General features: G+C 43.8%; 3 protein-coding genes and 1 long non-coding RNA gene across 7 annotated transcripts in view; 3 read left to right on the forward strand and 1 right to left on the reverse strand.

Moving 5' to 3' along the window:
* Window positions 1–9,706: 9,706 nt before the first annotated feature.
* Window positions 9,707–48,082, forward strand: LOC136580935 (sodium- and chloride-dependent neutral and basic amino acid transporter B(0+)-like). Of its 3 annotated transcripts, none has more exons than XM_066581873.1 (14): window positions 9,707–9,937; window positions 15,034–15,178; window positions 20,578–20,709; window positions 26,292–26,453; window positions 28,139–28,271; window positions 29,088–29,220; window positions 29,426–29,566; window positions 32,418–32,646; window positions 33,846–33,971; window positions 34,365–34,483; window positions 37,214–37,313; window positions 39,965–40,074; window positions 46,574–46,741; window positions 46,925–48,082. In XM_066581873.1, exons 1-14 carry the CDS (start codon window positions 9,884–9,886, stop codon window positions 47,075–47,077), a joined length of 1,905 nt encoding a protein of 634 aa, XP_066437970.1. In that variant the 5' UTR covers window positions 9,707–9,883; the 3' UTR covers window positions 47,078–48,082. The 3 variants fall into 3 exon arrangements, with proteins under 3 accessions (XP_066437970.1, XP_066437971.1, XP_066437969.1); XM_066581874.1 differs by lacking the exon at window positions 9,707–9,937 and adding an exon at window positions 10,284–10,300; XM_066581872.1 differs by lacking the exon at window positions 9,707–9,937 and having other exon boundaries at window positions 13,978–15,178.
* A 12,581-nt stretch (window positions 48,083–60,663) lies between these two features.
* LOC136579840 (sodium- and chloride-dependent neutral and basic amino acid transporter B(0+)-like) lies at window positions 60,664–101,018 on the forward strand. Its single transcript, XM_066579894.1, has 14 exons — window positions 60,664–60,904; window positions 64,822–64,966; window positions 69,285–69,416; window positions 73,580–73,741; window positions 75,209–75,341; window positions 77,950–78,082; window positions 79,830–79,970; window positions 82,278–82,506; window positions 86,929–87,054; window positions 87,903–88,021; window positions 90,110–90,209; window positions 94,136–94,245; window positions 98,654–98,821; window positions 100,001–101,018. The coding sequence occupies exons 1-14, from the start codon at window positions 60,851–60,853 to the stop codon at window positions 100,151–100,153; spliced, it is 1,905 nt and encodes a 634-aa protein (XP_066435991.1). The 5' UTR covers window positions 60,664–60,850; the 3' UTR covers window positions 100,154–101,018.
* A 16,531-nt stretch (window positions 101,019–117,549) lies between these two features.
* The window catches only part of LOC136580937 (sodium- and chloride-dependent neutral and basic amino acid transporter B(0+)-like), a 38,911-nt gene continuing 12,281 nt past the window's right edge, over window positions 117,550–144,179 (forward strand). The window contains exons 1-8 of the mRNA XM_066581876.1: window positions 117,550–117,711; window positions 119,532–119,679; window positions 123,413–123,544; window positions 124,461–124,625; window positions 132,058–132,178; window positions 133,851–133,983; window positions 140,104–140,244; window positions 140,384–140,612. Of these exons, the coding sequence (XP_066437973.1) occupies window positions 117,649–117,711; window positions 119,532–119,679; window positions 123,413–123,544; window positions 124,461–124,625; window positions 132,058–132,178; window positions 133,851–133,983; window positions 140,104–140,244; window positions 140,384–140,612 (1,132 nt within the window). The 5' untranslated portion in view covers window positions 117,550–117,648. The remainder of the gene's footprint in view (window positions 117,712–119,531; window positions 119,680–123,412; window positions 123,545–124,460; window positions 124,626–132,057; window positions 132,179–133,850; window positions 133,984–140,103; window positions 140,245–140,383; window positions 140,613–144,179) is intronic.
* Window positions 118,283–144,179, reverse strand: part of LOC136580938 (uncharacterized) — a 30,581-nt gene continuing 4,684 nt past the window's right edge. The window contains exons 2-3 of one of the 2 annotated variants that reach the window (XR_010787034.1): window positions 140,082–140,457; window positions 118,283–118,491 (exon numbers count right to left, since the gene is read on the reverse strand). This is a non-coding gene — a long non-coding RNA (uncharacterized lncRNA). Of the gene's footprint in view, window positions 118,492–140,009; window positions 140,458–144,179 lie in introns of those variants that run through there. The other variant, XR_010787033.1, reaches the window with a different exon arrangement.

Here is a 144,179-nt window from a genome sequence, read left to right on the forward strand (position 1 = left end):
TACTTACCTGCTCCTGGCAGCCGAAGATCCCCGCGGCCGTCCTGCAGTGGGTGTGAAGGGGGTGTGACTCAGGCTTGCCCCTGATTGGCTCAGCGCTGAGCCAATCAGAAGCAAGTCTCAGTCACACCCATTCATGAATTCATGAATGGGTGTGACTGAGATCAGCCTCTGATTGGCTCAGGCTGAGCCCATCAGGGGCAAGCCTGAGTCACACCCCCTTCACACCCACTGCAGGACGGCCGCGGGGATCTCAGGCTGCCGGGAGCAGGTGAGTACATCCTTTTTTTTTATTTTTTCACTTTTCAGGATGCATTGCAGGGAAGGGGTTATATATTTAACCCCTTCCTGACAATTAACCCCACGCACGCCGGCAGCTGTATTGCAGCTCCATTGAATTCAATGGGCAAACATCGTTCTTCTCTGCCACAGCTGTTCCAGCTGTGGCAGAGAAGAATGATTTGTCTTCTATATGTTCTCAATGGGGTCGGCGCTGCTGCCGCCGGCCCCATTGAGCGCATATAGAGAAGAGAACAGGAATCGCAGATCGCAGATAGGTGCGATCTGCGATTTCTGTTCTCTAATTTATCGGACGAGCGCATAAAAAGCGCTCATGTGTCCGATACCATTGCAAAGCAATGGTTTTAAAAAATCGCCGGACGCATGCGCATGCGCAAATCGCAGCAATAAACGCCCGTGTGACTGAGCCCTAATAGAGATGAGCGAGTAGTGCCTTAGCCGAGTACCCTCCCGCTTGTCTCTAAAGATTTGGGGGCCCGTGGGGGCGGGGAGTGGCGGGGGAGAGCGTGGAGGAACAGAGGGGAGATCTCTCTCTCCCTCTCTCCCACCCCGCATCCCCCTGCCCCCACTGCAACTCACCTGTCACCCGGGCCGGCCCCTGAACTTTTAGAGACTAGCCGGGAGATACTCGGCTAAGGCACTACTCGCTCATCCCTAATTCTTAACCCTTGAGGACAGGGACATTTTTTTCATCTCTGTTTTCTCCTGCCCACTTTCAAAAAAATCCTAACTAGAGATGAGCGAACGTACTCGTTTCGAGTAATTACTCGATCGAGCACCACAATTTTCGAGTACTTCCGTACTCGGGAGAAAAGTTTCGGGGGGAGGCGTGGCGGAGCGGGGGGTAGCAGCAGGGAACAGGGGGGAGCCCTCTCTCTTTTCCCCTCCCCCCCACTGCGACCCCCCACTCACCCACGGCGCCCCCCGAAACAGAAGTACTCAAAAATCGCGGTGCTCGAGCGAAAAAGGGACGTGGCCGAGTACGCTCGCTCATCTCTAATCCTAACCCTTCGTTATATTTTCCATCGGAGCCGTCTGAGGCTTGTTTTTTACAGGATGACTTGTATTTTTTCAGTGGCATTATTTAATGCTCCAGATCATGATATCATGTACTGAAAACCTTTTAAAAATACCTAAGTGGAGTATTTTTTGGAAGGGGTCTTTTTTTTATAGTGCACTCACACATTGTATTCTGTGCGGCGGTACGATTTATATCGTTTTCTTTTGTTCTACCACTTTTAAACAATGCAATATTTTCAATAAATACATATTTTTGTCAATGTGGGTGATAACAGCCGGGCGCTCGGAGGAGAAACCAGCTGGATGCAGAAGACAAGCAGGGACACCCCACTTGTCTTCTGCATCCTCCACTGGCAGCACAAGGTGATCGCTCATCTTGGGCTGCAAATGACACAACGAATATCGCTCAACAGTCGCTTGAGCGACGTCTTTTGAGCGATAATCGTTGTGTCTAAATGGGCCTTAAGTAGCGAGAGTTTAACAGTTTAGATATGGATCTGCCCCCATAATGTAAAGGACCTTTTATTCTCCAAGTTATGTTTTACACTCTTAGGGCGCCCACCCACTGGTGTTTGCGATTTTCGTGCGTGCGTGAAAAACGCGCGTTTTTTGCCGCGTTTTCGCGGCGTTTTCGCGGCTTTTCCATTAATTTCCATTGACTTTCATGGGTGCATTAGGAGAAAAATAAGGACACATATGCAACTGACAGTTCCTATGTTAAAAATCGCAACGCAACGCAAAAAAAAAACGCCAGTGGACAGGAGTACATTCAATTCTAATTGCTCTTGAGAAAAAACGCAAAACGCAAAGAAAAAAAAAATCGCCAGTGGGTGGGCGCCCTTAGGCCTCTGTCAGACGGGCGTTTTTTCACGCGATCTGCGCATATATAGAACCCTTGCTTCGCAATGGGATCGGTCACATGGCCGCTTTTTATGCGGATGTCCGATAAATTATAGGACACGAGGAATCGCAGATCGCGCCTATCTGCGATTCCTTGTGTTCCATATATGCGCTCAATGGGGCCGGCGGCAGCAGTGCCGACCCCGTTGAGAACATATACTACAAAGATCATTCTCCTCTGCCACATCTGTAACAGCAATACAGTTGACTCCACTGAAAGCAATGGGCTGCCGGCGAGCGTGGGATGAATTTTCAGGAAGGGCTTAAAAATATAAGCCCTTCCCTGAAAATCATCCTAAAATGTGTAAAAATAAAAAATATATATATATACTCACCTGGTCCCGGCAGACGGAGTTCAGCCGCGGCCGGCCGGCAGTTCTCCTGAACTGCTCTGTGTAGTATTCAGCAGCCGGGGATTTAAAATCCCCGCCTGCTGAATGGGCTGACTCTGATTGGTCACAGCCCTCACCAATCAGAGGCAGCTCTCACTCACCCATTCATGAATTCATGAATGGGTGAGTGAGAGCTGCCTCTGATTGGTGAGGGCTGTGACCATTCAGAGGCAGCCCATTCAGCAGGCGGGGATTTTAAAGCCCTTCCCAACAATTCATCCCGCACTCGCCGGCAGCCTATTGCTTTCAGTAGAACCTGCTGTATTGCCGGCTCCATTGAATTCAATGGGCGAACATCGTTCTTCTCTGCCACAGCTGTTACAGAGAATGATCTTTGTAGTATATGTTCTCAATGGGGTTGGCGCTGCTGCCGCCGGCCCCATTGAGCGCATATATAAAACACAAGGAATCACAGATTGCAGATAGGCGCGATTCCTCGTGTCTGGCCCGTTTCGCCGAAAACGCTGCTAGCTGCAGGTTTTTCGGCGAATCGTCGGCCCCGGTCACGCGATTTGCAGATGCGCATCCGTCATGCGATCCGCAAATCGCGGCAAAAAACGGTCGTCTGACCGAGGCCTTAGGGCTTTTTTGAACCGGCCATAGACTTCTATGGCATTATGCTGCGTAAAATGCAAAAAGATAGGGCAGGTTCTAACTTTCCTCACGCAGGAATTGTGTGCCAGAAACACGCTTATGAGAACGAACCCATTGAAATCAATGGGTTTTATTAAACCTTTTTTGAGGGCATCGTTTTCATGCACAATGGGATGAGTAGAACATGTTCACCTGTTTAGGCCTTTAGGGCGCATTTCGTGCAAGCAAAAAAAAAAAAACGTGGCATGATTTATGAGCGAATAGAGATGAAAGGATTACATTTGTAATTGTACGTCTATTAAACACCTCGCCATGAATCATCATATAGATAAGGACACGTTTATCTGCTCATCTTCTGCTCATCTGATAGGCCACCACCAGAGCTGTGTCTTTTCCACGAATATCCAGCCAAAGTGAGTGTCCGTGTGTATGGAGGAGCTGAAAGAAATAGCTGTTGGCCAACGAGTGTTCGTTCGACAGCTACTGAAGGTGCATGGGCAGCTTAAGTGTTAAAGGTTATAACATATCTTCTCAAAATGACAAGTCTTGAAGGGTTTGTCCAAGATTAGAAAAAAAACTTGCTTTCTTCCAGAAAAATCGCCCACGTCTGTTCAAGAATTGCAGCAGGTATTACAGCTCAGCTTCACTTAAGTGATTAATAACACAGACAACCTGTGGGCAGGCATGACCATGTGTTTGGAAGACAAGAACAATGGCTTTCTACATATTGACAGCCCCTTTAAAGGGGTTTTGTCATTACAGCAAAGTCCCATCCACCCACTAGGCCTGGCCTAAAATTAAAAAAAGTGCACACTCGCCTGCCCATGAGCCCCGGGAAGTAGCTGAGAGTCACCAACGTGTCAGCGGAGACTTCCAGGTAGATAGCTCTGCGGAAGTCAGGTGTCTCCTACGGCCAACCAGAGAGTCATCCTTCATACGTCACCGTAAATGCTCCTGGTAAGTATGTACGGTGTCACAGAAGCCTCTGATTGGCCGAAACCTGACATCTGCCAGGCCTTCAGCTTCGTCCCATGGCTCAAGGACAGGTGATAATGCACACTTTTTTTTTTTATGCCAGGTCCAGCGGGTGGACAGGCTTTTGTTGTAATGAAGACCCCTTTAAGCTCTGGCCAACGTGGGTGTCAATAATGAGCTTGTCGGTCAGTGCTTGTTACCTCCGTGTACACGGCATATTATCTGCTCTATGCGGATGATCATTAACACAGCCGTCCGTTCCCATAGAGCTGTCATCGGCTGCCTGTTTAAACGGAAAGATGTGCAGCCGAGCAATGAACATTCTTATGTGCACATAAACGGGTTGATCGGCTAATGAACGAGCGTTTGCTTGTTTGTTGGCTGATGGTTGATCCCTTTGTACAATTTGATTGTCGGGCAAACATGTGTCCATAGGAACACTTAGGCCCAATAATCCATCCGTATAAATGACCTTAACTCCTTAAGGTCCAGGTTGTTTTGTACCTTAAGGACCAGACACTTTTTAGGGATTTTACCCATGTGGCGGTTTTAATGCTCTATTTTTTTTCCTTTAGCAACCAAAATTATTTTTGCTGCGTTTTTTTTGTGACATATAGGACTATTTTTTAATATCTTTTTCACTTACTTTTTTTTTCGTTTTCTAGTTTTATTGGGGGTAAAAAGCAAAAAAAATCGTTTTTTTAACATTTATAATTTTTTTTGAAATTATTTTTATATTTACACTAAAATGAAGTATGGGAACGGGTTCCTCTATTTGTTTCGGACGTTTTGATATATAGTATGTATGGTTTTGGTTTACAGGGCGCATACGGCGACGGTTTTTGTTGGCGTCTGCTTTGTGTTATTCTCTTTCTTTTGTATGTATTGTTGTTTTATTCTGTTATTTTGTTTTACTTATTTATGTGATTCTGTTTTTTACTATCTGTGTCCCCCATGACGTCATATAAGACCTCTGGGGGACATTCACATATTTTTTTTCTTTATTTGACACTTTCCCACTGTAGCTGAGGCGTCCATAGGAGCCCTAGTTACAGGGGAAAGCAACCCCTGTGGTGACATTAGTCACTGGCAGAGCTGCCAGGGTCTAGTCTGACCCTCCAGCTCTGCAGTAGCAGGGAATCGCAGGAGGTCACATGACCCCCCAAGGCTCCCGTAGTGAAAGTACATCTTACTTTCACTTTCCCCATACAGTGCTCATTGAGCACTGTATATCGGGGAAGCAGAAGGCAGGAAGGGTTAAAAGCCCCTCCTGCCTTCTGCTCCGGGTTATCAGCTGTCACTAACAGCTGATAACCCGTTCCTGTCTCTGACTGATTGCAGAGGCAGGAGACTTAGAGCACCGCCGTAATGTTACTATCGGCGGTGCTCTAAGCCCAGGACCAGGCGCCGTAAATTTACTGTGGCTGGTCCTAAACGGGTTAAAGGGATTGTACAGGTAGAAATTCAATTTAGAGCCACTTCACTTAAAACAATAAAACAAACAGGTACTTACTTTTCTCAGCCCTTTTGCAGCCCTGTGAATCACCCTGTCCTTAAGGACAGTGAAAGTCCGGTGACTGCGGCCTGGCAATTAGAGGCGTCAGCATCACTACTCCGAACTCCTGGCATTATGGTGCCTAGGATGTGGGCACTGATACCAGGAGAACCATCGGTGATCCTGTAGCCTCTGGTTGGCAGGCGGCAGTCACCTGACTTCCACTAACCACAGAGATTGGGTCAATTATGGTGCTGCAGCGCTGATTTGCTGGGGCTGAGGAGGGTAAGTATCTAAACAGTTGCTGGATTGTAAAAATGAATTTCTCTGGACACCCCCTTTAAGAGAAGATATCTAGCCTAACAGTCCCATCACACACATGCAGTCTGTTGCTCATGGACTAGCAGTTCTACTATTATTTAGTATCTCATGTTTTTGAGATTGTAGAACGTCTTCTCCATAAACCTGAGAATCATGTTATATCGTCATTACTGAATCTACAGATCAGCTTTCACTCTCTGCTGTGTGGCACCAGTGCAGGTCTTGCTGTAATAAGTGACAAACAAGGGAGGTGCCAGTTACCAGTTACACATCTTAGTGACGGGAATAAACCCTGGCAACTACTTAAGACATCGACGCTCCACAATGCACCTGCACAGCCCAAGGAACATCACTGAGACCTCAACACCTCCAATGGTGCACCGAGAGCCGGACAAGAGAGCCTTGAAGTCTTATCATCATGGGGCTGAAAGAGATTCTACACCTCAAAGCTAAAACCTCTGCTGGAGAACAGGTGAGCCGTCACAAAACCTCTGCTGGAGAACAGGTGAGCCGTCACAAAACCTCTGGTGGAGAACAGGTGAGCCGTCACAAAACCTCTGGTGGAGAACAGGTGAGCAGTCACAAAACTACTGCTGGAGAACAGGTGAGCCGTCACAAAACCTCTGCTGGAGAACAGGTGAGCCGTCACAAAACCTCTGCTGGAGAACAGGTGAGCCGTCACAAAACCTCTGGTGGAGAACAGGTGAGCCGTCACAAAACTACTTACCTCCTAAAGGATTTGCAAATTGCATGAAATCAGTGGATTAATAACTCACCGAGAGGCATTCTACACCTTGTGAAGTACAATAAGAGGATATTTACCAGGTTTATATGTTCACTGTTAGGATTATACTGTATTACATCGGTTGGGAAGCCTTATATAAGTAATATGAACTGCTGGACATAAATTGAACGTCTTTGTTACCGCGTTACCTCAAAAATAAGACAGTGTCTTATATTAATTTTTGTTCAAAAAGGTTTAACTTTTTTACATGTATAGCTGCCTGGACACTATTTAAATTGACTTTTTTAATGAACTGTTAGCAGGGCTTAATTTTGGAGTAGGGCTTATATTTCAAGCATCCTCAAAAAGCCTGAAAAATCATTTTGCATCCTCAAAAATTCTGGGAAATCACGCTATGTCTTATTTTCACGGTATGTCTTATTTTCAGGGAAACAGGGTATTAGATAATTAAATAGAGGGCAGATTCATTTTCTAATATACTCTCATACGGAATAGCTTAAAAGTATCGATGAGACAACTTTTCAAAAGTTTGGTTCACCAGATGTTGGCAAAAAGTTTGGTTTGGTCTGAATTAGTTCAAAGTGAACGAGAACGTCATCAATACCCTTACAACGTATAATGTGCTGGTGATGATGGTGGTGGGTTCATCTGAGACCTTTACCAAAGTTTGACCCGAAGTAGGGTTTGACTGTGTCGGTTTGCTCTCACTACTTGCAAGGGTTACGTTTTGCAATATATATTGTATTTCAATTAACTCCTCAAGAACAAATCTCATAGAGATTAATGTGTAATCGTTCTCTTTGGGCGGACCTGCTGCATATAATCAAACTAGCCTTTACAATAAGCCAGCAGTCCAGACAATATGATCTCCGGAATCATACATGTGGGCATAAACTGAGCACTGCGCAATGAATGTCATTTATGTAGTTTGGGAGCCCTGTGGGTATATCTGTATAGTAGGGTATCGCATTATCAATAATCAATCAATATCCAAGATCATGCTCCATTTAGCAGCCCATAGTGTAGCTTCATGGACATCTGCTTTCATATGGAAGTGCTTGCAGGTCTTTCCTCATGGCTTCAATACTTAAAAGGGTTGTCCAGGTTCAGTAAAACTGTCACCAGGTCCCCCACGGTATAAAGTAACAGATGAGCAGTTACTCACCTCTCCCTGCTCCCCAGGATTGCTGAGTGCTCTCATTGGCTGCTGCAGCTTGTTTGTAGAACTCAGCATACATAGTGACATCACAGGGACTCACAGTGACATCACAGGGACTCCAGAGCTGGCAGCGAACGATGAACAGGGCAGCAGGGAGAGATGAGGAACTACTGATTTGTTACTATATGGGACCCTATGGCAGGAGTTTCCTTTAACTTGAGCAACTTCTTTAAGTAAAAGAATCATGGCGTTCCACGTAGCATGTAAATTACAGTCATATTCTTTAGAAGTAAGCAAAAAAAAAAAGGCACTTCTTTTGGATCATTCACCTTGTTTACTGTTTGCATGGACCCGACAGGAATAGATTTGGATTATACAACTATGCTAGCAAACTGAGAATAATGCATTTAGGGTAGTTTCACATTTAGGGTATCTTTTTCACTTACTTTTTTTTCCGTTTTCTTGTTTTATTTGGGGTAAAAAGCAAAAAAAAAATCGTTTTTTAACATTTATAATTTTTTTTAAAATTATTTTTATATTTACACTAAAATAAAGTATGGGAATTGGTTCCTCTATTTGTTTCGACATTTTAATATATAGTATGTATGGTTTTGGTTTACAGGGCGCATACGGCGACGGTTTTTGTTGGCGTCTGTTTTGTGTTATTCTCTTTCTTATGTATGTATTGTTGTTTTATTCTGTTGTTTTGTTTTACTTATGTATGTAACTGTGTTTTTTACTATCTGTGTCCCCCATGACGTCATATAAGACCTCTGGGGGACATTCACATATTTTTTTCTTTATTTGACACTTTCCCACTGTAGCTGAGGCGTCCATAGGAACCCTAGTTACAGGGCAAAGCAACCCCTGTGGTGACATTAGTCACTGGCAGAGCTGCCAGGGTCTAGTCTGACCCCCCCAAGGCTCCTGTAGTGAAAGTGCATCTTACTTTCACTTTCCCCATACAGTGCTCAGCACTGTATATCGGGGAAGCAGAAGGCAAGATGGGTTAAAAACCTCTCCTGCCTTCTGCTCCGGGTTATCAGCTGTCACTAATAGCTGATAACCCATTCCTGCCTCTGACTGATTGCAGAGCAGGAGACTTAGAGCACCGCCGTAATGTTACTATCGGCGGTGCTCTAAGCCCAGGACCAGCCGCTGTAAATTTACGGTGGCTGGTCCTAAATGGGTTAAAGGGATTGTACAGGTAGAAATTCAATTTAGAGCCACTTCACTTAAAACAATAAAACACACAGGTACTTACTTTTCTCAGCCCTTTTGCAGCCCTGTGAATCACCCTGTCCTTAAGGACAGCGAAAATCAGGTAACTGCCGCTTGGCAATTAGAGGCTTCAGCGTCACTACTCCGAACTCCTGGCATTATGGTGCCTAGGATGTGGGCACTGATACCAGGAGAACCATCGGTGATCCTGTAGCCTCTGGTTGGCAGGCGGCAGTCACCTGACTTCCGCTATCCACAGAGATTGGGTCAATTATGGTGCTGCAGCGCTGATTTGCTGGGGCTGAGGAGGGTAAGTATCTAAACAGTTGCTACATTGTAAAAGTGAATTTCTCTGGACACCCCCTTTAAGAGAAGATATCTAGCCTAACAGTCCCATTACACACATGCAGTCTGTTGCTCATGGACTTGCAGTTCTGCTGTTATTTAGTATCTCATGTTTTTGAGATTGTAGAACGTCTTCTCCATAAACCTGAGAATCATGTTATATCGTCATTACTGAATCTACAGATCAGCTTTCACTCTCTGCTGTGTGGCACCAGTGCAGGTCTTGCTGTAATAAGTGACAAACAAGGGAGGTGCCAGTTACCAGTTACACATCTTAGTGACGGGAATAAACCCTGGCAGCTACTTAAGACATCGACGCTCCACAATGTACCTGCACAGCCCAAGGAACATCACTGAGACCTCAACACCTCCGTTGGTGTACCGGGAGCCGGACAAGAGAGCCTTGAAGTCTTATCATCATGGGGCTGAAAGAGATTCTACACCTCAAAGCTAAAACCTCTGCTGGAGAACAGGTGAGCCGTCACAAAACCTCTGCTGGAGAACAGGTGAGCCGTCACAAAACCTCTGCTGGAGAACAGGTGAGCCGTCACAAAACCTCTGGTGGAGAACAGGTGAGCAGTCACAAAACTACTGCTGGAGAACAGGTGAGCCGTCACAAAACCTCTGGTGGAGAACAGGTGAGCCGTCACAAAACTACTGCTGGAGAACAGGTGAGCCGTCACAAAACCTCTGCTGGAGAACAGGTGAGCCGTCACAAAACCTCTGGTGGAGAACAGGTGAGCCGTCACAAAACCTCTGCTGAAGAACAGGTGAGCCGTCACAAAACCTCTGGTGGAGAACAGGTGAGCCGTCACAAAACCTCTGCTGGAGAACAGGTGAGCCGTCACAAAACTACTTACCTCCTAAAGGATTTGCAAATTGCATGAAATCAGTGGATTAATAACTCACCGAGAGGCATTCTACACCTTGTGAAGTACAATAAGAGGATATTTACCAGGTTTATATGTTCACTGTTAGGATTATACTGTATTACATCGGTTGGGAAGCCTTATATAAGTAATATGAACTGCTGCACATAAATTGAACGTCTTTGTTACCGCGTTACCTCAAAAATAAGACAGTGTCTTATATTAATTTTTGTTCAAAAAGGTTTAACTTTTTTACATGTATAGCTGCCTGGACACTATTTAAATTGACTTTTTTAATGAACCGTTAGTAGGGCTTAATTTTGGAGTAGGGCTTATATTTCAAGCATCCTCAAAAAGCCTGAAAAATCATTTTGCATCCTCAAAAATTCTGGGAAATCACGCTATGTCTTATTTTCACGGTATGTCTTATTTTCAGGGAAACAGGGTATTAGTTAATTAAATAGAGGGCAAATTCATTTTCTAATATACACTCATACGGAATAGCTTAAAAGTATCGATGAGACAACTTTTCAAAAGTTTGGTTCACCAGATGTTGGCAAAAAGTTTGGTTTGGTCTGAATTAGTTCAAAGTGAACAAGAACGTCATCAATACCCTTACAACGTATAATGTGCTGGTGATGATGGTGGTGGGTTCATCTGAGACCTTTACCAAAGTTTGACCCGAAGTAGGGTTTGACTGTGTCGGTTTGCTCTCACTACTTGCAAGGATTACATTTTGCAATATATATTGTATTTCAATTAACTCCTCAAGAACAGATCTCATAGAGATTAATGTGTAATCGTTCTCTTTGGGCGGATCTGCTGCATATAATCAAACTAGCCTTTGCAATAAGCTGTAAGTCCAGACAATATGATCTCCGGAATCCTACGTGTGGGCATAAACTGAGCACTGCGCAATGAATGTCATTTATGTCGTTTTGGAGCCCTGTGGGTATATCTGTATAGTAGGGTATCGCATTATCAATAATCAATCAATATCCAAGATCATGCTCCATTTAGGAGCCCATAGTGTAGCTTCATGGACCTCTGCTTTTATATGGAAGTGCTTGCAGGTCTTTCCTCATGGCTTCAATACTTAAAGGGGTTGTCCAGGTTCAGTAAAACTGTCACCAGGTCCCCCACGGTATAAAGTAACAGATGAGCAGTTACTCACCTCTCCCTGCTCCCCAGGATTGCTGAGTGCTCTCATTGGCTGCTGCAGCTTGTTTGTAGAACTCAGCATACATAGTGACATCACAGGGACTCACAGTGACATCACAGGGACTCCAGAGCTGGCAGCGAACGATGAACAGGGCAGCAGGGAGAGATGAGGAACTACTGATTTGTTACTATATGGGACCCGATGGCAGGAGTTTCCCTTAACTTGAGCAACTTCTTTAAGTAAAAGAATCATGGCGTTCCACGTAGCATGTAAATTACAGTCATATTCTTTAGAAGTAAGCAAAAAAAAAAAGGCACTTCTTTTGGATCATTCACCTTGTTTACTGTTTGCATGGACCCGACAGGAATAGATTTGGATTATACAACTATGCTAGCAAACTGAGAATAATGCATTTAGGGTAGTTTCACACGAGCGATCGCAGGAAAATCGTTGCAAAGTCGCTTCTCTGTTCACTGCGATTTTTGAGCTTCAGTGATGCTTTTCTTAGAGAATAATCTGACATCGCTGACACGCGTGAGAAAATGGCAAAAGTCAATGAATGGGACTTTCTAATGTTAAAATCGCATGTTTGTTGCATTGCGATGCTATAAAATGCAGGTTCCATAGGGATACATGGGAGATAAAAAAAACCACGCACATCGCAGAGGGATAGGGCACGCTGGGATTTTTTTTATCATCTCTCAACATCACATCAGTGAAAACATCGCAGATGGAAGGAAACCGTTGTACGGCATTGGTTTCCTAAACTGCTTTTTCATTGACTAACGCATCAGCCGAAAATCGCACGATGTTCTCGCCCATGTGAAACCCCCATTGGTGACACTTATTGTGATACCTCCAAATTTTAAGATCCGTCTTGCAGCCTCATCTAAGCATCACTTTTACGGCCACAACTGTCAGTTTTCTTGCTGTTTGACTGAACTCGGATGGGAGTGCGCTGTAATACCAGAGAGTCTATGGACAGGAGCGGGGATGTTTCTGGTAAAAAGGTGAATTCTCTGCATCTTGCGATTGCACAGTACTCATGCATGAATAACGCCAATGTAAATACAGCCTGAGGCAGATCAACTTGGTGGTTAGGAATGTATACACAGCTCAGGGCTTGTCAGTTACAGTCCCTCACATGAGGACACAAACTTATTGTAGTTCTAGCAGAGTAAGGACAACAACAAGGAACTCGTATACAAAACACGTTCTTCAGGACGCAGCGCGGGGGACGCAGAACCCTGGGTTTAGGTGGAAAAGTGAGCAGGACACATACTGGTAGTACAATAATAGCCTGAAACAATAGGGACAGTCTTACCACATCACATATAGTAGAGGCCGGTCCCTCTAAACGACCGCTGTTGTGCTGTATAGAAAGTTGGGCGAGCAATAGTCTGTGGAAGAAGAAGGGAACAGGATATAAATGTTCCTATATATATATAGTTATTGATTATTAGGTTCTATAGGGAAAGGTGGGGCGATCGCCCTGATAATTGGCTTTAAAAAAACCCTTTTCCCCGTTGTCACACCGAAAAATGAATGGAAAAAAAATCAAAAATTTGGTATGTTATGGCATCAATAAGAGACCGACTTTTTAAAAGATCACACAATTTACCCCACATGAGACAAAAATATGAAATGCCAGAATTGTTCTTTTTAGGTCACCCCGTCTCGGAGAAAAAAATGAATAAAATGCCATCAAAAAGTTATATGTACCCCCAAAATGGTAACAATAGTAACAATAGAAACCACAGCTCACCCCCAAAAGACAAGCCTGACAAAAAAAAGTTATAGAGAGTCAGAACACGGCAACAGAAAATATTTTTTTTCTAAAAAGGTGGTTTTTTTGGTACAACTTATAAACTACCGGTATGCTAATCTGGTATTGCTGTAATTATACTGAGCCACAGATAAAGACTGAGTGTCCCTTTTACTGTTCTGTGAATGTCGTAAGCATAACCCCCAAATGTTGAAATTACATTTTTGTTTTCCAGTTTCATGGCACTTAGGATTATATGGCGCCATTAAAAAATACAAAGAAAAAAACATGTTGACATATAATAGCGCCGTTATAGTAGAGTGAATTCCACTCACCTGGTACACGGTGGGACTCCTGGATAGGGATCCCACCGGTACCTAGTGTCCAGGTCTGCGTATCTGTGTGTCTCTTGTCCTTTGATCCAGGTATTCTGGAGAGGCGTCTCGGAGGCTGGAAGCCCTCTGGGTAACCGGGGACTTGCAAATGAGTCAAGCAAAGGAAAAAACAAAAAAGCTCAGGACTTTAGAACTGTGAGAATGATCTCCGGGCCCACGGGTCTAATGGTTTAAAATAACCGTTTTTTATTTATGTATGCTTGAGGAAGGCGCCGACATGCACCGAAACACGTTGCAGAAATGATCTAAAAAACAGTTATTTTAAACCATTAGACCCGTGGGTCCGGAGATCATTCTCGTAGTCCTAGAGCCGGAGTTTTTTTGTTTTTCCTTTGCTTGATTACAAAATACAATTCGTCCTGGAGAAGACAAGCCCTCATGTTGCTAAGTCACTGGAAAATGTAAAAAGCTAGGATTTTTCTTGAAAATGGAAATGAAAAAATTAAAAAGGACTGCAGCAGGGAGGGGTTAATACTTTCTCACAGTCTCTGACAGTAGTAATCAGGGCGATCTGCCCAGATGGCCCTAGGGGGTATTTGACCTTCCCTCTTGCACTCTGCAAGTACTGTATGGTGTCTCATTGGTTTTCCCCCTGACTTGCAGCTTCTTCTCTCAACCACAGCCTTTCCAGCAGGCAGACCTCACCTACAGGCCTCATGCTCTCTCTACTTGCTGTGGCCCTCTGTAGCGAATCAGTTGGGACGTACTCTTCACAAGACCCTATCATCATTCGCATTCTTCCTCCATCAGCCTGTCTCTCAGGTCACACAGAGCTCCGTACACTATCGCGGCCTCAGACACTCGGGTCCCATTTACAGGATGATGTTTCTACTATACTCTTGAAGTGGTCTGTTCTGCTGACAATAGTCCATAGTGGCTGCAGCTCGCTTGGGCTCAAAGTGATGCCCACCGCCACAAACATCTCAGCATTGTCAGGTCACAGCTTCTCCCTGACTCGGCTGCTAGAGAGGCTCCGCTCTCCAAACAGCATGGCACCAAGGGCACTTAGTTTTATGAGCTCTGCTACTTATGACCAATCTGGTGTGCAACATCCTCATGCCTCAGAGCTCCACGAGCTGCAGAGATCTGTACGCAATGAACTAAGGTAGCTGCCGCCTTCAATTTGTATCTAAAAGGAACCTAAAACCACTTACTGACCTGGGGACCTCCAGAAAAAGTGGCTATTTGACCACAAGATAGGCGATAATCATATGATTGTTGGGGTTCTTACCGCTGAGACCCTTGTGGGTCATGAGAACATTCCCCTAGTGTATGGAAGGGCATTGAGCATGTGATTGCTGCAGCTACAATCTGATAAAGGATGATTGTGTTTATGATACATTATATCATGTGTGTAATTGTGATGTTACTTCTCAAGGACTCTCATGTGGACTCCAGCGATGAAAACAAGGAGCGCGGAAATTGGTCCCGGAAATCAGACTACTTGCTGTCTATGATTGGCTATGCCGTAGGTCTGGGAAATGTCTGGAGATTTCCTTATCTTGCATACAAGAATGGAGGAGGTAAAGACAATTTCCCATAGAACTTATTGTAGAAAAACGTATGGGAACTTTACAATAAGCAATTTATTAACTAATGGGAAAAGCGGCATCTCATCCCTCACAGAAGGACCAGAAACGTTTGTTCTAACGCTATCCGGAAGTGAGGCCGACCCGTATGTTCACTTATACTAATGTGAAATAGAACACGGAATCAGTCTTATTATGATGGAGCTGTCATTAGATCAGCCATTTACCTTTTACTTTCTCTATGCAGTTATTGAAGATGTATGGAATGGATACGGTTAACCCTTTAGTGACTGGTCTATTGTGCACCTTTTTGACCAAGCAATTTTTTTTTCCACTTTTTCATCCTCACATTCCACGGGCCGTGGCATTTCTATTTTTCATTAATGTAGCTGTATGCTCTTTTGTGGGGCAAGTTGTATTCTTTAATAGCACCATTTTGGGGTAGATATAATATATGGACTAATTTTTCTTAACTTTTGGGTGTAGAGGGGGAAAGAAAGCCCAGAAATTCGGCCATTGGTCTTTGAGTTTTGCTTTTATGGCATTTGATGTTTAGTATAAATAAATGATCACTTTCTTCTCTGGATCCGCCTGATTATGGCGATACCCAATCATACTTTGTACACTAAAAACACTTTAGAAAAATGTATTTGCTTCACCACATCCATAACCTTTTACATTTTCCACCAATGGCGCTGAGAGATATTGCATTTAGCAGGACGGGTTGTTTTGCCATTGCTACTATTTTGGAGCATAAGGGACTTTTTGATCACTTTTTATTGCATTTTTTGGGAGGCGCAATTCTGGCATTCTTTTCAATGCCATTCCACTAGTGGAATGACTACAATATTTTTATAGTTTGGGTCATTACAAACGCGGCAATACCTACTATGTGTATTTTAAGGATTTTTTTCCTAAGGAAAAATGAAGTTTTGTGAGGAAAAATGTGCATTTTTTTACTATATATTTTTTCACATTTAGGCCTCTTTCACACGGGTTTCAAAATTTTGCTACACAACGCATGTATGTGAGGCCCATAGTTTCTAATGGGTTCTTTCACATTAGATGTTTTGCAGCCTGAAAGAACCCATTGGAAACCCTGAGCTTCGCATACATGCGTTTTGTAGGGATGATTTTGTAGCCCGTGTGAAAGAGGCCTACATTTAAGGCCGTATCCACGCGGACGATTTTGTCGCAATGCGACAGTGCTACAAATCGCATATATGCAGAGCCCATGCTTTCCTATGGGTTCTTCCACACGAGTGATGTTTGGAAGCATGCGGAATTGCGAGACTACAAAATCGAGGCATGCTCTATACAGCTGCGATTTGCAATTTTTTTCTAGCCCTTGTTTCCCTATAAAGCCTTCCTTTTTGCTGCATCGCACAAAAACGCAAAAGAACGCTGGGCCTCTGCCGGACACCCCTAGGAGAGGGATGGCCAATAAACATACGAACAGGAGAAAGGGTTGTCACGGGTGATGGTCCCGCAGTCTCAGTTATCTGACATGAACCGCCCCTGGCAGGGGAACTCTCCAGAGGAGGATAGGGGTAGGGTCACTCCACAGACACTCACATTGGTCAGTACCTCTGCACAGTGATCTTGGCCTTTTCTGGACACACTCACTCTCAATCTCTCTCTTACTTCTCTTGCTCTCGATCCTCCATGGTTCCTGGTCTAGGGACCCTCAGAAACCGCCCCTCTTCCTCCATCACTTTACCACATTAGGGTTGAAGGTACCCCCATGTGGCCGGCACTCCACTCCTTTTTCTATTGTTGAAGATCAGGAACTCTCACCAACTACCACACCCAAATCCCTCAAACCTATAGACAACATAGAGCATGTGACTAGACAAATATTGATACATTTGCAGGCGTCTCCCAGTCTCATGCAAACATTAACCTCTCACTTGCTGCAGCTGTGCAATACACATAAAAGGAGACTAGAAAACTTAGCATAGCGCTCCTACAAAAGACATGGCATGTATGATATTTATGGAGGGGCCAGGAATGTACATTCTGGGCCACTCCACTACCTCATGGGGGGTTTTGCCTAACTTTCAGCATAATAGATAGGACTTGATGGACCAAATTTTGCATGCCAAAAAATGGTCTTGTGAAGGGGCCCTAATCATTCGGTTTAAATACCAACCGTTCAGTCGTTCTCATTCACTAGTGAATGAATTCATGGTGAATGTGAATGACTGAACGATTTAGAGGGTGAATGAGCAAACTATTTATCTGCCTGTATAAACAGGCTGCACAACCGAACGGGTGATAAATTGTTCTTTGTTACTGTGTTACTATGCTAGTTGAGGGAAAGGCTGGAAATCATGTTGGGAAACCTTCTTATGTTGCATCTTACTATACACGCTTGCATACTTACAGAATTTAGGTAATACTTAGAGCTCAAAGCATCAGTATTGAAGGAGGTATTATGTGGCTCTTGTATTCCCATGATTGATGATATATTTAATCCTGACAGAGTAACTGAAGTATTGTTGGATGGATGATACATTGTTTGTTCTATGCCCAGTTAATTAGTGACAGCGTTTGCATGTTTACTTAAACTTTCACAATAAGCATCAGACAATAGATCCCCTATACTGGAGCCGGTAATGTAGATATATATCAGTCAGGGAATAATTAGTGTAACAGTCTGTAAAGATTCAGTCGGCCCACAAATCCACTTATAATATCTCGCTCATACCTCTTACAGGGATATGCCGTATATTCTTGTGGCAGACAGAGGATTCCACAAGTAGATACAATAGTTGGCATCCAGTATAAAGTTATAGCTAGCTTACAGTACATTGTGATACCATTCTTGGCCCAGGTATAATCTGCACTTGCTATTTTGAAGAAGCTATGCTATTTCCTTCAGGAGCCACTGACACTCACTGCAGTCACAAATCCTGGGATTTTGCAACTTTTGCATATTTTTCATGTCATTGAAGTAAAAACCTGAAATATTGCATTTCATCACAGACACTAAGCTTGAACAATGAGCTGTCTGTTTTGTATAGTGATGTTTCAGCTTTCGCTGTGTACTCAGGTGGCACGGTCAGAGGTAATCCCATTGTCTGCAGAGGGTTGGATTACAATTAAAGTCCAACATCTAAGGTGTAAAACTAGAAACAGATAACACAAAATCACACAGCAGAAAATAGATGATAGGCACATGTCCGCTATTGCTCCTTTCTGTTCATGGTGGTGAAGTAATTGCTTAATTTAGGTGATACTTAAAGGTATCGTAGTGTTATCAATCAGGTATGCCTAATGCCCCATTTACATGGGACGACTGTCGGCTAAATGATCTGCACTAGCGGGTGACGCCTCCGCTAGTAGTTAGCGCTTGTGCAGAGCATTTAGACAGGCAGATCACCGCTGAGTATCGCTCACTGCTCACTGAATTCTCATAGAATGTGCAGCGCTGAGCGGGGAGCGACAAATGAAGAGTAAACAAATAGTGCACAATGGCGTTCTTTTAGACATAATGATTATTAAAGGGGTTGTCCCGCGCCGAAACAGGTTTTTTTTTTATTCAATAGGCCCCCCGTTCGGCGCGAGACAAACCCAATGCATGTGTTAAAAAAAAAAAACGTTTAGTACTTACCCGAATCCCCGCGCTGCGGCGACTTCTTCCTTACCTTACTAAGATGACCGCCGGGATCTTCACCCACGATGCACCGCGGGTCTTCTCCCATGGTGCACCGTGGGCTCTGTGCGGTCCATTGCCGATTCCAGCCGCCTGATTGGCTGGAATCGGCACACGTGACGGGGCGGAGCTACGATGACGACGCAGGACCAGCTCTCCGGCACGAGCGGCCCCATTCACCAGGGAGAAGACCGGACTGCGCAAGCGCGTGTAATCGGGCGATTAGACGCTGAAATTAGACGGCACCATGGAGACGAGGACGCCAGCAACGGAGCAGGTAAGTGAATAACTTCTGTATGGCTCATAATTAATGCACGATGTACATTACAAAGTGCATTAATATAGCCATACAGAAGTGCTGAACCCCACTTGCTTTCGCGGGACAACCCCTTTAAGCATTTTTATTCCTTTGAACAAATTTTGCGTTCTAATCGTACCATGTGAATGGCCCTTAATTATTATTACGATGCATCGGAGAAGAGAACAAAGAGAAACCCTCAAGTGATGTTTAGAAGTTTTTCTGTTTTATTGTTACAATGCAAGACGTTATATAGTTAGACAACCTCCACAAAATCAACAAGTCAACAATTTAAAGTCTAGTATGTGAGATACTTCCATCTTAAGGCTCATTTACATGTAACGATTATCGCTCACAATTCGATCAAATGAACTTGAGCGATAATTGTTTACTGTGAATGTGAAAAAAATCGCTCACTTGTTATTTGCGGTTCTTTAAGCTTAAAAAACCTCGCTGGCTTCTTGTGTTGTCTAAATGCTTCCCGTTCAGCACTTTCCATAGGAGGTGAAGCGCTGAGCGAGAAGCGGACGATCCAGCGGCAAGGCTTTTAGTTTAAATGCTCTGCTTGAGCACTGATGACCTTAGCGGTGACGTCAGGGCTAGTGCAGTAGTACAGGAATTATGAAAGTATTGATCTCAGTGGTTTTGTTTAATTCCATTACATGGCCCTGATTTTCATGGGGGCTAAAACCCACCCATTTGTTTAAGCCCTAAGGCTGACAAACCGGGATCACAATACAAAAAAAAGTTAATGGGAACAGCTCCCCCTCCCTGCTCAGTGATAACTTCACATCACAACACTCTCCCATAGAGGGCAAGGAGTTTCTTCCTGACTTAGTTTTCTCATGCTCACAAGTCTTCTGGCTATGTAGCCTTTTATGGATTTCTATCATAAAGTCTTATGGCCACATATGCATAATTTAAAAATCTTATACTAAATCAGCACAAGATGCAGAAAACAAGAGCACAATGGTAGAAGTAATATCACAATGCTGAAAGTATGGTCTGTTTCAGATATATAAGGTAGAACATATGCAGCTGAAATGGCCAAGATCCCCTTTACTCGTCAAACCTGCCTCTAGGACCTTCCGGGTTTCCTTTAAACCAACAGACATTCGTTGATTTTTAATGAGAACCTTACACCTGGAGGAAAAACAAGTATTTACATACCTGGTAACATCTGCGGTTGAAGGGATCTTTAGGTAGTGATCTTCCATTCATACCATTGAACATGATATAATGTCATAGACATTGCAATTCAGAAAATATACCAGTCTAACAGCTTCTATGTGTTATTGTGTCCAGCTGCGTTGATCCAGAGAAAGTCTATGTAAAGTTCCATCTGCCTGTTTTCTGTTTTGCTGTAATATATATGTTTCCTATTACATAGATATGATATTGTAGTATATTAATGCTGTAATACATTCTATCCTGCAGGGGCATTTCTCATTCCGTACACAATTATGCTCGCGTTCTCCGGCCTCCCAGTCTTCTTCTTGGAATGCGCCATGGGGCAATTCTCCAGCTCAGGTCCAATCTCAGTTTGGAAGGTTGTACCCCTCTTACAAGGTACCTGAACATTGGTAGTACTGCCGAAGAGTTGTCCTAGCTCTTATATTTGGAGGTAGAGCGTGATTCAGTGACATCTTGATGTACTCTGGCACAATGTCTAGCCGTGATCTCATGAGTGGGTGTTACTGTATATAAAAAGTATCTCATGTATGAATATTAGAGTTGTCCAAAACAAGCAATGACATTTGTGTTGTGAGTGATGAATGGAAATCTTATTTGTTTTTGTACATGATTATTTGCTAAAACCTGCATAACGTTACAATCAATGCAACTGGTGTAACAGTAAAGGAACATTGAACTAAAATGATACACTGTGCTGGCCTTCTATCTTTAACCCTTTCCAATCCAATTTGTATCCTGGTTTTCCTAGGGGGCTTACTCTTTTTCTCCCATTATACAACGGTGCTATCTGCTGGCTAAAGCCAGTACTGCATCAGGTTACACGTTGGATAGGCTCCAACAGCAGAGAGGCTGGCAATATACAGTAAGAGAACCCGACGGATGTCTTCCAACATCGGAGCTGTACAGCCTTAAATCATAATGTCTTCATAGGTCAAACAGTGGATTGGAAAGGGTTAAAAAAAAGAGTCGAGGTAAAACAGCATGACACAAGAATATGCAAAGTGTTCCTTTATGGGTTATGGACACTTTTAGAGATTTTTTTTCAAATTTAAATGTATATATTTTGGACTGACCATCATTTTTGTTACTGGGTGTCATTAAAAGTTTTGAAAGACATTTCTTTCTTGATCACAGCTTTGATCCAGAAAGAAGTATCTTTCAAAACACATCCGAGCGTAGGCGTAGTGTTACACGGTACCTACCATTTATAATTTGAAGGATTTTTTAGAATGAGGGAAGTGTTTTTAAGGATTGGCTATTCCCCTTTGCTGTTGCTACTTAAGCTGTGTGACTCACGGTCAGCCTGGTCACTGTTCTATCTACTAACCAGATGAAGATATCATTGTGTTATGTATTAGGCTTCTATATAGTGTAACTGTTATGCTCTGCCATTGGCTGCGGTGGGTCATGAGACACGTCACATCATTGAAGGTTCTTTAGTTCACTGGGATTTAGCGTCTACCCTAGGAGAAGTCCACGCAAGGATGTGCTAAAGTGGGTTGTGGCTGCCAGTTGGGTGTTGTCTCAGGCCCTCTGGCATGGCCTTCAGTTGGTTGGTATATGTCTAGAAGAGGAAAGCCAAGAAGCATGCAGCACAGAGCTTTCAAGTTCTGGAGAATCACTGAACCTTCGAGATCGAGGGGTTTTGGTGCCTCCAATGACTTTAGTCACACGTAAGACCCAACACTGTCATTGGCAACTCAGTGCCCGACCTCAAAAATGAGATACTGCTTAAAGGACTTTACAGAGACACTCGTGAGTTGCTCATAGATTGGTGTTGTTATTCATATCAATCAGCTAAGTGACCGTGACCTTAGGCCAGAGAGGAAGATTGCTGTTCCTAGATATTGAGAGTAATGCACATAACAAGTTATTAACCGGCTGTTTACTAAACTGTTCACCGTGTTTAAAGACCTGCACCTCTGAGGCCGGGTTCACACGGGGCGTATTCCCGCCGGAAATCCCACGGTTTGGCCGCAGCCGAAACCGCGAGACTTCCGCCGGGAGAACCGCCGCGGAAAAACCTGCGGCGGCTTCGAAGCGGCCCGTCCACTCGCTCTTCTGCTGCGACGGGCACTCCCATAGAAGAGAGCGCGGCCGCGGCGGAAATAAACAATAAATAGCCATGCTGCATCTTCTGAAGCCGCGGCTTACCGCAGCGGATTGGTCGTCCCGTGTGGACGAGATTTCTGAGAAATCTCGTCCACATGGCTGGCTAATCCCGAGATTAGCGGCCACAGGCGGATTTGCCGCTGCGAAATTCCGCACGGAATTTCCGCGGCAAATCCGCCCCGTGTGAACCCAGCCTGATAACTCAAAAGCTGTTTATTAATACCTGCCTTTTAGTTGTGAAATAAACCGTTGAGCGTTATGGCCAGTCTTGCCTCTGTTGTATACCACAAGCTACTGCCCCTCCTGCTGCAGGCATGTGACTGGGCCTATTTGCACCGATCTGGACCAAATTCTGACCCCTAAGAGGAGAGGGGCCCCTCTCTACCATTGACAATATCTACCATCACTTAGGAAGAGGTGCAAGGGGGAGATAGGCCACTTTTCTCAAACATTATGGAAGGTCCAAACCCTACCCAGGGGCACCTCCCTTTAATTGACAAGGGTTTTTTTAGGCTGCAGACATGTGTCAATCACTTGATCACCTTTACAGTTGCATTATATACATTATTTGTAAAAAAAAAAAAAAAATCAATCACCTAGAAGGAGTTGTCATTTTGCTACAAAACTCGGCATGATTAGATGAACGGTCTTGACACCTGAGGCCCTAAATGTGATTCCACCTTTGACTTACAAAAAGGCTCTCAGAGGCTAATTGTGTCAGAGCTTGTTGACCACTAAACTCCTCTACGACACAATCAAAGAGATTTTGCCCAGTTAACAGAGTTTGAGAGGGGAGCATTATTGGAATGCAAGAAGCTGGATGGTCGTATCAATGAATTGCCCACCACTTGGGCCATTCTGATCAGACTGTTAGGAGGTGCTGGGACCAGTAAATGCATGACGGCACGCACCGAAGTTGATTAGGGTCAGGATGCCACCAGTAGAGAGGATCGACTGATCATCTAAGAAGCACGAGCAGCTCCAACTGTTTCATTGTCCGCTATCCAGAGACAGGGGTCACCATCGTTACAGGCCCTGTTTCTGTAGGAACCATTTCCAGAAGCTTGACTGAAGGACATTTGGTACCTGCTATATGCACTGCCTTTGACACCCACCCACCATCACCTGTATTTGGAGTGGTGTCGTGAAAGATGAAACTGGACTGCTACGGAGTGGAACCGGATTGTCTTCAGCGATTAATCTAGATTTAGTTTGGGCACTGTCGACGGCGGTGTTCGTGTCTGGAGACCTAGGGGTGAGCACTTCAATCCTATCTTTGTTGCTGATGTGATGGCCTGCCACTGCTGGTGTGATGGTCTGGGGAACCATTGCATACAACACTTGGTCACCCCTAGTAGTGATACAGTATCCCCCCTAGTAGTGATACAGTTTAGGACATCCTGCAGCCACATATGTTGCCTCTCATGGCGGCTTTCAAGAGGCATTTTCTATCAGGATAATGCTCAGCTGCACAAAGGATGTCAGAGGAATGTCCCCCAACATTGCCACAGTTCGATGGCCTGCCCGCTCACCAGATTAAATCGCCAATAGAACATGGGACCATCTGGGATGCCAACTTCAACAGCCTACAAGTTTGCATGATCTAGAGGCTCAGTTACCGCGAATATGGAGTGATATGCTGCAGGATACCATATGAAACCTGTATGCCTTCATGAACGCCCGTATCACATCTTGTATCCAAGCTAGAGGCGATACAACAGAGTACTAAAACCTACATGCCTGCCTGAATCACATTTTGCATCCAAGCTGGAGGCCATACAACAGGGTACTAGAGCCTCCATGCTGACCCGTAACACATCTTGCATCCAAGCTGGAGGCCATACAACAGGGTACTAGAGCCTCCATGCTGACCCGTAACACATCTTGCATCCAAGCTAGTAGAGGTAGTGCAACAGGGTACTAGAGCCTTAATGTCCATCCGTATCACATCTTGTATCCAAAATAGAGGTGGCACAACAGGGTACTAGAATCTCCATGCCCCCATATCTCCATCCCCCCCGTATCACATCTTACATCCAAGCTAGAGGCTCCTTTCAAGTTTTCAGTTTTCTTAAATAAATTCTCCTTGCACTCAGATATTGTAATCACTTACTTATATCAGTGTTACAATCACACAGAAAAAGTTTAATTCGATCACTACAACTCAATTTGGGGGGTAGGGATTTTTTTGACAATGAGTGTATATGAATAATACGTCTCCTTTTTATGCATTACTCAGTATTCGCTGCACACATCAAACATAGTGGCTTCTGCCCCCTATTATAACATCAACGGAATTATTATGAAGATTGCTTGTGTCAATGTCTGGATGGGAACAATGGAGGTTATTGACTTTCTCCTGTATGTAGGGTTTATGGGAGTTTTTCTCGCTTCCTTGGTTTTTGTTTTCAATAGAAGCATGAGGAAGTTGGCAAGAAACATGGTGGCACTGCCCATGGGTTTAACTTGTACAATCGCAGTGATCCGCGCTGAGAGCACAAAGCCGGTTTACAGCTTGGGAAATACTGCAGTTGTCAGTTTATCCCTCTTAATAACATAGACAATAAAAATAATGTTCCCCTCCATATAGTTCCTAGCATTACATGTCAGCAATGTGGGGATGCTTACCGCACTGTTTGCTCTGTTACAACATTACCTGGGACTCTCTGTACTTTCCTTTTGTGATTGGACACAAGTACATTAAAGGGGTTTTCGGGGACAGTCCTCTTGATGACCTGTCCAATGGTTAGGTCATCCATATCTGATTGATGGAGGTCCATCATTTGGGACCACTGCTGATCAGATGTTTGAAGAGACTGTGGTTTTCGGGTTGGTCCTGCGGCCACTTCACTGCATACCAGACATAGTGCTGTACATTTTATTGTGCCTGGTATAGTAGGTCCGTCCTATTCACTAGAATGGGACTGAGTTGCTCTCAGGCCACTGACCCAGGATGTTGGCCAGGGGCAGATTGGGAAATCAAAGTGGCCCTGGAAAAATATTACAAAGTGCCCATATGTTGTAGGTGGGCCCAAACCAACAGCATGTGGGGTGCATACAAGTAGGTAGTGGTCAGTAAGTCGTCTGCTGAAAGCCAATAGGGTGGTAAGAGGGTAGAAGCTTTCGCAACATGTATAGCTTACCACAGTACATTTACGAGGAAGCACAAGATGTTAGGACTGGAGGCATACATTTAGGTGCCACCTATTTGTTACCCCTTAAGCCACCATGATGTAAATGAACATCGTAGAATGCCTTATCTTTAGCTTCTATGGCAGACATTTATGTCTTGTGTCCTGCATCATCCCTGTGTAGACTGGCAGCCAAGCTCACTCTATAATGGCAAGGAGCGTAAAGACTCTGATCCCTGTCCCTAGATGCCACAGTCAATAGCAACCATGGTATCTGGGTGATAAGATAGAGGAATTACGAAATACCGATGGGTAACAATGGCAGCCAGAGGCTTAGAAAAGACCCCTAGCCATGCCCCAGCTGTATGACTATTATGGTGATCCTTCAGCACTGCCTAAAAAATTGCTTTGCTTTATGCAATCCTATGCAGACAGCTGCTATTTTGACCACGGAACACTTGCTCAGCAACAAGATCGTGGCATGTCCTATTTCAGTGCGAGCCTCGCAGGGGTTTGCACTGCCACGTCATTGCTGATGCGCCGGCTCTGCACTGCTTGTAGCGCTCACCTAAGCACCATGGCCCCTTAAATCGTGTTGTTGGTTGGGGTGTTGGAAGCCAGACTGCTACTGATCTGATCTTAAGATTGATGGCCTATCCTAAGATAATCTCCTGGAAAACCCCGTTAAACTTTTTTTTTTACATTTTTCCCTAGGTGTTGGCATCACGATGGTGCTCATCACTACCCTGGTAACCATCTACTACAATGTCATCATCGCTTACAGTTTATATTACATGTTTGCTTCATTCCAAAGAGTCTTACCTTGGACAGATTGCTTCAAATGGTCTGATGACAAATGCAGCAAGACGACACGAGGTATCCGGTTATAGTACTTACATTTAGTTTGGTAATTAACGCAGTTATCCCAAAATCGACTTTTATCACCTAGTTGACCTCCATGATGATATATCTTGTGCATCGCATGCAAGGACAGCAACAAAGATTACGATGTAATTAAAGGTTAACTTCTCCGTGTTCTGTATAGAAGGAAGGTGAAATTCTGTATGGAGGGATTGAAGAATTGTTTCCTTTAGTTGTTTCAATACAATCAGACAATGGAAAGGTTTTCATGCATGTTTATATCAACATAGTACGTAAAAGAGAACACAGAGGGGAAGGAAACACTTTAAAGTGTCATCAAGACAAATGGTCAGGAATGTGGACAGGGTACTACAGCCTCAATGTCCAACTCAGGAAGAATGGCGTATAAATAGAGATGAGCGAGTATACTCTCTAAGGCACATTACTCGAGCGAGTAGTGCCTTATCCGAGTATCTCCCCGCTCGTCTCTAAAGATTCGGGGGCCGGCACGGTTGACAGGTGAGTTGCGGCGGGGAGCGGGGGGGGGGGGGAGAGAGGGAGAGAGAGATCTCCCCTCCGTTCCTCCCCGCTCTCCCCCGCCGCTCCCCGCCGCCCCGAATCTTTAGAGACGAGCGGGGAGATACTCGGCTAAGGCACTACTCGCTCGAGTAATGTGCCTTAGCGAGTATACTCACTCATCTCTACATATGAACTCATTTTAATAGATTTTTGTTATGGAGCATTAATTCAGTTGATTAGTACTAAAAAACAATGGGGAGGGGCGGGGATAGTTTTCCTTTTTACTATTGCCAGTCTTAAATGGAAGTTCATTAAAGGGGTTGTCCCGTGCCGAAACGGGTTTTTTTTTTTCAATACCCCCCGTTCGGCGCGAGACAAACCCGATGCAGGAATAAAAAAAAAAAAACGGCCAGTACTTACCCGAATCCCCGCGCTCCGGCGACTTCTTACTTACCTAAGTAAGATGGCCGCCGGGATCTTCACCCACCGTGCGGTCCATTGCCGATTCCAGCCTCCTGATTGGCTGGAATCGGCACACGTGACGGGGCGGAGCTACGAGGAGCCGCTCTCCGGCACGAGCGGCCCCATTCAGAAAGGAAGAAGACCGGACTGCGCAAGCGCGTCTAATCGGGCGATTAGATGCTGAAATTAGACGGCACCATGGAGGCGAGGACGCCAGCAACGGAGCAGGTAAGTGAATAACTTCTGTATGGCTCATAATTAATGCACGATGTACATTACAAAGTGCATTAATATGGCCATACAGAAGTGCTGAACCCCACTTTGTTTCAGGGGACAACCCCTTTAATTTAAATTGTACCAAATTTATTAAAAGGCACACACCTCAATACATTTTGCATATCTAGGACTGTCACAAAGACAGAAAAAAAAGATTGTCAGCGTAACTTTGCTATAAATTTCAACGCATGTAGCAGAATTGATGCCGATTTTTCAGTGCAAAAGGTGTTGATTCTGATGAGAATTCGCACCAAAATGCACATGTGAATGTATCTTGAAATGGGCTTAAATTTCTTGATAAATTCCTAGAGGACTTATTAATTTGCTCTCAACAGGATGTATTTTTCCTCCCAGGAGCCTCTACTCATGTGAAGGTCGTACCCATCTGACTGTGAACTATCATTGCTCTATATTAAAGTATCTTCCTACTTCTCTCCTGTCAGGCCTCTGCAATGTAACCGTAGATAATAACACGCTTACAACAAATCTAACCTGGGTGAAAGACAATAACCTGCTTTGTATCGCCAACACCACGGTGCTGGACCATGTGGAACTGCCAAGCAAACAGTACTGGGAGTAAGTGGAGGCTTTGTCACATTGCCATGTACTCTATCGAGATTATCTCCATTTGTCATCATGTGTTATGCCTATTTACTGTATACTGGCTCTATGCCGACAGCCGTAGCACTTTATATCACCAATATGATATATATGGCCAATCCATATATATTGACGCTCGGCTTGGCTGATCATGCATGTGTTTACAACAGGGTGATGGAAATCAGCTTTGTCGTGGGTGGTGGTATCACAACACAGATTCAGGATATGGTGCAGCAGATGGAGTTACAACAATATACAATATTTATTTACAAACGTAGGGCAGCTTACAAGCTGACAAAGACCCAAAGAGGGTCGAAACGTTGCAAATGGAGGAATAAATTATACTGAAATTACACGCCTGGCATGCTGTCACTCTCTCTATTGATGGTGGACTTTGTGTATGAGTCTTTTGGTTCAGACTCTTAGAGTGACGGGCATCAAGGATCTGAAGGGTCGGTCGTCTGGAATATAAGACCAGAAGACTGCTGTGGACTAATCTTGATATACAACCACATTTACCCATGACTGGCTGAAGAAACCCATTATCAGAGAGCAGATCATGATGGGACCATCACGTGGTACCACATTACTGATCACAAGATGCCACGTGCCAACTGCTCCTAGTGCAGTGATCGTTCAGTATATAAGCAGCAGTAAATAAAATGTTAATGGTAACTGCAAAAAAATGTAAATCAACGCGGGACTCCAGCGCCATGAGATGTGTGTAGGTTACTAGTGACGCTGGGGACGGGCACATTATTTTCAATATCTGTCTTCCATTATACTTTGTAGGAGAGTAACGCTCCGCCAGTCCAGCGGTATAGAAGAGACCGATGGAGTCGTCTGGTACTTGGCTCTGTGTCTGCTTCTGGCTTGGATCATTGTTGGAGCAGCTCTATTTAAAGGAATCAAATCATCTGGGAAGGTAATATCAGAAATGATGAAGTGTCCCTCAGTCTGCTCCACCTAGGTTTTTACACAAACTGCTGATTTTTCATGTTTTTCTTCTTCAGAATGAATCCACTGGATCCCCATTGTATCGCCAATGAACTTCTATTAAATGTATACTAGTGTGTAACCAGATGTTGTGTCTCCGTAACTCCTGATGGATCTCTTGTATATAATTCCAGGTGGTGTACTTCACTGCAATATTCCCTTATGTAGTCCTGATCATCTTGTTGGTTCGAGGAGCAACTCTAGAAGGTGCATTTAATGGAATTAATTATTACATTGGAACGCAGTCAAACATTACAAAGTTAATGGAAGCAGAGGCAAGTTTATGGGGTTTGTCGAGTTGTTCAAGAACTTGGCTAAGTGGGGAAATGTGAAAAAATAATAAAAAAACATTAATTACCCATGAAATCACAGGCCACCCCCTAGTCTTTGTTTACTTGAGTACAGCATAATGTGTCCATATACATAGGTGACCGATATAACCCACCACTGGCATCAGCAGTCTTATGACATATACCCCTGAGCCTAGAGATTGAGGGTGAAATCCCCTTTTAATGTGCGGCAAGATCAGATTTATACAAAAATCTCTGCATTACATTCCAAGGCGTACTAAGATACAATACAGCCGTTTACATTGTAATGTTGTATCATGGTTCTGAGCACCTCATGTCAGAGATGTAATATAACTATGTGCGTAAGTCCTTATACCTATCCAGGCATTTGGTGCTTGAAGTACATTGTAAGAGGCTATACTAAGCCCTGAGACGTTCTTGTCGCATGATATGGAAATATTGTTAATTATTGACATGGCGTCTGTTCATGCAATGAAAATTGACCAAAAAAATAACTCCAAATTTCTTACTTATGGAAAACAAACAATATATAATCGCAAGCATTACTAATAAATGTGGCATTACATCAGTAAGGCTTGGTATGTCATTCAGGGGTGGTTTATATGAAGATTATGCCAAAACCTAGCACTTCCTGTAGTATAAAGCCACCACACTGGGAACTGACCGGGCTGCACAATGGATGGAACAATATCTAAAACCATGTAAAAAGCTAAAGGGGAATATAAGAGCACCTTCCTAAATAAGCCCTGTTCTTTAAAGTTTTAGTTCTAAAAGAGATAAGTTATACACTTTTTGTCAAAAACAATCCCTCCCCGAGAAGTTGTCAGAATCAAATGAAACTTTCTCTGTGTGATTGTAACGTTGTTATAAGTTATTACAATATCAGAGCAAAAGGATCATTTATTTCGGAAAACTGAACCCTTAAAGGGAGACTCTAGTACCCTGTTGTACCGCCTCTAGCTTGGATACAAGATGTGATACATGTGGGCATGGAGGCTCTAGTACCCTGTTGTATCACCTCTAGCTTGGATACAAGATGTGATACAGGTGGGCATGGAGGCTCTAGTACCCTGTTGTACCGCCTCTAGCTTGGATGCAAGATGTGATACGGGGGGCATGGAGGCTCTAGTACCCTGTTGTATCACCTCTAGCTTGGATACAAGATGTGATACTGGCAGGCATGGAGGCTCTAGTACCCTGTTATATCACCTCTAGGTTGGATACAAGATGTGATACGGGGGGCATGGAGGCTCTAGTACCCTGTTGTACCACCTCTAGCTTGGATACAAGATGTGATACGGGTGGGCATGGAGGCTCTAGTACACTGTTATACTACCTCTAGCTTGGATACAGTATGTGATACGGGTAGGATGGAGGCGCTAGTCCCCTGTTGTAGTGCCTCTTGCTTGGATACAAGATGTGATACAGGCAGGCATGGAGGCTCTAGTACCCTGTTGTACCACCTCTAGCTTGGATACAAGATGTGATACATGTGGGCATGGAGGCTCTAGTACCCTGTTGTACTGCCTCTAGCTTGGATACAAGATGTGATACGGGTGGGCATGGAGGCTCTAGTACACTGTTATACTACCTCTAGCTTGGATACAGTATGTGATACGAGTAGGATGGAGGCGCTAGTCCCCTGTTGTAGTGCCTCTTGCTTGGATACAAGATGTGATACAGGCGGGCATGGAGGCTCTAGTACCCTGTTATACCACCTCTAGCTTGGATACAAGATAGGATACGGGCGGGCATGGAGTCTCTAGTACCCTGTTGTACCGCCTCTAGCTTGGATACAAGATGTGATACGGGTGGGCATCGAGGCTCTAGTACCCTGTTGTACCGCCTCTAGCTTGGATACAAGATGTGATATGGGAGGCATGGAGGGTCTAGTACCCTGTTGTACCGCCTCTAGCTTGGATACAAGATGTGATATGGGAGGCATGGAGGGTCTAGTACCCTGTTGTACCGCCTCTAGCTTCAATACAAGATGTGATATGAGTGGGCATTTCCAGCCAGCAATTGGTTGAGAGGCAGGGCTTAACTAGGAGGTGGGGCTTATAGGATATTGCAGAAAACCTTCAATGTCCTATAAGTACCATAAACTAAGTTATTGTTCTTGCAGGACAGGAACCAATCTGGAGGTGTACTTCTTATACCTACCTGTCTCCCCAAAACATCACTATCACGCCCAGAAGTTGGCACTTAGTCTGTGAATGTGACTCTTTTCTTCAGTTAATGTTCCCACACTCTGTTCTCTATGGGAGTGCATATGCACTGACTGAAGAAGAGTCCCACTCACAGGACAAGCGCCAACATTCAGAGGTGAGACATAGGGAACGGGGAGCAAGGTAAGTACAAGAAGTCCATATTCTCTGTCCTTTTAGCACCATAATTTAGTTTATGGAGCTCATAGGACATGACAGGTTCCCTTTATCATTCTTTGTCAACTATTGTAGACAGAGCAGAGAGGGGTCCTTACAGCCAGACACAGCATTGTGGGAAGGAGAAGAGAAGTAGCGGCTGAGCTCCTTGCACACATACAGAATCATTATTTCTCAGTTTTATCTGCAATATAAGACAAACTGTAACAAGATGAAAAGTAAGTAGGAAATAAAGGGAGAAAATACTTACTTTTTTTTATATTGTGCATTTTGTTTAGTGTTCCTTTTAGTATTTTTAGCTGCTCTTGGGAGGATCCATGGATGTTGGTTGAAGTTATAAACTTAGTTCTTGCCCGGTGTTATCAGTATATCCAGATTTCCCATGTCTGATCATTCTTATTTCTAATAAGTCAAAACTTTATCCATTTCAGGTTTGGAAAGACGCTGCTACCCAGATATTTTATTCCCTTGCTACGGCCTGGGGCGGACTCATCGCTCTGTCTTCTTACAACAAGTTTCACAACAATTGCTACTCAGATGCAATCATAGTCTGTGTCACCAACTGTGGAACCAGCGTGTTTGCCGGATTTGCAATATTTTCTATTTTGGGACACATGGCACACGTGTCTGAGAAATCTGTTTCAGAAGTGGTGGATTCAGGTACTTCATATCTGTAAAACTAGAAGGTTCTGCATTATTATACTTAGATCTAGATCTAATATATATATATATATATATATATATATATATATATATATATATAGTGCAAGCTAATAAGCTGGAATAACATTTTGGATCTTCTAATGCAATTAATAAAGAATGAAGACACACCAATTCAGTCCAAAAGTACAGTAAAGTTGTAGAAGGTTTTTATAGAGTCTTCCTTATATCCCATAGGCTCATCGAATCATGCAATGGGGTCTGGGACTAGTGGCTCTAATGAGGACATTAAAATGCAGCCACATGGAGGCAATGCAAAAGCTCTGGCATAGGACTGTAGAAGCGAGGAATGTGAAAAGTGTGAATAGCTTGACCCAGATAGTTTATACCAGCAAACTGAGGGACACTATGGAAACAAAACCTTGAACACAATTTAAAAGATGGGGTGACAATGCCACTAAAGGGGTATTTTGGGCTTTTACTATTGGTGACCTATCCTCAGGCTAGGTCATCAATAGTTGATTGGTGGAGGTACGTTGGTCAGGATTCCCGACGATCAGCTCATCCTCTGGCTCCTGTCAGGGCGGCGGGGCTGGATGTCATTATCGGTGGTCAGAGATGGAAGTGTAATAGCTAGCTTAATTCCCACTGATTTTAATGGAGGTGAAGCCATTTATTACACTTCTGGTCCTTATCACTGATGATAACGCTGCCCTGTATAGTGTAACATACATATACAGAACAGCCTCCGATATTGGTGTGTCGTCCTGCATACTGTTAGAGACATATGTTGACTTTCGTCCAACATTGGAGCTATGCAGGGAAATCTTAATGTCAGACAAGAGCCAACACTGGATTGGAACGGGATAATAAGGATTTACAAAAAAAGATAGCCAACTATCCTACAAGCTGCCTAATGCAGCAGGGGAAATTAATGGTAAGGTATAGCCGCTGTCACTAGATGTCCTACCAGCAGGATCCTCAGACACCCTATGATCAGCTTGGGAAAAGGAGACTGTAGATAGTAAACCAGTCATTACACATCAAAAAAGGTCAACTACTAACTTACTGTAATGACTTAGTTTATGAAACGCACTGAGATTCAGGAAACACAACTTCCAAGTTACTAATTATGAAGAAGTATGCAGTCCTTTTTGTAAGTCCTTCATTTTATCCATTTGTTTCCATTGCTTATTTAGGCTTTGGGTTGGCATTTATTGCATATCCAGAAGCTTTAACCCAACTTCCAATTTCCCCCCTTTGGTCGTTCCTGTTCTTCTTCATGCTTCTTACTTTGGGTCTGGACTCTCAATTTACAATGATAGGTAAGAGTTCAAATGATTTTCTCCATACTCGGATTCAATGGATCTGTCAAATACAATCGCATTAAAATGACCAAACTGATAAAGTATCAGCTCTATTAATTATAAGTTCGGATTTGTGCATCATACCTGAAAGAGAGCGGCAACGAATAATAAGCTCAGTGGGAGCTGCATAACTCTGAGCTCCGCCTAGTGGCTGAGGTAGGTAGTCTCACAAGAAGTACGGGACACAGTCCAGTGTCAGGACTCCTCCAGACCATGGACCCCACAGCAGCTGCCTGTCCTGATTTGTATCCATAACGTATCACAGAATCATTCCCATTGAAATTCACCTAAGTCATTTTGAGTCTTTCGTAGGAAAGTCTGATTCAGTGACATCAATACGTTTTCTTACAGAGACGATCTTGACATCCATACTAGATGCTTATCCTCAGGCCATGAAGAAATATCGGATCCCTATCACAATCGCCTGTTGTTGTGTTCTGTTTCTTCTAGGATTGGTTTGTGTTACACGGGTAAGGTTTCAATTATTTGTTCCCGATTGTCTACATATACAGATAGCTCTCATGGTAAATGGTGGTTATACTCCATCAATCCAAGGATAAGGTTTATACAGGACAAGTATTATCTGATTAGTCTCTGAAATACTCCCTACAGGATGCGAATGACTGTTTGCGCAATTTTTACATCCAAGTTCACGATCGTTGAACGAATTGTTGGGAGCATTTACACACCCGACATATCGTTTGTCAAGATGAGGTTTTTTGGCCCGTGTGTATTTGAAATTTCAACTCCTACCAAATGCACGGAAATTGGTTGCTAAACCCACTGCTCCACTGAAGGTCAAACAAGTGAGAAACTGCAGCAGCAAATGTCTGTTCGATGGCCAAAACCAGCAAATGACCATAGCAGTGAGTGTCCTTTCGAAGACCAGCAAGTACTGTTCGGTTAGGGATCACTCCCATCCATGTATGTGTTCTCGGGAACCAATGAGCGTTAAGTGAGCAGGCAAAATGTTCAAGATAAGGCAGGTGTTCATCAGCATTTGAGAGACACATGAATATTGGGACAATACTTCTCCCATGTAAGGCCACCATAACTCCCAGAAGTGATCAATAGCGTTACTGGTATTTTAACATTTTTGGCTCTGTATTGGTGAATGTGTCCTCTATGACTGCATGCAACCAAAAATCAACATGCTAGGTTCCTTATTTACATAGCATATCCAGGCCTGGGACAAGGTCTTTTGGCACCCAAGGTAATTGCTTCAAAATGTGTCCCCCATTCCACTCCATCAATGTGATAGCTGACAAATATTCAAGCAATACACCTACTGTATTATTGAAGCTGATATCGTGAAAATCCCTGCAACAATTATAGCGTCCCTCCAGTCTGGACAATCCAAGATGGCCAATATGTCTAATTTGACACCTCATTCGGGTGCCCATCCAGGTGCTTCACCAGACATGCCAAAAACAGCGCTGCAGCAGGGCACTGGACAGCTCCAAGACTGCAACAGACACAAGAGCAGCAAACTGTCAGGGCTCGAACCCATGACCTCCTGCACTTCAATCAGCAGCTTTCTCTACTAGGTCCTGCAGGGCTCGGACAGCTCTTCTGCTGAAACCTAGCCATGCTCTTTTGTTTCCCTGTCTTGGCTCCACCCTGTTCCTGACTAAGCCTCCTATATAAACCTGGTCCTGTTCCTTCCTTCCTTGTGTGATTATTGTGCTCCACAAACCTTGATCAAGTTCCTCTGCTATCTAAACTGAGTCCTCCTAATACCAACTTCTGGCTTCCCTTCTGACATTGCTACCTACCTCCTGGATTTGTACCGCTGCACAAGACCATTTGATACTGACTTCTGGTTTCCCTTCTGACAACGCTACCTGCCTCCTTCATGTGTACCACGACATGAGACTTCCCATTGCTGACCCCTGGCTCCTCCCTGACTACTCTCTGGACATACACGATAACTACACCCATGACTCCATACCAAACCCAGCACCGGAAACGCTACATAAGTTTTGGTTTCTCGTTTCAGCAGATTTCAATTTTTCCAGCACTCTAGCCACACAAAATAGCGTAATCAACTACTATTCTGTCCAGCCAAAGTGCCTGAAATGAAACCTGCTGAAATAGAGACCGAAGCTTGCTGCTTTGGTCTCCATTTCAGAATAAGAGTCTTGGAGCCATTGAGCATTCTGTCTGAGTGCTGTTTTTGGCATGCCAGAAGGAACACTTGGACGGGAAGCCTTAGACGCAGATTCAATGTGGATTTCATCCCCCTTAACTGAAAAGGTGAAATCCACAGAAAATCTGCAGCATAAATTGATGTCATAGACTTTAAATCTGCACTGAAGTCAATCTGTGCTGCAGAGTTTTCTCACACTGTGTGGATGGGTTTGAAAAAAGAACGCGGGAAGATAGGTGCTGCCCAATCTTTCCCGCTCGTAGGATTCACTACGTGACAGAAAGATGGGGCAGATCCTATTTTTTCTTACAATTAACGGGCGAGAATCCTGATAGTGAAAACAAAACCACTAAAATCAACTGAAATCAGTGGTTTTGTTTTGTCCTTTTATATGGTCGTGCTAATTATGGCCACATAATGGGGGAAAACCTCGTTTGTCTGAAACCGCCCTTAGATGCGATTTGCATCATGTTTTCAAATGTACAGAGATAAAGGTAATCTTGGCTCTGATATTGCATCTATATAATAAGCTTGGTTCCGGTACCTTATCTATGTTGTAAACTTGGTTCTATTATTGCATCTATGTAATAAGATTAGGTCTGGTACCGTATCTATGCAGTGAGCCAAGTTCTGTTACCATATTTATGTAGTAATCTTGGTTCTTTTATAATATGCATACAGTAATCTTTGCTTTGTTGCCATATGTATGTTCCTACAGGAGATAAGCCACTGCCAGAGGTCTCTGGCAGCAGTTTCATTCCTTCTTCTTAATGAAAACCCATTTTATTGGAAAATTGGGAGTGATGACTATCTGCTAACAAGTATTGGCCCCATATATGTCTAAAGTATATGGGTTGCAACTTTAACTTGACTCACCAATAGGAAACATGAGCGCTAAAAGTGCCTGGGGCAGAATGAACTCTAAGTACAGCCTTGTGGGAGGTCCCACCAAATCCGCCAGACATTGCATTGTACACATGATGGGTGTAATGAGTCTTCAAGGGTCTTGTACAGTATGCAGTATAAAATATATTTAGTTTTTTCCCTGCAGGCCGGAATTTATTGGGTAAACCTGATTGATTACTTCTGTGGTGGATGGGCCCTTCTCTTTGCTGCGGTGCTTGAGCTAATCGGCATATGCTGGATCTATGGTAAGGTCTTCATATTCCATGTTCAGCCATTGGCAATATGTGTTGTTCTTACTATATACCACGTTGTTCCACACCAAAGGCCGCTACCACGTAAGAAGGCTTATAAATGGTACATGTAACGAAGTGGAGGATGATGATACTTTCATTTGGGCACAAGATCTTCAAGTTCTGCATAAGTGACATTTGTTTTTTGGAGTTGGAGAGAAGTGGCAGGACTGGATAGAACTAATGGGGACTTATTCTTGTATGCTAGACAATGGGGGAGATTTATTAAAACTAGTTCAGGTGCAGCAGTTGCTCTCCAGCTCTCTTTAGAAAATCAGAATAATTTGCAGTTGGGTTGCTATTAGAGATGAGCGAACGTACTCGTTTAGGGCGATTTAGCAATTGAGCACCGCTTTTTTCGAGTAGCTGAGTAATCGGGCGAAAAGATCCTGGGGGCGCCGGGGGTGAGCGGGGGGTTGCAGAGGGGAGTCGGGGGGGGGGGGGGGGAGAGAGCTCCCTCCTGTTCCCCACTGCTACCCCTCGCCCGCCGCCCCCTGGCGCCTCCCGAATCTTTTCGCCCGAGTAGTCAGTTACTCGAAAAAAGCCGTGCTCGATTGCGAAATCGCCCTAAACGAGTACGTTCGCTCATCTCTAGTTGCTATAGATAATTGCTTTACCTCGCACCATCCTTTATAAATTACCGCTGTTGTTTCAAGGCAAGTTGTATTACTTCTTATTTAACAGACAGTTTATACTGGCGGGTCACAGTCACTGACTAAGTTTGTTTCAATCACTTTGTCATCAGAACAGCTTGTTCTGTCTGCTCCCGTGTCTGAGGATGCTGAAGCATGCGGCACATTGTGCTTCCCAGTGCTTTAGGAAGTACATTTCTTCACTTAAATCCTTGATATTACTGTAGCTGGCACTTGGCATGATAGACGTCAATATAAAAATGGGAAGAAAGTTTGATGTATTTCTCAGCCGTTCTAAAACCATATTTATTCATGAAAATACTCTTGAAAAGTTTGTCAACTTGGATATGATAGTCCTGAGAGGAGCCCCAATACAATGGAAACTGGGAGAAACTAAGGCCACCAGTGGCGTAACTATAGGGGATGCAGGGGATGTGGTTGCACCCGGGCCCAGGAGCCTTAGGGGGACCATAAGGCCTCTCTTCTCCATATAGGGAGCCCAGTACTATGAATAAAGCATTATAGTTGGGGGCCCTGTTACTGGTTTTGCATTGGGGCCCGGGAGCTTCAAGTTACGCCTCTGAAGGCCACCTTCACACATGGCGCAAATACTGAGGACTTCTACTGCGGGAATCGTGGTGAAAACTCTACATCATTTTCAGTACAAGTTTTCTAAAATCTCCTTCACATGGTGTGAAAATTTCACAACCAATCAGAATTTTTTTTATTTAAAAAATGGTGTAGATTCTTAATTTACAGCCCGTCTTATTATGCTGCTGATTGCTGCTGCAGATTTCAACCCTTGAAATACAAAGTTTCAAATCATCAGCATTTCGCACCATTTCACTGCAAATGTAACCCCTGTGGATTTAATGTGGGTTTTCTGCTGTGGATAGACTGCAGCAGGTACGTGCCGCGTGAAGGCGCCCGGAGGCCGCGCGCACAAAAGCGTTTTCCAACACAGCTGAGTGTAGAGCAGAGTTTTTTAGTGTTTTTGTGAGTGTTGGCTCGGGGTTTTACTGCATATTTTGTGCAGTAACAATGCAAAAGCTTCTGACGTCACCCCCCCCCCCCCGCACCCACCGCTCGTCACTCGTCTGAGAAGCCCCATTGAAATGAATCGAGGTTTAGAACAGCGTTTTTAGCAAATGTTAAAAACTCCTGCTAAATTCTGTAAAAATGAGACAGGTCTGAGAAAGGCTCCTCATGGGCATCAAAATCGCGCAAGATTTGTTCATTGCAAGACACACAAATCTTGCGCAAATATGGACCCCGTTCTTCTGAATGGGGTCATGCACAGGAGCGATATATTCCTGCATGGCACCGCGATGTTCGATCTGGCTGCATGATCTCGCATTGCAGCATCCATTGTTTTCAATGGGGCCGACGGCAGCAGCTTCGGCCCCATTGAAAGCAATGTGAAAACTCCGCGAACCCCTGTTGCAGTTGTGAGAGCCCCACCAGGGGATTCCATCATCCCCAAAGTGATCAGAGGCTGTTTTGCCCTGAGAATGCCTTACATTCACAGGGATTTCACATGGATGGCGAGCGCAATATGTGGGTGGGATTCACGGTCCGATATCACACTCGCCCGTGTAAAGTTAGCCTTAGGGTTCAAAGCTATTCAAAATCCTAAAGTGTATATTGAGCGGAGGAAAGACGCATAGTGGAATGATAGTTTTACATCGCCATCCGATGGCCACTAGTGCTTACACCAGTAAGCCCCATAGATTTTCTATATACAATATACCTAATATTATATGACTTCTACAAATGAACTGTTAACAAAACCTGTAACAGGGCTCCCAACTATAATGCTTTATTCATAGTACTGGGCTCCCTATATGGAGAAGAGAGGCCTTATGGGCCCCCTAAGGCTCTTGGGCCCGGGTGCAACCGCATTCCCTGCATCCTCTATAGTTATGCCCCTGTCTATCTCTCTCATATCGATCTATCTATCATTTCATACTATAGGTGCTAATCGATTCATCAAGGACATTGAAATGATGATTGGTAAAAAGCACTGGAGCTTCTGGTTGTGGTGGAGAAGTTGCTGGATATTTATTTCGCCGGTGTTACTAACGGTAAGTACTAGTTTTCCTGAATAGTTTCCATCCAGGACATCTTGGACCATTCCCATCTGCCATATCCTACCGGGACTAGGACTATATTCTTCTATATAATGTAAGGGGGTTGTCCGAGGACTAACATTTATCACCTATTTACAGGATAGCTGATAACAGTCTGATCGGTGGAGGTCTCACAACTCGCAATAACGGGGGTTCTGCGTCCATTAATTTTCAATAGGACTGCTAGAGATACTTGTACTGGGCTATTTCTGTCACCCCATTAAAATTAATGGAGCAGTGTGCATGCATGCTAAGCCACCATTCCATTCAATCTGCCATCACTGTCAGTGGGGGCACCTAGCCTGCACCGGCAGAAGAGGGGAACATGGGACATCTCAGCAGTGAGGCCCCATCAACCAGACTTTCATCACCTATTCTGTCGAGAGCTGATAAAAGTTAATCTCTGTAGAACTGTAGTGAGCACGAGGAATGGAGAATCAGCTAGGGTAATATAACGGTGGCAATGGACTATGAGTCCAACCAGCTATGCTACAAATGAAAGTAACAGTGGCTGTAGTTTGTGACGCCAACTTGTAGTATGCCAGAGTGAGGGGCAGCTTTGTACTCTGAATCCCCCCTGGATATTCTACAAATAAGTAATGGTGGCTCTAGTGGTCCTTGTCCGTGACCGCAGTTTCCCGCAGCATTCAGACACCCCGGCAGGTAGTGCTTTAGTTTATTGAGGTGTTCAGGACAGACAAGGAAGAGTCCAGAAACTTGTGAAGACAATTAACTAGAAGTTTCCTGACCATTTAGTAACAGATTACAGCCAATCTTTACCACAAATCACAGTACTTGTAGAATCCACATTTGTATCTCTGTACAAGCCCAGGGAGCTCTTTGGTATATAAATGTCGACAGCCTAATCAGCGTGACATAATCTGGGAGACTCCTGCTTCTCTTTTGCACGATTGCTGGTCTATGACTCCTTACAATCACGCTTGTACCTGATCCAACCCTTGGGGTCCACTATGGCTTCAGTCTAGCTATGCTTTACTCCTGTTGGTCTCCACGCACAAAGATAGGTTGAGGCTCTTTTTAGGACTGGCAATGATCCTGCAGTTTTCAGGTGCCGTACGCTGCATCAGTGGAGTGGGAACATATATATCTCTTCACACTCTGCTCTGCTTCTACTCCATGCACTCTCTCTGTCTGACTGACTAATTGACTAACTGCCCTCCAACATATTTTTTCAGATGATATGGAGAACGTTGACAAACATATTCCCTTTTGGGGTCGTTATATTGACAATATCCATCTAATTTCCTTTCTGGAGGGATTAAACAACAACTTGATCGGCATGAAGTTCACCAATGATATTGGAGATTGTTGTGTTAATTTCCTCGATCTTACTATCAGACTTGAACATGATGAGAGTATTCATACAAAAATATATCGGGAACCGATTTCAGCGAATAGATTTTTGGCATGGCAGAGCCACCATCCTTCCGCTTTGATGAAAGGAATACTGATTGGCAAATACCTGAGAGCTAGGAGAAACTGCTCGGACACGGTTTCATTCCAAGCTGAATGTGATTCTCTATATGCTAAATTTAACCCTTTCCAATCCAATTTGTATCCTGGTTTTCCTAGGGGGTTTACTCTTTTTCTGCTATTATACAATGGCGCTATCTGCTGGCTAAAGCCAGTACTGCATGAGGTGACACGTTGGATAGGCTCCGATAGCAGAGAGGCTGGCAATATACAGTAAGAGAACCCCAACGGACGTCTTCCAACATCGGAGCTGTACAGCCTTAAATCATAACGTCTTTAGACGTCAGACAGTGGATTGGAAACGGTTAAAGCTAGAGGATAGGCTACTCAAATTTTGAAGAGAGCATATAAGCTAGCCTGCTGGGATGACAGAGATAGATTTTTGAGACCTACTACAAATATACAGATGGAATCGAAGCAAATTAGATGTATTGGCAATAGAGATGAGCGAGCGTACTCGGTAAGGACAGATACTTGAGCGAGTATCGTCCTTTTCGAGTACCTGCCTGCTCGCCCGCAAAGATTCTTGTGGCGGCGGGGGTGAACGCTGTGTTGCGGGAGTGAGCAGGAGAGAGAGAGAGAGAGATCCATTGGCACGCAAATCTTTGTGGGCGAGCAGGCAGGTACTCGAAAAGGACGATACTCGCTCAAGTATCTGTCCTTACCGAGTACGCTCGCTCATCTCTAATTGGTACATTTGATGGATACACCACGCAGAGTACCAAAATTCTGCATAAATTCTGGCCTATATTACTCACTGATCCCCATTTGAAGGACATATTACCTGAACACCCTAGGATTACATTCAGAAGGGGCGCGAGCTTTCACGATCTATTGGTAAAGAGCAATTTCATGTCTGAGTATTCTGACACCAATGACATACAATGCAATTCCGAGAGTAGATGTTCGCCTTGTGGACAGTGTATCTTTTGCCCTCATGTTGATTTGACCAACATGTTTGTTAACCCTATTGATGGCAAGAGATACCATATTAATCAGCCCATAAACTGTCATAGCACGGCCATTATCTCCATTGCCTACTGTAGTTGCCCGAAAATTTACATTGGAAAAGCCATTCAAGAAATGAGGAAAAGAATCTCGGGACATCTTAGCACCATTCGGACTTAAAAAGATACATCAGCGGCTCGCCATATTAATAGAATCCATGGTGGTGATCTTGATCGCCTGAGATTCATAGGCCTCAGTCAGATTCAGTTGGGACCCTGAGGTGGTAATTTGGATCTTAGTTTGAGACGAGAAGAATCTAAATGGATATTTAGGTTGAAATCCATGAGCCCTACTGGTCTTTCCATTGTCTCCATTTATATAATCTCTCTGGCTGATATGAATTTCTAATACATGGATTGATTTGATATACAATTTCTAAATAGACTATTATAGCATTATATGACGTTTATAACATCTTGTTTTATAGCTGTCGTTTGCTGCACTCTGGCTCCTTTTTTCTGATTCTGGAACCATCTGAGAGCGGAGGATGCGTTCACCTCTACTTAAATACATCTTAAATCATTTTTCATGTGGCTTATTTAGCCCATAGAATATAACTCTGTTAACCCTTTCCAATCCAATTTGTATCCTGGTTTTCCTAGGGGGCTTACTCTTTTTCTGCCATTATACAACGGCGCTATCTGCTGGCTAAAGCCAGTACTGCATGAGGTGACACGTTGGATAGACTCCAACAGCAGAGAGGCTGGCAATATACAGTAAGAGAACCCCGACGGACATCCTTCAACGTCGGAGCTGTACAGCCCTAAATCATAATGTCTTCAAAGGTCAGACAGTGGATTGGAAAGGGTTAAGACAGTGCTATCTGAGACAGTGGTATCTGCTATCATTATTTGTTTGGGCATGCTTAGTTGATGTGGTCTGGAAATTGTATCCTTTTAAGTGTTAGTATAGACGCTATTGAGATAGCCACACTGTTATATTCTCTGGGGGAATTGAGATGGCAGTCACAGTGGCTCTGCAGCTCCTCCTGGCAAGGCGGCTAAACGTGGCCTGGCATGGCTGTGCACAGTGGTTAAATCAGGCAGTTCTCATAACCTGCTACCTGCGGAGTCGGGTAGGGGAAGATGTTGTTTTGTCGTGACGCCAGCTCGTGTACGGGTAGGGAACCGTTCCAAGCAAAATAATAAATACAAAAATTTGGAGAACTAAAAAAAAATGGGGGTAGTAGTCCTGGCCTCTGGAGCGTGTAACTCAGTACAGATGATGTAGATGGTTGGAAGGAATTCCAGGAAGCAGCCTTTGTTTGTAAAACACTTGAACTCTTTCTCCCTCTGTCAATAAAGGGTTATTGTCTTGGCTGCAGTTACACACTAGAATTACATTTACTTGGAATGGTTTAAGGCAACTTGACATTAGTAAAACACTTTGAGTAGACTTGGGAGGTGAAGGTTATTTTTCTACTTTCTTGATCTCCTGGCCTGACACTCCAGCTTTACTTCTCTGGCTGGATAATAAAGAGCTGACTGTTTCTTCTGACTGAACGTCTCTCTTTCTCTAGCCATCTCCTCTGTTGACTCTCTGTCCAACAAGCATAATTTGGCTTTGGTACTCACACTTTGATGTTTCAGCTTCCCACCACACTGGCTTTCTCTGAGGACTCGGTAAAGGGGGTCTCCTTGATCCTCCCTGTTCTCTATCTCAGGCCTCCCTGGACTAGACTCACTAACCCCACCCACTCTCTAACTTTTATACCTTCCTACTCGACGAGTCCTAGGCTAGGGGAAAGTTAACTATCCAAATCCCTATACTAGCTAGGGGTGATTGGCAGGTATAAGAGCAGGTTAGAGTACATTTGCCTGAGTCATGCGGCGTTTGCTTGTATGAACACACAAGTTTAACACATTATTGACCATATTTTATTTACATAACGTGGCTGTAACAGTGCTGTGGGACCCCAACACTGGGGTACTACACTGGCATCAGCATTTACATCCTAGGTGATATGATGTCAGGGGTTCTGAACTGTTACATTACAGCCTCTGATTGGCTGCATTGGTCACCTGACTTCTACTGTTGGCAGAGAAGGGGATCAGTGTGCGAGGCAGTACACACTTTCTAGGGAAGAAGAGAGGTGAGTATCTTTTCTTTTGCTATTTTATACCATGGACTGCTGTGTAAAAGTCTTTTTTATACACAGACAACCTCTGTAAGCAAATGTTCTGGGCATTACACGTCCTCCACAAGTGTGGTGTTTCCAGTACAATTATTAGGGTATGGGTGGCTGACAGTTGTGTCAATCATGGGCTTGTAGACTGCGTCACAGCATCAATGGCTAAATAAACAGGTAGATTACAGATTTTAGAAAGAAAACTCTAAGATTAATATTTAAGACCACTACTAATACAAGGTAATGGTGTCTTATGGGGTAAATTGCAGTGGGTGGAACTATTAGTGATGGCACTTATCTCTATATGCACAGTTATATGGGGAAGGCTGTTAAGCCTCTCTTATTTTGGTGCATAATAATAAAGTCAATTGCCCATTGAAATCAATATAATATATTCATCCCAGATGACAAAACCAAAAGGAAAGGAACAGATAGAGCAGGAGTACATACTTCCAGTCCTCAAGGAGCCCCAACAGGTCATGTCTCCAGGATTTCCTCAGTGTTGCACAGGTGATGTAATTATTGTCAGTGCCTCAGACATTACCACGGGTGTTCTTACTAAAGGATATCCTGAAAACATGCCCTGTTGGGGCCATTGAGGACTGGAGTTGTGCACAACTGAGACAGAGCATTAACCCTTTGCAATCCACTGTCTGACGTCTGAAGACATTTTGATTGAAGGCTGTACAGCTCCAATGTCGGAAGACATCCGGCAGGGTATTCTTACTGTATATTACTGGCGCTCTGTTGTTGGGGGGCCTCTCCAGCATGTCCCATACCACAGTACTGGCTCTAGCTAGCAGATGGTGCCATTGTATAATGGCAGAAAGAGAAAGCCCCCTAGGAAACCCTGAATCCGAAATTGGATTGCAAAGGGTTAAATATGTACAGGAGAGGTAGCAGCACAACAGGTGCTTCCAAAGTATTTAAGAACAAGAACTTTATTGTTTCATCCTTTTAAAACAGGCAACGATTCGACCTTTTACGGTCTTTCTCAAGCCGATAAGAAAATGAAACGGGGCAGGAGGTCCATGTTTTGTTTTTTTTTTCTCTTTAGACAGAGCATTAGGTGGCCAGTCGAATGAGAAAGCAAGGGAACAAAAGTATTCACACCCATTCACACTGAAGTTTTGTCTAAGCAGGGGAACTCGTGCGCTACAAAAAGGTTACAAACATAAGCAATCCATAGAAAAAAAAACTTGATTGACTTTAGGAAGAACGTGTCCTGCTTTAATAAATAAGTGCCATAAAATCAGGATACAGAGAAGGCGTTTCGAACTCTAAACTGAGTTCTTGTTCACCTCGATGAGTTCTTGTTACAAACATAACACCTATGTTAAATAAAGAAAAAACAATCTACTTCTTCACAGGCACTCAGTACTTCTTTTTAGTGGTTTAACCCTTTCCAATTTAATTTGTATCCTGGTTTTCCTAGGGGGCTTACTCTTTTTCTGCCTTTATACAACGGCGCTATCTGCTGGCTAAAGCCAGTACTGCATGAGGTGACACGTTGGATAGGCTCTGACAGCAGAGAGGCTGGCAATATACAGTAAGAGAACCCCAACGGGCGTTTTCCAACATCGGAGCTGTACAGCCTTAAATCATAATGTCTTTAGACGTCAGACAGTGGATTGGAAAGGGTTAAATATTTTTCTGGTACATTGATACAGGATTTTGTATCTTTTGATATTTGCAAGTACTTCACGGCCTCTTTGTACACTTCCTTTTCATTTTCGGTGTCTTGGTATGTGGGCCATATTTCTTTTATTGGTGCCTGCCACTAGTTGTCATTTGGAGCGCTGAATGTTCTTCCATGTCTTGCAGGCCATCCTGTTGTGGTCATTGATTACCTTTAAATCCCCATCATATGGTACTATCCAGTATCCTACCTGGGCGACGGCTCTGGGCTGGTGTATGAGCATATTCTGCGTTATATGGGTTCCAATTATGGCCATAATAAAAGTTATCCGTGCACGAGGAAACATTTTGCTAGTAAGTATCCAATGGAAGGATGAGAAATGATTTTGGTGGGATAACTGCTTTTAGAAATCAAGGTTGTCAAAATCATAACCGGGGCCGTTTTAATCTTGTTGTTGGACCTCTTTATTCTATGTACATCAATTCTTAAACTTGTTGTAATCCTCATTCTATCACTTAAATATGATCTCTTCTAAGACCTGCAGACCAGAGGACAACTGGGGGCCGGCACTGGCCCAACATCGTGGAGACCGTTACAAACATATGACCGACAACACCGAACCAAAGAATGTTACAGAGATACCGACAGTGACCTCCATGACCGGATACGATAATATTGCCTATTTGTGAGGCTCACACGCAGAGAACATGTGGATGAACCGGGAAGGTCCTTATTGAAGCGCACAACATGTACCGGACACCTATTTAATTTTGTATATAATAAACTGAACTGATTACAGGAAATGTCAAATAAATGAGACAACGTTCAACCCCAATTCCAAAAAAGTCGGGACACTGTAAAATGGAAGTCAATGTTAAGAAACAAAGAATGCAAAGATTTGGAAATCTCATATAACCATATTGTATTCACAGTAGAGTATAGAACACATCAGAAGGTGGAAGGAGATCTCGTTCCATTTTCATTTTTTTTTTTAATTACCTCATTTAGAAATTGATGGCAGCAAAACATCTTAAAAAATATCCATCAAAACAGCATGTATGAAAAGAACCCTTAGGGGTAACAGGCCGTGGATGTAATGGTGCTGTAGAGGTATACTGCAGCTCACTAGCTTGGATCGATAACCGAGCATCCTCATTTATTTGTTATTTCCTACCGTGTTTTCCCGAAAATAAGACAGTGTCTTATATTAATTTTTGTTCAAAAAGGTTTAACTTTTTTACATGTATAGCTGCATGGACACTATTTTAAATTCACTTTTTTAATTAACTGTTAGCAGGGCTTAATTTTGGAGTAGGGCTTATATTTCAAGCATCCTCAAAAAGCCTGAAAAATCATTTTGCATCCTCAAAAATTCTGGAAAATCATGCTATGTCTTATTTTCAGGTTGTGTCTTATTTTCAGGGAAACAGGGTAGTTGAGTAAATTGGCGTGGGATCTCTGATGCATTGCAGTTATACAATCCACCATCCGATGATGATTACTGCTGAGCAAGAACTGGGAGAGCTTTGAAGTAAATGTAAAGTTGTTGCACCGAGTCTTTTTACCAATAGGTGGCACAATATGGCATATTGTGTCCCTTTTTGAAGAAGCTGCTCACAGACAAGCATCTTCTGGGGGGTTGTGGGGAAATCTAATTACTACTTGTTATGATTCACTGAAAGCCTGAAATTAAAGTGACCTCAATGTGATCTCAGGCAAAGCAACATGGATGCACCTCTTCTCTGACTACCTTATCAATGGTGTGCATTGGTAATGAATCAGTAGTCATTACACTGTGCTCTGATTGGCCAGTGCTGCTCACGTGATTGGTATTGGCCTATTAGAGCAGAGTGTAGTGTCTTAGATTACCGATGCACAGTATGGATCAGGTAGTCAGTGTAGTGGCGCAGACATCTTGGTTTATCTGGCACTGGAGGGTCACTTTAAATGTTAGGGTGGCTCTACACAGGCAAAGCATCATCTGATAGTTGCCAACAAGTACGGACGGCTGTTTGCATGCTTTTACGCGCTTGTTTAGTTTCGTGAACGCTGAACAAATTGTTGGGAGCAAGTACACAAGCCGAAGCATCGTTTATTGGCAGGGGTGTGAGGTTCTTTGGCAGGCAGGTATTTTGAAACTTCAAGTCTTCCCCCACCCACTCATTTGTTGCCAAAGTCTACTGAACACACAAACATACATAAGAGCGGTCTTCGAGTGAACACTGTGGTTAATCACCGGTTTACGAACCAGTTGAAATGATGTGTGTTTGGTAACCAATTAGCGCTAAATGGGAGGCAAAATATTCAAAAAAAAGGCCGGAGCCAATCAGTGTTTAATTGGAGGCATACACAAGACAAGCGCACACCTCCCTGCAAAGTTATTGGCTTACCATTGAAAGACAACCATTACCTGATTACAGCAGATGATAATCAACCAGGGACTAGTTTTAGGTGAGCTGAAATGAAGCAATTAGTGAATGTATTCTCACTCGTCAGCCGGTTGGCGGCCATGTTTATACAAGTAAGACTGTTGCTTCCATTTGCTCTATCGTGACTATTCAGACAATAGTTGTCTCATGTAAAGCCACACTTAAAACCTGGACAGATGTCATATTACTCCAGATCAAGCTCAGAATAGGTAAGGCAGCACCCCAAGATATGGGTGGAGTGAATAAACTGAAGTGAGAAAAAAAGTCGGTGTCTACTCCCCCTGACATACCGGGGACACCCTTGGGTTAGGGTGCTCCGGTATGTCCGCAATCCAAGTGGGCAAAACAGATTAGGCACACACTGGTCTTCAAGTCATCCACTCTGGAGAGCGTCAGAAGGGTAGGCGGGCATATAACAGTTATATGTCAGAAAAGAGATGCAATAGTGGTATAACAACCTGAAAAACCCAGCGCTCCACTCAATTGCCTGTATAATAATTAGTAGTTTAGAAGCAAAAGAACTTACTTCACAGGGGTGCCCCAAATGGGTGCACCCCCATCCCAGATAGCAGTGAATACCGTAGTACGGGTTCAGGAACTTCCTCAGTCCATTCGGATCGCATCTCATTGCTTTAGATCAGCGTTGCACAAGCTACAGCCTGGGGGCCACATGAGTCCGCCATGCCTTTCATATACTTCTCTGTATCCTAATGGTTAACAAAGGTGCTGTAATGGGGGACACTGTATGGCTGCACATAATTATGGCACTGTAAGAGCAAGTAGGGGCATTCTGGATCCCATTGAGGTGTTATGTTTTATAAGAAGCTATGGCCTGTTTCCCTAATTATTAGATGTGATTAACTGTTATAAAGTTATGCCATAAACAGTAAATAGACACAGGGGAAGGTTTATTAAACTGTCTGAAAAAAAGGTCTTTGTTGCTCATATCAACCAATCACAGCGCAGCTTTCATTTCTTATAGTGCTCTTGAAAATGAAAGCTGAGTTGTGATTGGTTGGTATTGACAACAAAGATAGTTTCTTCTTTCAGATAACTTTATTAATGCATCTCAATGCCTTATTAAGGGTGCCTTTACATGTTGCATATTTTCCTGCGGAACCGTGCCAAAAGCCGTACAATATATTGTGCTGCGAATGTTGGTGCAGATCCACATCAAAAGCCAAGTCAAGATCCACACTATTTGGTGCCTTATAACTTGTGCATCTCTTCCTTAACCTTCTCCTGGTCTGAGTACATTTGTTTGGGGCACCCATAAACTTTCAGGAAGTCTTGACAGATTGCATGGGCAGCTGATTCAGCTGTTGGGTCTCTAGTAGGAGTCACTTCAGCAAACTTTGAGAAATAGTCTGTCATTGTTAAGCAGTATTGGTGACTACTGACTGACCAATCTATCATTAACACCTCCAGGAATTCTTTAATCTGGAAGGTTTGCAGAGGAGTGCGTTCCTCGGGACTCTTAGGGCCCTTTCAAACGGGACGACCTGTCAGGTGCAGAGCACACAACAGTTGCCCCAGCCATAATCGTTCTTGTGCTTTAACACAGGAACAAGTATCACTCAATGAATGGAGGCTTGAGGGGGACGCGGATCGTTCCAGTCCACCCTCCTTCATTCACAATAAACAGGCAATCGTTTATGGAGGTATGACTGCTATTGAATGACAGCTAAGAGCTGCCTCTGATTGGTCCCTGCGTTCAGCCAATCAGAGGCAGCACTCACTCACCCATTCATGAATTCATGAATGGGTGAGTGAGAGCTGCCTCTGATTGGTGAGGGCTGTGACCAATCAGAAGCAGCCCATTCAGCAGGCGGGGATTTTAAATCCCCGCCTGCTGAATACTACAAAGCAGTTCAGGAGAACTGCCGGCCAGTCGCGGCTGAACTCCGGCTGCAGGAAAAAGGTGAGTATCCTTTTTTTTTTTTCTACACATTTGCAGGATGATTTCCAGGTAAGGGCTTATATTTAAAGCCCTTCTCCGAAAACTCATCCAGCGCTTGCCAGCAGCCCATTGCTTTCAATGGAGCCAGCTGTATTGCCAGCTCCATTGAATTCAATGGGCGAACATCGTTCTCCCCTGCCACAGCTGAAAACGCTGCTAGGTGCAGATTTTTCAGCGAATCGTCGGCCCCGGTCATGCGATTTGCGGATGTGCATCCATTATGCGATCCGCAAATCGCGCAAAAAAACGCCCGTGTGACTGAGGCCTCAAAAAGTTTCTTTTTTGTCTCGTGGATCGTCCTTTACTCCAAGTTGTCATTTTTTTCTTTTTTTTTCTCTTCCCAATAATTTTTATTGGGTTTTATAGTAAACAAAGAATAAAATGAAATTGACATATTTGTTGTGTTAGAATACAATTTCTGTACCGTGACATAAATATTTTACTTTTCATGCAATTCATTTTATTTGATGGTCACCGTTTTGCTAGGAATCTTACAGTCAAAAAACATTTTTTAATGCCAATGCAGAGGAAATTCCTTCAGATGCCGATAGTTTTTTGGAGCAGGCTGTGGGGTCGGGCGTGTTCTCTTCTCAGGATATCTCTAGGTATTGTCAGATCTCCATCACTTGCAGTCTGAGAGTTTGCCCAACTTGGCTTCCAAATCCCAAGCATTTTGGGTTCCCCATAGCGCTCTTTACTCATTGTGTTCGGCTCTTCTTGATCAATTTCAGGAGTTAGTAGAACGTGCTTTGAATAATCTCCATTCTAAAGAGATATTGAGACATTCTGGCAATATTTTGACCCAAAAGGAATTCCTGGCTATCAAACAGTTGAAAGCTGTCCCTGATATTGTGATCCATGAGGCTGACCAAGGGGGTCTATCATTATTCTTGATTCCGGTCTCTACAAACAGAAAAATCTGGATATGTTATCTGACAGTCCAGTTATTGTGAACTGCAGTCTGACCCGACTTTTCAGTTCCCCAAAAAATTGTCCTTACTTTGGTGGTTGAGGGTTGTAGCTTGTGTGTTTTCACACCCAAACAGGCAAGTAGCATTAAAGTACAACATCCTATCATGTCAATTTTCCATTCACTACCTTAAATCCACCTGTTTTCTCACCTCCCCTTTGTCCATTTGTTGCAGGCATTGGTCCTCTCAATGAGACCCTGTGTACATGGGTGGACGATCTCTTACAACCTCTTGTCCCCAATATTCCTGGTTACATTCAAGATTCTAAAGATCTTTTGAAACAATTAGTGTTTTTTCTCGCAGCCCAGTTATGTGTGGATAACATCTGATGGGAACTCTCAGGTTATTCCTCATTATTTGGCCAAACTGCTGTTGGAGAGGTTTTTGGAGGTATATAACAACTATACCTGCGGCTTGAAAAAATTTTCTTGGACAATCAGCTTGCTATCTTTTCTCTCACAATTGTTTCATCCGCAATGGCAGGTTTTTTCTTCAGTGTACTGGATCCAATGTAGGAGCAAAAAAAACAATTTTTATGGCTTGGTGGGAACAATACTACCTTTTTTTGCAATAACAACCCCTTTATTGCAGTTGCTACATAGATGAGCTGTATTCATTTGGATTAAAATTTTCCTTTTCTTTCCATGCATTCTCTATCTCTTCTCTAGATTTACAGTTGAGCGCTGACCCTAATTATCACCAGATATATACACTTACATACCGAAACAACTTGCAGGCAACATGGTGTTGCATACGGTACTGGAGTATTATGTCGCCACCGGACGTAAGGGGTGGTGACATAATACAGCTGTCAAAGAACATTTTCACGCCCCCCGCTTCTGGTTCGCTGGGGGCGTGTGTTCTGACACGGTAGGGTATGGCGATGATGCTGGGAGCTGCGGCACCGGAGGGCAGCGGACAGTGCCGTTCAGAGGATGGGAGAGGCGGCGCTGGACGACAGCTGCCAATGCCTATATAAGGCTGGGATCGGCGACGCCGGAGGAGAGCGGTTAGTGTAGTTCAGAGGCTGGGAGCGGCGGCGCTGGCAGAGGCGCCTGAGGACATCGCTGAGGCTGGGGGGGCCAGCAGAGGTGGCGGAGCAGTGCGCAAGGCTGGGAGCGCCGTTCTGTTCAATTTTCCACAGCAGGAGGACAGCTCCAACACTGAGCAGCACTGGCGGAAGAGGGACAGCGCAGAGTGTGTCACCCGGGCAATTGGCGGGCCAAAATGAACCAACAGCCACAACAGCCGCTGCAACAAAGTGCTGGCACAGAGCACTGAGGGAGCACAGGGTCTATTACTTTTGTGCGTGCTCTGGAGGGTTAGGGTGAGGGCTTTTTCTATTAGGCTTACATATGTAAGCCTAATAGGTAAAGGAATGCTGACTCTAACCCTCCTGGACAGCTACACAAGCAATACACACACTGCTAGGACCTTATTTCCTTCAGCCTATTGGGAGCTGGGGGTGTGACAGGGGCGTTCCTACATGCAAGCCCTGTCAAACCTCTAGCTTCCGGTGGCGTCAAGGTACACCAGTACCGTTGAATGCTTCATCATGTCACCCACTCACACTATCAAGAGTGTTCCAGTAGGGGAGTTGCTTTATGTAAAACGTAATTGTTCTATCACTTGCCAGTTAAATAGTGAGATTCATAAAACTATTCATTGTTTGAAAGAATGTAAATCTCCATCGTGGATGTTAAACGGAGCCTAATGCATTGTAGACAACGCGGATCGATCTGATCTCTTACATTTGCTTCCATCTGTAAAACAACCCAGTCCTCCGGCCGTCGTATTTTCCTCTGTATTTTGTTGCGAATTTCAGGAAATATGGCAGAATAAAGATACAGCTGTCTTACATATTGATCCTGTTCCCCATAATGGTCATAAGAATGTAGCAAAGACGGACCCAACTTTGGGTCAATTATTATCCCACATGTTTTCTGGCCATATTGGTCCATTGGCCACCTGACTCATGCATCCTGGGGCAATTATATGGGACATTCCAAATGTGGGTGTTCGATTCTGCAGCTCTCAAAAACATTGATGTTGTGTGTCACTGCCAATTTATTTGATATTAAACAATATTTTAATGGTAACAGTCCTTTTGTAGTGTATTAGATCACTTGCGTCTCATGTCAACTTCAGTACATTGGCCGCATGACTTACAAAGGGGAACGGTCAAAGCAGAGGGACGTCCGGCAGCAGTGGACCTACGAGCCAGAAGGCAGTGGGCACTGGTCGCGCACCCCAAAGGCTGGTCCTGCTACAGCATGACTGAGTGACGAAGGCTGAAAATAGGGTGACCCCCTGTAGAACCGGGTGAGTTGACATGTCTGAGAATGCCAGGGTACTTTGGGAGGGTCACAGTGATTGAATGCCTACAAAAACTTATACGGTTCCCTTTTGAAGAGTAAAAGAATGATTGCACAAGACATTGGCACAGATGGCGAGAAGCGCACCCGTAGGACTGTTTGCAGTTGTATCCTCATTGTATGTATTATTAGCTCACTGATTTAATAGGATTACTGTATATTAAGCAAGACTGGAAGTCACCTATAACAAGATTTAATTATTTACATCCTCATGATGTACATTTACCTCCTGCCCACAGGATAGATGATGCATTACTGATGGCTGGCACACCTAACGCTGCGGCCCACACTGATCACCAGAGTGGGGGTCCTGAGACATCATTCCTGCTCAATGCACGATAGCAGCAATTAGACATTAATCATCTATCCTGTGGACAGGTGATTAGAGATGAGCGAACGTAAAATTGCGATTTATATAGGGTTTCTTCCACAATGGACATTTATCACCTGTAGAGATGAGCGAACGCACTCGTTTAGGGCGATTTCGCAATCGAGCACTGCTTTTTTCGAGTAACTGACTACTCGGGCGAAAAGATTCGGGGGGGCGGCGTGGTGGAGCGGGGGGTAGCAGTGGGGAACAGGGGGGAGCTCTCTCTCTCCCCCCCCCCACTCCCCTCTGCAACCCCCCGCTCACCCCCGGCGCCCCCCGAATCTTTTCGCCCGAGTAGTCAGTTACTCGAAAAAAGTGGTGCTCGATTGCGAAATCGCCCTAAACGAGTACGTTCGCTCATCTCTACAGGTGATAAATGTCCATTGTGGAAGAAACCCTATATAAATCGCAATTTTTGCGAAAAAAAGTGGATTTTACTCACATCTCTGCACTTGAGTGCAACGTTTATACATTAAATCTTCTCTGCTTTGTTGGGGGTAGGAAAGGTAAGTACCAAGGGTTGCACACCTACCCCCTCAATCTGACTCTACAATGTAAACAACGTCCTACTCTATACTCTTAAACTGCACATACAATTCATCCCCACTCCGCTGTACATCGGAGCACTTGGGCAATGGATCATCTCCTGTCCATTGTCTGAATAGCCCATGAGGCTGCTGTAAAGCATCTCTAAATCCTCTTAATGTAGCTCAGGAAAGATGGCCGCCCCCATAGTCATGTACAGACAGCAGAATAAAAAAATCATCAATCACAAACAAAAACAAATTAGAAAAATGGAAAATGTTTTTCCATCTGGTTTTAATTAGTAAAAAAATCTATAGGTATTATAATATGTGATCTCCAAATAGCGAGCCTGGAAGGGTTTGTCCAGGGATGGAGAACATGGCTGCTTTCTTCCAGAACCATTGCCCACATCTGTTCAAGAGTTGTATCAGGTATTGCGGCTCAGCTGCACTTGAGTGAATGATACCCCAGACAACCTGTGGACAGGCGTGACAGTGTTTTTGGAAGACAGGAGCAATATTTTCCTAAATATTGGTAACCCCTTTAAATTCTGGTCAATGTGGATAATGTCATTGTTTTTTCCCACTAGCTTAAGGACTGAAATATGTAGCCAGCCGTTCCCAGCGGTTCACAATGTCTCTCATTACAGCCTTGAGTAGCATATGTTCCTGCATGTTCTGGCTGCAGTTGGTAGGTTATTATTTGATGGTGCTAAAGTCTATGGTTGGATGAATATCTGTTGGAACTGTAAAGGAACTGATAGGTTTAAGGCAGTTTGGTTGATGACCAGCCGTGCGAATGTTCCTTCCCGATCCTTTCCCAGTGTTAAATGACAGACAAAAAAAATGATTTTTCTTTGACTGCATCTTTTGCACATATTGAAAATATTGTTTGTTGATGGCACATCACCTCATGTAAAGAGGGATCTACGGGCCACAATAATGTAAACCGGTTCCTATGAACGATCACCCGACATGTAAATCAAAAACTTAACAAGCACTTGACTATGTGGACAGCCATATTGTCTGAGCTACATTTAAAGGGGTTCTGACATAAAAAAAAAAAATTACTCCTCTTGCCTGGCCAGGACCGATCGCCAGGCATGTCCCCTCCAGCCGGCATCTTCTTCTGTGGCTTGTAGAAGCAGAGCAGGAGCGGTCAAAATGAGCGCTTCCTGCTCTGCTCCGTCCGTCAGCCACTTCCGAGGTGAACGGACGGACCGCCACAGCAAGCACGTCACAAGCAGTGCTTGCTGTGGGCGGCCTATCCGTCCTGGCTGAACTCCGAGATTCTGCGCGTGCGCAGTGGAGACTCGGCCCATCCTGACTCCTGTCAGAGGGCACCTCTCCACTGCGCATGCGCGCAATCCCTGAGCGGGACGGCTCGTGGAGGAAGAAGAGGAAGAACAGAGCCTGCTGGGAGATGACCCCCCTGATGACAACAACTGAAGACAAGGTAAGTATTATGTATCATGGGTTCCCTGTGTCCATTAGGCAGACCAGGGAATAATGGCTGTTAAAGCATAAAAACATTATTCATGTCAGAACCCCTTTAACAGCATGTAGAGGATATGCTTTACAGCAGCCTCATGGGCCATTCACACAATAGACAAGAGGGACCCACTGACTTGCATGGGAGACTGTTCTAGACTTATTTCTACCTTTAACGTGACCCGTTATCTGTACAATTTTAGTGAAAAGCAAACTAAAATTTTTAAGGGTGGAAAATTAAAAAAAACTAAAATAATGTGTTTGCATAAATATACACACTCTAAAACTAATACTTCGTTGATGTACCCTATGACTTTATGACAGCATGCAGTCTTTTTCTGGTCGGCGTCTATCAGCATGGCACATCTTAATTGGCAATCTTTGCCCACTCCTCCTTGTAAAAGTGCTCCAAATTGATCAGATTGGGAGGGCATCTCATGCTCGGGGGGGCAGCGGGGGAGAGCGGGGGGTAGAGTGAGAGAGATCTCTCTCTCTCCCCCCTGCTCCCCCCACCACACCCCCCCTAGCACGCTAGGAGAAGCAAGCAGTTACTCGAGATGAGTGAGGCTCGCTCGAGTAACTGACCTTACCGAGCATACTCACTCGTCGCTAACTGTGACTGAAATTTTTTTTAAAAATTTGTAAAAGACATGTTTAACACAAAAATGTGATTTATATAATAAATCATTTTCTGATGACACATTCTCTTTAAGATTAGAGGTTTGAAGATATCTAATCTAAAAGGCCCTTTTACACGCAATGATTATTGCTCAAAATTCATTTAAACGGTTGAAGGTGAGCGATAATGGTTACATGTAATTCGGGCAGTCGTGCACTTTTCTTTTAACAATGGATTTCAGCCTACACAAAATCCATCGTTGAAGCTGCTGATAGACTGAGCTAATTCCTTCATTTAAATGCATTTCTCTTGGTCTTTCAATAGACTCCATGATGGATTCCTGTTTCCACCCCTAGCTTGTTGATCCAAAGGAAGACGGAAAAAAAATGAGGCAGAAGCCAATTAGCCCATTTGGGGGAAAAAATTCCTTCCTATTCCCTAATGGCAGTCAGAATAATCCCTGGATCAACGTTTTGATAGTTTCTACCGGACTCTAAAACCCGGATCAACAACCCAATGGTTATTTAATGTCTATTTCCTGTAATATCATAGCTGTGGCATCTTACAGATGCTGTATTAGAGCCACAGGTGTAGTAGCCGAGCCGGTCACTGGAGAGTAGTCAGAATAGTCGGGAGTCATTATCGGGAAGTCACGGTATGCAGTACAAATGGATGAGATGGAAGTGTAGTCAATGGAAACCAAAGGTTAGCGACAGTAGGTATCAGTATGCTTGCAGAGGAGCCAGAGGAAGAGGAGCTTGATCGAGGTTGTGGAACACAATAATCACGCACTGAAAGAGTGGCATGGCTAGGCTTATATAGGAAGTACTAATTAGTAGCAGGGTGGAGCCAGAGCAGGGGGACAGGAAAAGGATTTAGCAGGAGCAAGGAAACATAAAACATGGCTGGGTTTCAGCAAGAAAGTGTCCAAATCCTGGATAGCCTAGCGGAGAGAGCTGCCGACTGGAACATAAGAGGTTGTAGCTTTGAGTCCTGACAATAGCACTTTAGAAGAACATCTAGTCCCCTTTAAACTCCTCTAATGATTTTGCCATCACCACTTCCTCAGGCAGAGAGTTCCACAGTCTCACTGCTCTTACAGTAAAGAACCCCCTTCTATATTGGTGATAAAACCTTCATTCCTCCAGACATAATGGATGCCCTCTTGTTACCGTCGTAGTCCTGGGTATAAACAGATCCTGGGAGAGATCCTTGTATTGTCCCCTCATGTATTTATACATAGTTATTTGATCGGCCCTTAGCCGTCTTTTTTCCAGGGTAAATAATCCTAATTTTGTTGTCCTCTCCGGGTATTCCAGTTGGCCTATTCTGTTTATTAATTTAGTTACCCCCTCAAGTACTGCAACATCTTTCCTGAGCCCCGGTGACCAGAACTGTGCGCAGTATTCCATGTGAGGCCTGACAAGTGCCTTATATAGTGGGAGGATAATGTTCTTGTCCTTCGCCCCTATACCTCTTTTACTGCACCCCAAGACTTTATTTGCTTTTCCAGCAGCTGACTAGCATTGATTGTTCCAGTTAAGTCAACAGTCCACTAGTACCCCCAGGTCTTTCTCCATATCACTTTTCCCTAGCAGTACCTCATTAAGTGTATATTGGTGACATCCGTTTCTCCTGCCCATGTGCAGAACCTTACATTTATCAACATTGAACTTCATTTGCCATTTTTCTGCCCAAGCCCCCGGCTTATCTCGGTTCGTTTGTAGCCGCACATTGTCCTCCTTTGCATTGATTATATTGTATCATTTTGTACCATCTGCAAATATTGATATTTTACTGTGCAGCCCCTCTATCAGGTCGTTGATAAATATATTTAACAGAATGGGGCCCAATACTGAACCCTGCGGCCCCCCCACTAGTGACTGTGGCCCAATCAGTTATCTTTAATTGTTCTCAAGAAGTTATCACCCTTCTGAGATCTGCAGGTTTCGTCTTCCTATATTATATCTGGATAATTAAAGTCTCCCATTATAATTACTTCATTGAGGTTTGATACTTCCTCTATTTGTCTTATTAATACGTTTTCAGTTTATTCTTTTATTTTTGGTGGCCTATAGAAAACTCTTATCAGAATTTTGTTATTTTTTCCTCTCAGTATTTCTACCCAAAGAGATTCCATGTGTTCATCTCCTGCCCCTATATCTTCTCGTAGCTTCGGCATTAAGTAGGATTTAACATAGAGACATACCCCTTCCCCTTTCTGGTTTCCACAGTCTCTTCTGAAGAGATTGTACCCTCTAAATTCACCACCCAATCGCACTCATCATCAAGCCATGTTTCTGTTATTCCCACTATGTTGTAATTTTCCTCAGACATTCTCGCTTCGAGCTCACCGACTTTACTGATCAGACTTCTTGCATTCATGGCCATACAATTTATATGGTTGTTGGTATTCTTTATATTCATTATGCTTCTTATGGTCCTATTAGCTGTTTTATCAGTTCTAACTGTACTAACCCCACCCTCCCAATTAACCCCCATTCCCAATACTTGGTCCCAGGTCACTATCTACACTGTCTTTCCCCCAATTACTCTTTTTGCCCTCCCCCAGTTCATATTTTAAACACACCTCCAACTTTATAGCCATTTTCTACCCCAGCATAGCTGCACCCTTCCCATTGAGATACAGCCCGCTCCTACTGTAGAGCCTGTAGCCAACAGCAAAGTCAGCCCAGTTCTCTAGGAACCCGAAGCCCTCCTTCCTACACCAACTCTGGAGCCACTTGTTTACCTCCCTAATCTCCTGCTGCCTTTCTGGTGTGGCTTGCGGTACAGGTAGTATTTTCGAGAAAACTACCTTGGAGGTCCTTGCCCTGAGCTTAGATCATAGGTCCCTGAAATCGGTTGCCGGAATAAGTTGCCTGTCTACATGGGAAGATGTGAAGCCGAACAGTGAGCATTTTTATGCTTGTATAAATGAGCTGATCAGCCAAAGAACAAGCATTTCCTTATTTGTTGGCTGATCGTTGGTCCCTTTACACAACCCAACTATTGGGCAAATGAGTATTCGGAGGAGTACTTGGGCCCAGTAAGCAGCCCATGTAAAATGACCTTAACCCTTTCCAGTCCAATTTGTATCCTGGTTTTCCTAGGGGGCTTACTCTTTTTCTGCCGTTATACAACAGCGCTATCTGCTGGCTAAAGCCAGTACTGCATGAGCTGACACATTGGATAGGCTCTGACAGCAGAGAGGCTGGTAATATACAGTAAGAGAAACCCGACGGATTTCTACCAACATCGGAGCTGTACAGCCTTAAATCATAATGTCTTTAGAGGTCAGACAGTGGATTGGAAAGGGTTAAGAGTAGATGTTTAGGATATCTAACAGTCCCCATCACACACATGCAGTCTGTTGCTCATGGATTAGCAGTTCTGCTATTATTTAGTATCTCATGTTTTTGAGATTGTAGAACGTCTTCTCCATAAACCTGAGAATCATGTTATATCGTCATTACTGAATCTACAGATCAGCTTTCACTCTCTGCTGTGTGGCACCAGTGCAGGTCTTGCTGTAATAAGTGACAAACAAGGGAGGTGCCAGTTACCAGTTACACATCTTAGTGACGGGAATAAACCCTGGCAGCTACTTAAGACATCGACGCTCCACAATGCACCTGCACAGCCCAAGGAACATCACTGAGACCTCAACACCTCCGTTGGTGTACCGAGAGCCGGACAAGAGAGCCTTGAAGTCTTATCATCATGGGGCTGAAAGAGATTCTACACCTCAAACGTAAAACCTCTGCTGAAGAACAGGTGAGCAGTCACAAAACCTCTGCTGGAGAACAGGTGAGCCGTCACAAAACCTCTGCTGGAGAACAGGTGAGCCGTCACAAAACCTCTGCTGGAGAACAGGTGAGCCATCACAAAACCTCTGCTGGAGAACAGGTGAGCCGTCACAAAACCTCTGCTGGAGAACAGGTGAGCCGTCACAAAACCTCTGGTGGAGAACAGGTGAGCCGTCACAAAACCTCTGCTGAAGAACAGGTGAGCCGTCACAAAACCTCTGCTGGGGAACAGGTGAGCCGTCACAAAACCTCTGCTGGGGAACAGGTGAGCCGTCACAAAACCTCTGCTGGAGAACAGGTGAGCCGTCACAAAACCTCTGCTGGGGAACAGGTGAGCCGTCACAAAACTACTTCACCTCCTAAAGGATTTGCAAATTGCATGAAATCAGTAAATGAATAACCCACCGAGAGGCATTCTACACCTTGTGAAATAATGGGGAAGTACAAAAAGAGGATATTTACCAAGTCTATGCTGATATTATTGCATTACAGATACATTGGTTGAGATGCCTTTTATGAAATGTTGGACACATATTGAAATTGTTTGCATTTCTTATCGTCACATTATACGGAGCCAGTTGATTTTTTTAGGGTGCCTCAGAAGGGTTCCTGAAGTTACGATGCATAGTACATTCTTACATTCTGCAATATATATTGTATTTCAGTTCAGTTCTCAAGAGCAGATCTCATATAGATCCCCTTTGGCTGATTTGCAATCAGCCATAGATCTAACAATATGACCTGCAGAACCATAAATGTGATCACAAACATGTTATTTCTATACAGTAGTCCTGGACCTCGTATATACATATATTTGGGAATTGTATTGTCATGCTTTTAGTGGGATTTACTTTAATATGATCACATCTTAAGGTTGGTTTTGTGGTCTCATCCTTCTTACGGTCCCCACATCCGGTATTCTTGCTGTTTAACTGAACATAGACCGCCATAGCGCAGAATGAGCTGTAAACCCAGACGGTCTATGGACAGGGGTGGTGATGTATCTGGTAAGAAGGTGACCTTTTTGCTAACACCGGACATTACCTTTAAGTGGCGTCTTCTCCACCCATTTGGACTTACGGCCCTACAGGCTGGACATTTGGTTAGTAGGTGTAAATCCAACTTGGACATACATCCATTTACGTCTTTAGCTATAAGCCACAACAAATACTGGGCTTTGCATGTTGGCTACAGCAAATTCATTGCCTTATCTGTAGGCTTTAGTAATGTAAAGTGGTGCCACCATGTTGATGGCGCCTGGCAGGGATGAAGCCTTGCAGGATGGTAAAGAAGAATGGCATACAGACACACATTTCAAATGCAGCAACTTAACTTCTGCTCAGTACTCAGAGCTTAAACGCATGGGCACATGCACAAAAACACTCGCCGCAACGGAGCGTATTTGTGCATGAACCAGTGAATAGGCTTTTTCTTTTTTAAGTGGCCAAATTGCGCAGGAGAAAAAAAAGTCGAAAGATAGGGCAATCCCATCTTTTCTCACGCGTAGTAATATCACGTGAGAATCACGTTAGCGGAAACTAAAAATCAATGGTTGTATCTCATTGCTTTTTGCGGCCGTGCAAATCACAGCCCCAAATGCTCTGCAAACACGGACGGCCCTGCGGCTGTATTCACACAGGCGAGCGTGGTATAGGTCAGAGAAAATATGACCGATATTATGTTCACTTAACCTTCAATTTCAGACTTCTGCTATGCGCTTTCATGTTAAAATATTTTTCATGTCACGCACGTGGTTCGAGTTGTTGAAATGGGAAAAAACGCAACAGACTCGAATGCGAGTGCGATACAACACTTTCACACTCCCATAGGAAACAATGGGTGATTCTGGCAGTGTTATCACTCAAATTACAACACGCTGCGATTTTTTGCTCTTGCACCATCAGTGCCATTTAGCCATTCAAGATAATGGGTTCTTTCACCTGCAGGTTCTGCGCATCTTGCAATCGTGTGAATATTGTCCGTGTAACTACAGCCTCTGTCAGATAAACTTGGTGGTTAGGAATGTATACACAGCTCAGGGCTTGTCAGTTACAGTCCCTCACATGAGCGCACAAACTTATTATAGTTCTAACAGAGTAACAAGGACAACACAGAACTTGTATACAAAACACGTTGCTCAGGACGCAGCGCGGGGGACACAGAACCCTGGGTTTAGGTGGAAAAGTGAGCAGGATGCATACCGGTAGTACAATAGCATGAAAAAATAGGAACATTCTTACCACATCACATACAGTAGAGGCAGGTCCCTCTAAAAGACTATTGTTGTGCTGTATAGAAAGTCGGGTGACTAGTAAACCATCTGGGGAAAAAGGGAACAGAATTGAACTCTCTTTATATATCCCTATTGACTATTATACTCTATAGGAAAATGCAGGATGATTACCCTGATAAGGGCAGCCCTATGTTAACTCTTTTTTGGAAACTATTTTACACCTCTAACATATAGGTCTCATGTAATGAAGATATGTCCTACTGCATTTCACCCTACCGATATGAGCTTATCAGAGGACTTACTACTTCAATAGAAATTGAATAACTAGCTCTCCAAAATTATTAAAATTGTACACATCAAATGGCCACTATAAGTCACAAAAAGAAAAACGTCCAGTGATAACAGTGCAACACTACTTATAACAGGGCACCGAAAGCGGGAGTCGTGGCCTGCTATGCTGCATAAGGCAGATGCACAAGGGGGCTCAGTGGTAGCTCACCTGTATTGGTAGGGTGAAACACGTTGGAAAATATTTTGAGTACATGGAATCTACATATCAGGAGTGTGAAAGGATCTCCATAGTTGGGTAATCACCCTGCTCTCTCCCCTAGAGTATAATAGTCAGTAGGCATATACAGGGGGTGGACAAAAATATGGAAACACTGTACGAAATGCAAGTCATAAAATCGGTTTCTAAATGCTTATTGAAATATGATTTATATCATAGAAGTGAATATCTGCCTGAGCAACAAGGTTCCATTGGTCAGGGGGTTAAGCCACTCAGCTGCTGTTACCAGCTGGCTCCCAAAACCACCCAGAGCAGGGCAAGAGGTTAAGTAAGCACACATTTGGCAGGAAAGCTCTCAGCCAAGCAAGGGTCAAAGGGACAGCTCAGTGCTAATGATTAAAATCCCATGCATTTCATATGGTGTTTCCATATTTTTGTCCACCCCCTGTATAATGACAGTTATATCTGGTTCTTTCTTTTCCAACAGATGCTTGATTAGTTGCCTTGCTTTCTATACAGGACCACAATTATCTTCTGGAGGGACCTGCTCCTACTGTATGGGACACATAATGGCTGTCCTTTTCTTTTATGCTAGCATTGTCTTGGTATGTGCCCTAGTTTATTTTCTACCTGTATCCAGGGTTTTGTGCGCATCACGCTGCAGTATTTGCTTTGCATGCTAGTTATTTACTATTGTTATTGTTTCTCATCAGCCATCTTGGGATTTTACATACAGAAATAAAGGTAAAAGGGGTCGTTCGGGACTTTTTGTATTTTTTCATCAATAGATGATTGGCAGGGATCAACCTTTCGGGATCCCTGCCAATCAGCTGATTCCCAAAGCCACTGCCACTACGAACTGCACAGAAAGCACTGACCGTAGCACAGCGTCCCGGGTTGGTATTGCAGGTGCAGCTCCCATTGAAATCCACAGGATAGGTGATTAATATTTCATTGTTTGGGTCTGACTGCTGAGACCCTCATGGAGTATGAGAATGGCTAAGCACAAATCCCAGTAGTGAATGGAGGGGCACTGGGCATGCGAGACCATTACTGCAACAATCCGACAGCTACAATCTGATAAAGGATGATTGTGTTTATGATACATTATATCATGTGTGTAATTGTGATGTTACTTCTCAAGGACTCTCATGTGGACTCCAACGATGAAAACAAGGAGCGCGGAAATTGGTCCCGGAAATCAGACTACTTGCTGTCTATGATTGGCTATGCCGTGGGTTTGGGGAATGTCTGGAGATTTCCTTATCTTGCATACAAGAATGGAGGAGGTAAAGACAATTTTCCATAGAACTTATTGTAGAAAAACTTATGGGAACTTTACAATAAGCAATTTATTAACTAATGGGAAAGGCGGCATCTCATCCCTCACAGAAGGACCAGAAACGATTGTTCTAACGCTATCCGGAAGTGAGGCCGACCCGTGTGTTCACTTATACTAATGTGAAATAGAACATGAATCAGTCTTCTGGCCCATTTACCATTTTCCCAATATATTGAGCACAAAGTAAATTAAAGTGTTAAAACACAAGAAAAACAGTCACTCATTATAATGGAACGGTCATTAGATTAACCATTTAACTTTTTACTTTCTGTTTATTTTTTCAACATATTCTGAATAGAAATGAGCGAGTATACTCGTTAAAGCACTACTCGCTCGAGTAATGTGCCTTAGCCGAGTATCTCCCCACTCGTCCCTAAAAATTCGGGGGCCGGCGCGGCTGATAGGTGAGTTGCGGCGGGGAGCAGGGGAGAGCGGGGGGAAGAGAGGGAGATCTCCCCTCCGTTCCTCCCCGCTCTTCCCCGTCGCTCCCCGCCCCCCGACGGCCCCCGAATCTTTAGAGACGAGCGGGGAGATACTCGGCTAAGGCACATTACTCGAGCCAGTAGTGCCTTAGCGAGTATACTCGCTCATCTCTAATTCTGAACACCAAACTGGATTTCATTATCATGCAGTTACTGAAGATATGTGGATGGAGAAGGGTAAAGCCTTGTGGCCCTTTACATGGGGCGATTATTGTTCAGATTCCCGTGGGAATAGTCCTGTGTAAACGCATGCAGCGAATCAACGAGAATTTTGTATAGTTTTTAACGTGTTACTGCTTTTAAAGAATACATTTGCGTCACCACATTGAAAGACCCACAGCATTTTTAATTCTCCACCAATGGCACTGTGAGAGGTATTGTATTTTGCAAGCTAAGTTGTTGTTTACATTGGTACTATTTCAAAGTACATGTGACTTTTTAATATACACAATACAGTGCAGTACTTATGTAGTGCAGTGCACTATATCTACTAAAGGAAAACAGTAGACCTTGCCAGAAGCAGGATCTAATAGGCAAGGTTACATGGCATTCTTGGAGACCTTTGTAAGGCATCCGACTACCATGGCAACCCACTGAAAGGTAAAAAGTTGAAATAGTGAAAGGAATGTAGCTGCAATCTGCTGTCAGCACCATTCTGTACGGTTTTGGTATCTTGTTATCTTTTGCTAGGATATAATGGTTTTGTGGGCTGTATACATGTGAGCCGCCACATACAGCTGCCCATGAGACAAGCATGTTTTTTCTAGCTATTTGTTATACTGCTGTAATATTTGCATATTACCCAGAGGAGCGTGCATGGCCATTTGAGTCTCCTAACTCACCGTTTAGGTGCTCTCCCTAAGGAGAAAAGATAGCATTTCTGACCTATGCTAGTTGAGGGATAGGCTGGAAATCATGTTGGGAAATCCTTTTATGTCGCATCTTACTATGTACATTTGCATATTTACAGAATTTCTGTAATACTTTGAACCCCATAAGGGTCAGTATTGAAGGAGGTATTATGTGGCTCTTGTATTCCCATGATTGATGATATATTTAATCCTGACAGAGTAACTGAAGTATTGTTGGATGGATGATACATTGTTTGTTCTATGCCCAGTTAATTAGTGACAGCGTTTGCATGTTTACTTAAACTTTCACAATAAGCATCAGACAATAGATCCCGTATACTGGAGCCAGTAATGTAGATATATATCAGTCAGGGAATAATTAGTGTAACAGTCCGTAAAGATTCAGTCGGCCCACAAATCCACTTATAATATCCCGCTCATACCTCTTACAGGGATATGCCGTACATTCTTGTGGCAGACAGAGGATTCCACAAGTAGATACAATAGTTGGCACCCGAAAAATTTATAGCAAGCTTACAGTACATTTTACTCATTGTGATACCATTCTTGGCTTCTGCACAATATTGAGTTGCTACTTTGCAGAAACTATGATTTATGTGTTGTGGAATATGTGAATATGTTGGTGCAATAGAGATAAATATTAACATTATTATTACTACTTGTTTCGGCAGTTCTGGGATTGCTGCCATGCTTATTGTCTGATGCAGGTTTTGGAGGTGGTTCTCCATCTTCTGGCTCTGATGGATGTGGTATTAGGTGAGACATGCTTAGCCACACCTGTGGGTAATTGTCATGGCTATTTAATCTGGCTGATGTTGGACTGAATTGCCGTTGAATCTTCAGTCTATCTCTGACTGTGGTTTCAGTCAGAGCTTGGTCCTGGACCTATCATTTGCCTGCTGCATCACAAAGCTAAGTTTGTGTTTCTTATGTTATTCCCCTGTCCCATGTAGGGTTAACCAAGGACCAACGTCAAGTACGTCCTTGTCAGGGCGAATTGCCTGCATGTAGGCAGGTCCCCATTTCTGAAGTTATTTAGATTCGGAAAGAGTTCCTGTGTTTTAGTTTATTATTGTCTTCATGCAGTTTATGTGTTTTTATGCGAGATCGGTGGATTACGGTTCCAGCACATCTGGGTGGACATGACACTACTATCCTTCCTATACTAAAGGGTTTAGAGTTAGTTTACATGGGACAGTCATCCTGATGACTAAAACTCCTGTGCTTTCATGCCGGAGATCTCCCCCAGCCGTGCATGTCTATTACCAGTGAACAGGCAGTTGTTTACTAGTCTCTTTGTTTCAGCTCATTGAAGTTCCATCTGCGTTGGAAACGGACACAGCTCAGGCCCATTAAATTCAATATGTGTGTTTTTTTTCATGGACTGATAGTCTGTGTAAAATAAAAAAAAAATTGCAGCATGTCCTATTCTGGTTTGATTCTCTGGCCAGAATTGCCCATTTATGTCAATGGGTGCATAAAAAAAATCAGAATGCACTTACATGGCATGCTAGTGTGTTGCATTCCTTTTCACGCACCCATTGACTTTAATAGAAAATTTTAAATTACACCTTCTTTCATGTGTGTGAAAAATGGTTTGCACTTGGATGACATTTACGTGTCAAAAATGCAAAAAATGATGTAAAATGCACGTCCACTTGCAGTGAAATTGGTCTTTTTTTTACTGACCAAAATCACATTTGCCCATTAAAATAGGACCTAAGTACCATCATGGATCCTTGGCACCCCTTACAGGCACAAATTGCTGTGATTTTTTTATTTTTGTTATCTTGCATGTCATTAGAGCAAAATCCTGAATTATTGCTGTTTTCACCCTGGACACTATGCCTGAACTGTAAGTAGCCCTGTCTGGGGTGGCATGGTCAAAATGAACCCATTGTCTTCATAGGGTAGGATTACAGTGAAAGGTAACATCTATATTATAAAGCTAGAAGCAGATAACTCAAGGTCGGACAGTAGCAAACAGATGATAGGAACACATTGGCTATTACTCCTTTTCCCCCACTGTTCATAGGGGCCATTGAATATGCCATGGAGCATGCCCACAACTCTCTCACATAGAGGCAACAAATTGTTTTCTGCCTTAGTTTTCCCATGCATTGGAATTAAATGTAACATCTCCATTATGCAGGTGGAAGCAGACAAAACAGGATCACAATACAGAAAATATGTGATGGGAACAGCTGAGCTCCTGCTCCCTCCTGCCCTCTCTGCACAGCCTACTACCTGTGGCATGGAGCATGCCCACAACACTTTCCCATAAAGGGAAATTAAGTTTTTCTGATTTACTTTTCTCATGTTCACAAGTCTTGTATCCATATAGCCTTTATGGGGATCTGCCGTAGTGTTTTATGGCCACATATGCATAATTTAAAAATCTTCTTAAACTAAATCAGCACAAGATACACAAAACAAGAGCACAATGGTAGAAGTAATATCCCAATGCTGAAAGTATGGTCTGTTTCAGATATATAAGGTAGAACATATGCAGCTGAAATGGCCAAGATCCCCTTTACTAGTCAAACCTGCCTCTAGGACCTTCCGGGTTTCCTTTAAACCAACAGACATTCATTAATTTTTAATGAGAACATTACACCTGGAGGAAAAACAAGTATTTACATAATGGAATTTCCTGATGACATCTGAGATTTATGGGATCTCTAAATAGTAATTTTCCATTCACGCTATTTAACATGATATAATGTCATAAAGACTACAATTGGGAAAGGCCTAACAGGTTCTATGTGTTATTGTGTCCAGCTGCGTTGATCCAGAGAAAGTCTATGTAAAGTTCCATCTGCCTTTTTTCTGTTTTGCTGTAATATATGTTTCCTATTACATAGATATGATAATATAGTATATTAATGCTGTAATACATTCTATCCTGCAGGGGCATTTCTCATACCGTACACAATTATGCTTGCGTTCACCGGCCTCCCACTCTTCTTCTTGGAATGCGCCATGGGGCAATTCTCCAGCTCAGGTCCAATCTCAGTTTGGAAGGTTGTACCACTCTTACAAGGTACCTGAACATTGGTAGTACTGCCGAAGAGTTGTCCTAGCTCTTTTTTCTGATTCCATGACATCTTGATGTACTTCAACCTTTATAAGCATTACAATCACTACCACTGATGTAACAGTAAAGGGACACTCTGAGCAAAAATGATACACTGTGTTATGTAAAGTGCTGGCCTTCTGTCTTAAAAAAAAAGAGTCCAGGTAAAACAGAGCATGACTCAAGAATATGGGGAATGCTCCTTTATGCTATTTAAGGACATCTCTATGGAAATGTTTATTACATTATTAGTGTAGTATGTCTCCACCAGAAATATGGGTTGGGCGGCCTCGTAATGTCCAAAGCTGCTGATTGGCTCCTGCACACACACCTTCGCAGATTCCCAAGCAGCTAGCATTACACTAGTACCATGTGGACAGAACATCTGAACATACTGCAGAGCATCTCATGTAGGCAGGACCCCAGTGTAGGCTGCAGAGCATCTCATCGGGACACCAGTGTTGACTGCAGAGCGTCTGATGTGGGCACCAGCCTAGGCTGCAGAGCATCTCCCAAGCACCTGTGTGATCTGCAAAGCATCCCATGTGGACAGGACATTTGTGCGGTGGCGGTGACCTGGCGGTGTACAGCCTCGATCGTCGTCCTCCACCTCCTCATGGTCCTGTGTCTGCCGTCGGAGAAGGGAGCAGCCTCGGCTGTCTATGGTCTGGATGCCCAGATGTTCACTGAGCTTTAAGTGTGCCTTAGTGAGAGGGAGCCGCCAGGGAGTGGAGATGTCCAGAGAGGGGCGGTATGGACAGTGAGAACGGGGCCAGCAGGGGGACAGGAGCGGACATGTGTGAGCTGTCAGGGGACCGGAGCAGAGATGGATGGAGAGGGGACGGAAGCAGAGATGTGTGAGGTGTCAGAGGGATGGCCGGTACATGTGTGTATGAGGAGACGTGTAGGAGATGTATAGGCATGCCGGTACTAGTGTAGTATGTCTCCACTCATGCCTCGTCACTCAGCTCGGATGTGGGCGTGCTGACCACTCGGGAACCTCTGAAGGTATGTGTGCAGGAGTTAATCAGCATCTTTGGACATGACCTGGGTGTTACCTGTAGCTCAGCTCAGTCAACCAATACTTCCGGTGGAGACATACTACCCTAATACCGTTTATTATTTAGTGGGATGTATTTTGGGCATGTAGTTTAAAATTTACGGACACCTTTGAGCAACAATATTTTTTTGCCACTGAAATGTTTGTATTTTGGGCTGATAATCATTGTTGCAATGGGTTTGATGAAAACTGTTGTACCGTTTGTCTTCTGCAGCTTGTATATATCACTGTATATAGACACTGCAGTAACTCTCAGTAGGATATCTGGATAGAGGTTTGGGTTTTAAGTCCTTATCTATTCTCTCCTGCATGTTCTAATCAACTAATGTATGACAACAACAAAAATAAACTTTGTTGTGGTCATAAATTGCCTGATAAGAATGCAAGAGAATATGAAACATAGGGTTTAGACACAACTGTTATCGCTCAAAAAATCTTTTGAGCGATTTTTGAGTGATAATCATTGTGTGCTTTTTACAGCACAAGGTGATCGCTCAAACTTTGAGCGATCACCTTGCGCTCCGAGCTGAGGATGCAGAAGACAAGCGGAGCCACCCCCACTTAACTTCTGTATCCAGCTGTTGTCTGCTCAGAGCGCCCGGCTGTTAAATAGCCGAGTGCTCCGAGCGGAGAATGCAGAACACAGCTGCACCGCTGTGTTCTTCAAATCCCACTCTGACCGGGGTATGGAGAACAGGGTCGGACTGCTGTGTTCTTCATACCCCGCCTATCTTCAGTGAGCGGGATATAGCAAAAACAATAGTATCATCTGTATCCCACTGTGAATTCCTGATAAGGCTCATCGTCATCTTTCAGCACGCTGAAACATCAGCGATCAGCGACGGCTTAACGAAAACTGCATGATGTCAGTGCAGTTAGACACAAAACAATTATCGCTCAAAAGATGACTTTGAGCGATTTTTGAGCGAAAATCGTTGTGTCTAATTCAGCCTTTAAGGTGGCTCAGCTTCACTGACAGATCTCTATATAGTGATATGAAAGCTGCAGAACACAGACTGTGCAAAATATGTAGTTAAATCCTAATACATAATTATTGCAAGACACAAACACATACATTGAAGGCCTCCTGCACACGGGTGTGTCGGACCCCGCATGCGGGATTCCCGCAGCGGTGTTCGACCCGGTGCCCGGCTGGTGACCCGTGCGTGACCGCCTGCACATGCGCGGGTCGGACCCTGCATGCAGGATTCCTGTAGCGGAGTTTGACCCTGTGCCAGGCCTGCTTACCTGTCCGGCGTCTTCTCCATCTTGTCCTGTGCTGCCAATGTGCCGCGTGCTGACAATAATTATGGATAAAATATAGAAAAAATTGTTTGCAGCCACAGAAAATCACTCGTTCCCTAAGGCGAAAAATAGGCTTGGCACTAAGGGGTTAATATTCGCTACTCACATCAAACATAGTGGCTTCTGCCCTTATTACAACATCAATGGAATCATTCAGAAGATTATTTGTGTCAGTGTCTGGATGGAAACAATGGAGGTTATTGACTTTCTCCTGTATGTAGGGTTCATGGGAGTTTTTTCTCGCTTCCTTGGTTTTTGTTTTCGATAGAAGCATGAGGAAGTTGGCAAAAAAACATGGTGGCACTGCCCATGGGTTTAACTTGTACAATCGCAGTGATCCTCACTTAAGGCCCATTTACAGTGTGAGTGACAGCTTTGAGCGATCATTTTGCATAAAGTATTAAGTAGCTACTCAGCTACTTAAACAACAATTAAGTGTGCAAATGAAGCCTTCCTGAATGCAGCTAATAGCCCAAGGCTCTTATCTGCGCTCAGATCCTTTGTTCTCCAAGGAGAAACAATGCTATCAGCACACCCCATGGAGAACTACTGATAAAAGTGAGGGAAGATTTTTAGGTTAGCTTGTATTTAACGATCAGCCAGCAGTGCCCGAAAAGCGGACGATGGGCGCACATTTACACGTACCGATTATCGCTAAACTGATTTTTTATTTTAGCGATCATCGGCTGGTGTAAATGGGCCCTTAGGCCTCACGTCCACGGGCACGCACGGATTCTGAGTGAGGAATCCCGCAGCGGGTTCCAGCCGTGCCCGCAGACATTAGGCAAAAAAAACATTTACTCACCTGTCCGGACGTGGCGGGGTCTCCTCCATCGCTTTTTCCTTTTTAAAAGTCTCCTGCTTTCCCGCGGATCCGCGGCATGTCCACAATGTCAGCTGGCGGTGTGACCCGGATTGGACAGCTTCCATTGACTTTAATGGAAACTGACCCCGCAGGATCCGCAGAAAAATGGAGCATGCTACGTTTTTTCCCCACATGCAATCTGCATGCTGGGGAAAAAAATGACATCCTCCAGTTCTATTATATACTAAGCGACTCTCTCCAGTTTTACAGGATCCGTGGCATCGGGCCATGTCGCTTCCTGTGCACAATATACAATGTACAATCCAGGCTGAACTTCCTATTAACTCTTTACAGTTGGAAAAGAAATCACATCTTCGGACGCCCACTCTGACTCAGGCTATGTTGGCACAGAGATCCGAGAGCAAGTTGATGTCTATTGCAGTAGGATTATGTTCACAATATATGGACTATAATGGGCCTAACCTATGCCAAAATAGTGTATGGTATACAGTTTTATATGGAGAGACTATACAGTACATTCGCCATATGCATTCGGAGATTTTTCTTAAATATGTACCAAGTGCAGGGGGAAAAAAGAACGGTGAATAATGCCTAAATGAGACTGTTTGAAAAGGCTGTGGCACTCAGGCGAGCACTGCACCCTCTTCATTGTATACCAGGCATACCTCTATATAATTTGTGTGCCTGGTATTGCAGCCCAGTATGATTAACTTGAATGGAACTTAGCTGCAGAAATTTGCACTATCCGGCATAGCCACGACAAAATGTGTTAAGCTGTGCCTGGTAAACAATGAAGTAGCTGACACTACTGCCTAAATCATCTTGTTGGTTGGGGTGTTGGAAGCCAGACTCCTCATCTGATATTGACATTGATGGCCAATCCTAAGATCTTAAAGCTCCACAAAACCCCTTTAAAGTTTTTTTTACATTTTTCCCTAGGTGTTGGCATCACGATGGTGCTCATCAGTACACTGGTATCCATCTACTACAATGTCATCATCGCTTACAGCTTATATTACATGTTTGCTTCATTCCAAAGAGTCTTACCTTGGACAGATTGCTTCGAATGGTCTGATGACAAATGCAGCAAGACTACACGAGGTATCCGGTTATAGTACTTACATTTAGTTTGGATTTAAGTATATATATATATGTTTAAAACTTAAAACTAGTTATTAATGTGAGGCAAATGATGAGATTCACATCTTCTTCAATCATTCCTTTCTTGTATAATGGTGGTAAGGAAGACTGAACAGTAATAGATCTTTTTTATCTGAAGAGTTAAGGGCTGCACTGGCCCACCCAAGAACCCGAGGGTCTTCCAGTGGGCCCATGTAGAGCTGTCCTTAGAGCCGATCGCTTTCTACTATGGCCTATTTCTTAGGAGTTGGTTCACAAATAACCTAGCTTACCTTGTTGATGACGTAGCCTGTGCATGCAAGGATAGTAACAAAGATTATGATGTCATTAAAAGTTGACTTCTTCATGTTCTGTATACACGGAGGGTGAGATTCTGAATGGATAGAATGAGGAATTATTTCCATTAATGCGCCCAAGGAACCACAATCAGACAATGGAAACATTTTCATGAATGTTTGCATCAACATAGTGTATCAAAAAGAATACAGAAGGGATGGAAATAAGTTACAATCTTCTCAAAAGAAATGGTTACATGGAAGGAAGAAGGACTAATGGACTCATTTCAATAGATTTTTGTTATGGATCAAGACCTCAGTTGATTAGTACTAGAAAGCAATGGGGGGATTCTTTAATTATTGCAAGTCTTAAACAGACATTCAGTAAATTTATTAAACGGCACACACCTCAATAAAGTTTCCGAATGTTGGACTGTCACAAAGATAAAAAAGAAATTGCATGCCAAAATTTGCCATAAACTTCTCCATAAAAGGTATGTTGACATGTAGCAGAATTGGTGAGGATTAGAGATGAGCAAGTATACTCGCTAAAGGCAATTGCTCGAGCTAGCATTGCCTTTAGCGAGTATCTCCCCGCTCGAGACGGAAGGTTCGGGTGCCGGCAGCGGGCAGGGAGCTGCGGGGGAAAGCGGAGCGGAAAAGGCGAGATCTCTCTCCCCCCCCCCCCCCCGCTCCCTCCTGCTGACTGCCGCTACTCACCATCTCGAGCGGGCAGGTACTCGCTAAGGGCAATGCTCGCTCGAGCAATTGCCCTTAGTGAGTATACTCGCTCATCTCTAGTGAGGATTTACACAGTGGGTAATCCATACCAAAACCATGGCAAAAACCAATTTCACCATGGATCCACAACAAACCTCACCCCTTCAAGGGTGAAATCTACATTAAACTTTGCACCAAAGGGTATGGAATTTGATGCGGATTTCGATGACGATTTGCACCAAAATCCGCCATGTGGGATCGCACAATAAACAGGCTTAAATCACTTGATACATTCTGCAAGGGCTTATTATTTAATTCTTAATTAGATGCAATTATCCTCTGCCGTAACTCTTTGCATGTGAAGGTCGTACCCATCTGACTGTGAACTATCATCGCTCTATATTAAAGTATCTTCCTACTTCTCTCCTGTCAGGCCTCTGCAATGTAACCGTAGATAATAACACGCTTACAACAAATCTAACCTGGGTGAAAGACAATAACCTGCTTTGTATCGCCAACACCACGGTGCTGGACCATGTGGAACTGCCAAGCAAACAGTATTGGGAGTAAGTGGAGGCTTTGTCACATTGCCATGTACTCTATCGAGATTATCTCCATTTGTCATCATGCGTTATGCCTATTTACTGTATACTGGCTCTATGCCGACAGCCGTAGCACTTTATATCACTCTACTTGGCCAGTCAAAGGGAGCTTTTACATAAGACGATCTGTCAGGCAACAGAAGCCTTACAGTAATCCTAGCGTAATCGTCCTGGAACGGGCATCACTGACTGAATGGACGCAGAGCAGGCCGCAGAACGATCCGGCCTCAATTCACAGTAAGCAGACAGTTGTTCCTAAGTGAATGGCTGCCTGTTTTCATGGGGCGATACATTGTTCAGTTTTCTGCATGCAGAAAAACAACATAGAAGAGGGAAATAAGCTGTGTCACGGTGGCGGTATTACAGGGCAGATTCAGGCTATGATGCAGCAGACGGAGTTACAAAAATATACAGTATTTATTTGCAAACTAAGAAATAAAAAAATGGGTGATATTAAATAACAAGCAAACAATTTTACATTTCTTGTAGAATCTCCTATTGCTAGTTACAGCTAACTGAATTCTAGGATGAGTAATACTCTATGCATGGCATGATAATACAGGCACAGCAATATCAATAATACAGTTCAAGGAGCAATTCTGTTGAACAAAAGGATAATCGATGTAACGTAATGCAGAGTTTGTATTTGTAGGAATAACACTCCAGTTTGCGCAGTTCAGTAATTCTTGAACACACTTAGACAAACTCTAATGGCGGCTCTGATATTTTAGGCTCGACTGTTTAATGTTACTTCTTTAGTCCACTATCAACTGCTCTAGCCCAGAATTGGTAACAGCCATACAAATAACAAATGTCCAATGACTAATAAAGTTCCACTGTTGCTGACTACTTAGTCCTTAGTGATGTGCACACCTACCGGCTTTACTAGGCCGGCCTCACTTACGACTCGTTGACAACAAACTCCTCAGTGTACTCTTTGGTCTTAGTCCATTGCTCAGCCACACAGTCCCACATTCCCTCTATCTTCCAGATACAACCTGGATCCCAGCATTTACTCAGGCTCTACAGCCCCTCTCACATCCAGAGGCTCAGGCTCCTCTCTGGCAGCAGCAGCAGCTCTTCTGCAGACTGTTGCACCTCTCCAGGATCAGCATCCAGCAGCACCTCCACTCACTAACACAGTCTCTACACTCTGTCTGTGGTGCTGCAGAAATTGCTGTGTGATTACGAGACGGCAGAACTCACATATGCAACAAACCCCTTATGTTGGATGGATTATTATAAGCAAGCGATTTTTCACTCACACCGATAGCATGATATCCAAATATTGCAGCATTTCCTATTTTTTTAGCTATTCTGCTGCAAGAATCGTCTGCTATTTCTTATGGGAGTGTGAAAAAATTGCATATGAGTGCAATGCGTTTTTACCATTTTTGCTCTTGGAGCAACATCTGATTTTTTATTTTTTTTTCACACATGTGAAAATCACATGTACAGGCGTGAGAATCGCACATTTTTAATGCCAAAATGCATTGCAATTGCAGAAAAATTAAGTGCAATGTAGGTCATATTTTCACTGATTTACATCACACTCGCTAGTGTAAATGTAGCCTAAAGACCGTTTCCTTCTAAAAGCATTCAACTAAGGCTGGGCTCACATGGCTGTAAGTGTAAAGCACAGCGGGGGTCACACAGTGTTTTACTGTATTTTTACAGCTGTGGAGCCGGCCATGACCCTGCATACTGCGTATGACTGGCAAAGGGGAAGACATTTCCCTCATCCTGTAGCAGTGAGCGTACTTGTGCCTATGACCATCTGCAACTACCCTGAGGCTCTATTCACAGAGGCAACTTTCAGATCTCAGTTCTGTCTGAGGGCAGTTTTAGATGGCCGTATATGTGGCTATGCTTGGCGTAATGGAGCGTAGTTGCGCCTAACAAGGGAAATTTCCTCACCTTCACCAGCTGTTCACACTCCGCTCCATAGTGCAGGAGTTTGAAAAAAACGCAGGAAGATTGGTCTTGCCCTATCGTTTCTCAGTCGCAGTATTAATGGCGGAGAAGATAGCTAGTGAAAACGAAGCCACTAAAATCGATTGAAATCTGTGGTTTTGATCTGTCCTGTTATGCATAAGGGGAGAAAAACACATTCTTCTAAGTATGTAACCTAGTGAACTTGGATAGAACCTGGACCCATTAAAATTAATGGGCTTTTCAGACCAGTGATTTTTTTTTTCCATGAAGCCATGGTCCCCGTAAAAAAAAATTGCAGCGTGTCTTATTTTGGTTTGATTGACAGACAAGAGTATGGCGGGCAATGTCCAATCTCCCGCACATCAAACAGCACATATGTGGAGTATAGAATAATGTAGTCAAAAATTGAACGAATAGAAACCCTGTCTAATGGACACCAAGGTAGTGTCCGTTTCACTAATGACGGTGAATAGTTCCGTTTGGGTGTTCCGTCACAAGCTGTTTTTGGCACCTGTCACATAACTCCCAGGCGGAGTCCCACAGCATAGTGAAAAATTCTATGGGAACACTCCCTTACTAGTAACAACTGAGGACGGGCACATATTTTCAAGATCTTCCATTATACTTTTGTTTGTAGGAGAGTAACGCTCCGTCAGTCCAGCGGTATAGATGAGACCGGTGGAGTCGTCTGGTACTTGGCTCTGTGTCTGCTTCTGGCTTGGATCATTGTTGGAGCAGCTCTATTCAAAGGAATCAAATCATCTGGGAAGGTAATATCAGAAATGATGAAGTGTCCCTCAGTCTGCTCTACTTACATGGAAATTGAAAGTGTTACACCCAGAAGGAATTGGTGAAGTTTCATGAAGCATGGTAGACATGTACAAGAATAAATTATATTAAATTGAAATTCCTTAAAGTTCATTATTCGGTTTATTATACAGTATAGGTTTCAGTATGAAGTATGTCCACCATGAGAACCCATACACTTGTGGATCCTTGCAGGCATTGAATCAATAAGTGTTCGGATATCACATTGGGGTCTCTCTTGTGCAGTCAGTTGCTGTACAGTTTGTGGTAGGTGGCCATGTGACTCAATGCGTCTATCTATGGTGTCCCAGACATGCTCTAAATCTGGGGAGCATGTGGACCAAACCATGGTCATGACACCTTGGAATGGCTGCAGCATGTGGACGGGCATTATCCTGTTGGAAGATATCACATTGGATGGTGGTCATCAAGGATATGACAACAGGGTGTACCACATACTGGCAGGCAGTCATCGTGCCTTCGGCAGTCACCAATTCAGTCCTGCTGTCATAACTGCCCCCAAACCATGGCTCCAGGGGATGGACCTGTGTGGCGCTCCAAAATCACAGCAGGGCAGTGCTTTACTCAAAATGCCAACTGATATGTTGACGATTATCACTTTTGCCCCAAACAGAATCAGGGCTCGTTCCTAAATACAACTGTTCTCCATTCATGTGTCCAGTTGTATCTAGCAGTACACCAGCTTAGTCACTGCTGACAGTGAAATCCAGTTAACGGAACGCACTACATGGGGAGCCGAGAATGCAACCCAACTTCAAGCAATCTGTTTACAATTTGCTCTTGGAGTAACTTTGACTCCAACTACTACTCGGATTTCTGTTGCAATTACCCGTCTATCGATAATTTGGTGGTTTTCATGTTTCATCGTTCTTACGCTCCAGTCTGTCCCAGGTCTGTGAGTACTGTACCCTTCTGTGTTCACGGAATAACCCCTCTCTACCATGACATTGCACTACAGCCAGTCCTCCAAGAGATTTCACAATATGATGCTCCATTTCTTACATGCCAATTATCCAACCTCTCAAAGTCAGACATTTGGGTGTACGGAGCTTAAACTCTACGATTTGGCTTACCTAGTCACCGGCATTCTGAGGAAAAAAGGCTTTCTTATATAACACACTTTACAACTTATGCACTAAATGTAGCATTTGGCATAACAAAAAGCCACATAATTTGCACACTAATATATGTGCTTTTTAGTAGTCACTGAAACGGAAAGGCCCCAGGAGGGGAATTAAGTAATCACTGGGTGGGACCCCTAAAACGTAACCTTTATTGATTTAAAGGTCCTATATTTGGGACCAACATGAAAAGACCACAAACAAATATACTTCTCCAATTTAGGCTACAAGCCGGTATTGAAGAAATGTCCCAAAATGCACAATGGAACCACCCAGGGCAAAGCACAGGACCGCTCTGCCCTGGCCGGTTTCATTGTGATTCCAGTGCTTCATCCGATTTTTAATTATTCAATGCTCTTCACATGGAGATACTTTGTCTGGGTGTTATATTTCCAATTTCCACCAGTGAATTTTACACAAACTGCTGATTTTTCATGTTTTTCTACTGCAGAATGAATCCACTTGATCCCCATTGTATCGCCAATGAACTTCTATTATGTGTATACTAGTGCGTAACCGGATGTTGTGTCTCCGTAACTCCTGATGGATCTCTTGTATATAATTCCAGGTGGTGTACTTCACTGCAATATTCCCTTATGTAGTCCTGATCATCTTGTTGGTTCGTGGAGCAACTCTAGAAGGTGCATTTAATGGAATTAATTATTACATTGGAACGCAGTCAAACATTACCAAGTTAATGGAAGCAGAGGCAAGTTTATGGGGTTTTTCAAGTTGTTCAAGAACTTCACTAAGTGGGGGAAATGTGAAAAAATATTTAAAAAACATTAATAATTACCCATGAAATCACAGGCCACCCCCTAGTCTTTGTTTACTTGGGTACAGCATAATGTGTCCATATACTCCGGTGACTGATATAACCCACCACTGGCATCAGCAGTCCGGTGACATCCACCACTGAGGCCAGTGATTTAGGGGAGAAATGTATGTATTAAAGCATGGCAAGATTTGATTCACACAAAAATGTCTACATTCCATTCAGAGGCGTACTGAGGTACAATACGGCCCTTTACATTTCTGTGATGTTGTATTAATTATTAATTTGGCAGCTGCCCATACAATAGAAATGATTTGGGTGTGAGCTAAAAACGACTCCTGTTTGACTCCAAATTCCTTACTTATGGAAAACAAATACATAATCGGAAGTGTTAATAATTGCTAAATGTAGCATTAAATCAATAGGTCTTGATATGACATTTAGGGGGGGTTTATACGGAGATAATGCTGAGACTTAGCACTTCCTGTCATGCTAAGTCACTCTCTCGGAGAGCAGACTGACTTGTACAACGGATGGAACAATGCCAATAATAGAGATGAGCGAGTATACTCGCTAAGGCACATTACTCGAGCGAGTAGTGCCTTAGCCGAGTATCTCCCCGCTCGTCTCTAAAGATTCGGGGCCGGCAGGGGGCGGGGAGGGCCGGGGAGAGTGGGGAGGAACTGAGGGGAGATCTCTCTCTCCCCCCCGATCCCCGCCCCAACTCACCTGTCACCCGCGCCGGCCCCCGAATCTTTAGAGACGAGCGGGGAGGTACTCGGCTAAGGCACTACTCGCTCGAGTAATGTGCCTTAGCGAGTATACTCGCTCATCTCTATTGATGACCTATCCTCAGGATAGGTCAGTCATAGTGGATTGGTGAGGTCCGCTGCTCGGGATCCCTTACAATCAGCTGGTTGAAGAGGCTTCAGCTCTTAGGTGAGCACCGCTTCCTATTCTCCGGCATGTCATGTTATACACATCAGTCAAATGCATGAGAGCAGCTTAGTTCCATTCAGGTGAATGTGATGCAAATAAGGAAGCCGGAATTACTTTCTCTGCAGCATCACCTATTGGATGGCAGCACTCCTTCATACAGGTCTTTATAACAATGATTGGGAATAGGGAACCAAGCCAAAAAAACATGTACAGACAGCTGTTTTGGGGCAAGGGGGTTTGCCCCTCATCAGTGCATAGTACCTTTCTGGTTTAGCTTGTGAAAGGCCTGCGACATGGGTAAGGAGGGGTGTCATGTCTCCTTAAGGGGGCACCCAATCAGTGTGTAGAGACACCTATGGGTTGAGTGGGTAGGGGAATAGCATAGTCTGCCCCCAAGGAGAGCACCCAAAAGGGGTGTGGGGACATCTAGAAAGTGAGTGAGGAGACTTATAAGGCCATGCAAGCTCCTCTGGGTATTCTATGCAAATAAGGAAGATGGAATTACTACTCTGCAGCATCATCTATTGGATGGCAGCGTTCCTTCACATCAATGTCAGACCCTTCATACAGGTCTTTATAACAATGATTAGGTGGCGCTGCAGAGTTTTAATCACAATGTAGCGGCTCATCCACACTGGCGTTGCCTTCAGTTATACATTCCCATTTCTCTGTTATGTTTGAGCAGCAGAGAAATGGAACTAAAAATGGATTAAAATATTTCAGCTTTGTTCCCCTTTGATTTCAATGGGTTTGCATTAAAAACGGATTTCCATTTAATTCCATTTTATGTCCGTTTTGCAAACGGATAAAATGCTGCAGCTGCTCTGATATTATAATCACTTAGAGCAACGTTACAATCACACAGAGAAGGTTGTATTCGATTCCAACGGCTCCTTCTGGGGAGGGATTTTTTAGTTTTTTACAATGAGGGTTTTTAATGAAAACCCATAGAGATCAGAACATATTCATTACATTTGTATTTCCATTTCTTTGCTTCTTAAACGGAACAGAAAGTGGTGGAAATATATGACTAAGGCTAAAACCAATGTGAATGAGCCCTAAGATAACCTGTAATAAGGCGAAAAGTAAGCATGAGAAAAAGTAAGAAATTACTTGAATTTCTTTTTTTCTGTGACGTATTTTGTTTAGTGTTCCTTTTAGTATTTTTAGCTGCTCTTAGGAGGATCCATAGATGTTGGTTGAAGTTATAAACTTAGTTCTTGCACGGTGTTATCAGTATATCCAGATTTCCCATGTCTGATCATTCTTATTTCTAATGAGTCAAAACTTCATCCATTTCAGGTTTGGAAAGACGCTGCTACCCAGATATTTTTTTCCCTCTCGACGGCCTGGGGCGGACTCATCGCTCTGTCCTCTTACAACAAATTTCATAACAATTGCTACTTAGATGCAATCATAGTCTGTATCACCAACTGTGGAACCAGCGTGTTTGCCGGATTTGCAATATTTTCTATTTTGGGACACATGGCACACGTGTCTGAGAAATCTGTTTCAGAAGTGGTGGATTCAGGTACTTCATATCTGTAAAACTAGAAGGTTCTGCATTATTATACTTAGACCTAAACATATATATATATAGTGCAAGCTAATGAGCCGGAATAAGAATATAGATTCTAACTACAGAGCTGACATTACAGCTCTGGCATATGACTGTGGAAGTGGGGAATAAGAAAGGTGTGAATGGCTTCACCCGGACTGGTTATACCAGCACTAGTGATGAGAGCACTTTTCAAAAGTTTGGTCCAGCCAGTTTCCCAAATTTGGACAAAACGTTTCAATTAGTCCGAATAGGTTCAAGCCAAACCGGAACTTCACCAATACCCCTAAAAGTGATGCATAACACTAAGAGCCATAAAAACCCTGTATAATACTCTTAGATACTCAACTAGGTAACCTGAGTACTTTTGAGCAATTTTTAAGTCAAAGTTAATGACGAAAAGAAAGAGAAAAGTAGAAAAGACAAGAAGAACAAGGAAGTTGTGCTTTTTCTTTTTCTCTCTTCTTTCTTTTTCCCTTCTTCTTAAAAGAAAGTAAAAGAAGAAAGAAAAAAAAAAAAAGAATTTTAGTGGGTTTGCCCGAGACAAACAGCTCAATGTTTGGGTTCGTGCAAAACCAAGCATTTAGCAAAGTTTGACCCGAAACAGGGATCGGCAGCTTTGGGTTACTCAATACTAGCCAGCATATTGGAGGACACCATGAAAAAACTCAAACACCATAAAAAAGATAGTGTGACAATGGCAATCAATAAAGTTCTACAACCTGCGTAGTAGTAGTTGAGTTAAGCAAGAACACAGATACCTGAAGATTAGACTTTACCTCCTGAATTATTGTAAAAGAATTTTCCCCAATAGAAGAGTCCTTGAACTTTTGTAAGTTTTGCAAGATAAGGTTTTGCAAATCCATGACTATTTCAGACATTTGCTCTGTATTTGTTTAATTACCCTGATTTTACGTGAAAATCAGAATTTTAGTATGTGAAACGAGAAGACAGAATGATCTGTTACTGTAATGCGACCTGCGTTCACACTGCCGCTGTTTACTGAATAGAAGGATGACCACAACTTTTTCAATTAAGCATTGTGTCTATTTTTCATTTACATACAAATATTTATAAAAAATGCATTTTTTATTTGCTGTATTTTGGCCGTGACACAAGGATTAGAGGTGTGTGATTGTTCTCAGTGAGAGAAACCAGGTAATCCTGTAGATATGATACCTTATAATGGCTAACAAAAATACATGATGTTATAGCAAGTTTTCAGGGATATCTCGCCCCCTTCGTCAGGCTATTGAATGAAACTAGTTTGGATGGCACATAATTATAACATACAGATGCAGAGGGGAGGGGAACACATTCCTCTTGAGCTAAATAAGTGTTCACACACAGAAATATGAGATTGTTTTGCACTCAATATTTAAAGGGGTTGTCCCGCGGCAGCAAGTGGGTCTATACACTTCTGTATGGCCATATTAATGCACTTTGTAATGTACATTGTGCATTAATTATGAGCCATACAGAAGTTATAAAAAGTTTTTTACTTACCTGCTCCGTTGCTAGCGTCCTCGTTCCCATGGAGCCGACTAATTTTCGCCCTCCGATGGCCAAATTAGCCGCGCTTGCGCAGTCCGGGTCTTCTGCTCTCTTCAATGGAGCCGCTCGTGCAGAATGCCGGCTCCGTGTAGCTCCGCCCCGTCACGTGCCGATTCCAGCCAATCAGGAGGCTGGAATCGGCAATGGACCACACAGAAGAGCTGCGGTCCACGGAGGAAGAGGATGCCGGCGGCCATCTTCACCGGTAAGTATAGAAGTCACCGGAGCGCGGGGATTCAGGTAAGCGCTCCGGTAAGCTTTCTTTAGGTCCCTGCATCGGGGTTGTCTCGCGCCGACCGGGGGGGGGGGGGGTTGAAAAAAAACAAAACCCGTTTCGGCGCGGGACAACCCCTTTAAAACAACAAACAGAGTGGAGACCGTATATCGTAAATCAGTCCACTGAGCTCAGGGCAGTTTTATGATGTGTCTTATCTCGCCTTCAACCTGCACATGAAAGGGGATGCAGCACCACCTAGTGGATGGCAACATTATTACAAGTCAAGTTCAGAATTGTTATGAAGTTTTAAAGCAAAAAAAACCAAAAACCCTTTTGCTCGTTTTACAAGAATTAGGGTTCCCGCAGAATAATTCACAAAACCTTTTCAAACTCCTGAATGTCCGATTTTCTTTTTTATGAAGTTGCACATCCCCCACTCCTGTGTTACTGTATAACTGGGCTGATTTGTCATTGACAACCATAAAAAATGGAAGATAACCCACTAGGAAATGCAATGGAAGTCGTATTGTGCTGACCCAGTTTTCTTAGAACCCATGTTGAATACTGTATTATATAAATAGATAGTGGTTCTGTCATCCAGGATTCTCACCAATTAGTTAGAGCGAAGAACAGTTGCAAACAGCATCACTTGCTTTGGAGAACTCAACATTTCTACGATTTAGGGCTAATCCCCAGGGGCGTTTTTCACCACGTATCATGCATGAGTGGCATGCATGTGTGATACGCAGTGAATAGAGGCAATGAAAGTCATTCTTCCATGCACACCAGCTCCATATCGAAACGCTGCCCCTACACAAGCATTGCGAGAGGGCAGTGTTTCAAAAAAATAAATAAATCCCACTGCGCATGGCTGTGACGTCAGATTCCCGGACAGGCACAGTGCATACCGTGGCGATACTCGATCTCTGCCAGCTCTCTGCCAGCACAGCCAAAGGGCTCCGTATGTGTAAAACGGCGCGGGAGACTTGTGCCATTATACGCATATGCCCTTGGACATGAGCCCTTATACAGGCATTGGATTGGTTTTAATGGAAACTTCAGAATACTTCATTCCAGCTGTGGGGGTGCTGCAGGTGACCGCTGTTGAAACACTTCTAAGGGTCCATTTAGACAAGCCGATTCTCGAGTGAACGAGCGTGTGACATGACTGCTAGCGCATTCGGTCTCATGCAGTCTGTTCAGACAGGCAGAAGCATCGTTCAGTCTGTCGCTGTATAAGCAAATGTGAAATACTGAACAAGCCCTGTTAAGACTGAACAATAAGTGAATGAGCCAATGATGGTTTGTATGTCTGTATAAAATGAATTAAGTCATTGGTTCGCATTTAAGGCCCATTTACACGGAGCGATGATCGCTCAAAAATCGCTCCAACGACAGTTTGAGTGACAGTTTTGAGCGATCATTTTGCATAAACTATTAAGTAGCTACTCAGCTACTTAATAGTATGCAAATGAAGCCTTAGCTGAAAGCAGTTAATAGCCCAAGGGCTCTTATCTCCATTCAGCTCATTTGTTCTCCAGCAGATAACAATGCTATCAGCACTCCCCGTGGAGAACTCCTAATAAGACCGCACAATGATTTTTAGGTTGGCCTGAATTTAACGATCAGCTAGCAGTGCATGAAAAGTGCATGATGGGCGCGTGTTTAGATGCAACGTTGATCGCTCAAAAGATCGCTTTTGAGCAATTTTTTGAGCGATTATTGCTCCGTGTAAATGGGCCTTTAGACTGAACGATAATTGATTTGAACCATGTTTTTAAATGTTCATTTTTTTTTCTGATGATTGCAATCATTCCATCTTAAAAGCACCTTAAGGCTGTTATTACATGAGCATTTTCTGCCCTGCAGAGCTGCCAGACCCAGCTGTGAAACAAGTATGCCTTGTATTGTATTGTGCTGCCATAAATATATTTATACCTACCTTCCTGGTTCCTGATCCAGCGCTGTGGGATGCTCCCAAAATCATTGGTATAGAACCTGGGCTGCCATAATAGCCCATCGGCCTCTCATGATTGCATTGCAGGGTGGCCAGGGTGCTAGAGGCTCCCCCTCCAGCATTGACTATGGAGTGCAGTTAGCCACGATCAGAGCGAACTCAACTGTTGAAAACCGCTGCCACCCATTGGGTATGAAGTGAATTTGGCCCCCAAGCCGGCTCCATACATCCTTCACAACTGCATGATGCGTATTTATGCTATGTGGTCAGGAAGTGGATAAGAGGAAAGGACACTTTAAATGGATTTTCCACTTTTGAAAATGCTTTTCTATATGCATTATTACCATATGTGTTAATAAGGATCTACAAAGAAGATGTCCTGCTGGTAGGACATCTAGTGATTGTGACTACACCTTACTATTCATTTCCCTTGCTGCCTTACTCAGCTTGTAGGATAGTGGACAAGTGTGTACCACATGGCATGCTGGGTCGCATGCCCCGATATCCCATGATCAGTACATCCTCCGAGTAGGGGTAGGCCAGTTATTACACTTCAAGAAGAGACAACTGCTTCCTTATAATAATGAGCCATTTACTAATAATGATAAGTATGTCGTCCTTTTTGTAAGTCCTTCATTTTATCCATTTGTTTCCATTGCTTATTTAGGCTTTGGGTTGGCATTTATTGCATACCCAGAAGCTTTAACCCAACTTCCCGTTTCCCCCCTTTGGTCGTTCCTGTTCTTCTTCATGCTTCTTACTTTGGGTCTGGACTCTCAATTTGCAATAATAGGTAAGAGTTGAAAAGATTTTTTCCATGCTTGGATTTAATCGATCTGTCAAATACAATTGCATTAAAATAACCAAACTGATAAAGTATCAGCTTTATTAATTATAAGTTCGGATTTGTGCATCATACCTGAAAGAGAGCGGCAATGAATAATAAGCTCAGTGGGAGCTGCACAACTCTGAGCTCCGCCTAGTGGCTGAGGTAGGTAGTGTCCCAGGCAAGCAGTGCAATGTGATCTTCTGATTTGTATCGATAACATATTGTAGCTTGAGTGGGTGCGCTAACTTTGACCTTGTCACGGTGGTTGCTACTCTGCCTAAAATGGTGGCTCGTGCAGTGGGTGGGAAATCACGATTCCCGATTTCCTGCACTACTTTTGCTGTGCTCTCTCTCCAGCTGCAGTCCACTCTCTCCTCTTCTTCTCCATTGTCTCACTCCAACCGCCTCCTTTCCCATGCTACACTCGACTTCTCCCACTCCACTAATTCACCGGGGCTCTCTCTCTCTGGTCACATGGTAAGTTCTCTCTAATCATCCAAAACCTCCCCAAAGGAGAGGACGACCAATCAGATAATTAGCTGACAGCAGCCAATCAGAGGGGCTGCTGTTGCTAGACATATTCTCTTTTACCCGGATTTCAAGGAAAAACAGGGTTTTTCCCCTTAAAGGGTGTCTCCTATGTACCCCAAAGGGCTCATAGCAAGGTCCATGGGACCTATTAACCCTTTGCCTACCCTGTAGGACCCTCCAGGTCACTACAATATCAGTCATTTCCAATGAATTTCACCTAAATAATTTTCAGTCTTTGGTAGGAAAGTCTGATTCCGTGACATCAATACGTTTTCTTACAGAGACGATTACGACATCCATACTAGATGCTTATCCTCAGGCCATGAAGAAACATCGGATCCCTATCACAATTGCCCTTTGTTGTGTTCTGTTTCTTCTAGGATTGGTTTGTGTTACACAGGTAAGGTTTCAGTTATTCATTCACTGTTGTTATACATATACGGTATACGGCAGATAGCTTGAATGCCTTAAATGGTGGTTATACTCTATCAATCCAAGGGTAACTCCCGTAAGTAATCAATAAAGGCCCGTGGTATTTTTTACATTTTGAACTGTGATCTATGAACTCATGCAAACCAAATATCAGCCTGCTAGATTCCTTCATTACATACCATATCCTCTCTATAGCAAAAGCCACATGCAGAAAGCAAATTACACTGAACGATGGCTGCATTAGGAACACCGGTTCTATAATGGATTGGTCCACCTTTTTGGGCAATCTTGGCTTTCGGGCATCAAGGAACACATTCCACAAGGTGGTAAATATCCTACATACTCAACTTGGCCAATCTGCAGCAGCTCCGTCAGTTGGTGCACATTTGTGGATAAGTGGGAAAACATTTCACAGCCCTTTCCAACATATCTCAAACCTGTTCAATGGGGTTACGGTTTGGTGGCCAAGGCAGTGTGGAGAATACCTTGTCATTGTTCCACCAACCACACCCTAGTGATACGAGTTTACTGACACAGAGCGTTGTCCTGTTGAAAGATGACATAGTGGTTGAGAAGACTTCCTGAAGATATGGCTGTAGATGGTCAGCTAATATGTCCCTGTAGTGTTCACCATTCAAGGATTGTAGTAGGATTACCAGCGGTCATAATAAGCCATGACAGGAAAAACCCAATGGTCCACGCATGAAATGCAGCTTCATGCTGTTTACAATGGATATAGATTCGGCCATCTATATGGTTTAGCAGGAAATAGGACCATTTTCTACCATGTGTCCAAGGTCCATTGATGTCTGTCTTGGGCTCATTCGAGGCATTGTTGGTGATGATGTAGGGTCATCAAGGGCACACTTGTCAGTCTTCAGTTATTGAACCCCAGTTGATGCAAGGTACATCACATGGTCACTGTAGAAATCTGTCCAACTTCTCCACTGTTGTACCACTGGGTCACCACGTTTACCCATGACTGCCAAATATTGCCTCCTGCAGTGCCAAGGAGGGGTCAGCACATTATCTGAGAGCAGATTGTCATGTAGCCATGACATTGTACCACATTACTGATCATACGTCACATGCCATCTGGTCCTAATGCAGGGAACGTTCAATGTAGATGACTACAGTAGTATCTGCAGTCCCACTAAATCCTCCAAAAAGAAACAGTTGACAAAATCTTGTATACAAGCAACACCACTCAACATACTTGAATACTTTGTGCCCCCTTTGGTTTTTAATAGCGCTTTTCCCCTGCCCGTTATTTTTCAAATGAACTTTATGATCCTGTCCTTTATTTTCTGATTGTGTGACCAGACTTTCAATAATCTCTCAAATAATTTTACTTTGTTGGTGACAGGCGCTTCTGCATTACTTTTGGTTATAAGATTACACCAAACATTCTCTATAAAGTTCATGTCTGGGATATTGCCCGGCAGTCCTCTAGGAATTCTTCTCCCATCTTCCTCCTTACATATAAGTAACAATCATCCATCATTTCAATCACGGACACATCAGAGAAGCACGCTCCTTCCCAATCCTTGGAACTTTAGTTCCTAGACAGCTTAGCCCAAGTAAGACACTCCGCCTTCTTTGTGGAGTGAGAAGCTGCGTCCTCCTGGATTGATAAGGCTCCTTGACACTGGCCATTTTGCTCCTCCAAAAGAACCCATTGGTTTTAATGGGTTCCATCACATGGAGCGTTTTGTGCCCACATTCGGACAAAAAAGTCAGCAACATGCTTTTTCTATGCACATTTACACACCCGAGGCATAAGATTGGGCACTAAACACACAATTCCATGGGGAAGATCAATTACACCTGGGACTAAATAGCCTGACCCGCCTGTTCAAACATGGCACGGGTGTGACCCACTCCGATCTGAAGGGGCCCGGCAGCTGAAAGAAGTACAGTAAGGACCGTGGATCCGCTCTCAAGAGGACGTGATAGTATTCCATTCCGAGTGCATTTACGTCACGCTCATGCCAGCGAAGATTATGCTATTAGTTTGGCCAGCACAGTATATATGTTGTTTTTTTTTTCCCTGCAGGCCGGAATTTATTGGGTAAACCTGATTGATTACTTCTGCGGTGGATGGGCCCTTCTCTTTGTTGCGGTGCTGGAGCTAATTGGCATATGCTGGATTTATGGTAAGGTTATCATATTCTGTGTTCAGCCACTGATGATTAGGATTATCATCTCTGTCACCAAAAAATACCAGCCAAGGCAAATGGGGACGTGGTTTAGGGGTGTGGCTTATCACAATGTATGTTTTTACTTCTGTTATTTCAATGGCCCCAGTAGTGTTAGTGCCCTCTTTAGTGGACTCAGTAGTAATAGTGCCCTCAGAATGAATAGTGGCTCCAATAGTAATAGGACAATCAGTAGTAATAATGTCCCCCTTTAGTGGCCCCAGCAATAATAGTAGTCCTTGTTAGTGGCCCCAACAGTAATACTAGCCCCCTTTAGTGGCCCCAGCAGTAGTAATGGCCCCCTTTAGTGGCCCCAGCTGTAATAATGGTCCTCATTAGTGGCCATAACAGTAATACTAGCCCCCTTTAGTGGCCCCAGCAGTAGTAATGGCCCACTTTAGTGGCTTGAGCAGCCCTTTCCAGTGGCCCCCTTTTGTTGCCCCAGCACTAATAGCAGCCATCTTCAGTTTAGCAGCCCCAATAGTAATGGTAGCCCTAGTAGTATTAGTGCTTCCTTTAGTGACCCTAGCAGTAGTAGTGCCCACATTGGTGCCCCTAGTAGTAATAGGGCTGTCTCTATGTGCCCTCCCCACCCTGAACCTCCAGCAACCTCAGTAGCAAGTGCTATAACGCACTGTGAAGTTGCAGCTGGGATGCCACTGCAGCGCTCTTAGAAAGCCTCCCTCCTCCTCTAAGCATTTGCGTTCTTGCACATACAATACACTGCGCCAAGCACTGCAGCGGCATTCTTAATACGACTACAGAGTGAGTTATGGTGCTTGCTGCCGTGCCCAAGGTGTTCACAGTAGGTGATTATTTTTTTAACATGTCCTGTAAAAATAAATTCTGGCACCGGCCTTTACAGTAAATTACCAGTAGAGTCAGCGGTCGACCAGCCGGGTGGCAACCCTGCTGACAGTATGTTGTGTTCTACTATATAGCACATATTGTATCACACCAGAGGCCTCTACCATGTAAGAGGTTGCCGATATTATAAGTAGCACATGTAAGGAAGCTCCGTTAGATATTTTGCATGGATTCAGCATTTGGGTACAACAGCTTCAAGATCAGCCTCTGTATAAGTGACATTTGTTTTTGGGAGTTGGAAAAATGTGGCAGGATTGGATAGACCTTATGTGGTCCCTCTCCTTTAGGACCCCTGCACACGGGCGGAAATTCAGCAGCAGGATTTCCCGCAGAATGTCTGCCCGTGCCCGCCTGCACATGATTGCATTGCAAAACACAATTTTATGCACACGTGCGGAAAACAAATCGCGGCATGTTCTATTTCTGTGCGGGTCTCGCAAAGGCCTCCACTGAAATGTCAGTAGTGCTGGGCTGGCTCCGCTCTGCGCATGCGCGGCTGGCCAGCAGCCGGCACATAGCAGGAGACCAAAGACGCCGGGAGCGGGTGAGCCGCAGGCCTCTGCAGGGGCACGGGTCCGCATCCCACTGCGAGAATCCTCACAGCGGGATCCGACCCGGCCGTCTGCAGGCAGCCTTATTCTAGACAAGTATGTAGACACATAAAGAGACACTAAGGGGGTTATGCAGGCCTGCAACCCACTTAACAGTAGCTTGCTATACCTGAGACATCGTTCACATTTCCCATTCTTAACCCAAGGCCTCGTTCACATGAGCGCTATCTTTCCTTGGACCCGGTTGCGTTATTACGGACGGTGCGCAGTAATCCTCTATTATTGGGTGCATCCCTGTTGTTACAAAAGGTGGTCATTCTTCGATTCCGGTGCAGAGCTAATAGTGGCCATTATCGGTTGAACCACCGCAGGGACTGATCTTGGTTATAGCACTAGTTAGCGATAGCTAGGAAGGTGTGACGGCACTGTTTTCATTGGTGATCCTTATCATTATCCTTACCTATATAACTATCTTCTCCTTCTACAGTTACCACTTTTAACCTTTTGCAATCCAAATTTGGATTCAGTGTTTCCTAGGGGGCTTTTTCTTTCTGTCATTATACAATGGCACCATCTGCTGGCTAGAGCCAGTACTGCGGTATGTGACATGCTAGAGAGGCCCCCCGACAGCAGAGCAGCCAGTAATATACAGTAAGAATACCCTGCCGGACGTCTTCCGACATCAGAGCTGTACAGCCTTCAATCAGAATGCCTTTAGACGTCAGACAGTGGATTGGAAAGGGTTAATAAAACTTTAAATACTTTTATACTCTGTTTCTGCTTCTTATCCTGGAACCTCGTCGTACCACCACCATCACCCGCGCAACAAGACCAATCCGGTTAATATAGATAACAGCCTCACTTGGTACCACTCAGACAAGTTGCATCACCCTTTATTTAAAAGGAGCGGTCTATATTAACGGCTCTGTCCGCGGTCACCGACTAAGTGTGTTTCAATAGGATTAAGACTGAAGACGCATCTTGTCATCAGGACAATTTGTTCTGTCTGATCCCAAGTCTTCGGGTGCTGAAATGTGCAGCACATTGTGCTTCGCGGTCTTTCAGAAAGCACACAGAGTACATTCTTACTTTAATCCTTGACGTTCGACGAGACCAGAGAGCTCAGTCTAAAAATGGGAAGAAAGTTTGATGCATTTTCTCATCAGCTTTAATACCATTCTCATTCATGAAAAAGACTCTCGAAAAGTTTGTCAACCGAGATATACAAGTCTTAAGAGGAGCTTATAAGACTCTTGTATCCAAGTCATGAAGTGAATAAAAGTTCAAAGTTATTTAAAATCATAAAGTATATACTGAGCGGAGGAAAGACGCATAGCGCAATGATAGCGTGACATCGCCCCCCGCTGGCCACTAGTGCTTACACCATTGAAGGGAATGTGCCATCAGAAAGTCACCTGTTATACAAATCATTTTTATAATGTTACACATATATATTTTATTACTTTTCAATCTCACAATCTATATTAAAAAATTTTGAAATCCTAAATCCTGCAGTTTTCACAATGACCATAGAACCTAATAACTGAAAGGTACTTCCTGTTCTGTCGAGAAAACTTTGCAGCAGCTATCTCATTATCATCCCAGGCAAGATTACACATACAATATACAGATAACATAAGGTCCACCATTCACTATAGGTTATGGTCACAGCTCACCTCCTCCCCCTCCTTGAACAATGGCCCCTGCACAGGTCACAGTGCATATCTAGAAAACTGTCCCATAAAAGTCAATGGGTCAGCTCTTATCCATTATGTAAACGGCCCGTGAAGCTGCTGTAAATATTTCTAAAAGCTCTGAATACTGTTGAAAGCAACTCAGCCGAGAGTCATGAACATGTGATAAGACAAAAAATATACAATCAGAGAATAATAACAGAATAGAAAAATGAAAAGGTTTTAATATCTGTTTTTCATTAGTAAAAGAATATAAGTGATACACTTCATCTAAACCCCATGGATTTTGGTTAGACTTTCTCTGTACAATGTACATGTAGTTCATTTATAGAAGTCATATAATATTATAATAATCTTGATTTATATAGTGCCAACATATTCCGCAGCGCTTACAAGACAGGGGGAACAGAAACAAAGCCACAATTACATGTAGTAAACAGTTAATGGAGACAGTAGGGGTGTCTTCCCATCTATCTCCCCATCTATCTCCCCATCTATCTCCCCATCTATCTCCCCATCTATCTCTCCATCTATCTCTCCATCTATCTCATATCTAGGTGTAATTTGAAGCTTCTGGGCCCCAATGCATAACCTGTAACAGGGCCCCAACCATAATGCTTTATTCATAGTGCTGGGCTCCCTATATGGAGAAGAGAGGCCTTATGGGCCCCCTAAGGCTCCTGGGCCCGGGTGCGACTGCATCCCCTGCATCCCCTATTGTTATGCCCGTCTATCTCTCTCATATCAATCTATCTATCATTTCATACTATAGGTGTTAATCGATTTATCAAGGACATTGAAATGATGATTGGTAAAAAGCACTGGAGCTTCTGGTTGTGGTGGAGAAGTTGCTGGATATTTATTTCGCCGGTGTTACTAACGGTAAGTACTAGTTTTCCTGAATAGTTTCCATCCAGGACATCTTGGACCATTCCCATTTGCACAAAAAAATTGCAACTTTTCTCCTTTTTGCTCCAGCCTGCCACTTTTTTTAAAAAGTAGGTGGGTCTTGTTGAAAGAGGTGTGGCCACCACAGACCAATAGATTTATTTATAATTTACACCAGAATCTAGTGTAAATGACACCAGAAATATAGGCCAGGTGGGAAGGCACATAGAGAAAGACGCCTGGGGAACGTTGAAATGCTTATTAACCCCTTAGTGACCGCCCTATCGACTTTTTATGTCCTCGGCTTCTGGGCTTTAATCCTCAGGGCCGTAAAAACACACCAGCCCTGAGGATTAAAGTCACGTGGGCTGTGGACGTGACAGCTCCTTTCAGAGCCCCGTTGTGCATACAGACATAAGACATGGGCTACAACGGGGATGTTTCCGAACATAGGGCAAACGGAGTTATCCATTTTGCGGTGCAAATCCTCATTTCCATGTGCACTATAGAAAAAAACACGGTCTTTAAAATGACATATTTGCAAAAATTTGAAATTTTATTTTTCTCTACTAAATTGCATTAACTGAAAAAAAAACTGTGGGATCAAAATATTCCTGACACCCATCAGTGACTATATCAAGGGGTGTAGTTTTTAAAATGGGGTCATTTGTGGGGGTATCATTCTGACACCTATGAGCCTTTGCAATCTTGGCTTGGTGTAGGAACACAGGGTTCCTCAAAATGTTGATAATTATAATTAATGTTACATTTGTACGTCTCCTAAATGGTTAAAAAAAAATAAAGTTTTTCAAATGCGCGTCCAGAATAAAATAAACAGATGGAAATATATATCTTGTTATAGATCTTCTCAAAGCTTTGTACAGTATGTTTACACATATTTTAGATGTTGCAGTTGAAAATGTGAAAAAATAACACTTTTTTTCAAAATTTTCCCAATTTTGGTGCTTTGAATAAATATACACAAATTCTATCGGTCTATTTTCACCACCTAAATGAAGTACAACATGTGGTGAAAAAACACGTCAGAATCACTTGGATGTGCAAAACCTTTATGGAGTTATTCTATGTTAAAGGGGTTGTCCCGCGAAAGCAAGTGGGGTTATACACTTCTGTATGGCCATATTAATGCACTTTGTAATGTACATCGTGCATTAAATATGAGCCATACAGAAGTTATTCACTTACCTGTTCCGTTGCTGTCGTCCCCGTCTCCATGGCTCCGTCTAATTTCGGGGTCTTCTTGCTTTTTTAGACGCGCTTACGCAGAAGGATCTTCTCCTTCTGGTCGGTCCGGGCACGAGCGGCGTTCTGGCTCCGCCCCCTTCTACGCATCATCGCGTAGCTCCACCCCATCACATGTGCCGATTTCAGCCAATCAGGAGGCTGGAATCGGCAATGGACCGCACAGAGCCCACGGTGCACCATGGGAGAAGACCCGCGGTGCATCGTGAGTGAAGATCCCGGCGGCCATCTTGGAGAAGGAAGAAGTAGGAAGAAGGAAGAAGTCGCAGAGCGGGGATTCTGGTAAGTAATTTTTTTTTTTTATTTTAACACATCCCTTGGGTTTGTCCTGCGCCGAACGGGGGGACCTATGCAAAAAAAAAAACGTTTCGGCGCGAGACAACCCCTTTAACACGTGTCAGATTTCTAAAATTTAGCTTTGTCACTAAGGGGTTAACATACCAGGCAGGAAACGTTCAACGGCTAAATAAAGAGGTACATAATAGATGCTAAAAGAAAGTCTAAGATAATATTTAGGGCAACTACTCATACAAGGTTATGGTGTTTTATGGGGTGTATGGAGCTATTAGTGATGGCACTTATCTCCGTATGCATTATTATATGGGAAGGGCTGTTAATTACGGGACTGCTAATCACAGAATGAGCAGAGATCTAATTCTATAAGATACAAGTTACATGGAATCTTCATGCTCAAAAATGATGGGGGGATTTATAAATACTTCTGTTTCCTCGGCGCGCACCTCATCCTATATTAGGTGCATCTCGGCTTCTCCCTGCGCCAACACGTTCTCCAGGTACGATCTGGCATTGACTTCTGATACAAATTAGGCAACTTTCTGGCATAAATCAGACATAAATGTCCAGGGTGGTCACACCCCCTCCTGAGAAGCGAAGCTCCCTTTTTGGGAAAGTGGCATAGCAGTGCAAAAGTGACAATTTCTGCACAATGGGGTGTAAACTGCTTCATAAATTTCCCCCTATGTATCAATCTGCTTAGCTTCTCTTGGTCTATAAATGGGGAAAATTGGCTTCTACCTCATTGGGGTTTTTTTGCCTTCTTCTGGATCAACATTGGGGAGTAATAGGCTTGAACTGGATTGACATATGTCTTTTTTCGGCTTTACATAAAGCCCATTTGCACAGGATGAGTGTCGGGCTAACGATGCCAACACTCATCCCTGTATCCCTGCGCTCCTGCACGGGAGCTGGCACAGCTGGCTGGGTCACGGAGCGGCCAGCAGGGGGGGGGGGGGGGGGGGGGCAGTGCAGGAGATTTCTCTCCTCTTGCTTCCCCTCTCCTCTCCTCCTCTCCATTGAGATACACAGCGGCCGTTCGCTATTGAATAGCCGCTGTTTAAACTTAACGATGAGCTTCATCACTCATCTTTTATGCTGCATAAAAGATGAGTGATGATGTTAATCACTTATCGTGCAGTTTAAAAAGGTGCCGTGTATCTCAATGGAGAGGGGAGGGGGAGCGAAAGGAGAGAAATCTCCTGCACTGCCCCCCCCCTGCTGGCCGCTCCGTGTGCGAGCCAGCTGTGCTAGCTCCCATGCAGGAGCATGGGAGCGCGGGGATACAGTGACGAGTGTCTGGCATCGTTTGCATGACACTCATCCAGTGTAAATGGGCCTTTACTATGTATAACTTGCTGCCCATAGTTTGCACTACATGCACAACATGCATGGCCCAACCATGGCTCCATCATCATTTGGCTAATAGTTTTCACCCATGCATGTATGTCAGTTCATGTAGGACAATTCATCCAGACCAACCCTTCAAAATAGCAGATGACCAAGAGGATACACAAGACACTGTGCATGTTAGATCACCAGGGGATCCTGTAGAATGCAATGACATTAATGTTAATATATATACACACACGCACAGACCACCTTAGCCCCGGAGCTTAGGCTTTATTCACACAAGCATTTTTACGAGGCTATGCAGCCGTATTTCACGCCCAGCCGAAAAACTCGACCATCCAAGGTATTGGATTCCAATGCATTCGTTCACATGGGCGAATTTGCGGCACATAAAAATGTTGCACCGTAAAAAACAGAATATATGCGACCGAAATCGGGTGTTTTTACGCACGGCCAGATAAGATAGTTCTGGTTCTACCGATATATGCCACGGTTCCTATAGACTCCAATGGGAGCTGGGGAAAAAGCAAGGGAGAGGCAGGTTAGGAGCGTCCAGCGCTGCGAAGAGCTTCCAGCTGCCTCTATTTAGGCCTCATGTCCACGGGCTTTAAATCTGCATCGGTTCTCCCGCACGCGGATGCGCACCCATAGGGATGCATTAGACACCCGCAGGTAGTTAAATACCTGCGGATATCATTTTTCCCGAGGATCCGCGTGCGGGAAAAAAAATTGACATGCTTCATTTTCGTGCGGGTCTCCCGCAGACTTCTATTGAAGCCTATGGAAGCCGTCCGGATCCGCGGGAGACCCGTACCAGAATTAAACTCACCTGCTCCGGGCGATGCAGTTATTCCCTTCTTCGCGGACAGATCTTCTTTCTTCGGCCCGGCGGATGTGCCCGGCGCATGCGTGCGGCACGCCGCCGGCGTACCGAGCACATCCGCCGGGCCGAAGAAAGATCTGGCCGCAAAGAAGGGGAGACACGCATCGTCCGGAGCAGGTGAGTTTATTCTTATTTTTAGGCCTCTTGTCCGCGGGGCAGGAGGGACCCACTGCGGATTCTACATGAAGAATCCGCGGTGGGCCTGATTTTCCCCGTGGACATGAGGCCTTAGGCATTTGAAGTCATTCCGAGGATTTATGCCGAGCGAGGGATTTACGGGCTGCGAAGTATTTTATTGCTAAAACATTGCGCCCAGCCGTGTGAATGGATGAGAAAACGCTAATTAAGCTCAGGACTTGACCGCGGAAAATCATCCATTCATGCAAATTAAGGTCTTGCGCACCAGCGAACGTAAAAATGCATACGCTCATGTGAAGGAACCCTTAGCATAAGGAACTGGCTAAACATGCTAAAGGATTCACTATGAATTTATGAAAACACGATTACTTCATTTACATAATAGTATATCATTGTGGTAATGACCGGCTTCTCATGGGTTAAAGAACAAATCTTCATTTGGAGCGCTGAATGTTCTTGTGTGTCTTGCAGGCTATCCTGTTGTGGTCATTGATCACCTTTAAATCCCCATCGTATGGTACTATCCAGTATCCTACCTGGGGGACGGCTCTGGGCTGGTGTATGATCATATTCTGCCTTGTATGGATTCCAATTACAGCCATAGTAAAAGTTTTCCGTGCAAGAGGAAACATTTTGCAAGTAAGTATCCTGTCGATAGAGGAGAATTCATTTTTGTGGGATAACCCCTTTAAAAATCAAGATTGGTCAAACTTGGCACCATAATAGGAGTCCATTTTAATCCTTGCTGTAGAGCCCCTTTATTCTGTCTACATCAATTCTTAACCCGTAAAGTACCAGGCACTGTAAATTTAGGGCACTAGGTGCTGGGCTTTAATCCTGGCAGATAGTAAAAGTAAAAATATGGTGCGGGATTCAAGCTCCTGCTCCTGCAATGTAGCAGGAGCAGGTCAGGTCCTCAGCTGTCACTGACAGCTGAGGACCCGGAGGAGAAGGCAGAAGCAGATTTCAACTGCTTCTCCTTTCTCTCTTGCAGGCTACATAGTGCTCAATGAGTGCTATTTAGTGAATAGGGAAAGTAGGAGTGCTGCCGCTGCTATTCGACCTGGCGATCACTTGATCAACAGGTGCCCACTGGCATGGCAGAGCTGCAGGGTCTTAGACCCAGATCAACTCTGCCAGTGACTATTGTCACTATGGGGGAATGTTTTCCCTGTAACTGGAGCTCCTATGGATGCCTCAGCTAAAAAAAAAGCTAATATAAATGACCCCGACAGCTCTTACATGATGTCATGGGGGATATAGAAGGTAAAAAAAGTTACAACAATAAGTTTTAAAAAATTACAGAATAAAATAAAAATATATTTAAAGATAAAATGACCCGAAGCCGACGCCCAAAGAACAACGTCGCCATTCTGTGAAAAAAAAGGTTAAAAAAAAATAGATAAAGTGAAAAAAAAAATCTTGGTAGCTAAAGAAAAAAAATAGGCCGTAAAACCACCCCATGGGTAAAATCTCTAAAAAGTGACTGGTCCTTTTAGGACCCAAACACCCTAATCCTTAAGGGGTTAACCCTTTCTAATTTTGGATTCAGGGTTTCCTAAAAGGCTTTCTCTTTTTGCTGTTATACAACGGTGCCATCTGCTGGCTAAAGCCAGTGTGTGCGCCAGAGAGGCTCCGACAGCGGAGTGGCTGGCAATAGATGGTAAGAATACCCTGTTGGACGTCTTCTGACATTGGAGCTGTACAAGCTTCAATCAGAATGTAGGAAGACGCCAGACAGTGGATTGGAAAGGGTTAAGCCTGTCACAATTCTTATTGTATCACATATTAATCACTGAAATATAATCTGTTTTTAAGACCTGCAGACCAGACAACAACTGGGGACCGGCCCTGGCCCAACATCGCGGAGACCGTTACAAACATATGGCCGACAGCACTGAACCAAAGAATGTTACCGAGTTACCAGCAGTGACCTCCATGACCGGATACGATAATATTGCCTATTTGTGATCAGACTTAAACAGAGGCTCACGAGGAAGAGCACGGAATTCCTGTATTTAGGCGCACAATATGTACTGGACAACTATTTAACAGACTGTGCAAGATGAATTAATCTGATTACGGGAAATAGCAAATAAATGAGACAACTTATATTACGACAATTAAAAGAAATTTAGAGCTCACTGCTTAATCAAACAAAGAAGAACAAAGAAGTCGTGAACTGGATCTCCATGTCAGAAGCCATGCTATGGACTGGGCTTTATTTAAAGGGACTGCCTCACCATGAAAGGGAAGCCTAGCCGGCGATCAGTAGATCTGGGACCTCCTGGCAATCAGCCATCATAACCAGCCAACCATACATCCCCACTGCAGTCTACTATCCATCCATGGTGTGATACGATGCTTCCACACAAGCCCTTCTGATCTGGAGTTTTGGTGCAGTGTCTTGTGATCTTTTAGAAGCCAACAGAGTGGAACATAAAAGTTTTGGCTTCGAAAACTTAATTTAAAAAAATCCATCCAACAACACGTGTGATAAAACCCGTAGGGCTAAGAGAGCAGGGATTTCATTTATACTGCAGCTCACTAGCTTGGATCAATAACGGAGCATCAGCTTTTATTTTTTACGTTTTGCAACATTAAGGCCCCGTTTGCACCCATACTACCAGTGTTATAGAGCATCCTCATTTGTTAATTGGCATTGCATACCTGATGCATTACATTTATGCGATCCACCATCCAATAATGACTAATGCTAAAAGTGAGAGGTTTGCAGTAAATGTGAAGTTAGTGCACTTAATCTTTTTACCACTAGGTGGCGCGATATAGCATATTATGTGCCTGATTGAGGCACTTGTGTCCTGTGCTGCTCACAGATGTGCATCTTCTGTGGGGTTGTGGGGAAATATAATAATTACTTGTTGGTAGTGTTGAGTGAACCAAAACAGTTGAACCCTGCTTCAGCTCGAACGTTGCTAAAAAGTTTGTCTTAGGCGGAACCCACTGAAAGAAGAAGGAAGAAGAAAGAGGAAAAGAAAGGAAAATAGAGATAAAAGAAGAAGATAGAAAAAGAAGGAAAATAATACATTTTCTTTCTTTTTTTTTTCTTCTTCCTCCTTTTTCCTCCTCTTTCCGCTTCTTGAATGGGAATGAGCTGTGATGCAACACCCATCTGTGGACAAGGATAACTTTATTATGAAGAACACAGACTTTTTTAAATCTCAGAATACTCTTTTAATTGCAGCCACAGAGTTAAAGGGAATGTCTGGGACTTTAACTAATGATGACCTATGCTCAGGATAGGTCATCAGTAGTTGATAGGTGGGGGTCCTCTTCTCGGCTCTGCCTCCGATCAACTGATTCCCAGGCCTGTTAGGGCGGGCATTGCTGGGAGCAGACTGTCACCATTGCAGCAGCCTAGTTTGGTACTCGAGGCACAGCTACTATCAAAGGCGTAACTTGAAGCTCCTGGGCCCCAATGCAAAACCTGGAATGGGGCCCCCAACTATAATGCTTTATTCATAGTACCGAGCCTTATGCGCCCCCTAAGGCTCCTGGGCCCGGGTGCAACCGCATCCCTTGCATCCTCTATAGTTACGCCCCTGGCTACCATTGAACTAATGTGTGGATTCCTACTGAAGTCAATGGGATGTAAAAATGACACCGATTCCAACATAGATTGGGATGTAAGAAAAACCAAACCCTTGTGTGACGCCTTAAAGATAAAGCAATCCCTGCGACGGTCATAAACACAACACAAAAGAGGAAAACTAGTGTAGCACCTTGTAAACAACAAGCACAAACATAGTATATAGCCCATTGTATGGAAGACAAAAGGAAGTCCTAACAGACACTTGTGAAGGAGGATACTGAGCCATCACGGACAATGGGACAGTCATAATGACCCCAGGAGACACGGGGGGGGGGGGGGGGGGGGGGGGGGAGAAAATGACAGTCATAATGACCCCAGGAGACACAGGGGGAGGACAATGACAGTCATAATGACCCCAGGAGACACAGGGGGGGGGGGGGGGGGCAATAGAAACTTGTAGTTTGTGAAATTCATCTTCTATTCTTGGATTATTTTTAGTCCTTAGAATTGTTCCTCAGACTTCAAGACAAAATGAGAAGTCAGACTGCAGGGAAAGGGGGCAAAGACGTACCTGGCAGAGGTGCAACTTTAAGCTGCTCGGCCCTGATGCAAAAATTGTACCAGGGCCTTCAACCTGTAATGCTTCAATTATAGTACTGGTCTCCTAATATGGGGGATACATTCTGGGCCCCCTGAGGTCCAGGTGCGACCACCTCTTCTGAAATATTAAAGCTGTACCTCTGTTACCTGGTGCTCCCCATTTGGACATTCTGCTACAGATTCATTGCTGTCTAACATGGGCATATGTGGCCCCTTTATTACACGTGTAGAAAAATACGCCCAGAATACGCAGTGATACGGTAATACGTCCGTGTGAGGGAGCCTTAAGATGTACTTCCCTGATTCCCTAATGCACACCGTGCATCAACAGTCTGAGTCACTTCACACGGCCTTCGGATTGGCCGGCACTGCTCCCATCAGCCGGTAATACAGAACAGTATTGCGCACCGTACTGCAAGCATATTGGGTGCCATGTCCCACATTGTAACTTGTGAGTGCTATGAGGTTGTGTAACGGTGTCCAGTGGGCTCGGAGTTGTCCTAAATATATTATTTCTCAACCGTTGTTCTGCACATTTTCTCCACATTATTATTTATTTATTTTAAAGGGTTTTGATTGATTGTAACATGAATGTAGCAATTGTCTTTTATAGCTGTTTTTACAATCAAATAAGACCGATTTCCCTTCTGCGTTGGAACCTCCGGTCTGCGGTTCCATCAGAAATCTGTCTCAAAAGGCAGGAAGAAAAAGTACTTAGTCTTCCGTCTAAAGGCCGGGAAGCTAGGCAGAAAGCGGACGGACTCCATTATAGTCAATGTAATCCATCCGGCGCAGTTCAGTTCCGTCCAGAGACAGAGCCGTTCGGCCACGGGGATTCCCCCTTCCTGCTCTGCGAAGCAGGAACTCCGAGCATCCTAAGGCTGCTTTCACATTTGCGTATGAACCGTCGGAGGTTTTTGTCGCATATCCTGCAAAAAAATACAAGAAAAAGCATGCAGCGCTGTTTGGGGCAGTAAAATGTCAGACAGCTGAGCGGAAACCGAATGGACCCCGATACAGTGAATGGGGTCGGTTCAGCACTTTTCGGTTTTGTCGTAGGACAGATCTATTCACCAAGAGGATTCCCCTTTCCTGCTCCGAAAACAGAACCCCTGAGCGCAAATGTGAAAGCAGCCTAAATAATTACTGCTATAGCCACCCTTCCATAAGGCCTCATGCTCATGTCCGTGGTGGACTCTGCCAGTGGAATATCACAGAGGAGTCCGTTGCAGCGCCCCCCAAAGACCCCATACTCACCTCTCTGGATCCGCCGGTGAGCCGGCGCGCATGTGCCGGCAGTGGGCAATGATGTGGTCGGCAGTGGGCAATGATGTGGTCGGCAGTGGGCAATGATGTGGTCGGCAGTGGGCGGGGGGCGCGTAATCATTCGATACTTCCACTGTGCTCACAGCGGACGTATCGCGTGACGGCCGGCTTTCATTGGCTACAATGGAAGCAGGCTGTGCGTTTCTCCGCAGTAATTAGAACATGCTGCGGTTTCTTTCATGCGGCGGATTTCCGCGGTAGAATTCCGCAGCGTGAACATTGAGCTACTAGATTCAATAGAACCTAATAGCTGTAGGATGATGCTGAGGATTTCCGCCGCGGTTCACGCGGCAGATATCTGTCCGTGGGCATTAACCCTAAGACTATAGTCACACTGATATCAGTAGAAAGACATCTTCTCATCCTCCAAAGCACAGGCAGATGTGACGAGGTGTGTCCGGCTCATCAGAGTACCGGACCATCCTCTGGTGGACCCAAGCTTCAGCACAATAATGGACGCACAGCTGGTACTGCGATGCAGATTCAAGATACAATGTAGCAGAAGGAGTTACAAAAACATACAAGGTTTATTTTCAAACAAAGGAATGAAAATGAGTAATACTATAATAACAAGCCAGCAATTTCCCTTTTACCGCAGCTTTACTTAATGCTAATTATGACTAATTGAATCCTAAGCTTGATATTTCCTTACGCACAAGACGCCACAACACATGCAGAACAATATCAGTAATGTAGGCAAATCACGGAGAAACACACGCAGTTCGTCTGTAACAGGTTAACTCTTCCCACAAAATGGCAACTCAGGAACGCGCTGGAGATAAATCCTGGTATAAGGGTCATTGAGATTGCAGGCTCAACTACCGTGGGATCAATATACTGACATCTTGTCCACTCTTGACTATTTGAGTACAGAACTTATAACGGCCGTTTGAATGCCCGCTAAGGTTTCAGACGCTATTTGCAGCCGGCCTGTTGGGTAAATCTTTGGTCTCTAGTGGTGTGCTCACCTAGTGGTTTTACTAGGGCCGGCCTCACTTACAAGTCATTGCCAACAAATTATCTGATGTCCATGCTGGCCTAGATCTGTTGCTCTGCAGCACATTTCTACTATCTGGTCTCCACTCTGAACTCTGTTGTGCAGAATACCATGCCTCTTGGACTATGGGTCTGCTGCACTCTGGTAGTATCTCCGACTACTTACCTAATGCTCAGTTCTACTATGCTGGAATTTGACACAATTTCTGGCGCATGTGGTATTTTTGGCGCAACCTTGGTACATCTCTTTACCTCTTGTCATAGTTACCCTTTAACCCTTTGAGGTAGGTAGCCCTTTATTGCAGCAGAAGACAACCCCATTTGCCACTGAATTTCGAGCCAATCACTGGGGCCTATGTCTTATAAGTTGAATCAAATAATCTATGAGACTATTTTAGGCTACCTGCCCACGGCAGAACGAGATTCTGCATGTGGAATCCCGCAGCGGAATCCGACCCTGGCAGCAGCGTTGTTTGCGCATACCTGCCCTTCTTTACCTTCATGTGTACTGCGGATGGTCCGCACGGGTCGCGGTCAGACATACGCAGTCCGGTTTTATTTTGAACTCCTGCGTTTCCTGTGTCATCGGCTACCGATGACGCTGAATCCATGACGTTTCCGCAATGTCAATTGTAGAAGGGCCGCCGATTGGACGGCTCCCATTGACTTCAATGGAAGCGGCCCAAGCGGAATCAGCTCAAACCGCAATTGTTTCTGCTTGTGTGCAGGAAGAATCACTTTTGAAACAATTTTTTTCAACATCCATGTATCCCATAACATCACATAAGACCTCTGGGGGTCATTCACATTGTCTTTCTGTTTTGCAGAGGAGCCCCAGTTACAGGGGAAAACAGCAAGGTCCCTGGCGTGTCGCCCCCGCTGGCCGACTTTGGTAGACACTGGTAGAATGTTCCAGAAGCCTCCCGCAGACTTCTCTTTTATTCTTAGTGCATCGAATTAAAATATTTCCTGGCAAACAACATTCCAGTGAAGCTTGTTGTACGGGAAGATCAGTCCGGCACTGCACTCCTACGAAAGCCATCTTATAGAAATTATTCGTTGCCCATAGCAACCAATCACAGCGCAGCTTTCATGTTACCTCAGAATTATAGAAAAATGAAAGCTGTGCTGTGATTGGTTGCTATGGGCAACACATATTTTCTTTTAGACCGCTTCCATAAGAGTGCGGAGCGGCCCACCCTGTAGATGCTATGGTGATGGTGAGTGTGAGGTGTAGCGTGTAGTTACATAATGCACACACACGAGGGCAGATAAACCACAACACATCAGGGTAATTATATAAATATATTAGATACATACAGAATGTATACACATGCTGTGGAGGAAATATACTGTGGTAGAGACTATACTGTCTAGGAGAGAGATATATACTATGGGGGATTTATACTGTGGGAGGCAAATAGTACAGGGGGAGGTATATACGATGGGGGCGTACACTGCGAGGGAAGATATATAGTTTTGGTGGCAAACACAGTATCAGGGATTTATATTGTGAGAGGCAAAGTGTGAAGGGAGATATATACTACGGGGTATATACTATGAGTGATGAAGATGGTATAAGAGCGATATACAAGGGAGTACCCAGAAGAAGCAGGAGAAAAAGCATTGCTGCCGCTCAGACATCTCATGAACAAAATTGCGATATTGCTGCGATTGTCTTGTGGAGATTCCGCAATCACCAGCGTGAAGGAGCCCTGAGATGCAATAAAATGAAGTCTCCATAGGGAAACATGGGTGGTTAGAAAAAGCAAAAAACAAAAAACACAGAAAGATGGGACATGGCGCAATTTACAAAACTCACAACATCGCATGATGACAACATCGCAGAAGTAAATGAAACCATTGAAAAGCACGAGTTTCACAATTCTGCATTTTCACTCATTCTCGCAGCGCTCAAGAAAACGCACACTTTTCTTGCAAATGTGAAGGCACCCTAATGGAGATATATACTGTGAGTATGAATATAGTATGGGAGGGAGATGCACTATGGGGATATATACAGTGCGGGGAGATATATACTGTGGGGGAGTATATACTGTGAGTATGAATATAGTATGGGAGGGAGATGCACTATGGGGATATATACAGTGCGGGGAGATATATACTGTGGGGAGTATATACTGTGAGTATGAATATAGTATGGGAGGGAGATACATTATGGGGGATATATACTGTGCGGGGAGATATATACTGTGGGGAGTATATACTGTGAGTATGAATATAGTATGGGAGGGAGATGCACTATGGGGATATATACAGTGCGGGGAGATATATACTGTGGGGAGTATATACTGTGAGTATGAATATAGTATGGAGGGAGATACATTATGGGGATATATACAGTGCGGGGAGATATATACTGTGGGGAGTATATACTGTGAGTATGAATATAGTATGGGAGGGAGATACATTATGGGGGATATATACTGTGCGGGGAGATATATACTGTGGGGAGTATATACTGTGAGTATGAATATAGTATGGGAGGGAGATACACTATGGGGATATATACAGTGCGGGGAGATATATACTGTGGGGAGTATATACTGTGAGTATGAATATAGTATGGGAGGGAGATACATTATGGGGGATATATACTGTGCGGGGAGATATATACTGTGGGGAGTATATACTGTGAGTATGAATATAGTATGGGAGGGAGATGCACTATGGGGATATATACTGTGAGTGGTGAATATAGTATGGGAGGGAGAGACACTATGGGGATATATACTGTGGGTGGCGGAGAAGGTACGGTGGGAAGAATGGGGATATTACAGGAGTGGCTGATATTGGTGATGATAATAGAGGTGGAGAAGAGACGATTCTGTGGGGGAGAAGCCACACAGGGGCGTAGTGGGCTGATATACTTTACTTCGCACCTGCCCATGCCGCCTTTTTGCCTGGCTCCACCCACTTTTATAAAAATGCTGGAGGGGAGCATAAAAAGGCCAAAAGTCATAATTTATGGCATGCCGCATAGTTTGAAACTTTGGTATGCCAGATATTTGGCAGAGTTTAACACGTACGCCCGACTGCTTGCAATGGCAACATAGACTTAGTTTTTTTCTTCCACAATTGTTTAATTGTTTGGGGGGGGGGGGGGGGGCACTTAAATAATTTCCGCACAGGGTCAAGAGAGAATGCTGCTGGCTGAAGAAGCGTTCAGCTGACGGCTACTGAAGGTGTGAGGGCAGCTTAACCCTTGTGTAGGAAATGTTCTGTGAGCAGCGAGGTCAGTTCATAAATCCTCGTTGCTCCTAAAAAAATGTTGAGATGACGGATACTGAGAAAAGAAACCACCTAATAAATCCGGAGATAACGATGAACGCATTTATATACTGCGGGACTACATCTGCCAACCAATAGTCTCCGACCATGAGACCGCTTACCAAATACCAGCTAATGCTCAGCCTTCAGTATAGAATATTAGTTACATTGTTCATTATAGGTCCGCTGATAAAGTTATCATCCGACTCTACTAAACGTGGGATTCACCAAAGATCTGCATGATCCGTATAAAGGCTCCTGCCAAGGGGAGGAATTCTAAAGGGGCTGGGGCCTGCAATGTATCATATGGGGTCAATAAGGGCATCCAGTGCCGCCTGTGCCCTGCTGCTAGGAAACTGGCCAAAGCCATTCATAGGTGCGTTAGTACCCCAAAACATCATTAATAATTACAACATAAAATGTAATTAATGTAAAATAATGTACTATTTGTGGAAAATTGTCATAAAAATTTGCACCCTACAGGACTTGACAAAGGCTGCGGTGACAGCCGAAACGTTGGCATCAAGCCTGTGTGTGGCTTCAATAAAGATGGAATTCCTTTAACTCTATGCATTGACGTATTTGGGTCCTCTGCTTTGCGGGGGGTACTTAGGGGAAGTTTTGTGCATTAAAGGGGTTGTACCACAATAACAAGTTATCCGCTATCCACAGGATCGGAGATAACTTGCTGATCTGTGGGGGTCTCACTGCCAAGACCCTCGCTGATCTTGAGAACGGGACTCCCATGTTCTGCTCCGCTGTCACCACAGGGATCGCTTCACTCCCCATAGTGAAGTCCCCAGGAAGGGAACTGACAGGGAAATAAAAGGGTCTGACAGAAGTCCCGAGGGGCACCCTCTCGGGTGTCTCCGTAGTCCCATTGGAAGTGAATGGAGGACTAGTGTGCTTGCACAATCAGCGCCCCGGTCAGTCTCCTCCTCATTAGGGGAGGTGCAGTAACCACACAATGCGATTGGACGGGGGACCCAGATTCTTGTCATTAACTTGGGTCTCAGCAGTGAGACCCCCACTGATCAGTAGGTTACAAAATACCGTAAAAGTATATATTTTTTAGATTTTTCAACTTCTGCACAACCAAAAACCCCTTTTTTGAAAAATAATTTGTTTTCAGGATCCCTTTGATGAATTACCCATTGCTTTTTAATTTTTCACTGGACAGAGCGGTGTCAGGGCTTGTTTTTGCGTGATGAGTTGTAGTTTTTATTGGTACAATTTTGGGACATTTTCATTGTATTTAGGAGGCACAGTGACAAAAAAAAAAAGCATTTCAGCTCCATTTTTTAATAGTGTTTGCTGTCTAGGATCCAAAGTGTTCAATTTATTGTACCGGTCTTTACGGATACGGAGAAACCAAAACATTTTTTTTTATTATATAGAAACAATGTGTAAAAGGGGGGGGATTTGTTAATATTTGAATGTCTTTTTTATAACCCTTTTTATGACTCTGTGGGGAACTTAAACCCTATGATCTCTCCGATCATACACCACAATACTTGTATTGCAGTGTCTTATCGCTTTTCTCAGTTATGACAGACTAGGGCCATTCTCTGGCATCAAGTTGCCATGGCAACCCTTCCATCGTGATTGGATGGCAAGCTGCTGGTGACGTCATACAGTCAAATCACTTCCTCTGTTAACCCTTTACATTCTGAGATCAGTGTTGATTGCAGTATGTAAATGGTTAAAGGGGATTATCAGAATTCTTTGCAATCCGTGCCATTGCAGCACGACCCCGGCTGTTTGTTACAGCCATTTGCGGATGACAAGGACTGAGCTTCTGACCCCGCACAATCTACATGCTGTACATGTATAGCATTTCACCTGAACCCCTTTCCTCCAATGACATACATATGTTATTGGGTGAGAAAGGGTTAAGTAGAAAACAGAACGTAGGCTCAGTATACATTACGCAGCATGAAGCCTATCAGTGCATACGTTACATATAACCATAGGGCTCAATTTACACAACACAAGCCAAGAGCGCGTCCTTTTGGCACATACTAGGCTATCGGATAGACAGTAGTCCATGTGTTCTGCTTCTCGGCATAAACTCTGTAGTGCGCCTATTGCCACACATAAGGGTTTACAGATTGGGGTGGTTGAGTTATGGTGGCCGTCGCTGTACACTTACCTAACCGCGCCTCATTACCGAAAATAAAATGCCTATTTATAAAAGGCAATCGCGTTCCGTATGCGTTATGGTTGTGGCTGCTGGCGAGGACCAGACGTTGTACCATACTGAGGCGGAATTCCTGCTAGTCGCCCTTCTTGTTCAGTAGGTCTGTAAATGTAATAGCCGTGACCCATCCTGACATGTGGCTCTACGCCATTCTCGTAAAGCATTACATGTTGCCTCATCGCTGATTAATTTGGAACAGTTCGTTCTTTAGAGCTTTACATTTAGATCGCCCCAAATCTAATATAAAGAGGACGTTACATAAGAGCTCTTATTTCAGTTTTATTAATACAAGTCTCGTTCCTGTGAGTGCACAGCGTGTGCCAAGTCTATATTCAGCAGGAGACATCCAATGACCCACCAATGGGGCGTACGATGCCGCGTCGTTCTATGAAGATTGTAAATATATTGCATACATCCATATTATTCCACCCGTTGCAAAGTAGGTTTGTTTGCCGAATTTACAAAGTTTTTGAGCAGTTTGCATTAAAAAAAAAAACACATTTGAACAAGAAAGACACAACTTTTATATCAAGTGGTTTATATTCAACCCCTTCATGACAAGTATTTAGTTGGGCACCTTTTGCTGCTATGACCTACAGCAAACATGATGCAGAGTATGACCCCGGCTTCTCTCTGCGTTCCTGGGGAATCTTAGTCCATTTCTATGGGTGATGGCCTCTAGCTTGGTTTGTAACAAGTCTTCTTCACTCCCAAAGTTTTTCTGCGAGGTTCAGTTAGGCGACTGTGACGACCACTCCAGAATATAGCAGGTCTTCTTCTCAAACCAAGTCTTTGTAGACTTTGAGGTATGCTTGGGTTGATGGACCCGTTAGAAAGTCCAATAACTTCCAAGCCGCGGCTTCACAGAAGGCATGAGGTTTTCTCCTAGAATTTTCGGATACTTGATTGAACCAATGTTGCCCTCCACATGCTGCAGGTTTCCAGTTCCAGAGGAAGCAAAGCTGCCCCAGAAGATCACCGAGCCAGCGCTATTCTTCACTGTAGGATGGGTGATCTCTTCAGCATAGGCTTCATTCTTCCTCCAGACATACCGCTGATCCATAGACCCAAAAGTTTCAGTCTTGTTTCATCGCTCTACAGAACAGAATCTCAAAACATCTGTGGTTTACCTATATGGTTTTGAGCATCTTGGAGGCGACTTTTCTTGTGTTTTGGGGTCAGTAGAAGCGTATGCTAAGGCTGGGTTCACACGGGGTAGAATTGCAGTGAAATTTCCGTGCAGACTTTCTGCACGGAAATTCCGCCGGCAATTTTTATCCCAGGATAAAGCAGCAAAGTGGACGAGATTTGCAAAAATCTGAATTTGACATGATGTCATTAAACGGCTGTGATTGGTTAACCCAGCGCCGGCTTTCATTGGCTGACGCAGCACAGGAGTAACCAATCAGGGCATTAGCTTGCCTGAGGCAGGGGGTTCAAGCCCCGCTTCCAGGAAGAAATGCTCTGTCGGCACGGAGGAGGACACGGCAGCCTGCAGCAGGGGCGGAGATCCGTGCAAGGACTGGAATGTTGGTGGTGGGCGAGTATTGAGGTTTCACATTTTACATGTAGTGTGGTTAGTTTCCCCATTGAAATGTCATTAATCTGGAACGCATTAATGGCGTTTCAATTAATTTCAATGGGGAAAAGTGATTTGACATACGAGTGTTTTGGCTTAAGAGCTGTGGAACGGATTACACTCGTATGCCAAGGCACCACTGTATACAGGAGCTCTTCACAGACCTTCATAAGATACATTAATCAAAGCACCAGTCAATAAATTATAAAGTGTAATACAAGCACAGCACTGTATAAAGACACTAATACCGGGTTTCCCCGAAAATAAGACAGTGCCTTATATTAATTTTTGTTCAAAAAGTTTAACTTTTTTACATGTATAGCTGCCTGGACACTATTTACATAGACTTTTTAAATTAACTGTTAGCAGGGCTTAATTTTGGAGTAGGGCTTATATTTCAAGCATCCTAAAAAGCCTAAAAAATTGTTTTGCATCCTCAAAAATTCTGGAAAATCATTCTAGGTCTTATTTTCAGGGAAATAGGGTATGTATAAACACCAATATTAATCCATATCAATACCTACATAATAGTACAATTCATGTGAATGTGCATGCAGGAAGTAAAAGTCCGGACCACATCAGATGCAGATAGAACATGCTGCGATTTTTATCCTTTTGCGCATAGGGTCATGTTAAGAGAGCCCCAAGTATGAACATCATCCTTGAGAGGTGCACATGGAGGAAGATGTGTACGAACGCATTGACATCAATGGGTGGTATTCTTTGAAAAAACATGCACAGACATGAAGGAACCCCAAAGCATGAAAGTGACACCTAATGCACATATTGCCTCAGTCCTGTATCTTCATACCCTATTCCAGCTGGAGCGGCTTATTAAGGCCCTTGACACCCATCATGCCTCGCCTGCCCTTCATTCCGTGCCACTTCACGGCTCAATGTTGTAAAAGTCACCAACTTTAAGGCTGGGTTCACACGGGGCGTATTCCCGCCGGAAATCCCACGGTTTGACCGCAGCCGAAACCGCGAGATTTCCGACGGGAGAACCGCCGCGGAAAAACCCGCGGCAGCTTTGAAGCGGCCCGGCCGCTCGCTCTTCCGCTGCGGCCGGCGCTCCCATAGAGGAGAGCGCGGCTGCGGCGGAAGTAAACAATAAATAGACATGCTGCATCTTTTGAAACCGCGTCTGCGGTCGCTGCAGCCGTGGTTTCAGCCAGACTTATCGCAGCGGATTGGCCGTCCCATGGACGAGATTTCTGAGAAATCTCGTCCACATGGCTGGCTAATCCCGAGATTAGCGGCCGCAGGCGGATTTGCCTCGGCGAAATTCCGCGGCAAATCCGCCCTGTGTGAACCCAGGCTAAGAAAAAGGTTTTCTTAATTCTTTCTATTAGAATTGTGGTAATCTAGATACAATATTCTAAAAGGACAAACTGTTCCAAATTAATGAGCGGTGAGGCAAGGCATATAATAGGAGGATGGCACAGCGCCACAGATCAATGACAGATCTCAGCTACAAACACACTGAACAAGACGGGCGACTACCAGAAACTCCGCCTCACTATAGCGAGTGCCCTCCAGGGATGAAGCCGACACTGGATTTAGTCTGTCAGATGCATGAGCAGATCACGGGGTGCGGGCGAGTCAGATTTCAGGATACGACGGAACCGACGGAATGCCAAAAGATATACAGAACACAGAAATGTAGTAAAAACCAGTTTGAGAGTAAATAAGGAATAGCGGTAAGAAACAACCCGCCTGTCGCTCTGCGGGGACTCGATGCTCTCGGCACTTACTGGGTTCTATGAGCAATATTCACTTAGGCCCGGCTCATAAGCTGAAACACTGTGGGGGGTCCCGCAGCATTTTTGCAGCCGTTGAGTCGTCCGTGACTCTAACTACATCCGCGTGTGGCGGTCAAATTGTACCGCGCATGACGGCGTCCTCACACACACCGCCATAAACAAAAAAAAGTGAGCTTCACAAATCTGTGCCATATGGGAGATTGTAATTGCGTAAGGGCGCCCATAGAGAATAATTGGCTGTATCTAACTTAAATACCCCGTACCTCTACATGCTACCAGGATTTTCTCCTACCTTATGTGGACTGCTGTGGGAGTGCGGTTTGGACTCTTTTCTGGCTGTTGCATTTGGTGGCCCTGCCCAGATTGGGGTTTTCTGGTGCTGCTGACACACTTTGTTATTTTGTATGTAAAATACTCGGAATGACCAATAATGGTTAACTAGTAGAGATGAGCGAGCGTACTCGTTTCGGGCGTTTTTGCAATCGAGGACCACTTTTTCCGAGTAACTGTCTACTCGGACGAAAAGATTCGGGGGGCGCCGGGGTGTGAGCGGGGGGTTGCAGAGCAGAGTGTGGGAGGGAGGAGAGAGAGAGAGCTCCCCCCTGTTCCCCACTGCTACCCCCCCCCCACCTCCCCCCGATCCACCACGTCACCCCCCGGCGCCCCCCGAATCTTTTCTTCCGAGTAGTCAATTACTGGAATTCAAAAACGCCCGAAAAGAGTACGTTCGCTCATCTCTATTAACTAGGGCGGTCTTCTATTCCCAGCGTTGTACGCAGGGTAACTCACTCCCACTCCCTTTTTTCCAGTTTACACTAGAGTCTATGAGAGCTTCCTGCGTATTTTGGCGAAAGATAGGGCAAGACCAATCTTTTTACGTGGCGTATAAAATCGGTGACCCGAAACGGTCACGTGTGCGCTATTTTTCACAGGCCGATTTTTTTTACATGGCCAAAAAAATCATTCTTCTGAATGAAGACATTGACATCCAATGGTTCGGATGGTCGCAATTTTTGGGCAATTTTTTTAATGCGGCTAAATACCTGCGTGAATACAGTTGTGTGAATAAGCCCTTAACAATATCTTGCAGGGGGTTTATAAACTATATGGTTCACAGGTTACAGTATATAGTTTAACAGTGAAACGTTAACTCTCCTCAGTTACCAGAATGATGAACTGTATTCCGTGCCCTTACTCTCAGGACGCGTATGGAGTTTGGTCTCTGTCCATTACCTGTGAGCAATATCCCTTTAAATGTTATTTGCTGTGGCGTGTCTATCTCTACACAACAGGCTGTTACACCGATTCAGTCACAGCCACCACTGAGATGGAGGTCGGCCTCACTGACAGTCACTTGTTCTGGTGCCCTCAATGGATGACCTCTGGCAGCTTTGCCCAGTTCCGCACTGACTCAGTCACAGATTAGGAATTCCTCCGTAGAGCACTCATAGCCACTGGTTGGGACTTCCTAACAGCATATTCACACAGTTTGCTCTGGGCAGTGTTCCAAGTCCCTTTCTCTCTCCTGGTAACTAGGCTTCCTCCTCTCTGGGATTTATAACCTGATGTCTTCCTCTAGGCAGTAATCAGACTCTGTAGGCCTCAATGTCTCTGGCCTCTCTTCCCAATGGCACCTCTGGCTGCAGCTCACATTTCCTGGACTGCTGTTGCTTTTATATCTTTCAGAGTTGCTGGTAACTTAGGACCCTTCGGGCTCAAAGGACCTTCTCTACTATCCCCTATTCTCAGGCGCTGACTCTGGGCTCCGGACATCATAGAGGCAGTGTTAACCCCTTGTGGGTAGCCCCTTACGAAGAGCATATGAATCTTGTAAAAACTGCAGTTGATCGGAACTGATGCATCCTTCCTGCTAGTGTACGGGAAAAAAACCCTGTTATAACATCAGCCTAGTCATGCTTTTCTACACGTTACCTTCTTTATATTTTGCACTTATGTAAGGATGCACCATAAAAGGGGTGGCTTTCCACCAAGTATTAGTCAGAGATCAGGTGCCATTAACAAGAGAGGTACTGCGTGCCAAGTGAAGACTGATGCAGTGTGTACCCGAGAGGGAGAGTGGTGCTGCGGTGTCCGCCGGCATACACCCTTGCTACCGTGCATTAACTATTTGCTGTGACTAGTGTTGGCCTATAGACTCAAAGTAATATTGCAGCTGCTAGAGCCCCTGAGACAACACGAGAGGCTGAGGACTACAGTCAAGGGTTTGGACCATTGGTTGGAGACAGTAGAGGCAAAAAAGCAACTGAATACCAGAAATCCTGGAGAAGTGACAGTAAGAGAAAGCTGAGTAGTAAGCTAACCATTTGCACCGAACCACATTTTCAAGTGTGTGCCTCTCCTAAAGAAGATATTGTTTTTTTTCTGCCAAACTATGTTTGCTACAAAGAAATATCCTTAAAGCCACTACGAATAGAGACTGAGCATTGTGCTTTCTAGGCCCAGAGACTGTCTTGGTTTCTGTACTGCTTTCAACTTCAGTAAAGTTTTCTATATATTTAAAGCCTCTGAAAAACTGCGTGCATGAAAAATCAATGCACACAGGTCTTTGTAAGTTCCTGCAAAAAAAATGATGCACTTCTCTGGTTTATGCATTGAGTTTTCAGTCTCATGCATTTAGAATGCATCATACTTGGTTTGCAGGTTCTCCTACATTCAAATTTCTGACTCTGGGATGTTCCCTCTTTCAGAGGCTGTGTAGCATAACCCCACCCACTGAGTAAAACAGAGCTATCTCTCCTCTATCTCATCCTTTCTCTGAGTAGCTGCTGGCATGTCCCCTATTGCTACTGATAAGGGCGAAAATGCACCTGGAATTAATTAGAGCTCTCTGTAATAGTAGTTTTCTCTATTCTCTCTCTCCTCCACCATCCCACAGCATTGTCATATAACCCTCTATAAAAGCTCAGTGGTAAGGCAGTAAATGCACATTCACAGCAGGGGAGGAGCTGAGAGTTTACTCTCACTGACAGAATTTGCTAAGATTTTAGACATCCAGTCTGCAGTGCCCTGGAAAACAATCACATTTTTTTAATGACAATCAAAATACAAAACGTCTTCATTTCTAGAAATACATTGATTAATAAAAAATTTTTTTAAAAGTGCAAAAGGTGTACATTGCCTTTAATCCTTTGCAATCCAATTTCGGATTCAGGGTTCCCCAGGGGGCTTTCTCTTTCTGCCATTTTACAATGGCACCATCTGCTGGCTAGAGCCAGTACTGCGGTATGTGAAATGCAAGGAGAGGCCCCTGACAACAGAGCGGCCAGTAATATACAGTAAGAATACCCTGCCGGATGTCTTCTGCCATCGGAAGCTGTACAGCCTTCAATCAAAATGTCTTTAGACGTCAGACAGTGGATTGGAAAGGGTTAAGTCTTCCACCTCCAAGTTGTCTTTGCGGCTATGCAAAAGAGCTCTGTTCTCTAAGCTCATGTATTACACTAGGATAACGAATTCTCCCCCATTGTGCTCCACATTGCACATGGATACTCCGCTTTTTGCATGCATATAGATGCTACAGTGAAGCGATAGCTTTGTATCGCATTACATTGCTGGCATTAGAACGTCTGCAGCATGGATGGGAGGAGGAATTAGTAGACGGATACATATTTTACGGGAAAGGAGCTTCAGCAGCACATTTATAATATTGGGCTCTACCAACAATCCTTTTATGTGACGGTTGATGCTTGCTTGGGAGGGGATGGATTGGACATGCTGGAATAGTCTCCATCCCCTTACAATTAATATACATTTTTGACCTCCATGACTTCCTTTGATGTGGGCCAGGTCTGAGAAAATTCTTTTTTTGAGCTGGAGGAATTCTACCCCATCAAGATCCATTTGCTGACTTTAGGCCCCTGTTTTGCCTACAATGACTATACCGACGTAGGAGTAAGTTGCGACACCTCACTTGTTCTCTCTCCAGGTCTGATAATCCCTACCCCGTAGTACAACTTCAGCATTTGCATAAGGAATTACAGCACATTGTGGGTTAGGCGCTTTAATAAGTATCCCAGGCAGCCAATTGTTGTCCTCCTTAATTATAAAGTCCTGTGTCACTCTACACCCCCCTCCATTTAATGACAGTCCCACCTAGAAGGTACATCGCATGACTTATTACAGGTTCTGATAGAAGACATGGGGAATATATCCTTATCAAGATGCATGAAATGCCGTGGGAAACAATCTACAGAAACAAATGTAAGTTCCTTTCCCGGGTCGGAGGCATTCTTACGTTTTTCCTCCTTCATTTCTTGCACTGACATGTAAGGAGTCTTATCTCTTCTGGACAGCGACTTCTATCCTTTTTATGGTATTTATTCTAGAATTATATGTTCTCCCTTCCACTAATAAATGCCTTGTATATCGTTAGAGAATGACAGATTGGGCACTCGAGTTCAGATGACTGATTTCTGTTGAGGGAAGATGTAGATGACAATAAGAAGGACTTGTGGAAGTTATTAGAAGAGTCACTTCTATTGGCCGCATAGCGAATGTAGAGGATATACCCCATTTCCCTGAAAGTAAGACATACCCTGAAAATAAGACATAGCATGATTTTCCAGAATTTTTGAGGATGCAAAATGATTTTTCAGGCTTTTTGAGGATGCTTGGAATATAAGCCCTACTCCAAAATTAAGCCCTGCAAACAGTTAATTAAAAAAGTCAATTTAAATAGTGTCCAGGCAGCTATACATGTAAAAAAGTTAAACCTTTTTGAACAAAAATTAATATAAGACACTGTCTTATTTTCAGGGAAACACGGTAGTAGGCTTATCCAGAGTCTTGTGGAAATCAGCAGATCATCCACACATATGACACACTCAGCACTGCTACATCTATAGTATATCTTATCTACATTTACTAAAGATGGCTGCAATCCATTATTCTCTGTTAGCAGCCATGTCAGGGTGGAGAAGGTTTTCAATAGTAACACTTGCAGGAATGTCCTTGCTTCTATGATCATTAGATTCTTGGAACCTGCAGAAGCAATTACAGATATGTTTGTGAGCAACTTTTGGAATGATGCGTCGCTATAATGAATCATCATTCATTATCATTCTTTCTAAGAGCTTCTACTAGATATGATACATATTATACTACATTTTATGAAAGGATACATTTATCAATATAAACCACTTATCAGGAGAAAAGGATTCCCCCGACCCTTGTTTGCTAATGCAAAGTATAAGTCATTGCATTGGCTTCAGTTGAAAGGTAACAACTCCACTAAACTCTATGAGAATTACGGAAAGAGCCAAGAAAGCAGAGATAGCCACCGGCGACAGCAGAAGTCAATGCAGCTGCTTCACATCGGCAAACGAGGGACAAGAGACCCCTGTCCTCCCCAGAGTTGTGACGCCCACCTATATATGACATCCTGGGGAATTTTTATAAAATGTATCCCATAGGATTAGGCCACTTTCACATCTGTGTCAGAAGATCTTCCATCACAGATCCGGCTGAAGATACAGTAAGGAAAAGCGCTTCTTCCACCCAAAAGCCAGCCAGCTGGGCGGAAAGCGAACGGACCCCATTCCAGTCAACAGGGGGCCGTCCAGTACTGTTAGGTTCTGTCCTGAGATGGAGCCGTTCAGCCGTATGGATTCCCCTTTCCTGCTCCCCAAATGGAGTAGGAAAGGGGAATCCTAAGTGCAGATGTGAAACCATGCGGTAAATCTCACACCTGAATTAGAATGCTGAGTATTTCCCATCAGTTGCTACTATGTATCACAGCGTTTCCCAACCTTTTTCAGCTTGCGGCACACCTAGTCAGAACAAAAAAAAAATTCATAGCGTCCCTTAAAGTGAAAAAAAAAATATTGCTCCCTCTCGCTCTTCCCCTCGCTCTCTCCGCGGCCGCCCTGGTTGGGAATCACTGCAGTGTTGTGATGCAACGTCACGATTTTCTAAGGCATCGTGTTTCCATTAGATCTTCATTGCGTTTGTGTTTTTGTGCCGCCCCTCTACCATAAATGTGTTCATGGTGTTCTACCAGCCGTTCCTCATTGTATTTCCAGGAGGATAATGTGAGTGTGACCACTGAAGGCAGTCTGGAGCGCGAGTTCTGGTCCAGTAAAGCAGATTATCTCCTTGCTTTGGTGGGATATGCAGTGGGACTTGGAAACGTCTGGAGATTTCCATACCTTGCTTATAAGCATGGAGGAGGTAATGTGGAATGAGATGTAGAAGCTATTGTACTGAGATCAGCAGCACCTCACTATGCAGTATGTGGAAATTTAGGAAGGAAGGACTAAACCTTCCTAAATATCAAAAACTGCAACAAAAATGAACAGTGTGAAGCTGACCCAAGTGGAAGAAGTAGTTGCATAGCCGATCATATACTAAAATGTATGTCCACCTTGGAGCACCATTGTACATCCTATTGTATCTATAGATCTAAAACAAGCTTACTAACTGCTGGACTCCTGTAACGCATTGACACAGCTGAACTTCATACATCTAAAGGTGGTTTCAAACAGGACAACCATCACTTGAATAGTCAATCGATTGAGCAAATGCAAGAGACAATTGTTCTATGTAACTAAACCAAGGAAGGCTTGGGACAGGCTAGCCTGGGGGGTTGTAATAGGTTGGGCAACGCATCTCAGGGAGCAGGACCGGCCATGAGAGTTAAGCCCCAATTAGACGCAACGATTATCACTCGAAATTTTGTTCAAACAATGGCATATGAGCGATAATCGTTGCGTCTAAATGCTACCATCGTTTACTTTTTGGCTGAATGATGATTTTAAGGTGAGCTTAAAATCCATCATTCAGCCAGAGAGTAGATAACACAGACTGCGCACTGTGTTCTGCACGGGAGTCGGGGATTACATTGTATTCAGCCAACACCCCGTGCCAGATCAAAGGAGCTGTGTGCAGAGCTCAGACCACTTCCTTGAGTTCTGCAAACAGCTCCTGGAAGCTCATTTACACGCAAATGAAGCTGATAAAGTGCTAATGGACATTACTGTGCATTAGCACTTTTTTGCAAAATGATCGCTAAAACTTTCAATCTTTCAATCGTGTGAAAGATTATTTATCTTTGCTTGTAAATGGGCCTTTAGAGAAGTGGATGTGCCCGGACAAATGTCTGATCACACAGGTTCCTGAAGTCAGGCACATGTAAACGGTGAGGTCATGGGTCAGGATTACATATTAGTCAATCTGGTTAAGATGCTTCAAAATCTTTAATAAACAGTTCAAAAGTACTCACAATGCGATCTCCCCAGTGTACAGCTTATGGGGTATGGGTGGCACGGGCCAAAGCTAGCAGTGTTCCTCTCTCACACAGCGCTTTTTGCTCAGCATGCACCACCAAGCGTTGGTCCCTCCTAGAGGGTTCAGCATCTTTCTTCCCATCTGTGATAGAACTTCAACCTCAAATCATGCGGGATGAATACTGAGGCAGAGTTTCCACCGCATCTTGCCAGTGATAACTTTGTTTCTTTTGGTGCACATACACCAAGGTCACCGTGCCGTCGCCCCTTTCCCCTTCCTTCCCCTTGCAGGCTCACCTCTGCTCTCCTCCCTGCTCGCTCTTTGCAATGGGAGGGGGTGAGATGGCGCGGTTACATTTTCCATGCACCAAACACAAGATATGTACATGTATAATGAACCCTCTTTTGGCCTCTGTCTGGTGAATGGATATGTGTGACATGTATAGTGCGAGCTCACCCGGGATATGCCGCTAACACAGGACTCAAATACAGTGGGAATAGAATCTTAGCTGGCAGCAAACAGCCATTCACTGCCAGCCAACTCCCCCCACCTCCACACAGTCATGCATGCTGTATTATTCCGCCATCGGCCCCCAAACACATTATATTATCTATAAAGATGCTCGTCTGTTTATATACAGTAGAGTATTTCTATATAGGGATCTAAAGGTGAACGTGTGCTTTTAAGGGGGATTCCAATGATCTATTGCATAGGTGATACCTTGTAGATCTGAGTGGGCCTGACCTCTAGGGCACTACTAAATGCCACAATGGGGGTCCTGTATTCCCCATTTGACTTGAGCACCACTTAGACCTGCCTGCTACCAGTGTATGACTGATGAAGATAACCGAGCGCTCTACTCCGCTATGTCTGTCAGTCCCATAGTCTTTGAATGAAGCAGTACAGTGCTTTCTCAATTGCTCCATTCAAACAGGGACACTGGCATTTAGTGGGGGTCCCAGCAATCAGATCCCTGGTGGTCTAAGCAGTTATTACTTATGCTGCGTACTAATGTTCAAAAAAATCGTTCCATGAGCAAAACTGAAGGAGCATTCTGTTTAAGGGCAGCCGACGACAAACAAGAATGGTGTGTTCCTCATTCATCATTCAGTTTCAGCCGGCATACAAATCAGCGCCGGACGGGGGGGGGGGGGGGGACTTATTCACCGATCGCTCGTAGGAACGTGAAACACTGTGGAAGAGAACTCGCTGAGAATAGTGCAGTCTAAACAGGCTGCCGGACGCGGATGAGCTGATGATGATGTCAGGAGATCCTCAGCCCTGCAAAAGGGGCATCATTCAATGGAAAGGCGATAACGTGTAGTTACGGGAATCCCCGTTTGTCTTTTATCCATGGACAATAGGTGATAAATGCACAGCATGGAACAAGGATAGGAGGGAAACAAAAGGAGATTAGAAACTTTGTTTATGGTGTTTAATTTGCAATTTCAAGAAGTTTGGACTTTCTTGCAAATTGAACTTGACCCATTAAAAAGTGATGGTGAAAAGGTTTCGGAGGTCAGATGGTCTAAGGGCCCATTTAGATGGGACGAATGTCAGGCAAACGATGCCCGATGTACCCCGCATGTACTCGCTCCCGTGCTCTAGCAGGGGAGTTAAGGCCTATTCAGACAATGATTGTCACTCAAAATTCACTTAAAAGCCATTTTTAAGCGATAATCATTCTGTCTAAATGCGCTGCCATCGTCCACTGTAAGTGCACTATTCGTTCATCACTCACTTTTAGTAAGCTAGAAATGAGCGATGACTGTTATCAGTGCCGCACACCGATATCTCAGCGGGCAGTGGTGATAGTATACTTTCAGCTGGTATAGTGGGTATCCTGATGGGACTTCCCAGCAGGATACCAGCTGTTTCTCAGACCTAGCAGCTCAGGGGACAACACGAGAACAAAGCAGCTGTTTGCATATATACTGTTTGTACTCCGAGTTATCAGCGGCGTCCTGCTCCGTCTGCATAATTTTATTTATTAGCTACTTAAGAGTTATGCAAAGATAATTGCTCAAAGCGGTCACCCAACTGTCGTCTGAGCGATTTTCGAGCGATCATCTTTCAGTCTAAATACACCATAAGTATCGCTGGCTCGCTCACAGAACCGTTGCATGAAGTTGTGTTTATTTCTGTGTACATCTAGCTTACTGGCCAAAGTTCACATTGATCACTCCTGCAGACCAGTGAGCCTTCATGGGCCTTCCTGGACTTCTGGGCTCCGACCTACAGCCAGATCTGTAGCCTCCCTCCTGCACCAAATGACATGCTGAAGCAGCACCAGGCTGCAAGTAGTGGTGGGGGATGCACTGACTTCAGGAGGTGGTCCTATAAAATGGTAACAGGTGCAGCTCCTCCAAAAGCTGCAACCAGATGGCAGTGATTGGTTTGTGCATCGCTCCAGTGGGTATAGGGGGGGGGGTTCTGCCCAAGGATCTTATTTAAATAAACAGGGAGTCCCAGTTCTGGATCTGGGGGCTCATCCGGGTGTTCACCGGCTCAGTGGTGGGGCAGTCCAAGCCTGTCTGAAAGTGTCTAAAATACATAGTAAATGTGGCAAAGCTTGAAAGACAGTTTTCTGGCACATTTTGCGAAAAAAAACTGTTGAACTTTTAATAGTAAATGAGCCCCACGCATATAATAATCTCTATATGTATCCTTATTGTAGGTGCGTTTCTGATCCCATATATAATCATGCTGGTGCTGGCTGGGTTACCCCTCTTATTTCTTGAGTGCGCTCTTGGACAATTTGCCAGTTTAGGCCCCATTGAAATATGGAGGATTGTACCCCTCTTCCAAGGTAAGGCTGAGCTAACTTACACTGTCATACTGGAATTATATCGCAGCTGTATAAGACAAAACACAAGGACCGCTTCACGAATGATTTCACATCTGCGTTGGAATCTCCAGTTCTGCCGCAAATCCGGCACAAGGTATCGAAAGAAAATATTAGGCATGCAGCACTTTTTCTTCCATCTAAAAGCCGGGCAACTGAGTGGAAACGAACAGAGGCCATTATAGTCAATGGGGTCCATTTGGCCGTGGGGATTTCCCCGACGCACATGTGAAGCCACCCTAATACATTTAATCTTATCCTTTACCCATCTCCACATGTTCTGCAGCTTAGCACAGGAATTGTCACCACTCACATACAATACGCAAATAAGGAAGATGGAACAATACCTCTGCAGTGCCACCTATTGGATCGCAGCATTCCTGCAAATCAATGCTTGACCCTTTCTACAAGTCTTTGTAACACTTTCAATCCAGAATCCTACTGCACACTGATGAAGGCCAGCAACCCCGAAACAGCTGCCTGTGCATGGATTCTGGCTTGGTTTTCAATTCCCAATCAGTGTTACAAAGACCTGTGTAAAAGGGTCGGACATTGATTTGCAGGAATGCTGCCTTCCAATAGGTGGCACTGCAGAGGTAATGTTCCATCAACCTTATTTGCATATATTTCCCAGAGGAGCATGCATGGCCTTACAAGTCTCCTGACTCACCTTCTAGGTGCTCTCCTCAAGGAGTGATGATACCCCTTCTGACTCATACAGTATATACACTTTTCTTTTACACACACACACATATATATTATATATTTGACTTCAATAACATACTGCAACTGTTAATCAAGAAGCATTGCCTAATATTTATATATAATTAGCAATATGATCTTGGAATGTATCTAATGAGATCCTTCCTCCCACTTCTAGGTGTCGGTTTCACGATGGTGCTGATATCTACATTAGTATCGATATACTATAATGTCATAATTGCCTACAGCCTCTTTTATTTATTTTCCTCATTCCGAAGTTATCTGCCGTGGGCAGACTGCTACGACTGGTGGGCCGACAGCAATTGTCAAAGCAGCATAAGTGGTAAGAGGAGCGTTCAGTCTTACTGATGGTGATGTTAATGCTTGCAGGATCTAGATGAGGATACTGAATTAGTGATTGATAAGGTAATGAAAGTAAGTGGGTCTTCCAGGAAAGATGGTAGATCTCATGGGTGATACTAGTTAAGCTAGAGGTGTTCAGAGGTCTCTAGCGGAAAATATAGGGGGCAGAGCCCAATAGAAGTTGGTGGGTATAATTACAAGGGGTATGGGTTTTAGATTTCTTGAAGAAAAAAAAAACAATTAGTACCAAATGTTGCCACAGAAGAATATTTGGAGCTGTTTGAGTGTAGGATATAAGATCGCAATACAATTAGTGGCTAAGAATCATCCATTGTGGCTTGGGGCAGAATTATGTTTGCTGCACAATGGCTCAGAGATTTGTCATGTTGGAAAAACCTAGAGATACGGTCCAGTGTGCCCTCCCTGTACGTGTCCCTATAGATACGGTCCAGTGCGCGCCCTCCCTGCACGTGTCCCTATAGATACGGTCCAGTGCGCGCCATCCCTGTACGTGTCCCTATAGATACGGTCCAGTGTGCGCTCCCTGTACGTGTCCCTATAGATACGGTCCAGTGTGCGCTCCCTGTACGTGTCCCTATAGATACGGTCCAGTGTGCGCTCCTTGTACGTGTCCCTATAGATACGGTCCAGTGTGCGCTCCCTGTACGTGTCCCTATAGATACGGTCCAGTGTGCGCTCCCTGTACGTGTCCCTATAGATACGGTCCAGTGTGCGCTCCTTGTACGTGTCCCTATAGATACGGTCCAGTGTGCGCTCCCTGTACGTGTCCCTATAGATACGGTCCAGTGTGCGCTCCTTGTACGTGTCCCTATAGATACGGTCCAGTGTGCGCTCCCTGTACGTGTCCCTATAGATACGGTCCAGTGTGCGCTCCTTGTACGTGTCCCTATAGATACGGTCCAGTGTGCGCTCCCTGTACGTGTCCCTATAGATACGGTCCAGTGTGCGCTCCCTGTACGTGTCCCTCTAGATACGGTGCAATGTGCGCTCCTTGTACATGTCCCTATAGATAGGGTCCAATGTGCCCCCCTTGTACATGTCCCTACAGATACGGTACAGTGTGCGCTCCTTGTACATGTCCCTATTGATATGGCGCCATGTGCCCCCTTGTACGTGTCCCTATAGATCCGGCGCCATGTGCCCCCTTGTACGTGTCCCTATAGATCCGGTAGAGTGTGCCCCCCCCCCCTGTACATGCTGGGGCTTTTTCAGGCAAGCATATGCGCAGATATGCTCACCTCAGTGCAACATCCTTGCGCAGTGAACGAGGTGTGTCAGCGCACACTACTGTACTTTTTTCCGCACGCAGGTTCTAGTCGTATGCGCACAACACCCCCTGCCCTGATTTAGGCTAATTAGCCTAAAGAGATCCAGATGTGTTTTTTTTACTGAATTGCGCAGCGTATTGCACATTTGTGAGACTTCCATCGACTTCTATGGAAACCTTTGCTGTGGGAATGCGCACAAAAATAAAGCAGGTCCTCTTTTTTTGTGTATTATGTGCGCAAATACGTGCACAAACCTTGCGTGTGACAATACATCCATGTGAGCGCTCCTGGAGACCGCTGTATTCACGCACGTTTTTGCACAAGCAAAATGTACGCACGCAATGCTCAGATAATCGCACTTATGATGTCACTGGGTGCGTTCTCATGCTCAATCTTTTTGTATAATGTGCAGCAAAGGCCCCATAGAAGTCTATGGGAGGTGGGCAAACGTGTTGTAAAATGAGTCACAAAGTCACAGTATGCTGCTCGTTTCCGTGAAAGACAGAATACATCTGGACACAGGGACGTACCTAAGGGCTCAGGGGCCCGGGTGCAAAAGTTCAGCTCGGGGCCCCCCCTTGGGCCTCCACCCTACACTCCCCCGTACCCATATCGTGCTACATACATGATCTGCCCCTTGGCGTAATCTTTCCAAACATGACGCATTTCCTGAACATGAAAATTTGTTTGTAGCCCCGCAGACCGCTCTCACACACACCTCTTTTTACCGCTATTAGCGCAGTGTCCCGAGTGCCGTACTAACCGCGGTACAACACTCCCATAGATTTTAATGAGCTTATTAAAATCTGCGCTCAAACATGGTGTTTCTAACGCTGTGATTTTCGAGAGCTGTCTGTTCTATTTTTGCGTTTTCGTGGTTTTTAAACACCTCTCATCACCTCCTGACAATGATGGGGTGCATTAAAAAGCGCTGTCACGCGCTGTAACCTCGAAAACGCTGCTTGAAATTCTGGTAAAAATGCCACGATTTCAAGATGCGTTTTCTGAACACGTGAGAGCGCGGCCTTAGGGGGGGTCATGTTTTTGTTGTACTTTAGAACCACAATGAAGAAAAACACATAAAAAACCTGCATGCAGTATTTAAAGACCGCGTACGCTATTAAGGAGCTGCGGACACAATCAATAACCGCATGCGGTTTAGATGCATTTTTTAATTGTGTGTAAAGGGTGCAAATAAATACAGTAAATCCAGGGAGATGTATAACTTATACCAGAGAGAGCTAGAGAGCTGGCTGGATAGAGAGAGCCAGATGAGAGAGCTAGCGAGCTGGCTGGATAGAGAGAGCTAGCGAGCTGGCTGGATAGAGAGAGCTAGATGAGAGAGCTAGCGAGCTGGCTGGATAGAGAGAGCTAGATGAGAGAGCTAGAGAGCTGGCTGGATAGAGAGAGCTAGATGAGAGAGCTAGAGAGCTGGCTGGATAGAGAGAGCTAGATGAGAGAGCTAGAGAGCTGGCTGGATAGAGAGAGCTAGATGAGAGAGCTAGAGAGCTGGCTGGATAGAGAGAGCTAGATGAGAGAGCTAGAGAGCTGGCTGGATAGAGAGAGCTAGATGAGAGAGCTAGAGAGCTAGCTGGATAGAGAGAGCTAGATGAGAGAGCTAGAGAGCTAGATGGATAGAGAGCTGTCTGGATAGAGAGCTAGATGAGAGAGCTAGAGAGCTGTCTGGATAGAGAGCTAGATGAGAGAGCTAGAGAGCTGTCTGGATAGAGAGCTAGATGAAAGAGCTAGAGAGCTGGCTAGATAGAGAACTAGATGAGAGAGCTAGAGAGCTGGCTGGATAGAGAGCTACAGAGCTGGCTAGATGAGAGAGCTAGATGAGAGAGCTAGAGAGCTGACTGGATAGAGAGCTAGAGAGCTGGCTGGATAGAGAGCTAGAGAGCTGGCTGGATAGAGAGCTAGAGAGCTGGCTGGATAGAGAGCTAGAGAGCTGGCTGGATGAGAGAGCTAGATGAGAGAGCTAGAGAGCTGGCTGGATAGAGAGCTGGCTGGATGGATGAGGGAGATAGATGGCCCTTCACAGTTATAGACACCTTAAAATCAAAACTTATTGCTCCTCTTTAAAATCAAGGGCTGACAAGACCAGACTTACAAAAAAACATCAACCGCACACAAACAATTGTATGTATATTTCTACACTCGAGCAGCTGATATTATCTAAAGGCTTGTTGAGAAGGCGGTGATGTGACAGAACTTCATTAGAATCACTAAGACAACTTTGATGAGTCAAAATGAGCAGTAATTAATCTCATAAGTACTTATGTACATTCCAAGGCTAATCTGTATGTAAAATAAATACATGTCAACTGAGGCCAGTATGACAATCTATCAGGTGCAGAGTGACAGAAACAGATACATAGATACACCTCTTGCTTCAATAGAGTGTGATAATTATGCTTATTATTGCTTTAAGTTATGATAACTCCAAAAATAGTTCGTTCATCAAATTGATGGTTTTGTATATTTTTTGTTGATTCTAGTTCGGTTCGACGCGTTTCTGTGTCTCACTGGGACACTTCATCAGGAACCTAATTGTGATATCGCCAACTATATAAAGCATTCATAAAGATATGCATTAGTGCATGATAACCACTGCACTGTATAGTGGATACTTGGTGGCTATAGTTCTGCAGATTAGCCTTAAGTGGCTAATAGGCACTCAATATCCAGGAGGTTTCATAGCTCTAACAAACATGAGCCATGAAACTGCCAGGGTAAACATTGCAAATAGTCTCTGATAGCATATGAGATTTGCTTTGCGCAAACTAGACCCTTAGAGTGAGCGAGTAGAGGAAAGACTGATGGTAGAGGAAAGGTCCTCTAGGATCTGATGTCAGCGGTTTAGAACTATCAGCATCAATTACACATGTAATGCATAGAGAGTAAAAAAATGAGATGAAGAGAGCAAGAGATAGGGCCTCTGGCCTGGATGGTAGACGGGAGGTTATGAAGCTCTGTCAAGACAGCCGAGAATAAATAGTAGCCATATCCCACCCTTCTCACAGGAGACACCAATGGGAGGACAGCGGGTGTGGTGTAACAGCGGCAGCTGAAACCGCCCATCTACCACATCAGCCTCTATCTGTTGCCTTGTCCCCCGTATCTAGATATATAGTACAACGTACAATCACCTCACCCCATAGGACGAACTTATACTTTTCAGGAATATTTACAGTATCTGTCTTTAATGCATACATCTTCTTCGTCCTATGGGGTGAGGTGATTGACTCAATCACAAAAACAACAAGGAGTCGACTTGCACTTTTTGCATGCTCGTCAGAAGCTGTTCTAGCCTATGGTGCTCTAACCACAGCAATTGCTAGGAAAATCGAGAGACAACTCCCTGCCGGATGGTGGAGGCCCCCTGGTCATCTGCTGCACTTGTGGGTGCAACAGATAGGCAACGGTACCTCCTCCAACATCAACACCGAATGGAGCAATGCTGTCGGTCGTGGTCATTCTGGATCAGCACTAAGGTCCCTCGTCGTCCAAGCGAGTTAACTAACAAACTAGTGGTTGGGGGGCAAGAAGAAGAAGAAGAAAAAAAAAAGGGCAGTTGATTTCCACTCGTTGGTAGGGAAGGATCATTACCACAGCATGGACGTAGATTGCTTCAGAATTCACAGCAGGTGCCTGACCGCACTCACACGAACGTATATCGGCTCGGTTTTCACGCCGAGCCGATATACGTCGTCCTCATTTGCGGGGGGGGAGGATGGAAGAGCCCGGAGCAGAAACTGAGCTCCCGCCCCCTCTCTGCCTCCTCTCCACCCCTCTGCACTATGTGCAATGAAAGGAGGCGGGACAGGGCCAAGTTCCAAGAATTAGCCCCGCCGCCACCCCACCTCTCCCCATTGCAAATAGTGAAGAGGGGCGGAGAGGAGGCAGAGAGGGGGCGGGAGCTCAGTTCCTGCTCCTGGCTCTTCCAGCCTCCCCCCCCCCCCTGCAAATGAGGACGACGTATATCGGCTCGGCGTGAAAACCGAGCTGATATACGTTCGTGTGAATCCAGCCTAAGTCATCTGCATAGGTCTCTGCAGCTACATCCTAGTCTTGTCAACCAGCAACAATTTTTCATTACACACTCCATCCGCTTTGGGGTTAACTTTATCAGTCAAGGTTACTTTCAGCTAACTTACAAACTCAGCAAGTCCTACAACATAATTATCACTTTGTCCATTCTCCAGCAGCATCTCACACAGCTTTCTCTCACTTGTAGGTGTAGGATCAGCAGGCTGCTATTAGTGACCACATCACTTTCACCCAAGACGCTCGCTGCCACAGCATCCACGGGGTTAGGCTTGGTAACAGCACTTTTATCACATAACGCACTCTTATTCTTGCTAGCTAATTGCATGACTTCTAGAGGCAAATGACTCAGCCGTCCCTCATTCAACTTCACTTCCTTTAGAAGCAATTCACACTGAACTTCAGAATAAGACGCATTAGGGAACACATTTGCAACATGGAGTCCATCAGTCTTTTTAAATCCATGGGCCCCGGGAATCCTCTCACCACTCCCAAGGCTTGCTTTGTAGCAGTGCAGCTCCTCTGGGCTTGGATACAGTTCACACTCAACCTTTTTATCAAGTTCTGCTGCCTCAAGGCCTGAGGATGACCAGGTACATGTGCCTCCAGGCTGTAACACCAACACGAAAAACAGTTCACTGACTTGTTTGCAGCTGTCCTCCACTGCACGATACATCCATTGTCCACAGCCACCGCATTTTCTGGCCTCTTGGCCCTTTTAGTTTCCACATACTTCTCATAGAGCACTCGTTTGCCATGGCAACTGCACTTTCTAGCCTCCTGGCCCTTTAAATCCCAACAGAAGTGCTCACCACCATAGCTCTAGATGCTCAAGGCTCTACCATGCACCACCTTCATTGCCCATCACATCACGCTCCACTATATGTGACCATCGGGGGGATTGTCACTCACTCAGGATCACCATCTTCTACTCTGAGACCTTGGCAACACTCAGAAATCCCACACAGGGCAGTTTTTGGTGAAAGTAAAGCAAGTCTATTGATTTTCAAGGGAAGATAGGGATCCAGGCTTCATGCTATTATTGCTACCCGTTATGCACAGTCCATCAATAATATTCCATTCAGGAGTTCTCAGGAACCATCCTAGGGCCACAGACACATATGCTCCTCTCTGGGATCTCACAGGCCCTCATCCCAGGGAGGGCATTCTCCTCCAGCATTGAGGAACTCCACAACACTTAGGTGTGGCAGGAACCCAAGCTCTTATCTTCCACCCACCCAGGTGTTCTCTCTCATCAGTGATGAACACTTTGCAGCCCTCTGCTGGTCATTCTGCTAACTACACTATTACATCTTGTACATTATAACAAAAAGCAAGAACTTTAGGTCTTTTATAAAGCTGGGTCCAAATATATCTTTCTTTTCCTAAAAATATCAATCAACTTACTACATAAAGTATACTATTCAAAACACATTCAGCTCTTCCATGGAGGGTTTCTTCTGCACCCTATTGTGCTTTTCTTGTGACTTTCCAAAACTTGACCACTCTCCCTGGTTTCCTCCACATTAAGGGCGAGCACCCACTGGCGTTTTTTTACCTGCGTTTTGCGTTTTTCCTGCACAGGGGCTTTGAATTTCCCTGCCATCAGCAAGTAAGCGCTGTGATTGGATCAATCCCAGCCAATCACAGCCTGCGCTCAATGAACCAATCACAGCCATTCAGTGCTGTGATTGGCTGGTGCTCGATCCAATCACAGTGCTTACTTGCTGATGGCAGGTGAATTCAAAGTCCCATTTAGCAGAGAGAGATGACAGCGGGGAGGATTACAGAGCATCGCCGGGGAGGCTATCGCGCGGGGGACACAGATGCCAGCTGCGAGGTGAGTATACGCCCAACCCCCTCACTTGAGTATAAGCTGAGGGGGGCTTTTTTAGCATTAAAAATGTGCTTAAAAAGTCAGCTTACGCACAAGGATATGGGGTGCTTATTTGCACCTCAAAAAACCTCAGCATGACCTCTAGTAGATCCAGAATAAGTTGATGTCTGTAACTCTCTCACAAAAAAGCGTATCATATGATAAGAATGTATTAAAACAATTTAATGTCTATTTTCTAGGATTATGCAATGTAACTTTAGAGAATACTACCGTAACAATGAATGTATCGTGGGCCAATGAAAATAACCTCACCTGCGTTTTTGGAAATGACACTGAATTACCCAGCAAGCAATATTGGGAGTAAGTATTGTATTTTCATCCTGAAGTTAATGTAAATGTTGCTTGCTGATTGTCATGTCCATCCAGTCCTGTCAAGGAAACCAACAGATTCAGAAACAGGGGACAGGGACAGGATGGATGACGTCTAGAACACAGGGGGTTTCTAGGTTGCTAAATATCCAAGAGAAGACAACTGATGGAGGTAAAAACAGAGGTGAAGCTTGGTAACATTCCCTGATCTGCCCCGACTAGCCCTACCAATAAAGCAGAGCACCCATCCCGAAAGTGGCGACCCTATGTTGGGAACCTCAACTGATTCCCTATATGTCCTTAGGTGTCCTATGGAGGAAAGGGAATAGATAAGGACAGAGCAGGACAGATTAGCCAAACTAACAAACGGACCCCATAGTTTAAGAGTGACAATATTCAGGAACAGAGACAGTAGTAGACAGTCAAGTCCTAAGTGCACAGTCCAAAAAGGAAAGACGTGCAAAGAATACTTAGAAGCACAAAGACTAATATACTAGGAGCAGTATAGAAATGTATTACCACTATCCTTTGTAAAGACAACCCGGAATAAATACCCTAAACATGCCACTCAGGGGCGTAACTATAGAGGATGCAGGGGATGCGGTTGCACCCGGGCCCAGGAGCCTCAGGGGGCCCATAAGACCTCTCTTCTCCATATAGGAAGCCAAGTACTATAAATAAAGCATTATAGTTGGGGGCCCCATTCCAGGTTTTGCATTGGGGCCCAGGAGCTTCAAGTTACGCCTCTGATGCCACTGACAGGCTGAGTGGGACGATAGACAGCTCAGCCAGTCTATTGGCTCAATAACAGAACAGAGATGGGTCTCCCTTGGTGTCCAGCTCCGAATGCCACTGTGCATGTGCTGAGGAGTGCATCACCTAGTTCGGCACGGACCCATGACATCACACCAGACTCGAACCTGCCCCTTGTCCCCGTAGGCTCCTGCACAGCAAGCGGCGCCATGACACAAATGCATGTTCTGTAAATCAACCCTTCAACTTTCACACTTCAGGCTGGTCATTTCAAGAATGGGGATGAGTGTCAATATCAGTTTGGCAAATCTGATATCAATGGTCATTTTTAGGCACGTCACTTTTAAGTGGAGTTAAACTTTAAATATGATTATGCCAATGTATTCATTAGTGAATGTTTCTAACTTCATAAGTTGGAAGGCGTGCAGCTTCTCCTTATGGAGACCACTAAGGTGGTGCGTTTCGACTTTTAGGCCATGCAAGACTCCTCTAGAACATTTGGTATGCAAATGGCACATAGCAGAATGCCTCTTGAGTGCCACATTGCATGATCGATAAGTCTTGTCACATTTACTTGGCAGCCTCCATAAGAAGAAACTGTACCCCTCCCACCCGCATCACAGGCCTTTCCCCAAGCCAACTAGAAACCAACTATACACTGATGAGGGGCAAAAACTCTGAAACAGCCTGTTTGTGCATAATTATCTTTTCCTTCTGGAGAAGATTCTAGTTCTGGTCTATATTCCCAATTCTGTTAGAAGATTGCATACTGAAGCTGCCTTCCAATAGGGGGCGCTGCAGAGGCATTGTACCATCTATCATCTCTATTTGCATATTATTATGCAGTCATATAGCAGGTATGTGGTGGATTGCAGATTTGCTGGGATCAGTAATATTTTCATTATTTCAGCAAAGTGGCTCTTCGGAGGTCGAGTGGTATTGATGAGACGGGGCAGGTGGTTTGGCACTTGGCCCTCTGCCTGCTGCTGGCATGGATTATAAGCGTTGCTGCTTTGGTGAAAGGAGTACAGTCTTCTGGAAAGGTAAATGTGTATTGCTATTGTGTGATGTAACAGGCTGACTAGCTCAAAAATGATTATATGATTGAGACATAAGACAGGTGCCCTTTAAAATGGGGTATTTTTAGGATGTCGCAGAGGTGTAATACAGTGAACACTCAATATATGGCTCCCTTTAGGGAGTTCCACATTGCTCCCATTGTCTAGATGTGTTACAGATATTAGTGGCGCATAATGAGGAGAGTTCTGTACGTCAGATGCCCTGCTCCAGTGGGCATTCCCAAAAGAACATCTTAAAGGCAATGAAAGAAGAGATGTTGACAGACAAGGGTCCTCTCGCACTGCCCTGGTGAGATGTCAACTTCATCTGGAACTGAGGCAGTGCAAATACTCCAAACTCCTCTGTTAACTTCTCATTAGTTACTTATCGTTTCCCCTATTCCATTGAAGGAGATCTCACCACCTCCTGTGGCAAACATGTTCACTTATTCATCACCCTCACTGTCTCACTGGTCAACACTGAAAGTCAAAAAAAAAAAAAAACGGTAGAGAGCGCCACAGGTAGATCCAATCCACACTGATTGGGCTGTGTGAATACGGTCACAATGCGTCTTTTCCTCAGTACTCCAATCCTCTTAATAAAAGGAGAGCTGCAGATACAAGCTGGGGGGTCTCCCCCAGATATAATGGAAAGAGAAAGACAAAACGTCAGAAAAAAGATCCGCGCTCACAAGTGGAGTGAACTGAGGACAGATTCACGTGTGAATAATGGTGAGGTATAACACTTACTTGGAAGGAGGGGGGTATGATGTACAAATGCCCCCTCCTCAGAGTGTCCACCACACGGTATAGAGCTATACTCCAAATTACATAATGATGGTCCAGATGTTGAAACCAAACGAAACTTTTAATAACACTGAAATTGTTACTGACAGGTCCTAATCTGTAGTGTCTTGGTGTGCTGAACACGAATATGACCGTGAACATTTTTTTATTGGCTCTCATTTTGAAAATTTTTTGTATAGTTCATTTTCTGTGTTTCCCCGTATAAATGTATCCAGTAGGACTGTAACAACATCCTTACAGTTTGAGCCAGACAGCAGCCGTGTGCATAGAGGACCTGTGATGTCACCATCATGTGATCAGTCACTGCCACTGAGCTCATCACCTCACACCTAACCCCAACATAACCATTACACCATGTTAACTCCCACATTACCAGTGTACGTATCCACATCTAATCACTAGTGTACTATATAAAGCCCAGTCGGAAAGGTTGAGTATTTAAAATATTTCAGACTTCGTGAGATACAGTTTAAGCTGCTGTTACATAAAACTGTTACTATTGTATCCATTTAGTTACAATACAGAACACTAATGCCTCGAAGGTGCATTAATACTGTAGACAATTTTTGCTATATCTGTGGGGAATAGAGATGAGCGAGCGTACTCGCTAAGGCAAACTACTCGATTGAGTAGTGCCTTATTCGAGTATCTCCCCGCTCGTCTCTAAAGACTCGGCTGCCGGTGGGGGAGAGCGGGGAGGAACGGAGGGGAGATCTCTCTCTTCCTCTCTCCCCCCCCCCCCCCCCCCCCGCTCACCGCCGCAACTCACCGCTCACCCGCGCCGGCAGTCGAATCTTTAGAGACGAACGGGCAGGTACTCGAATAAGGCACTACTCGTTCGAGTAGTTTGCCTTAGCGAGTATGCGCGCTCATCTCTAGTGGGGAAGTGACATTTGCCAACCAGAAGAAAAGTATCACTTTTCAAGTGAATAAGGCATATCCTCTTTACTTTGGATGAAAGATTGGCAACCAAGACAAGCCTTGGGCCCCGCATATATGCTGTGCTACATGTACAACACAACTTTCACAGTCGTTGAATGGCAAAAGACCAGCAATGCCGTTTGCTGTCCCCATGGTGTGGAGAGAGCCAAGCAATCACACAAATGACTGTTACTTCTGCTTGGTTCCTCCTCTTTCCGGTGGGATAACGAAGCAAAAAAATTTGAGAATACTCTACTTCAACATTCCGTCTGCATTGAGACCAGTTTCACATGGTGAGGGACTTCCTATTCCATAAGCTCCAGCGGAATATTCTCTTGATTCAGCTGATGAGGGTGAGCTGACCTGTTCTTCTCCTGGTCCGTCAGCATGCAGTGATCCAGTATTTCACTGTGGTGCATCATCAACCCCATACAGAATAACACAGGAAGACCTAAATAACCTGCTTCATGATTTGGACTTATCCAAGAACAAGGCAGATTTTGCTAGGTCCAAGACTCCAACAATGTAATCTTCTACAAGAAGATAATATGAAAATAGGTTTGGTACGGTGTTAGCCAGTAGAGTAAAGTGTGATTGTTCTCAGTGAGAGAAACCAAGTCATCTTGGCTAACAAAAATACATGATGTTACAGCAAGTGTTCCGGGATATCTCTTCCCTTTATCTGCCATCCAAACTAGTTTCATTCATCAGCCTGATGAAGGGGGCGAGATGTCCACAAAAACTTGCTGTAACATCATGTATTATTGTTAGCCATTAAAAGGTATCAGATCTACAAGATGACTGGGTTTCTCTCACTGAGAACAATCACACTAGAAGAAGATTCACTTCATATCAAAAGTGGCACCAGCAATTTGAGCCTTTCTTCAGAAAGGAAGGTAATCTGGTATTCTGTTCTGATATTGAGGGCCTCATGAATGCTTAGAAATCACTCATAGCCCACAAGAATGGTAACTATTTGTAGATTCTTCGAAAACTGAATCTTAAGGCTGTGCTTTTGCACAACCTTGTGCTTCTTATGTGAGTGGGAATGCTGAGCAAGAAATTGCACTACTTGCGGAAGGAATGGACTCACAGACAAAATGTTGCAGTAGGAGAGAAGAATATCCAACACCCAGCTCTGGTCAAGGCGCACAAAATTCTGCTACCACCCCTTCACATCAAACTAGGTTTGATGAAGAACTTCGTAAAAGTGGCCCAAGATTTCACCAGTTTTCCGATACCTTCATGAAAAATTGCCTTGACTCAGCAAAGCAAAGATTAAAGAGGGAGTTTTTGTGGGTCCTTGGAGCTCTTCAAAGATGACCGGTTCAACAACTTGCTGCAGGGTGATGCCAAACAAGCATAGAATGCTTTTTGCCTCGTGTCTACAAACTTTCTCAAGAATGTTAGGGCAGAAAACCACAAGGAACAAGACATGCGGATGCAGTATCAGAAGCTTGGCTGCAATATGTCTCTAAAGATCCACTTCCTTCATTTCCATCTGGATTTCTTTCCAATCAACTATGGTTAGTGATGAACATGGCCAACGTTTCATCAAGATATCACAACAATGGAACAAAGATACCAGGGAAAATGGTCCAGTATCATGCTGGCTGACTAGTGCTGGACCCTCCACAGAGATGCTCCCGAACAGTTATACAAGAGACAGGCAAAGAGATCTAAGACGTAGTTGATGACTTCATTTTTACAGGTATCAACCATCAGCCTATTACTATTGGGATGCATTTCGTGATGTAAACAATTATTGCAGATTACAAAAAAACTAGAGTCAATTTTGCATTTTGCTGTCATGTTTGTGTTGAGCACTAGAGATAAGCGAGCACCCAAATGCTCGGGTCCGCATTATTCGAGTCGAGCTTTTCGTAAAATTCGAGAGCTCTACTCAAGTAACGAACCCCATTGACTACAATGGGAGACTCGAGCATTTTAGTATGTCGGACGCCGGTCCCGAACTCTTTTTTTTTTTTTTTCGTGGTTCGTGTGTTCCTCATAGGACATACTTCACTGGATGACTATTTTCTTCCTAAAATATACGTAGCTTTTAATGGATATATATTAAAACTAGCCCTAGGCCACAATGAACAGTCCTAAAGCAAAAAAAAAAACAAAAACAAAAAATATATATATAATGGCACCAATCTTAGGCTAAATAGCCATCCTTAGTCCCAAATTAATACAGTCGGGGATATAATATTGATGCAATTTAAAATATGGATGATTATCCATCAAAAATAGACAAATAATTGATGGGTCAAACGGTAACAGTTGAACGCATTTCGGCTGTGCGCTCACAACCTCATCAGGATCCAATGACCCTAAAGGTTGAGCCCTTTCAAAAATATGCACAGAGAAATTTCAGAGAATTTTTTTTTGGAGATATGCAAATGAATGTATGGGGATGATACAATAACCAAAGCCCAGTACCAAGCCCTAAAGTCCTGGAGAGAATACCCCCCAACCTAAAATCCTCTCCATACAAGATTCAAAATAACAAACAGCATCCCCAGCCTTGATGGTAGACTGGGGCTGGGGATGCTGTTTGTTATTTATTTATTTCTCATAGGACATGATTTGCAGACTGTTCACCATCTTGGTAACTCTTCTCTGAACTTGCTCCAGTTTGTCTATGTCTTTTTTAAAGTGGGGTGAACTGGACCCAGTATTCCAGATGAGGTCTGACTAAGGAAGAGTAGAGGGGATAATGACCTCACGTGATCTAGACTCTATGCTTCTCTTAATACATCACAGAATTGTGTTTGCCTTTTTGCCTGCTGCATCACATTGTTGACTCATGTTCAGTCTATGATCTTTTAGTATACCCAAATCTTTTTCACATGTGCTGCTGCTTAGCCCAATTCCTCCCATTCTGTATGTGCTTTTTTCATTTTTCTTGCCCAGATGTAGGACTTTGCATTTCTCCATGTTAAATACCATTCTGTTAGTCGCTGCCCACTGTTCAAGCTTTTCTAGATCTTTTTGAATCCTCTCTCTCTCTTCTCTAGTGTTAGGGAGGATTGTTGACATCAGTGGGTTCTATTCTCTGCATATTGCATACGCTAATACCATGTGCACAGTGCTCTGTGCAAATACATCATTCTGAAGGAGCCCTTATACTGGTATCTTCTCCCGTGGCAGAGGAGCCTTTCAGCCCATCATGTACCAGGTCCCTGCTATCCCTTACAGCGATGTGCCTTCCTGTCCACTCTGTCTTTTGAAAGTGTTAGCACAATGCAGATGCAGCATGGATGATTTGGGCAGCAATACAGTTTGTTAGCGTAAATGTCATACTTGGGGCTCCTTCACGCGGGTGTATTTGCGCGCGAAAAATTTGTGCGTGCAATACGCAAAGAATAGAACGCATTGATTTTAATGGGCTCGTTCTCATTTACTTTTTTTTCACACGCATTTTGCATACGCGAATAAAACAACACGCTCTACTTTTGCGCGCATTTCTGCTTCAAAGATACCCATAGAAGTCGAAGCACGATGGACAAGTCCGCACGCGATACGCAGGCAGATGTGGGAAAAGCAGCGCAATTCCACAGGAAAAAGAACAAACCTGGACCTCATTAGGCTAAATAACCATTTCATCAGGGTGTGGATGTGTTTCATGCTCAAAAAAACATGTCGTCTCAGAGCAAAAAGTACAATGAAACACGCCGTACAAAAAAGACTTGTTTACAGCGCAAATACATTGCGCTGGGTTCCACACAATTGAACATACGCTCGTGTGAAAGAACCCTATGACCGGCTTTACACAAGCGCAAGCGTATGTAAATGGTGGGTTAAGTTTAATTACTTTTATGTGTTCTATTTTTGTACACAATACGCACAAATATGGACATGCTGCGTATTTTTTTTTTTTTTTGCGCAAAAAACAAAATTCCCACATGTGAACGAACCCATTGAGATCAACGGGTTCTATTCACTGCGTATTGCATGCATAAAGTTTGCACACATAATACCCAGCATCAGGGGCGTAACTATAGAGGATGCAGGGGATGCGGTTGCACCCGGGCCCAGGAGCCTTAGGGGCCCATGAGGCCTCTCTTCCCCATATAGGGAGCCCAGTACTATGAATAAAGCATTATAATTGGGGGCCCCGTTCCAGGTTTTGCATTGGGGCCCAGGAGCTTCAAGTTACGCCTCTGCCCAGCATGTCAGGGAAGTTGATCAGTTGAGTGACCTGTTGGCCCCCCCAGTTACCAACCAGCTGCTGATTCATCCACCCCATAAACATTCCAAGCAGTGATCAATGCACAAATATTGCACCTGTACCTTTTAATTGGGTCTTCCAAGCAAACCAGGTACAATGTGATGTAACGGCAGCTCACCTGGAATATTCTTCTCCTGTAGGTGGTCTACTTCACAGCCTTGTTCCCATATGTTGTCCTCATCATTCTTCTTGTCCGCGGGGTAACTCTGGAGGGAGCTAGAGATGGCATTGAGTATTTCATTGGACAACAGTCTGACATTACAAAGCTTACTAATGGTGAAGTGAGTATGTCCTGATTGTATGATTGATGGCTGTGGGATTGCTGCATGTGTATGGCGGTCCTTCAGTTCCATTGCTCGGAGCGTATTAGTCAACATTTGAGGTGCCATCAGTAAATCCCAGAGTTCCTTCTCATTCTAGGTCTGGAGAGATGCGGCCACCCAGTTGTTTTACTCTCTCAGCACGGCCTGGGGGGGGCTGATCGCCCTTTCATCCTATAATAAGTTTCAGAACAATTGTTACTGGGATTCCATCATTGTCTCCATAATAAATGTCCTGACCAGCATCCTCGCAGGATTCGCTATCTTCTCTATCCTTGGACACATGGCTTTGATATCAGGAAAAAAGGTTTCTGATGTGGTGGATGAAGGTTGTATGACATTACTTCTGCTCCTTATTGATCATTTTGCTCATTGGCATCGGCGCCCGTGTGACTAAGCCCTTATAGTAGTTAAATTCTTGTACATAGAGGGCAGTATTATAGTAGTTATATTCTTGTACATAGAGGGCAGTATTATAGTAGTTATATTCTTGTACATGGGGAGCAGTATTATAGTAGTTATATTCTTGTACATAGGGGGCAGTATTATAGTAGTTATATTCTTGTACATAGAGGGCAGTATTATAGCAGTTATATTCTTGTACATAGAGGGCAGTATTATAGTAGTTATATTCTTGTACATGGGGAGCAGTATTATAGTAGTTATATTCTTGTACATAGGGGGCAGTATTATAGTAGTTATATTTTTGTACATAGGGGGCAGTATTATAGTAGTTATATTCTTGTACATAGGGGGCAGTATTATAGTAGTTATATTATTGTACATAAGGAGCAGTATTATAGTAGTTATATTCTTGTACATAGGGGCAGTATTATAGTAGTTATATTCTTGTATATAGGGGGCAGTATTATAGTAGTTATATTCTTGTGCATAGGAGCCGTATTATAGTAGTTATATTCTTGTACATAGGAGGCAGTATTATAGTAGTTATATTCTTGTGCATAGGAGCCGTATTATAGTAGTTATATTCTTGTGCATAGGAGGCAGTATTATAGTAGTTATATTCTTGTGCATAGGAGCCGTATTATAGTAGTTATATTCTTGTACATAGGAGGCAGTATTATAGTAGTTATATTCTTGTACATAGGGGGGCTGTATTATAGTTGTTATATTCTTGTACATAGGGGGCAGTATTATAGTAGTTATATTCTTGTGCATAGGGGCAGTATTATAGTAGTTATATTCTTGTACATAGGGGGAAGTATTATAGTAGTTATATTCTTGTACATAGGGGCAGTATTATAGTAGTTATATTCTTGTACATAGGGGGCAGTATTATAGTAGTTATATTCTTGTGCATAGGAGCCGTATTATAGTAGTTATATTCTTGTACATAGGAGGCAGTATTATAGTAGTTATATTCTTGTGCATAGGGCCAGTATTATAGTAGTTATATTCTTGTACATAGGAGGCAGTATTATAGTAGTTATATTCTTGTACATAGGGGGAAGTATTATAGTAGTTATATTCTTGTACATAGCAGACAGTATTATAGTAGTTATATTCTTGTACATAGGGGGGCTGTATTATAGTAGTTATATTCTTGTACATAGGGGGCAGTATTATAGTAGTTATATTCTTGTACATGGGAGACAGTATTATAGTAGTTATATTCTTGTACATAGGAGGCAGTATTATAGTAGTTATATTCTTGTACATAGGAGCCGTATTATAGTAGTTATATTCTTGTACATAGGAGGCAGTATTATAGTAGTTATATTCTTGTACATAGGGGGAAGTATTATAGTAGTTATATTCTTGTACATAGGGGCAGTATTATAGTAGTTATATTCTTGTACATAGGAGGCAGTATTATAGTAGTTATATTCTTGTACATAGGGGGAAGTATTATAGTAGTTATATTCTTGTACATAGGAGACAGTATTATAGTAGTTATATTCTTGTACATAGGGGGGCTGTATTATAGTAGTTATATTCTTGTACATAGGAGGCAGTATTATAGTAGTTATATTCTTGTACATAGGAGCCGTATTATAGTAGTTATATTCTTGTACATAGGAGGCAGTATTATAGTAGTTATATTCTTGTGCATAGGAGCCGTATTATAGTAGTTATATTCTTGTACATAGGGGCAGTATTATAGTAGTTATATTCTTGTACATAGGAGGCAGTATTATAGTAGTTATATTCTTGTACATAGGGGGAAGTATTATAGTAGTTATATTCTTGTACATAGCAGACAGTATTATAGTAGTTATATTCTTGTACATAGGGGGGCTGTATTATAGTAGTTATGTTCTTGTACATAGGGGGCAGTATTATAGTAGTTATATTCTTGTACATGGGAGACAGTATTATAGTAGTTATATTCTTGTACATAGGAGGCAGTATTATAGTAGTTATATTCTTGTACATAGGAGCCGTATTATAGTAGTTATATTCTTGTACATAGGAGGCAGTATTATAGTAGTTATATTCTTGTACATAGGGGGAAGTATTATAGTAGTTATATTCTTGTACATAGGGGCAGTATTATAGTAGTTATATTCTTGTACATAGGAGGCAGTATTATAGTAGTTATATTCTTGTACATAGGGGGAAGTATTATAGTAGTTATATTCTTGTACATAGGAGACAGTATTATAGTAGTTATATTCTTGTACATAGGGGGGCTGTATTATAGTAGTTATATTCTTGTACATAGGAGGCAGTATTATAGTAGTTATATTCTTGTACATAGGAGCCGTATTATAGTAGTTATATTCTTGTACATAGGAGGCAGTATTATAGTAGTTATATTCTTGTGCATAGGAGCCGTATTATAGTAGTTATATTCTTGTACATAGGAGGCAGTATTATAGTAGCTATATTCTTGTACATAGGGGGAAGTATTATAGTAGTTATATTCTTGTACATAGGGGCAGTATTATAGTAGTTATATTCTTGTACATAGGAGGCAGTATTATAGTAGTTATATTCTTGTACATAGGGGGCAGTATTATAGTAGTTATATTCTTGTACATAGGGGGCAGTATTATAGTAGTTATATTCTTGTACATAGGAGGCAGTATTATAGTAGTTATATTCTTGTACATAGGAGGCAGTATTATAGTAGTTATATTCTTGTACATAGGGGGGCTGGATTATAGTTGTTATATTCTTGTACATAGGGGGCAGTATTATAGTAGTTATATTCTTGTGCATAGGAGCCGTATTATAGTAGTTATATTCTTGTACATAGGAGGCAGTATTATAGTAGTTATATTCTTGTACATAGGGGGAAGTATTATAGTAGTTATATTCTTGTACATAGGGGCAGTATTATAGTAGTTATATTCTTGTACATAGGGGGCAGTATTATAGTAGTTATATTCTTGTACATAGGAGCCGTATTATAGTAGTTATATTCTTGTACATAGGAGGCAGTATTATAGTAGTTATATTCTTGTACATAGGAGGCAGTATTATAGTAGTTATATTCTTGTACATAGGGGACAGTATTATAGTAGTTATATTCTTGTACATAGGGGGCAGTATTATAGTAGTTATAATCTTGTACATAGGAGGCAGTATTATAGTAGTTATATTCTTGTACATAGGGGGCAGTATTATATTAGTTATATTCTTGTACATAGGGGGGCTGTATTATAGTAGTTATATTCTTGTACATAGGAGCAGTATTATAGTAGTTATATTCTTGTACATAGGGGCAGTATTATAGTAGTTATATTCTTGTACATGGGAGACAGTATTATAGTAGTTATATTCTTGTACATAGGAGGCAGTATTATAGTAGTTATATTCTTGTACATAGGGGGCAGTATTATAGTAGTTATATTCTTGTGCATAGGAGCCGTATTATAGTAGTTATATTCTTGTACATAGGAGGCAGTATTATAGTAGTTATATTCTTG

Source organism: Eleutherodactylus coqui, chromosome 10, assembly GCF_035609145.1.
Source record: "Eleutherodactylus coqui strain aEleCoq1 chromosome 10, aEleCoq1.hap1, whole genome shotgun sequence".
Lineage (NCBI taxonomy): Eukaryota > Metazoa > Chordata > Amphibia > Anura > Eleutherodactylidae > Eleutherodactylus > Eleutherodactylus coqui.

What these genes read in the sequence shown, in the direction of transcription:
- LOC136579840 (XM_066579894.1), top strand. Translation starts at nt 60,851, where the DNA reads ATGGGGCTGAAAGAGATTCTACACCTCAAACGTAAAACCTCTGCTGAA. An exon ending in AAACCTCTGCTGAAGAACAG is followed by an intron (nt 60,905 to 64,821) that starts GTGAGCAGTCAC and finishes TTACTTCTCAAG; the next exon opens with GACTCTCATGTGGACTCCAA. An exon ending in TGCATACAAGAATGGAGGAG is followed by an intron (nt 64,967 to 69,284) that starts GTAAAGACAATT and finishes TCTATCCTGCAG; the next exon opens with GGGCATTTCTCATACCGTAC.
- LOC136580935 (XM_066581872.1), top strand. Translation starts at nt 14,977, where the DNA reads ATGATTGTGTTTATGATACATTATATCATGTGTGTAATTGTGATGTTA. An exon ending in GGTTGTACCCCTCTTACAAG is followed by an intron (nt 20,710 to 26,291) that starts GTACCTGAACAT and finishes ATTTTTCCCTAG; the next exon opens with GTGTTGGCATCACGATGGTG. An exon ending in CCAAGCAAACAGTACTGGGA is followed by an intron (nt 28,272 to 29,087) that starts GTAAGTGGAGGC and finishes TATACTTTGTAG; the next exon opens with GAGAGTAACGCTCCGCCAGT.